Source organism: Eucyclogobius newberryi, unplaced genomic scaffold (assembly GCF_026437365.1).
Source record: "Eucyclogobius newberryi isolate DKJ021-1_F unplaced genomic scaffold, fEucNew1.0.hap1 SCAF_18, whole genome shotgun sequence".
Lineage (NCBI taxonomy): Eukaryota > Metazoa > Chordata > Actinopteri > Gobiiformes > Gobiidae > Eucyclogobius > Eucyclogobius newberryi.
The window spans coordinates 18,708,663-18,821,041 of NW_027315812.1; the positions used below are offsets into that span (position 1 = coordinate 18,708,663).

At 40.8% G+C, this 112,379-nt stretch overlaps 8 protein-coding genes and 1 non-coding gene across 31 annotated transcripts; 3 read left to right on the forward strand and 6 right to left on the reverse strand.

The window, feature by feature from the left end:
• Positions 1-25,160: 25,160 nt before the first annotated feature.
• vipr1b (vasoactive intestinal peptide receptor 1b) lies at positions 25,161-54,036 on the forward strand. The gene is made up of 13 exons (XM_072450875.1): positions 25,161-25,353; positions 33,354-33,444; positions 34,797-34,907; positions 40,496-40,596; positions 43,002-43,099; positions 44,431-44,563; positions 46,903-47,056; positions 47,190-47,250; positions 47,339-47,411; positions 49,266-49,357; positions 49,730-49,859; positions 50,624-50,665; positions 52,902-54,036. Exons 1-13 carry the CDS (start codon positions 25,303-25,305, stop codon positions 53,091-53,093), a joined length of 1,329 nt encoding a protein of 442 aa, XP_072306976.1. The 5' UTR covers positions 25,161-25,302; the 3' UTR covers positions 53,094-54,036.
• Positions 29,186-70,563, forward strand: nktr (natural killer cell triggering receptor). 19 transcript variants are annotated; one of them, XM_072450861.1, is made up of 17 exons: positions 63,185-63,338; positions 63,531-63,605; positions 64,208-64,315; positions 64,395-64,439; positions 65,210-65,297; positions 65,844-65,873; positions 65,948-66,093; positions 66,215-66,425; positions 66,508-66,660; positions 66,743-66,830; positions 66,928-67,076; positions 67,142-67,582; positions 67,631-69,703; positions 69,786-69,857; positions 69,930-69,989; positions 70,059-70,157; positions 70,266-70,563. In XM_072450861.1, exons 1-17 carry the CDS (start codon positions 63,281-63,283, stop codon positions 70,333-70,335), a joined length of 3,966 nt encoding a protein of 1,321 aa, XP_072306962.1. In that variant the 5' UTR covers positions 63,185-63,280; the 3' UTR covers positions 70,336-70,563. The 19 variants fall into 19 exon arrangements, with proteins under 19 accessions (XP_072306974.1, XP_072306962.1, XP_072306965.1 ...); XM_072450864.1 differs by having other exon boundaries at positions 67,637-69,703; XM_072450868.1 differs by having other exon boundaries at positions 67,655-69,703.
• On the reverse strand, positions 58,585-62,572 carry sec22c (SEC22 homolog C, vesicle trafficking protein). 3 transcript variants are annotated; one of them, XM_072450853.1, is made up of 8 exons: positions 62,421-62,571; positions 62,264-62,300; positions 61,425-61,636; positions 60,815-60,978; positions 60,549-60,728; positions 60,353-60,471; positions 60,219-60,284; positions 58,585-60,125 (listed from the first exon to the last, which is right to left on the reverse strand). In XM_072450853.1, exons 3-8 carry the CDS (start codon positions 61,604-61,606, stop codon positions 59,925-59,927), a joined length of 912 nt encoding a protein of 303 aa, XP_072306954.1. In that variant the 5' UTR covers positions 61,607-61,636; positions 62,264-62,300; positions 62,421-62,571; the 3' UTR covers positions 58,585-59,924. The 3 variants fall into 3 exon arrangements, with proteins under 3 accessions (XP_072306954.1, XP_072306955.1, XP_072306953.1); XM_072450854.1 differs by lacking the exon at positions 62,264-62,300 and having other exon boundaries at positions 62,421-62,572; XM_072450852.1 differs by having other exon boundaries at positions 62,264-62,566.
• An 826-nt stretch (positions 70,564-71,389) lies between the features above and the next one.
• zbtb47b (zinc finger and BTB domain containing 47b) lies at positions 71,390-88,263 on the forward strand. The gene is made up of 6 exons (XM_072450881.1): positions 71,390-71,592; positions 81,544-82,845; positions 82,984-83,131; positions 83,629-83,744; positions 83,842-83,986; positions 84,712-88,263. Exons 1-6 carry the CDS (start codon positions 71,590-71,592, stop codon positions 85,131-85,133), a joined length of 2,136 nt encoding a protein of 711 aa, XP_072306982.1. The 5' UTR covers positions 71,390-71,589; the 3' UTR covers positions 85,134-88,263.
• A 132-nt stretch (positions 88,264-88,395) lies between these two features.
• klhl40b (kelch-like family member 40b) lies at positions 88,396-92,284 on the reverse strand. Its single transcript, XM_072450883.1, has 6 exons — positions 91,008-92,284; positions 90,229-90,389; positions 90,045-90,152; positions 89,786-89,971; positions 88,804-88,953; positions 88,396-88,730 (listed from the first exon to the last, which is right to left on the reverse strand). Exons 1-6 carry the CDS (start codon positions 92,145-92,147, stop codon positions 88,619-88,621), a joined length of 1,857 nt encoding a protein of 618 aa, XP_072306984.1. The 5' UTR covers positions 92,148-92,284; the 3' UTR covers positions 88,396-88,618.
• Positions 92,285-93,908: 1,624 nt separating this feature from the next.
• On the reverse strand, positions 93,909-98,367 carry hhatlb (hedgehog acyltransferase like, b). 2 transcript variants are annotated; one of them, XM_072450876.1, is made up of 12 exons: positions 98,190-98,367; positions 97,474-97,611; positions 96,666-96,733; positions 96,346-96,459; positions 95,938-96,132; positions 95,654-95,863; positions 95,166-95,337; positions 94,942-95,086; positions 94,825-94,860; positions 94,559-94,760; positions 94,347-94,488; positions 93,909-94,275 (listed from the first exon to the last, which is right to left on the reverse strand). In XM_072450876.1, exons 2-12 carry the CDS (start codon positions 97,577-97,579, stop codon positions 94,088-94,090), a joined length of 1,578 nt encoding a protein of 525 aa, XP_072306977.1. In that variant the 5' UTR covers positions 97,580-97,611; positions 98,190-98,367; the 3' UTR covers positions 93,909-94,087. The 2 variants fall into 2 exon arrangements, with proteins under 2 accessions (XP_072306977.1, XP_072306978.1); XM_072450877.1 differs by having other exon boundaries at positions 97,474-97,608; positions 98,189-98,360.
• A 532-nt stretch (positions 98,368-98,899) lies between these two features.
• LOC140364630 (glycine--tRNA ligase-like) lies at positions 98,900-105,535 on the reverse strand. Its single transcript, XM_072450882.1, has 17 exons — positions 105,458-105,535; positions 105,115-105,216; positions 104,247-104,349; positions 104,014-104,155; positions 103,852-103,940; positions 103,538-103,614; positions 102,724-102,869; positions 102,503-102,652; positions 102,270-102,432; positions 101,558-101,722; positions 101,362-101,470; positions 100,952-101,096; positions 99,925-100,010; positions 99,744-99,853; positions 99,497-99,590; positions 99,226-99,416; positions 98,900-99,154 (listed from the first exon to the last, which is right to left on the reverse strand). The coding sequence occupies exons 1-17, from the start codon at positions 105,500-105,502 to the stop codon at positions 99,041-99,043; spliced, it is 2,031 nt and encodes a 676-aa protein (XP_072306983.1). The 5' UTR covers positions 105,503-105,535; the 3' UTR covers positions 98,900-99,040.
• Positions 105,536-106,410: 875 nt separating this feature from the next.
• Positions 106,411-111,712, reverse strand: LOC140364628 (glycine--tRNA ligase-like). 2 transcript variants are annotated; one of them, XM_072450880.1, is made up of 17 exons: positions 111,412-111,712; positions 110,957-111,058; positions 110,756-110,858; positions 110,514-110,655; positions 110,185-110,273; positions 109,183-109,259; positions 108,959-109,104; positions 108,730-108,879; positions 108,493-108,655; positions 108,244-108,408; positions 108,058-108,166; positions 107,820-107,964; positions 107,655-107,740; positions 107,464-107,573; positions 107,293-107,386; positions 107,027-107,217; positions 106,411-106,853 (listed from the first exon to the last, which is right to left on the reverse strand). In XM_072450880.1, exons 1-17 carry the CDS (start codon positions 111,664-111,666, stop codon positions 106,731-106,733), a joined length of 2,250 nt encoding a protein of 749 aa, XP_072306981.1. In that variant the 5' UTR covers positions 111,667-111,712; the 3' UTR covers positions 106,411-106,730. The 2 variants fall into 2 exon arrangements, with proteins under 2 accessions (XP_072306981.1, XP_072306980.1); XM_072450879.1 differs by having other exon boundaries at positions 107,820-107,960; positions 108,054-108,166.
• Positions 110,343-110,476, reverse strand: LOC140365011 (small nucleolar RNA SNORA84). The gene has a single exon (XR_011927764.1). It is a non-coding gene; the product is annotated as a small nucleolar RNA SNORA84 (small nucleolar RNA).
• Positions 111,713-112,379: the final 667 nt, after the last annotated feature.

The following is a 112,379-nucleotide window of genomic DNA, read 5'->3' on the forward strand; positions in this document are numbered from 1 at the left end:
GGCATAGTGTACAAAAACATCTGTGCAGAGTACGGGCTGGAGACCCAATGGACAAAGTGGGAAACTTTACCAGAATGGTAATGGCGAACCAACCGGACATAGTGGTGGTTGACAAGGTGCAGAGGAAGCCGTGGTGGTGGACATTGCAGTGCCATGGGATGGAAACATCCGGAAAAAGGAGCATGAGAAACTAGAGAAATACCAAGGCCTCAGAGAGTAGCTGGAGCGTGAAGGTATCGGTGGTGCCCATAGTTATCGGAGCACTTGGGGCAGTGACCCCCAAACTGGAGGAATGGTTTGAGCAGATCACAGGAAAAACACCAGGCATCTCGGCCCAGAAAAGTGCAGTGCAGGAACAGCAAAGATACTGAAGAACCCTCAAGCTCCCAGGCCGGACCTGAGCTTGAAGGGGGAGAAATAGAGACTGCCACGGAGGGTGAGGAGTTTTAATATAATATATATATATTAAAACTCAGTATATATATATACACACAGTATATATATATATATATATATATATATATATATATATATATATATATATATATATATATATATATATATATATATATATATATATATATGCAATAGGAAAATAGAAAAAGCAATGGCTTGTTTCTTTCAATCTAAAGTCCTATGTGTTTTTTTTGCCAATGCTACATTTAATGATACATTTAACTCTATTTGAGAAATGTATCCAATTTGTTACAATGTTGCATGCCAATATTAACAATGTATATTTTTTATAATCAGTAAAGTTATAGACAACGTTGAAGTCAAAAATAGTCTATTTTTCATAAAAGTAAATCTTTATTGTTTTGAGTTATAGCAGTCAATTTATTACATTGTAATTCTGTAATAGGATGATCGTCTATACAGAGTAAAACTTAATATGTCATAATATGCTTTTTACCCTCAATAATGTTTAATTCTTAGCGTTTATAGCAAAATGCTTCGTGAATTATCCTCTGCTGTGGCTCAATAAAGTCGTGTATTCCACCATTATTCCTGGTGTTTCCAGTTGAGCTTCTTCCTCCACATTGTTCCGCATAATTAGCCGAGGTATTGTATTGTGGCAGTGACATGCTCCAAAAGAGACTTAACACATCTCCAGCAGCTGGAGTTTCAACTCTCTGGTAGCAAAGCATTTGTGTTACAGAATTATATCTCAAAAGCCTCTTTTCCCCCATCGCCTGTAACTGACTGCTTCTAATGCGTTGGTCTTTAGCTAACCACGTGTGCAGTGTGTGGCGGCCGAATGGCTCTCTTAGCTGTAATTGTGCATCATCTTTCCCTTCAGGGTTCTCTAAACTGAGGTAATGCGCGGTTAGAAATTGGTGCCACAAAAATGTACAAGGCAGTCAAAATGGATAGTGTATATGATACCGGGGACTAATAATGGGATGCACTGGTGCTCGAGCCACCGCAATTGACCTCCCGATGTGGAGGAGCAGTGGCTTTACTCTGAGCTTCTATGAGACTCAGAGTAAAGTATGTAAATCGAAAAACTTTTGCTCCCACTCACTAAGCACAACAGAGATAACGTTTTATCAATCAGAGTGAATCTACCTTCTGAGAGTTAAAGAAAATTAGACGAGAAGAATAGCACCTTCAGCTTTGACTCCTTGACTTTAACAAAAAACATAATTGCTCTATAGAAATCCACAGAGCTACCACAGCATGAACGAACAAAAAGGAATAGAAAATTAAACTTTCATTGTGCTAGTCATCACAGAGGAGACTGTAAGACATATTTTAAAGCCACACTCTCAGACACTCAAAAACCTTTCTCATTTTCATTTACACTGTCTTGTCTTCAGATTGTGCAGCAAAGTCTGGCTAAGTTTGACAGGTGCATCAAATGCAATCTGGTGTTAGAAATGGGGACTTGCAGTGTTCGATCCTAACATTTATTTTAACAGCAAATTCAAGAGTTTGATTAAAATGAATACTTGAATAATTATTTAGTTTCAGCAGATTAGTTTAGAATTTTAAGGTAAAAATGTGTTCAGTTTCAAGCAATCTTGATTTTGATTGCTACACACTTGTTTTTATCACCATCCATCGGCCTTTCCCATATCACTCCACCCTTGGGCTCCTGACACTCGATTTATTGTCTCTGCCGCTGAGTAAAGGTGAGGTTTTTGTATAATTTTCACATGTTGCAGCCAAGATAACATCAACATCAGGCCTCGGGCTCTGTGCAGGTTAATACAGTCCTGCTCCAGCCCTCCGAAAACACTCCGAAGAGGCAGTTGACTACCAGATGAGCTGAAGCTGTAAAAGAAAATTGTTTATGTGCACACACCACCTTTCCCCTGAGCTCGGTGACAAGCAGCCATAAATTAACATTGACTCTGGGCTTCTCACCTCCATCGCGGGGAATTAGAACTTTCATGTTTGCTGCAGAGAGCGGTGGTGGTGTCTTTCACACACAATTTTCAATTTCAATAGTCTTCATTGTGTTGATTTACTGTGATTTGACGAACAGAGAAAGTATCTTGACTACTTTAATCTCAAAGTAAAATGTTTTCTTAAAAGTGCACTTTATTTTCTGGTGGGGGTTCATCACCTGCTTGTCTCCATGGAGATGATTTGGCTTAGCCTGAAATGTTCCACATTATCTTGTATTCATGCATTCATGAATTCTTGTATTCATGCATTATCTTGTATTCATGCATTCATGAATTCCTATTGTGTATGGGATCACCTCTTCACAGATCTGGCCTGTGACTTGGCCTAATCTCCATGGAGATAGATACATTTAATGGCATCTTTTGGAACAATGTTTCCTGTGTTTGTAGGTTTAGAAAAGAGCAAAGACAGAGGTGAGACATCTTGGGACGGATTGGGACAATTGGGACTTGGTACTCACTACTCATTGTGATTTTAAATGTAACTAATTACTATTACATGGCTAAAATGATGCTCAATTACAAATACAAGTACACATTTAATACTGAAAAACTACTTTATTTCAGCTCAGATCAGAACACTGTTGTACTGGTGTGACCAAGAATATGAGGCAGTGGAAAAATATTGAGTGCAATGTTGTGCCAGGGGTTCCTGTACAGCCTTAATGGGAAATGACAAACGGCCGAATAATCTGGAGGAAGTTGAGAACCTATGGGTAAAATCTGCGCTTATGACTTGGATCAACACATATACATTGAATAAAGATATAAAAATATTAAGCTGGTTGGCTTATGATCAAAGCTTTAAGCCAAACCGCACCGATCTGATATTTAAGATTTAGATAACAAAAAGAGTTTTTTACCAGATCGTAAAAGAAAATCAAATTATAAGCTTCGATATGTTGAAAGAATCCTTTGGCCTGGAGAAAAGTAGTTTAAGATGTTAATTGTTAACTGAGGTTCAGGAGCTGGACCACGTCTCCACTCTTTAACCACACCTCTAATTACCCAGAAGCCCAATTAATGCAGGCCATTCCCAGCATCTCTTGTTGTCTCTGCTCTCTCGAGGCAATACAGACCATTTTTGACACTGCTTTTCCACTCAGTTTTGGAACAATGTATTTCGGCCTCAAAACTCCATGAACATAATGGATGGATATCTCTGGAGCACACTATTGGCCGCCGGGAAGAGGGTAATCACAAAAAATGGATAACACAAACTGCTCTGATGATTAAGGACTGGGTGGGCATCATAATTGACACACTCACCGTGGAAAAAACAACCGCCGGTCTCAACTTGAAAATAAACAAATTCAACAAACAATGGACAAAATGGGAGTCATACTTCTTGCCATAAGATGCGTCAACCCCTCTTCTCTTTTGGATGCTACCTCATTATCTGCTAATCTTATGCTTTACTTATTCTGAGTCCCCCATGGTCCTGCCCAGCCTGCCTTTCTTTTTTTTTCTTTACATAGGTCAGTTTTTTATGTAAGCTTCTGTAAAAAAAATAAAAATTACAATTCCTTATAAAACGACTCAATTACAGTGACATGAGCGTTTGTAATTTGTAACTTTCCACCCCTGGTAAACAGCAATGTTAAGCTAAAACGACTTGATAACAGATATATCTATTTGTTTGGATTGAAATCCTGTTTAAAACTGTGATAAAAAAAATAAAAAGGGTTAGGGCTATGTGACATTTTTTATCTCATGATGAAAGTGCAGGGCTGTGCGTACAGGTGCGTACAGGTGCACATAGACATTTTCAACATTGAAGCCTCAAATGCAGGATTACTCAAACTAATATGTCTTCTTAAACCAGCACTATAAACAACTTGAAAACTAAAATAATGAGTCTTATTTTGTATATGAGGCTCTGAACTTTTGCATTCATTACTCGAGAGTTCGTCAGATGTAGCGATGAAGAAAGTGGTGTCTTTTAGAGATGTGAGCTCTCAGTTTGTGCACGTTCGTTGCCTCAGTCCTCAGTGCGGCCTCTCTCTGTAGTTGTGCTTGTGTGGTCTGGCCCCTCATACTGCTCGTTGAAGGTTCAGTGGTAGAAATATGTTTTTTGTTCTCCGAAACATCATGCAGCTCCTCCATCACATGGTAAAGACCCTCCAGGAGATATCTTTCTTTAGTGTTTTCTGTTCCTCTGTGAGATCTGAGACAAAAGTCAATCAATATGTATCATACAAGGAACAAGAAAAGGACCATTTTAGCATGATTGATCATTGTTAATTAAAGTACATGGAAGGTGCATTTTACTGAAACTAGAGGACTCTATGAGAGCTCTGGTCAGATGCTTGGGATTTTGAGCTGGTTTGGACAAGCACAGAAGATGTATAATACTGTATATGAATATGAATGAAGATGCTGAGGTTTGATCTGTCTAGGGAGCTAGGAGGAGATTTATGGATGTATAGAAAGAGGACCGCTGGATGGAGAGCAAAGGCACTAAGGATGATATATTTCAAATCCTTTTTCAAATCAATACGTTTTAGTACATAACATTGAGTTAAAAATATTCATGATCATGATTATTCAAGTCATATATAATAACGTTTTTTTTTAAAATATATATATTCGTAAGGATTACAATTTTTAGAATCATTACCATTTTTGAATGAAGCTAAACTCCAAAAAGAACACTTAAATAGGAAGTGCTTTTTTTCAAGGCTGTTTATGTGACATTAACTTTGTTTTATCATTCAGAAAGCTTGATTTCACACAATGGTGATGTTACTACCTACACTAATCGTAACACTAAAAATAATACCGTGACATCCCTAGAAGAGAAATAACTTTGGTCGATACTTTACCTCGAAGGACTGGCTGAGAAAGTTTCAGGGCTTGCATCTTGAGAGCTGATTCCACAAAGTTCTTTTGCAGTTGCTCAATTATCCCAAAGAGCTCTTCGGCGATCGTGATCGCCTCCTGTTTGTCGGCTTCAGCCTGGATCCGCAGACTTTTTTCTCTGTGGATTGTATCAGTGATGTCCAGGCTTTTGCTGAGTGCATTTACAGAGCAAAAAACCATAGTGTTGTTTTCAAAAGTCTTCTTCAGCTGTTTCAATTCATCCTGTAGAATTTGTCTTTGTTTGTCTTTAGTTATTAGTTGAAGTTTTAGAGTTTCATTCTGAACACGGAGGACTTCATTTTCTTGAACCAGGTTGTGCAGCTCGGCTTCATAGATTTTGTTTAGGTCAATACTCAACATATTGCTCTTGGTGTAATCCATTGAGATGCTCTAAAACCAAAACATCAAAAGATTCTATAGATATGGAGTTCTTGTTCAGCCCTCCAACTTGATGGTGACTGATTTCTTATCTCAAGTCTGTGAATAAATGGAGAACTTCTGTGTAAAGTTTCTGTGTTGACGCTGGGTTAAGGAAAACATCTGAATGTCTTCTATCTGTGTTGGGCTTATAAACCACCGACCAATAGCTGTAGTTCCTCAGAGAGTGATTGCTTTCATGTGATGTGTTGATCTCAGTATACAATAGACTGGTTTCACGGTAGTTCCCATCCACAATAGACCATTAACATCTATAAAGTCCTGGCAATCCCCACTTTCACACCCTGATCCGACCGATCACTGTTAATCAAACCTTAGCTAGAAAAAGCTAACCAACCCGATAATGTTCACTTACAACAATTAAACATATTCTGAAGTCATGAAGTTAATACGTTTATTGCTCAGGGTCGTCAAAAGTCAAAAAAGGAGATAAATAACAACAAAATAAGGAAAGAGTTGGTCCTTTTTCACCCCTCAAAATAAAGTCGCCCTCTATAGAGCAACAGTTGCATGATTAATTAATTATGCAGCAAGTATGGCACTTTTAATTAACTGTTTCATTTAAAACTACAAAAGAGAAACAATAACCATTAACAAAATGTTTGGAAGTTGGGAGTGATATACAAATACAAATGCCAAAAGTTTATTGTGCATAGATGTGGAAATTGGCCTTTGGTTTCGCCAAAACAATTAAAAACATACAAGATCCAATGTCACACTTGGCTCAACATTTCCTCATGACTTGTTACATAAAACAATACACCACAAATAATGACGGAGAATACACATCGTTAATAAAGATTCATAGAGTTAGCTGCTCTTGGTATAAAGGAGGATAAAAGTTCAAGGTGGCTGTGAGTCTTGGATAATGTGCACAGCTTTTTTCCTTAAGAGCTCTTCATAGTTTACTCAAAGGCCACTGAGGCCGACAAGGCTTTTGTAAACAGATTCAAGGATAACTCGGCTGATTCCAAAATTATGTCTTGAAAATTAGCAGGCTTTGAAGTGATTAAAAATATACTTTAGTCTCAAGTTGTATCTAGATTGCTTTCTTTTCCATTCTGGATAATGCACCTCTCCTGGTCCTGTGGGGGCACATAATCCGTACATATATGGCAGTATGTGTGGGAGTGAATTCAGTCACCCGGAGTGTGAGGAGGCAAACTAATGGACAATACAGACTTGCCAACTTTTAAGATGTGCGAGGTGGACTCGTATTCTGCATCAAATCTAATAGAATCAAAATACTCAGCCACAAGTGACATTACAATTAAAGCAATCTGTTTCAAACTGAATAGAATAGAAAAAAAGGCCGTGGTTAGCGGTTTCTAACCAGATTCTGATTCCTATTGTATATATAGGATTACATTTCCCATCTTACAGATTTCAATTCCGCCATTGTGATTTTAAAATTGGTTTACACATGGGGTACACATATGTACTATATGTATATATAACGATAACATTTTGCATGTGTTAAAATCCAAATTGAGTTTAGAGAGTGAACATTTTTGAAAAAGAGTTATTTCAGTGTCAAAGGGAGAACACAGACGTTGCAGTGTCGACTTTATCAGTCTTCTTCAAGAGTCCAGTTATCTGCAACAAAGAGCAGTTATAAACATTCTAGGAGTGCAGCATTAAGCACTGAGGCATCTCCTTTCTGCACTTTTTGGGTTGTTATCAGCTAAATAGTACCTGAGAGGTCTGAGCGAAGACGTTTTGACGTGGTTATGCCCACAGTGGATATTCTGATCTGAAACATCTTACACCACAAGATGAAGTGATGGCAAAAAGTGGCATTTTGTCATTTGTTAAAGAGAAAGTAAGATTTACATTAAAATGTTATAAACATAACCTATCTCGCCAGATACCATGGAAATATGTTCAAATCAAATATTGCGTTTGCTGAGAACAACTGTAATGTTTAAATATATTCTTAATGACAAAATCGTCACTAGACCTGATGGACAATTAATGTTGAAATTTTGTGTTTTTGTTCTCAAGAAGATCCAATCAGAAAACAGAATGAGCATGACACGAGTCTATAATTTGCATAGCCAGTTTCAATGTCTAAATCCAGTGTGTTTAAAACTAGGCTTCCTCTCTATGATTTAAATGGTCACTACCTAAAGCCCGGCACCTGCTCCAATCATTCTGAAATCCTGGAATACTGGAGAAGAGCCATGGCTTGTCCAGGTACTGTGAAGGACACTGTTTCTGTCTTCAATTTGCTAAGGCACTGGCAAGTTGCAACACACAATCAGTTGTGATTGTAGTACCCTTTTTATAAAAGCGCAGGCTACCAACTTTCCAATTTTATTAATCATTTATTTGCAAAAAATAATAAAAGCCGCTCCCTACAGGCTGGTGCACTATACCGCTGAGCCACTGAATAACAATACGATCACCAAAATAGCATAACATAAATAGCAGAACAAAAGAGGAGATAAACAGGGTACAGATAGCCCCTTATGTCTACAGTTCTCAAGCGTCACTGTGTACAGCAGAACTGTGCACTATGGACACTGCCATCTGCACATCCTAATGACATGTGCTACATCCATTCTTCCATTTTTACCTTGACACAACGCTCATGCTGCAATTAAATCCAAGCTAAAATGTAATAATCCTATCCATAATAATAATAATACATCCACACTTCATGAGCGAGCAGTGTTGATCCTCACGTGTTTACAAAGGAATTTCTTTCTATGAACTTAACATGAACCTTTGCCCCCATGCCTATAGCTTTTACCCTGTCGCTTCTCATCTTGTCTAATTGTTTTGATCACAGGCTTAAAGTTTTTCTCCCTTTGTGTCTTGCTTAACTCACTCCAAAGTTGAACTGCCCTACTTAGACTGCAGGGTGTTTCCGTGCCTGGTAGACATTGGCAGACACTTCACAGTTCTCTTAGCATAAACAGCATACCAACACCGTCACACACTTGCACTTACATTGTACTGTCATCATTTAGTTATCATATATGCAGCAGCTAAATTCAGGCTTTTGCAAGCCTTTCATTAGTCTGTTGTTTCTGTGTATAGTTTTGTAATGTAACGCATTATGTGTTAACTGTGCCGTGGACTAATGGACAGTGCTTTCCCTTCCTTTGTTTATTCTCTGCAGCACTTCCTCTCTCAGCTTCAGAGGTGACAAGTAAAGATTGCGTCAGATAAATGGCTCACAGCTGAGAGAGGACAGTAACAACTGCTACCTTCATGACGTTAGCGCTAGCGTAAAGAGGTTGTTTCTTTACGTTTCTCTGTTTTATGCGCATGTTTTATTATGATTATCTAGTAACAGTCATAGTAATATGACTCCACGAAATGTCTTGGCCATGTTACCCATGTTATATTTTTCCGTGCCCAGTTTTTGAAGTGTTTCAGTTACGATTCTGGCCATTCACACTACGCACCACACCATGCCCTCAATGTGCTTCACTCCACCTCATATTTTGGCATGATCACACCTCTAGTTAGAGTTCTATGCCCTGCACAGCAGTTGCGCCAATGCTAGTTGTTTGCAAATTAACTTAGACTTATTTGTTATTATTTGCATTATATTACATTGAAGTACATTTAAACTCCTCAACACAATTGAGAAGGTTTCAATTTGTGAGCAGGAAGTGTACATTTACGGATGCTACAGATGCTGCTATTATTTGACAGACTATATACGTAAATTCAAGAAGTAAAACTGAATATTGTATATGAATGTAATGCTTATACTAAAAATTGCTTTCCCCCCTCAAATAATTCCTTATTTCAAAAGTCTTCATTCTGACCAAAGCATCTAAATGTGTGTCTCTCTCAGCCAATCCTTAGCCTTGGCCTCTTCAATTACATAAAGGCCATAACCATTTTACACTGCAGAATTACATTTGGACGAGAGGTCAGGCCTTAGTACGAAATAGCTTTCTGCCAAGCTAATTTCCCCACTGGGAGAAGTGTCAGGGGAGCACGTGCTTTCCATTGGACAGCTCTGTGGCATTAAGTCACCTGGCGTATCTGAGAGCCCCTCAGGGTCTGGGCTGCATTCACACAGCCAGCTTGAGCTGTGACGCCTCCATTTAAAAATCACTTAAGGACAGATGCCATTCTTGTTTTTCTATCAGCACATTGGCCATCAAGAACATCTTGTACTGATTACAGATCAAACTTGCACAGTGGTCTATAGGGTAATTGATTTCACTGTCACCTCTGTAGTTCAGATAGAATGTTCCTACTGTGTCTAAACTGTGTGGGTGTGAGCCATTATTGTCAAGCCCAAAATGGTTCTCACACAACAAATTAACCAAGTAAAAAGATCCTTTCAGAGTGACCTTGACTCGACAGCCCATATCCGCCCGATGTTGTTTACAAAGTCAGTGCTGATTGAGCTTATGTATGTTTTGTCATAGGAGAAGTCAGCTCTGAAAACACTAGGCATAGCACCTTTCCATATGTGTTGACATGTCCTGTTTGGATGAGCCTTGAATAAGTCAGAAACACGACATGATCACAATTATTATTATGGTGCACCAGACTGTGGCTTAAAAATGCATGACCGAACGCACAAACAGAGTAGATTAGTCTAGTGCTCTTCCACATTCTTTAAAGCCACCATCAAAAATTACCTTTTGGGGAGGTTTCTTTATCCAAAAGGGATATGAGAGATAAAGGTTCCCTTCAGTGCACATATTGCACTGACCTTTCAGACAAATTCCTCATTTTGAGCACAAAAACAGCAAAGCCCGGTTTAATTGACACAGATTATAGCATATAACTGGCCTATGTAAATTAAAAGCATGGCTTGAAATTTGGGTTCAGTTTAAATCAGATTCAAATCTGCTGTTTACACACAGTATGGAGGCTCAGCACCACTGTAGCAACAGTCAAGACAGACATAAAATGTAAGGCACATTTGAGCAAAGAGAGATTATCCTAAGCTTCCAGTGCACACATTGAGCATTGGAGATTGAGCCTTGCCTCCATTACTGAAAGTGAACAGGCAATAATACCAACCAATCAAGCAAAGCGTTCTTCTCCCAGCCACCCTGCCTTAAGCCACATGTGCAGGAATATATCTCCTTTGTAAACTTGACAAAAACCTCAGATTTTATGTCTATAATATGACAGGGAAAGGCTTTATGTAATGTCCATGTGCCAGAGCATATACGTATCTGTGCCAACATAGACTCATTTATAATACAACAGGTTTTTCTTTTGACTAAGTTTTATGTACAGACGGAAAGTACTTTGTGCCAATTCAATCTGGTCTATACGTTATTGTTTTACATTCATTGCAGCTCTAGTTGTATCCAAAGCCATCTGTCCACAATTTAGTTTTAGATTCCCATTATATATAGTACTACCTTATGCTCCATTTCAGTAGCGGCATATTAATTACAATTTATTGTTCGTTCTATGCAAATTTCACTCTTTGTGTCAAAAATCACAGGTGTAAAGACTCACTTCCAATTTCCGCTCTTCTGTTCACATTGGCCGGCTCAGCTGGCTGATGTCTTGCCCTTGTCTGAATCACAATCTGAGAATGTCACTGCTATGCGCCTCTTCTGTGTGCACCTTCAACCTTCTTTTGATGGAGACGTTGCTTAGAGCTCTGATGACTCAAGCAGTGAGAAGATGAATGCAGCAGTGGATACAACACAACACAAACTTACAATGTGTTAGTGTTAGTGCTTGTCAGTGTTCAACCTTTATAACTCTCATTTACATTACATGCTAATGCTCTTGCTCTTGTTATGGTATAAAATCCAGATCTTTTCATTGAGCCATACAACAAATCCTGTGAAAACCTTACTTACAATAAAACATGTAAAAAGCTTGATTCATTATCACTATAATTTTTTGGGACTATTAGAATACCTTGTACTTTATTATAAATAGCTATGACATTCCACAGGCAGCCCGGTTAAAAGATAATTTATCATTTATATAGCCATTAGTTTTATAAAGAGAAAATTCAGTACACAGAGACCAATTTGTTTTTAGAGCACTGAACCGGCCCAGGAGTTCATCTGCCTGAAGAGTGGGTCCAGCTCGACTCAGTCGGTCCCTCATCTGCCTGAAGAGTGGGTCCAGCTCGACTCAGACGGTCCCTCATCTGCCTGAAGAGTGGGTCCAGCTCGACTCAGACGGTCCCTCATCTGCCTGAAGAGTGGGTCCAGCTCGACTCAGACGGTCCCTCATCTGCCTGAAGAGTGGGTCCAGTTCGCCTCAGTCGGTCCCTCATCTGCCTGAAGAGTGGGTCCAGCTCGACTCAGACGGTCCCTCATCTGCCTGAAGAGTGGGTCCAGCTCGACTCAGTCGGTCCCTCATCTGCCTGAAGAGTGGGTCCAGTTCGCCTCAGTCGGTCCCTCATCTGCCTGAAGTGTGGGTCCAGCTCCAGTCTCCCTCGCGTCCGTCTGTCCGTCTGTGAGAGTCGGATCTCTCCTTCACTCTGGAACTCCTCCAGGTTTCTACTTTTTCCCAAGGAGGTTTTTTGTAGTTTTTCCTGGCCAAGAAGGAGGGTCTAAGGACAGAGGACTCTGGAACATCGTCCCTCGCCACCACAGACATTGCTTGATTCATTTTTCACTGTCGCCCTCAGAGGCAACTGTTGTTGTGATTTTGGGCGTTACAAAAATAAATTGAATTGAAATTGAATTGATATATATTTTAAACCAGAGCTTCTCAAACTATTTCTGGTGCGGCCCCCTTGAGAGATTAAAAAAATCATCGGCACCCCCCACAGCTTCTGGGAGACTTGGCGCTTCACTGTGGTAAATACGGTGTTTCAAGTAGAAGACGCGTTACTTCTCGTCATTACGGATCACTTTTACCTCTGCGGGTCCACGACCACGACAAACTGCTTTCTGTGCGGTGCTGATTCATTATTGTTGTTGTGTTACTTTTAATGGCGGTTGGCAACCAACTGAAAAGGTGCATTTAATGCCACCTACTGTAGTTGTACGTATTAAAAGTAAGTGTTTTGCTATGCCCTAAAAAAAGAGAAAGAGCCAAGAGACAGAGAGAGCGAAAACCGCGTTTATGTTTCATTGTCTTCAAAGCCAAAGGGATCAAAGCGGAAGGGAATCGAATGCACACGCATTCTTTTCGCACATGCTTTATGTCGTCAAATGAGCGGTCAGTAACAGCAAGTTCAACACTCTACGACAAAGTCTAAGGAATAAAGTCTGGCGGTAATGCAACACTCGGATGTCAACCGCCATAAAACAACAACAACAACAAAAGTCTCCGGTCTGGAGAGACGGGAGATGGCGGAGGAGAGTGGATCGGTGGTCGAAGACGTTCTGGACGGCGTGGAGGAGCAGCCTTTTCTGGCTGCACGTGCCCGGAAACGTAAAAAGTCCCTTAGCTCGTCCGAGGGTTCTGGGAATGAGCAGCAGGATGAGGCTGAAGCTATTGATATCCGGAGTGAGAGCAGAGACTGTAAGGTGATCATAAAGCTTGCACAGGATAGTGCATCCTTTAAGGAGTGGAATTCAGTGGCATTGTCAAAGAGCCTAACTGTAGCTGTGGGAGTGATCAAGAGTGCGAGTGTCCTTAGAGATGGCTCGCTGCTGGTCGTGTGCAAGGACGCGGCTCAGCAACGGAAGACGATTGGAACTAAACGTCTGGGTGGAAAGGACATTCTTGTGTCTGATGCTGAAAGAAACACGGTCAGAGGAGTTATCGTAGGTGTCCCTACGGCGACGTCTGTGGATGAAGTTAAGGAGAATTTGACGGGAGCTACGGTGGTGGACGCTAGGCGGTTGAAGGTGACCCGGTCTGGGGTAAGATGTGACAGCTTGTCGGTAATGGTAACACTTGAAGGGAGGTGCCTGCCTAGTAAGGTGTTCATTGGGTTCATGTGCCATGACGTTAGGCCATGTGTTCCACCGCCCCTGCGTTGCTTTGGGTGCCAGCGCTTTGGGCATATTGCAGCGGTCTGTAGAGGGAGGAAAAGATGTGGTAAATGTGCAGGAGATCACGAGTATGGGAGGTGTGACGTGGGAGCAAAACTGAAGTGCTGTAACTGTGGGGAAGAACATAGCTCTGCCTACGGGGGATGCAGGTTTAGCAGGGGAGCTGCTGAGGTGCATAGAATGGAGGTCTCTCAGGGTATATCCTATGCAGATGCAGTCAGGAAAGTTTCAAGTGGCGAGTTTAGAGTAAATACAGAGAGAGGAGCCAGCGCTGCTCCCAGCCAGGGCGAAATGAGAAAGGCCAGCGTGGCTCCCAAGAAGTGTGAAGGTTTCAAGAGTGGAGGTCCCAAGTGTGCGGGTTCCAGAATTGATGAGAATGCCCTGGTTGTGGATAGAGAGGATTTTGTGCTCTTTGTGGTGGATGTTGTAAACTGTGCTGCTCGGACTCGGGGCAGAGCTGAGGGGATCGGGATCATTGCTGGAGCTGCAGGGAGATTCCTTGGAACAAAGGAGCTTGATTGGGCAGATATAGAGAACAGGCTAGAGGCGCTAGATGGGAGTCGGAGTGATGGGGGTCTGCTTTTGGGGAGTCAGGGTGATCGGAGTGACGAGATGGGGGTGGGGGTGGTCTCCTGTCCTCGTCCAGTCTCGTGGACGCACGGCTAACAAGCAGCGACATCAGTGGAAATATTAAAGCCTATAGAATGAAGCCTAAAGAATAAAGCTGTACGGTGGAAGCACCGAGCGTCAGGGAAGGAGAGGAAGATGAAGAAGAGTCTCCCTGGAATAAAGCCGGTTGGTCTAGACTACGAAACGTCTGAGGAATAAAGTCTGGCGGTAATGCAACACTCGGATGCCAACCGCCATAAAACAAAAACAACAACAACAACAACAACAACTATTCTAGTCACAAAGACATATCATGACCTCATGGGCTTTGTAACACCAAAGCAATGGAAGGAGTACTTTTACGGACTACGACAGTCTGAGGACTACGAAAAGTCTGAGGAATAAAGTCTTGCGGTAATGCAACAATTGGATGCCAACCGCCATAAAACAACAACAACAACAACAACAACAACAACCTGGATACCAGCCGCCATAAAACACTACGATAATAACAAAGGCATCTACGACGATACCTCGTGCACTTGGATGCCAACTGCCATAAAAAACAACAACGACAACAGTTTGGATATTACGGCAACATAGAGGAACGCCTCGGTCCGTATGACGGGGAAGAAGAAGAGGAAGCGTGACCTGGTCGGTGACGATATGAACAGCGAGGAGGACCCCCCTGGAGCCACTGATCCTGTGCAGCGTAGGGCGTCTTCTTGCTCGTCTATGGAGGGCTCTCTCAGTGAGGAGCAGGGCGAGGGGGTTGCAGATGTCGGGGATGTGAGTTCAGAGTGTAAGGTGTTCATAAAGCTCGCGCAGGATAATGCGTCCTTTAAGGGGTGGGATCCGATGGCGTTGACAAGGAGCCTGACTGTAGCTGTGGGAGTGGTCAAGCATGCGAGTGTCCTTAGGGATGGCTCGCTGCTGGTCGTGTGCAAGGACGTGGCTCAGCAAAGGAAGGCGATTGAAGCTAAGTCTCTGGGGGGGAAGGACATTCTTGTGTCTGATGCTGTAAGAGGCACGGTTAGGGGAGTTATAGTAGGCGTCCCTACGACGACATCTGTGGATAACATAAAGGAGAATTTGACTGGAGCTAAGGTGGTGGATGCTAGGCGGTTGAAGATGACCCGGGATGGGGTAAGGTGTGACAGCCTGTCGATAATGATTAGATTTGAAGGTGGGATCCTGCCTCGTGTGGTGTGCGTTGGGTACATGCGCTATGGCGTACGCCCATATGTTCTGCCGCCCCTGCGTTGCTTCAAGTGCCAGCGCTTTGGGCATATTGCAGCGGTCTGTAGAGGGAAGCAGAAGTGTGGTAAATGTGCAGGAGACCACGAGTATGGGAAGTGTGACGACGGAGCAAAACTCAAGTGCTGTAACTGTGGGGGAGAGCATAGCTCTGCCTACGGGGGATGCGTGTTCAGCAAGAGGGCTGCTGAGGTGCAAAAAGTTAGGGCCTCTCAAGGCATATCCTACGCGGATGCGGTCAAGAAGGTGTCTGGTAGTCAGGTGACGGTGGATGCAGTGGGGGCTGCCAGTGCTGCTGGTGTCCTAGGCGACAGGGGAGGGGGCAGCGTTGCCCGCGGCCAGGGGGAGGTCCTCACTGGGATGCCTGTGAGTGTGCCTTCCACGGGCAGAGGCCCTGTGGGTGCGGAGGATGTACTGGTTGTGAAGAGGAAAGATTTCTTCCTCTTTATAGTGGAAGTGATTAACTGTACTGGGCAAACCAAGAAGAGATCCGAAAAGACTAAGATCATCGCTAAGGCTGCAGGGAAGTACTTTGGAGCTGGGGGCCCCGAGTGGACGGAGATAGAGGATGCGCTGCGGGAGGGCGCCCTGCCCCATTCTGGCAGTGGGAGTGGGGGGGCTCCCGATGCGCCGTCAGGTTCCGGGGGCTCATAATGGCGGTGGTTGTCTTGCAATGGAATGCGCGTAGTCTTCGTGCTAATGGCCAGGAATTTAAGCATTTTGTCTCTACCTTGTTGAACAAGCCTCACGTTATGTGTGTGCAGGAGACTTGGTTACGACCTAGGTGGGGTTTTGGGATACAAGGGTATGTGTGTGTTAGGAATGATAGGGAGCAGGGTAGAGGCGGAGGTGTGGCTGTGTTTGTCCGAGATGACCTAAATTACGTTGTTGTCAGTGTGAGTAAAGCGCCGGAGGCCCTGGCGGTGAGGGTCTGGCTGGGTGGTGAAGCTGTTACTGTGGTTAACCTTTATAATCCGTGTGGTGAGTTAACGTTAGAGTCCTTGCATAGTATCGGTAAGGATGTTCGGGGAAAGGCCGTGTGGTGTGGGGATTTTAATGCGCATAGCGCTTTGTGGGGCGGTAGTGGTACCGATAGGCGTGGGCAGGTGGTAGAGGGTTTTATCAATCAAAGGGAGTTGGTTTGTCTGAATGATGGGGGTGGGACCCGCTATGATATGGGGACCGGTGCGGAAAGTGCAATAGATCTTACACTTGTGTCCAAGGAGTTAGCTGGTGTTTGTAGTTGGGAGGTTCTTGGTAATCTTTCTTTTGGTAGCGATCACTATCTAGTCCGCACCGTGATTGGCTTTGGGAGCTGTGTGGTCAGGGGGACGAGGATCCAGAGGTGGCAGTTGGCAAGGGCGAACTGGGGGGCTTTCCTGAGGAAAGCTGATGATGGTTCTAGGGTTCTGCAGGAAGGAGGATTGACTCAGGTGGATGATCTCAATAGTGCAATTGTCTCGCTCATCACGCAGTCAGCGGTAGGCACGATTCCTAAGAGTGGTGGTAGTGGACATAGGAAGCGGGTGCCGTGGTGGACTGAAGCATGTGGTCATGCTGTTAGGGCGAGAAATGCGGCGTTTCGCCGGCTAAGGGTTGCCCACACTGAGGGTGCCCTCATTGACTACAAGAGGGCCCGCGCTGTTGTGCGGAAAACTGTGAGAACGGCCAAGAGTGCCTATTGGAGGCGGTATTGTTCCAAAATTGGGAGAGAAACCCGTCTCGGGGATGTTTGGGGGATGATTAAGCGGATGCATGGGGTTGAGCGCCGTCATGGGACCCCGGTCCTAGTACTGAATGGTGTTGAAGCAGTCAGCGACGTTGACAAAGCTGAACTGTTGGCCAGCACCTTTGTGTCGGTGCACAGCTCTGACAATCTCTCACCTGCGGAAAGGCACTACAGGGAGAGTACTTTGGCCCAGAATTCTGAGCTGATTGGGCACCAGCCTTCGACTCAAGATGACCTTGACCTTCCGTTTAGTTTGTTTGAGCTAAGGAGAGCACTTTCTAAGGCGAAACAGACAGCCCCGGGTAGAGATGAGGTGTGCTATGACATGCTCTCTCATTTGACTGATGACACGCTTGGGCTAGTCCTGGGTCTTTTCAACCGTGTTTGGGATTCAGGTTGTGTTCCATCTGCGTGGAAACAGTCTACGGTGGTGCCGGTTCTGAAGCCGGGTAGGCCAGCGTCCGACCCTTCAAGTTATAGGCCGATTGCCTTGACGTCGCAGCTCGGGAAAACGATGGAGCGCATGGTTACCGAGCGGTTGGATTACTTCTTGGAGAGTCGGGGTTTGCTTCCTGCGCACCAGAGTGGTTTCCGTAGGGGCAGGAACACCATGGATTCCGTGTTGTGTTTGGAATCTGATATCCAGCTGGCCAGGGCTCAGAAAGAAAAGGTTATTGCGGTGCTCTTTGATGTGGAGAAGGCGTACGATATGGTTTGGAAGGATGGGCTCCTCATTAAGCTGCGGAAGTGTGGTGTGAAGGGTAAACTGTTTAACTGGGTCCGGAGCTTTCTGTCTGGCCGGCGTATCCAAACCAGAGTGGGCGCTGCTTACTCTGGGGTCTATGGGGTGGAGAATGGGATCCCGCAGGGGAGTGTGTGTAGCCCTATCTTGTTCAATGTTATGATTAAGGACATCTTTGACGACGTGGATGGGTCTGTTGGGAGGAGCCTTTATGCTGACGATGGCGCTCTATGGGTGAGAGGGAGGAATCTCCGGTTTTACGAGGCGAAACTGCAAAGGGCAATACAGCAGGTGGAGCAGTGGACCCTGAAGTGGGGGTTTAAACTGTCCGTACGGAAGTCTCAAGTGATCTGTTTCTTCAATGGGCATAGGGACGTCTCCCTTCGACTGCATGGGCAGGTGCTCGAACAGGTCAGGGAGGTGAGGTTCTTGGGGGTCACCTTTGACGAGAGGCTTAGTTGGCGTCGGCACATTGATGAGGTCAGTGGTAAATGCAAAAGGGTGAATAACTTGCTTCGTTGTCTATCCGGCCAGGACTGGGGGGCCAGCAGAAGGTCGCTCCTGGGTATTTATCGGGCCGTCATGAGGGCGGCTATTGATTATGGCTGTATAGCCTACATGTCTGCGGCTGAGACTAACTTAAAGAAGCTTGATGTGGAGCAAGCCCAGGCCTTGCGCATCTGCTGTAGGGCTTTTAGGACCTCCCCTGTCTCGGCGCTGCAGGTTGAGTTGGGGGAATTGCCGTTACGGCTCCGGAGGCTAGAACTTCTGTTGGCTTACTGGGTGAATGTGCAAGGTCATACGAGCTCTCACCCGGTGAGGGACTTTCTCAGGGTTGATGGGGGGCAGAGTGAGGCTGGCGGTATGGTTTTCAGCCAGGTAGGAAATGCGAAGGCGCGGCTTGCGGGGGTTGGTGATCTGCGTGTGAGCCCGTCGGTGGCTTTGTCTGCTATAGCTCCGTGGAAGTTTGTCCCGGCTCCTGTTGATGTTAGCTTGCATGGCAAGCTTAGAGGAGTCGCTGGGAGGGCACCGCAGTTTGCCGTTCAAGCGATCATCGATAAGCACTCAGGTGATGTGTTTATTTATACCGACGGGTCTAGGGATCCTGAGAGTGGGCGTACTGGCGCCGCTTATTTTGTGCCTGACCTGGGGCTAGCGGTCAAGAAGAGGTTGACAGATCGCCTTTCTGTTTTCACGTCGGAACTCATAGCGATACGGTTGGCGTTGGAATGGGCGGAATCTGCTTTTCAGTGTTACGGCATTGTGGTGGCCTCTGACAGCCTTTCTGCATTGCAAAGCATTAAATCTGGGAAATCGGATTGCAGACAGGATGTGTTGAATGGCATCTTCTGTCTGATGCTCTCCCTGTCCAGGAAGGATGTGAGGGTTTCCTTCATTTGGGTCCCTGCGCATGTGGGGGTGGATGGTAACGAAATGGCTGATGCACTGGCTAAATGTTCCCTTCGGCGGCCATCAATTGATGTGGCGGTTGAGTTGGGCAAGTCTGAAATCAAGCCCGTTATCAAGAGTCATGTGGTCGGCCTTTGGCAGGAATTTTGGAGCCACTGTGTTACTGGACGGCATCTCTATCACATACAGGGTAGTGTGGGTCCTTGCGGGTCTATGGGCAGGAACGCGTGGGAGGAAAGGGCCTTCGCCCGCATGAGGATTGGCCATACTGGACTCAATTGGTCACTGAGTAGGATAGGCAAACATCCGACCGGTCTGTGTGGTCACTGTCAGGTGCCAGAGACTGTCGAGCATGTGCTGATTTGCTGTGAGGCTTATGATAGGGAAAGGGCCGGGTTGGCCTTGTGGTTTCGGAATAATGGGCGGGAGTTCAATCTGCGGAACGTTCTGGCGATCCAGTCACAGGGTTTGTGTCAGGCTGTGGTTGCTTACTTATGTAGCACAGGGCTGGGTAAACGTTTATAGAGGTGGGGGGTGTTGGAGACTGAGCCGAGGATGAGGAGCAAGAGGATGTCCTAACGCGCTTGGACTTCGTGGGCCTAGAAACGCCAAAGTGATGGAAGAAGGACTTCTAACCGAGCGTCAAAGAGGGCGAGGAAGGTGAGGAGGAGTCTCCCTGGAATAAGGCCGGTTGGTCTCTGACACAACAACTATTCTAGTCACAAAAACACATCATGACCTCATGGGCTTTGTACGCCAAAGCAATGGGAGGAGTACTTTTACGGACTACGACAGAGTCTGAGGACTACGAAACGTCTGAGGAATAAAGTCTGGCGGTAATGCAACACTCGGATGCCAACCGCCATAAAACAACAACAACAACAACAACAACAACAACAACAACAACAACAGTTAGATTCAAAAAGGGAGAGAGGAGCGCGAAGGGAACCAGGACAGAAGCACATGCGGCGTGACGTAGAAGAGACAGAAGAGAGACAGAAGAGGGACAGAAGGGAGACAGAGGAGGGACAGAAGAGGGACAGAGGAGAGGCAGAAGAGGGACAGAGGAGGGACAGATGGGAAACAGATGAGGGACAGAGGAGAGACAGAAGCGGGACAGAGGAGAGACAGATGTATGCACATTTCTCCAAATGTTTCGTGCCCCTGGCACAGTTCTGTGCCCCCCCATATTAAGTCTACATTCCCACAAGCATCTTAACATTGTTACTTTGCAAAAGTGGAACATTAGTGCTGAAAAGCTTTTGACCTTATACCATTATACCATTGTTGAGCTTGTGCAAACAATGCATTGTGTCACAAGGGTTGGAAAAGCACCTAACTAAATAAATAAACTATGAAAAACACGTTTTGATTGAGGGTAATTTGTTTTATGTTTTATGAGTGAGACTTTCAATTCTGACTAACTTTTCCTTAAGCACATTCAGAAATATTGTGCCATGTAGATAAGATTAGAAAACCACTTAAAAATAAAGAAGCATAAAATTAAGATTGTGGCCCATATGTACTCCATAAGAACATGTGAAACTAATTAAAATTGTATTAACCTCTGGACCTGAACATTATCTTGTTTTCATATTAAATTACATTCAACATGATCCTATCAAAACTGCACATCTCCTATTTTAAAAGGTCTAACAAAAACAAAGTTGACATTTCATGCGTCTTGGTGCTTCTGTTTGTAATGGCAACAGTAACATTTTATAATAATATAATAATATTGTAATATTTTGTATGAATGTGCTACTGCATGTGGAGAAATGCCTCACAGGACGCAGTGGAGCAGTCACAGACCTGAGGACGAGCCAGTCAGACGCGAGCGGGTCAATGAGCAGTGACACATGGCACATGGTGTGTGTGTGTGTGTGTTTGTGTGCGTGTGTGTGTGTGTGTGTGTGCGTGTATGTGTGCGTGTGTGTATGTGCATGTGTGTGTGTGCGCGCGTATGTGTGTTTGTGTGTGTGCGTGTGTGTGTGCATGTGTGTGTGTGTGCATGTGTGTGCGTGTGCATGTGTGTGTGTGTGTGTGTGCATGTGTGTGTGTGTGTGCATGTGTGTGCGTGTGTGTGTGTGCGTGTGTATGTGCGTGCGTGTGTTTGTGTGTGTGCGTGTATGTGTCCGTGTGTGTGCATGTGTGTGCGCGTATGTGTGTTTGTGTGTGTGCGTGCGTGTATGTGCGTGTGTGCGTGTGTGTGTGTGTGTGTGCATGTGTGTGTCTGTGCATGTGTGTGTGTGTGTGTGTGTGTGTCTGTGCATGTGTGTGTGTCTGTGCATGTGTGTGTGTGTGCGTGTGTGTGTGCATGTGTGTGTGTGTGTGTGTGTGTGTGCGTGTGTGTGTGTGTGCATGTGTGTGTGTGTGCATGTGTGCATGTGTGTGTGTGTGTGTGTGTGCATGTGTGTGTGTGTGTGTGTGTGTTTGTGTGTGTGTGTGTGCGTGTGGGCACGGGGCTGCAGCACAAGAGAACGATGAGCTACACATTGCACTACTCAAAGTTTTCAAATTGAGACTGATGCTTTCAAATTTAAATTGGGTCTTGTCAACCATTGTAATAAATGAATAGCCTAATATTGCAGACTGTAGGATTATAGCAAGGAATAAGAAGTTATTAGTTCAGGCAAATTGAGTCCTTCAACATGTTTGATTAAGCCAAATTCACAGGTTTCAGTTTACTGTAAACCATTTTGTGGTCTTTTTACCATTCCAAATTTAAATGTATGTATATCAATATATCAATTGTTATGGCAACAGTTCAAGATTCTGATTATTCTGATACCCATGTGGAGATTTGTATTCATGTGTGGACTGAAGACTGCATTGGTGGAAAGGCCAAACGACCCCTTTAAAGCCTTACTACGTAACTTTCTGGAGGTGGCATCATCTGCATGAGTCCATGGAAATGGAAAGATATGACATACTGTGGAATATTATAGCCAAAGGAACAACATTTCCATGGAAACAACCAAGAGTAAGGTTTGAGGATATGCAAGTGTGCTCACAGTTGGGACATGTATTCCCATGTTGTCTCTTTACCACTGACAGTAGCAGAAAACTTGTTTTTTGTCTATTTTTAAGTGGGCTTTAAATAGCACAGTACTTAAACATATTTGAATATAGATCAAATATATAAAAATAATATTATCTTATCTAATATGATCTTGACAACAAATTTCAGCCTTCCGCTAGTTTTAAAGAAAAATGAAATAATAGTCAAGTAACCAAAACAAACCTAGGCTTTAGCATAGACATGGGTTAGATATTGTACTGCATAGATGTGCAAGAATCAATTTAGTTACTCATTTGTATTCATGCACATTATTTGTTTGCACTCTTAAAAATAAGCAGAAGGCTCCGTGGAGAAATGATGATTCGGTCAGGGCACAGAAAAGGGAGTGCCGCAGGGCCGAACGGAAATGGCGCAAGTCAAAGCTCCAGGTTCAAAAAGAGATTTACAAAGAAAAGCTGAACATGTACAACCTAATCTTATGTAGAACTAGGGAAAGATATTTTTCTGAAATAATTGGAAGCTGCAGTAACAACTCGCGTGTCCTGTTTGCCACAGTAAACAGTTTAACAAACCCTCCAGCTCAGCTGCCGTTAGAACTCATTTCCACATCCAAGTGTAATGAGTTTGCATTATTCTTTAATGACAAAGTTCAGGGCATTAAAAATGCTATAAATCCCACAATGCAAAAAATTACCCTAAAACCACCAAGACACTTGGTGGTTTTAGGGTAGACACAAGAGCTAACTCACTTTGCACCAGTAACTGACAAAACTGTCCATGAGATCATCACCAGTCTGAGTTCATCTACATGCTGCCTCGATGTGTTACCCACCAGATTTCTAAAGTCTGTGCTGAACAGTTTGTTAGCACCATTCACTCACATAGTTAACATGTCGCTTCAATCTGGAACATTCCCAATGTCTTTGAAAACTGCGGTCATAAAGCCTCTCCTAAAGAAGAGCAGTCTTGATGCCGCAGTACTGAGTCATTACCGGCCCATCTCTAATCTACCATTTTGGGGCAAAGTCCTTGAAAAGGTTGTTTACCAACAGCTCACAGATTTCCTCTTAATAAACAACTCATTTGATGTTTTTCAGTCAGGTTTTAGACCTCATCACAGCACTGAGACTGCTCTTGTCAAGGTGACAAATGACATCCGCCTGAACACTGACACGGGCAAAGCCTCAGTCTTAATTCTGTTAGATCTGAGTGCTGCTTTTGACACTGTCGATCATGGGATCCTCTTACAGAGACTAGAGGACTGGGTGGGCATCACTGGCACTGCCCTAAACTGGTTAAGGTCCTATCTGGAAGACAGGAAGTACTTTGTTGAAATTGGTAGCTGTGTCTCAGACCACATGACCCTGACCTGTGGAGTGCCCCAAGGGTCAGTCCTGGGTCCCCTTCTGTTCAACCTCTACATGCTGCCGTTGGGTCAGTTGATACGCAGTGAAAATGTGTCCTATCACAATTATGCAGACGACACTATGTTTCACTATCGGCAGGTGACTATGGACCAGTAGATTCACTCTGTCACTGCATCCAACAGATCAGTTTGTGGATGCAAAACAACTTTCTCCAGCTGAACTCAGACAAGACTGAAATAATCGTTTTTGGCCCACAGAAACAAAGAGAAAGTGTTAGCGGTCACCTCCAGAGTCTCGCTCTAAAACCTACAAACCAAATTAGAAATCTGGGGGTAATAATGGACTCAGACTTGAACTTTAATAGCCACGTCAAATCAATAACATCAGCAGCTTTTTACCATCTAAAAAACATTGCCAAAATCAAAAATATACTGTCAAAACCAGATTTAGAGAGACTTATCCACGCGTTTGTCTCCAGTAGATTAGACTACTTTAACGGCCTGCTCACTGGCCTCTCCAAACGAGCTGTAAAACAGCTGCAGTACATCCAGAACGCTGCTGCTCGGGTCCTGACTAGAACCAGGAAGTATGATCACATTAGTCCTGTTCTCAGGTCTCTGCACTGGCTCCTGTGGCTCAGAGAATAGACTTTAAAGCAGCTCTGCTTGTGTACAAGTCTCTCCATGGCCTAGCACCAAAGTACATCTTGGATATGTTAGTGCCATATGAACCATCTCGGACTCTGAGGACCTCAGGGACCGGCCTCCTGCTGGTGCCCAGAGTCAGGACAAAACATGGGGAATCTGCGTTTCAGTTTTATGCAGCTAAAATCTGGAACAGTCTTCCTGAAGATGTGAGACAGGCTTCTACTCTGACAATGTTCAAATCTAAGCTAAAAACAGTTTTGTTTAGCTGCGCATATGACTGAAAGGATTTTTTCTTTGCACTCTTCTCTTTTGTTTGTGATTTTATTAGTTTAGAAAATCAGTTGGATTGATAATTTTTAATTTAGTTAATTTTATTGTATTTCTGTAATTTCTTTGTGATTTGAATGCATTTTTCCTGCTGTGTGAAGCACTTTGAATTGCCTTGTGTATGAAATGTGCTCTACAAATAAACTTGCCTTGCCTTGCCTTAAGTTCTGGTTGATTTGAGCAAATGTTCATTTTTCATGAGTTACTTTGCGCTGTCAGCCGGAGCATCCTTCGTGGTTCATGGTCAATTAACTAATGCAAGCTACATCTTGTTAACATGTCCCCTACACGCGGGGCCCAGACATTAGCCGGTGTGGGCCCCGTGAGCGCGCGCGTCGGTGCGTTTGTGAATGGCAGCGGGAGGAGGAGGAGGGGCGGGGACAGAGGCGCAGGCGGCACTGGACGTCACTCTCCCGCGGAGCAAAGCAGAGACCGCAGTCTGCGGCTGGAGCTACTCTGTCTGCTGTCCAACACTCGTAAACACACTTGTGTTATTTTACCCAACAAATCCAATTCAATTAACTTCCGAGACATTTTGCGGGCTGCCCAAGGAAACTAAAGTAAAAGGATGGCTGCGTCGCGTTTGTTTTTTCTTCTCTTCTTCACTCACCTACCTGAAGTAAGTACTTTTCCCCCTCATAAACTACAAATAAATATCACCTTCAACAATGCAATTAGGGCTATATACAGCATAGTCTCTATTTGCTTAAAGCATGCACTATGATTAGCCAATAATGGGCGAAGTTCAATTAAATCCATTGGCCTTATTTAAGGATCTATTCAATATCACCAACAGTCATTAGTGGGAAAAGGTCGGCAATATTGACTTTGGCATAAATTCCATTTCTGTTTATTTTCTTTAAGGAGTTGCCACTTTATCTTGCTACCTTTCAATCACTCCTCTACTTAACTGTGACATTTAATAGATATATCAAATGCCATTTGCGCTTTGTCTGTAGCTGAGTCAGTTGTGAAGGTTAACTCAACAAAAAGCACTTAGTTACCCATAACCTATACAATTTTCTAAAAAGAAAACATTTGGATGCCCTGAATCCAGATGTAGGTTGACTTTGCATTTAAGCTTCTGTCATTAAAAATAAATAATGATCAAGAATTCAAATACAATTCCATTAGAGGAGCATGATGGTAGAACTGTTAAGCACTCATTGTTTAAGGTTAATTGGCTGGAGAGCCCATGTTGATGCATATAGTGATCAAGTTTTACTGCTGCCTTGTTGTACTGTGCCTGTGTTATAAAGCAACTGGAACGATCTAGCCTTTGTCAGATTGAGTCCAATGATTTCTTGTTTTTGATTAAGATTGCAAGGTTTCAAATGCATTCTCTTGTACTGTTTTGTTTGTGTTTTTCCCATGGCTCTAACGTATCCTTCACCTCATGACTTCCGACCCACCACGCTGCTTTACAAGACCCTCTACACACATACGTAATTGTTGATGTATTCCTTCCTCAGTTGTATATATGACAGTTTAGACAGCTTGTATGGGCTGTATAACCCCATGTTACATCAGTGGGCAGCACTCCGAGATGTAAAGATATAATAGTATAAGACTCATAGTTATCTGTTAAAGACACTGCAGATGTCGCAGGAGAAAAAGAGGAAGTGATCAATTGTGTCGACACTTTTTTGCCTCAGTGCTGCGTGCATGAAGCTCAAAGGCAGACAAATCATAGCAATTCAAATAATACAATTCAGTTAGGCGCACAACTTAGGCACGAGTATGTTAATTGTAAGATAAAGTGACGAAGACTGTAAAGTATAAATTGGTAGTTGTCAGATATTTCCTTGAGTTTCAAATAATCAAACACCTTCATAAAAATTAGACTTTGTTTATTTTCTCCCAAACCTCATGTAAACCTCTCCTTTGTACTTATATGAAATAGTAAATTCCACAGTAGGAATGTTGCAGAATAAAATGTATGCATTACAATTAATTAATTAATTAATACTACAATGTATGATTATTCACAATCATACACACAATGAAATCCTTAATTTTCTTTGATTCACAGTCTAATTAATCACCGTTCCTCAAGTCTCAGAGCAACTTTCTGAAGGAGAAAGTACAGTTAAAGTGACATAAACAGACAAACAAATAAAAAGGAAAATTATACTTCTAACCTATTGGCTTGAAATTGCTTATGTTTTGCATCACAATTATTATTCTTTTCATTCTAACGATTATATTGTGACTTGAATTAGCTCGACGTTCCTATTCCACAGTTGAGTTTATTTTTCAAACTGTTGCGTGTGTATTCTTTGTTAAGTTGTGTGAAAACTTTTATGCCTACATCGGTCTAACAAGGCAGGTTCTGTCTGACCTGGGGCGAAAACAAAACCTTAAACAGCAGGGGTGTCCGGATACAACCAGGTTCGGGGAGAAAATATGTCTTGATAATTGGCATTTTAAATTAGCCCAAATGGATATACGTAGTAGTTTTTAATGCTAATCTGACTCATCCTATGACTACACCATGTGGTTATGTCTCCATGGGCTGAACTGTGGCTGATAGTAATAGAACAAATGATCAAAAAAGTAGCAGTCATCAATGTCTTCCAACCATTCTCAACTATATGTATATTTACGTATATTCAGAAAACACTTGAGTTAGTGCTTTTCAAAATGTTCAAAAAATGTGACATTGAAAATAGATAAATGTGCAGACAAATGATATCCATATACAATTCCAATACGAACCATTGCTAGACGGAGTAATAGCAGCATTGACCAGGTAGACATGGAGAGTTGTGCTGTATATTACAATGCAAAGCGAAGGCTGCCGACTGTGAGTTAAGTGAGATAAAAGCCTTTCCATTCCCAAGCTGCCGCTGCTGAGTCTGTCTGCGCACACAGTCTTTGTTCGGATGCCTACTATTTCTTTTATGGCTCAACTAAAAGAAAATCAAATACATACCTTCTTTACAAAAACAGCACAAAAGCCTACTTATCTTGCTTGCCTTGAAAGTAAAAAACAACAACAAAAATCTCCTTTAACATTGAACCATTTTCAGGGTTTCGCTTTGAGGTACGGATCTGCCATAACATTTGTAATGGCAGGAATGTGTGGACATTTTCACTATGTACACTCTCATAGTCAAGAGTTTTTATGACATCCATCTTTAAGTTGTTGAAGTTGTAGCCTTTATATAATGGGTTCCTTGCCACCAACTATCAACGCTGGCAAGTATTTATGGGCTGTTTTGCTTGCTGAGGCTTTGAGTGTGTCCCTAAGGCTTAACCCAGACCCACTTATTATCGACTTGGTTTGGGACTGGCATCTTTATTCATTGCTCCATGCAGCAATCTCCATAACAAGCAGCTCAAAAATAGATCTAATATATTCTCAAATAACGCCTTGTTACATATTTGTATGGGTAGGCAAAATTCATCATATTACAGGAACTTAGTAATTGTTTTATTAGTAGTGGACATCCCTTCTGTGTATTCTGGCTGTATCCATGTAGTGAACTAATAAACCAGCTGGATTCAATGAAGCGAGCTTTATCCGAGCGGCGTAAGTCTATTGGCACGCATTCCCTTGTCGTGTCCGCCTCCTCCTGACCTGCTGCACTGTCGGACACTGTTTACGCAGCATTATTATTCATGGTTTTGGAGAAACTCGCTGTATTTCCCAAACCCCAAACGAAGCAAATTATAATCATGGTGAGTGTGACCTCTGTGGTTTTAAAAAAGTTGTTATTTGTAGGGTTTTAAATGAATGAGACCTGTTTGGGACCAGTTTGTTCCAGTTAGCAAACAAAACTAACAAAATGAGGGTTTCATCTAAGGTGGGTGATATGGGGATACAAAGCTAATTGTGATCAGGGACACTTTTTCCCATCCACTCCTTCTATTGGTCAGCCTCTGTCATGGTCAGTGAGTGACAGGTGGATTTAGCCACCACATTTAGCCATCACAGTGAAGTGTCAACTCCCAAAAGAAGAAATAGTTTACTTACCATAATTATAAAAGTGTACATGATTCATGATATAATCAAATATTTTGGCATATAGTCCATATTGCTTCTCTGGGAGGGATCTGGTCCAAACAAATGCTAAATACTACACTAGATTAGGGCTTGGCAATTCTAATCAAATTCAAAACCTTATCATTTTCAGATCACAATTATGGCAATTTAACAGGTCTAGAGCCAATTCTGTGGTAGTAAAAGCATGTTCTTTGAAGAAGAGTTCAGACTTTGAAGGAATTAACTGGATATTTTCTGTGGTAAATGGCATTATTTCTTTTTCATAAGAAACCATGAAATCGAAAAGAAAATTGAGATGTCCATATTGCCAGCCCACATATATTATGCTAAATCATCATGCAAATGACACTGGACACTTTACATTGACTGATGTGGCAGCAGATGTCATTTAATGCACATTTGCAATGCAATTTAAATGAAAATTCAAGTCCTTCTAGGCTACTTTGAGTGTGTTAAGTTAAAGAGGCTCCCAAAATGCATTTTGGCTTCCTCACAAAAGTGCCAGAAGATTGATTATAATGTATGGATCCAGCAAAGTAGTGTTTGAGTCAATGGAGGTATTCCAACTCCAATATTGATTGAACGGAGCAAACATGACAAGAAATACCTTTTGTGTGCAGTGGACCATTGACCTTTGACCCTGTAGTTTTATGAGCCATTACCGGTACTTCATTCTATCCCATTAAACATTCTCGACACCGAAAAAGGTCACTGTGGCCTGAACCTTTGATACAGAATTATCTCTATGGACTATAGCAGGGGCGAAACTCTCAGTTTGGAAATTATAATAATGCTTTAATCGGCGTTGTCAAAATACAACAACATTGTTAATATGATTAATATTTGAATATTGATGTAAGTATTTGCCAAAATTTGTCAAAATGTACTCAGAAATCAGTTTATTTACAAATAAAGTGCAATCATGTTTGAATAAAATAAATAGTTTAACAATATGAAAATATTCAATAATTAATTGGTGTAACAAACTCTAATTACAACATACATTAACACACTCTTATGTAAATAAAAACAAGTTTGTAATGTATAAAATCACTTTATATTGTATATTGGCTGTTTCATTTATTATTAGCATTAATGTTTAATAGTTACATAAGTCGGCGCACACAAGGAAAACAGCAGCTTTACGCTCGTGTAAGTTTCCAGAATCCAAATTCGGGTCACGCAGGAGGAGTTTGTTACAGGCTTTAATCACTAAATATTGGAACATCATCTTCCGAGTTCAGTTATTGTACCCAGCGGGCGTGTACTCATTGTTTTTCTCTGGCAGCATCTAAACCACTAAACCAAATAAATGTACCTGATACATAGAGTTTAGGTTTTCGGCTGGTGACTCGCCGCCTCCTCCTCCATTTTCAAGATCCCGTGCCTACGACATTAAGCTATAATAACTCTTCAAGGTTTATGGCAATACATTTGCTTCACCGTGAAACATACTGGGCATTTTGGCAAAATGAAATAGGCTCTTATATTCGCTCGTCTTTTCGCCATGTTTTGATATGACTGTAATCACAATACAAATTGCTTTATTATTCAGAGTAATGGAGAAGTGTATGAGTAAAACTGAATGATACTTGCTCGGCTGTACTGGTCTTAGCTAAATGCAGGTGCCGGTTCAAGAGATTTTTTTTTACAGAAGTACGTTTGTTTACAAAAAATGCTACACGTGAGGCGGCAGAGCACGTCACCAGGCAACGGACTAAAGCAATGTGTCACAACTTAAGTGGTAGATCGGTTTTCTTGATACTTTCATACTTATTTAATAAGAGTGAGTAGTGTGTGTGAATCACAATCATATACATTCTGATAGATAGTTTTTTAACTGATAACACTTCTATTAAAGTTTGTGCAAGAGGAAGGGGGGACACTGTGAGGGGGGAGGGGGACACTAGTGAGCAGGGGTGGGGGGTCGGGACCTCAGACGTCTACACCTATGGGAGCAACTACAAAAACGGTTCAGTGTTTTGATCATAATAGCCGTGTCCAAGCTTTAGCAGCACATGTCATTGCCACATTCCTAACTGTTTCTCATACTGAATGTGCATCAGGAATCAATTTCACCTTACTTTGAACACTGGCCTTTAAAATGGAATTAATATATGTTTGTGTCCAATTCCAAGAAATCGAACCCCCCGGGGTGTCTCTCTAGTATCAAATTATCGGGAATAACATGGAGGAGATCTAATCTTTGGTGTGGTCTAAATGTGTGACAGGTTTGACTTCTCATGCTCCCTGAGTGTTTGCAATAGAGGTTTATGTAACGGGTTCAAAGACATGACTCCTGGATGTAATTACAGTGTTTGAGCCTATGTTGGATTGTGATTTTCTGTATTTAGAGGGAAAAATCATGATAGTGTCCGGATGAGCCCAGGCCACATGGAAAAGTAGTAAATGTAGCCATCAAGATGAGAGAGAAGAGCACCGGAACTGTGTTTTATGCCTCAAAATATTACAGTGTATTAAGTGGAGTGTGCTTTAATGTGCAACACGTGGAAGGATTTTAGAAGGATATTATGGGCCAGAGGCAGGTTTTTGTTGCTTTGTTGTTTGCTTTTAGGAACTATGTAGCTCTTCCATTTACAATACAACCAAGTACAGGACTGTACTTTTTCACTATGTAACTTTTCTGGCAAAGTTCCCTCCAGCTGGTTGTCTCCATACAGATGATATTGCTTTGCCAGGAATCTTCCACAGGGGAGCATTTCACTAACTCCATGGAGACAACCAGGCTAAGTAATAGATCAGATCTTTAAAGAGGCATTTTTGAGCAATTAAAACACCTGTCATTGAATGAATGCAAGATGGATACGTTTAATACCATACTGCGCAGCATTCTAGGTAAAGCAATAAGATATTCATGAAGACAAACGGAAAAGTTACATAGATTTAAATTATACTTTTTTGAGTCGAATCCAGATTTGAGCGTTGTATCTTTACCACCGTCTTTACTCTATGTGTATTAGTATTCTTTTGTTTTTCTCTTTTAATTGCATTTGATCTTTACATCGTTGAGGGTGCAAGATATAGTAGCAAAATATGACTATACAATTATACTTATACTCAAAAATGTTAAACGCAAACTATGTCTTATTAAAGGAATTTCTCTACCCCTTCACCACTGGCCTGGGACTTATCGCTTATCCAAACCCAAATCAGATAGGAGGACTCAAAACATGGGCTGCTTTTCTACACCTATCCACATGGTGCCTATTCCACACTAATGAGTTTCAGTTTTGTTTACATAGCTCAGCAGTTCCTATTCTCAATAAGGCCGCTTGTGTGAGGTGGGCTTTGTGCTGCCGGAGCTTAGTTCTGAATGACTTGTGTATCTTTATCACGTTAGACATCTCCTTTAGGTGTGTGATCACAGAAAGTTCATTGTATGGCGCCATAAGGGTAGTGTTGTACATTATGTATGTGAGGAGCTACCCGCGCCTGACCTTTCCATCTTTGGATCTTGTAAGCATTTGGTACAAGACTGCGGCTGCTGACTGGCTCTATCTAATGGCACTGACCTTCTCCAGAGAGTCGCAGCTCATTGAGCTCAATGTAGCGTTTTGCATTGGCCCACTGCTCAAAGAGACGGGCTGTCAAAGTTAGATATTACTCAGTGGCTCCCTAGACTATTTACCAATAAAAATAAGCTTTGTAGATATTGCAGAAATGTTCACACACAGCTATATTTAAGATTAAATAACACAACAGAACCTTTATTTGTCGCACAATGGGGAAATTCCAGTACAATTTTAGAACAGCAGGAGAATATAAATACAAATCAAGATGAATATCTAGATTTATTTAAAGCTATTTAATCTAGACTGTGTGCAAAAATATAAGGCTACTACAAGATTGTGTATAAAACATGGCTCTAACTATAGTTGTGCACAGTGCAGCATATGAACAAGATTAAATCACTCAACAGATTAAGTCACTTCAGGGAATATCACCAGAAATAGCGCAGACAGTAAGCTATATATATTACTATACTATTACTATTACTATATATTTAAATCAGTTATTTTGTCAACTAACAACAGACTTACTCACAATAGGAATAGTTAACCAAACATACACTGTAAACTAAAGCACGGTAAATAGAATTGAGTAAATGTAACTCATTTGTATCCACCACTGAGCAAATGTACACAAATAGTCTATTGGATCAGACCACACAGATCTGTCTTCGTCCACTCATGCATCATCTGTCACCACATCACCATTGGCACTTTCTTAGGTCACATTTTACTCATCTTTACTGGGGACAAGGAACGCCCTACAGGAGGAGCTATTTTGGACTTTGTCTTCAATCCCTAAAGTCTTTTTTCTTCAAAAAGCCCAGACAACTCTGCAAAACGTTTTCTTTCTAGCCACCACCAAAGATATTCTGTTAATGCTTTTCAAAGTCAGTGAAGACAACGCTATGCCTCATTGTGTAACCAAGAAAAAGGTCTTTTACAGTTTTCAAAAGCACCAGGGGCGACCAACACATTTCTCAATCCATTCACATCAGCAGCTTGGACCACCCTGAATGTTTTGTACAGTGGCGTTGAAAAGCGTGTTGACCCCTGACCCTGTGTGCTTCTCTCTCACAGGTGCTTTTGGTTCAGATGTGTGACGTGATGAACGAGATTGAGCTGGAAGAGCAGCGCTGCAAGAATAGCACCTCTGCCAATGTCACGTCAGGTCATTTTCAAAAACACATTTTCTGATCGTTTTTTTGGGGGGGCTCATTGCGAGACCATTTGTAGGAAATGAGAAACAGCAAGAGTAGTAGCGAGACGAAGTAAATCCACTGTCTGCAAATTATGTGAAAATTATAAGAGTAAGAGACTACTTTGTCACATGAAATAAAGCACTTTTATGCATTACAGCGTTCAAGGAGCTCTGACGAGAGCACCGAATTCACGTCGATTTTGGTTTGACACCTGAAACTCTTTGCTGTGTCATCTTAACTCTGTTTGGGGTCAGATATGCAGCAATTGGCCACAAAACGCACACTCGCTGCCCAAGTTCAGTCAAACAGCCGGGAGCAGAGTTTCCACGGCTCCGCTCTCTGTACTGAGATAGAAGTCACAACCCCTCGAGAAGTGGAGGCCAAAGCACCTCAAGTGGAAGGCACATTTCAAATATAGCACAAAAAGTTCTAACAGAAAGGACATTGAAAACACAATTTGTACTCTTGCTTACGAACGAGTCAAATTGTGCCCTGAGGAAAAACTAGATATACATTGAAACATAACAGACAAAGAAATGCTAATCTCCATTCTAAATGTATGATCCATTATTGGCTGTAAATGTATGGTATCTATCACTTGCACATGCACAACAGTACTACCGGTAATTGATTTATTCAAGATGAGACCCCTGAGCTTCCTGTAGGAAACAGATAGGACCGAGAAAAATGAGGTCACTGCGGAGATAAGGACATGTCTATCCATATTATACACGCAACAAACAGCAGAGGAGGGTCTGTGACAGCTATAGGTAACGTCATTTATTAAATGAGACAGGTGAGGCTTGTGCTATACATTCATGTAATCTGTAGCGTGGTAAAACGTGACATGCTGCTAAAATGTTTCATGCCATAAGATTGCTTCACAATGTTGTAAATTGGAAAGAAAATTGCTACTTCATTTGAAAATCACATCCAACTGTGTAAAAGAAACATGCGTTGTATCTTCAGTTTATCCTTTATTAATTTTGAACATATGTAGTGCACAGCTGAGCTACTGAGACATTAAGACCATTTGTAGTATTTCAACATGCTCCTCCCCCCGGGACATAAAAATGTGTTTTATATAAGAGTGAAAAAGTGGGCAATTGACTTCTCACCATTCAATATTTATGGGAGCAATAAATTATTACATTATCATTTCCATGAGTTAAGTATCTATCTATTTTTACACATGCTAATCTGAACACGTCCACTGCCGCCCTCATGATGTCTTGAGTCTAAGGTTGAGCGTGGTAATTAATTAGACAGCGTGTTTTTCTATGACCGATCCCCTGTTAATAGCATTGTGTTGCCTTGTCAGGTTGCCAAGGCATGTGGGATATCATCGCCTGTTGGCCCTCAGCCAGCGTCGGGGAAGTGGTCACCATCACCTGCCCCACATACTTCAGCTACTTCAGTGACCAGCACAAAGGTATAATTCCCCAGCTCTTAGTCAGATTATCTCGTTATCAAATAGGTATGTTATGTTTTCAAAGTTCAATTTCAGCCAATCTGTTTTTGCCAGTAATTGAATTGTCTGTTGATTTTAATGGCCTTTCTGGAAAGGTCAACAATTGGCCAATGGGAAAATGATTAGAATGCATCTGTCACACCATCCTGTATTTTAATTTGCATATTCTATTGTTACACAGTAGTGTACCAACTCACAAGCTTATCTTGCTAAAGTATTTGTATATTCAATATTTCAGTGGGAGAAACATTGAATGTTGTCAAAGAGCACTGGCTGGAGAAGTCACAGTTTTTACTCAAGTAGAAGTAAAAATGAGTGACGTGTGGACCAAATAAAATGTATTTAAAATCTGATTTATAAGTTAGTATAATCAACAGACAAAACATAAAATTATGCACATTTCCGAGACTAGACGCACAATGTCAAAAGCATATCTGAAGGTAAGATGTGGGCTGCAGACTTTGCGTGCACACCCACTTTCATGCAATCTCACAGAAAAGTACTCTCTAGACCGCTCTAGACCAATGGAGTGTCCAGGACAAATAAACCTGTTACCAATTCATTTCCACTGGCGCACACCTCATCCAGTCTGTTGCAGTGCTCCGAGGTCAGTGTAGCACCGCATTGATTTTAAATACGTTGAAAATGTTGAAGAACTCGTGTGGGAGCCACACGTGAAAACCTACGTAAGAAGTGCAAATGCTCAAAACTTTGAATGTTGTTCACCTAGAATTACTTTCAGTCGGAAGAGTAACTGACTAAGTCCTCAATAATTCCATATAAAAAACAATCAAACAATTGTTTCAAGTATAAAATGTTGTTTTTCCAACAGAAAAGTCTATTTTATACTAGGCCTTTATTATAAGGCATTATATGATTGTTTACATTTCAGTGTAAATAACTGGGAGTGGTTTAAATATATGAAATGCATTTACATCCAGACCAGCCTTTGGGAAGAAAGATAGTAAATGACGACTCTGTGGCTTTTGCATGTAAATGGACATTTAGAGCCATCAAAGTGTGATTTTCACCCTCATCTCCAGCTGGCGACCAAAGACTTATGAGAAACCCTGCAGAAAGCCTGGGGCTAGCTCACATAGGAATAAAGGAGGGAGCTCACAGTGTATGTAGATAGCCTTTGTTATATAAAAGACTGGTTTAATCAGTCGAATTTCATAACCATTTTCCCTTTAGCTATTTGAAAAAAAGAAAATGGAGTTTTTCTCCTTGTGATGTGAAGCCCCGGAAAACCAAAGTGTCCATTATAAATGATGACTATCTGAACCAGTGGCTATGAAAAAAAAAATCAGATATCAGGAAGTACACAGGTGTCTTATGTCCGGGATAACAGTTTATCCTTGTTACTGTAAAGACTACGGCCTTTACTTGATCTACATTAAAGATCAGAGTTGAAAAGCCTGCTACAGATTACAATCTGGCTCTGTGAAAACACAAAAGTCCAACAAATCTTTTAACCTTTTGTTTTGGAGTGGATTCAAAGAGGAGGATAAGCACTTTTACCAAATGCTCTCATTCTTTCTATATTGCTCAGTATAAAGACACATCAAAAGTTCATCATTCTTCATGGATGACATTTATTCCTGTAGATATTTGTTCTTTTGTTAGTACGCTGTCAAATAGACCTGATTTTACCTCTTTGAAAATAAAGCAGCACATATTTTTGATGATATATGTTGTAACAGAACCGATCTTCACTTCTGCCAAAAATGTTATAAAACGTCTGTGAATAATTGTTCATCATTGTAAAAAAATGTGTCGCTATAGTTACACAAAATTAAACGTCTTTTACAGTTATTTAAAAGCCAGCCAAATTACAGTAGCTTTAGTTGAGTCTTTTAAAATGTCACCACCACAGTCGCTTAATCCTCAACTGCAAGATATGAAAATTAGGGTCACAAAATTGCCGGGAGTCAAGAACTTGTCAGAAAAGGGTTCTTAAACCAACAAAACAGCTAAATTCATTTACACATCACTATGTTACCTTTATTTCTCCCCCAACGATGTCATGAATGCGCTTTTTGTTCATTCCTAAATCTCGATGTAGATATCCATTTATAATGGTCATACATTTTCTCAATGCTGTGAACAGCTCATCTAAATTCAAATTTGTATTCAATCTATAATACCTATTACACTGAATTGAAAGCTGTGCCTGTTTTAATATTACACAGTATAATACCTTGAACCTTTTAAATTCACGATAATAATTTCCCATCAGATTTGGTTTATTCATTGCTGTTCATGCTTTATAACTCCTTGTGCCCAAATCTCAGAGCCCATTTGCTCATTCATCTTATTTTCAAATTGGGCCATCCTTTTTTCGTTCTGTACCTCAGGCTTTCTCCTTCTTTCTTTACCTGCTCCTCCAGTGCTCCTGTCTGTATAGGACCCAGCAGGTGCACTCACTTCCTGCCCCCCGACCGTGAGATAATATCCAACTATCGAATGTGCCATTTGTGAGAAGATGTCTTTTCCTGCAGCCCCCACATCTTTGACAAATGCATTGCAAAGAATTCAGGTTTTATGGCAAAATGTGGGTTCATTGCCACTCTACTAATTCATTATTTTATTTAGGAGAAACAGTGCTCACAGCTTGATTTAGAAATAGATGGTATAGTTCAGCGGTGAGAGGTGTTATTTCCATGGAGATGCAAAATGTTTACCTCATAATTACATGTTAATGACTGAAGTGGGTATTCTTTGATTGTGTAATCAAATGCTTCACACATTTGCCGTCTAGGATCTAAACAGTGTCTGATTCCACAACAAATAGCTCATTCCTTAATTTAATCACTGTATTCCATTGATTTCTTTTGTTGATTACAAATCTTGGAGTAAAAACCACTTATTAACAATTCTCTTTTGGACAGTGAATTTAGTCATATCAATTATTTGATATGACTAAATTATTTGATAAAACTCCCATAGAGGTTTTGTCTATGGGAGTTTTTGTTTATAGGAGATCTTCTACTGAAAGTGTTTTTCAAACTTCCTATAAGTGATCTGTTCTTCTGTATCTACCTCTGTATCTACCTGCTTTGCATCAATGAAATTTCCCCATGTGGGACAATAAAGGAATATCTTATCTTATCTTATTTGCTCATGAATGTCACAATAATTAGTATATCGACTTAAGAAAGCTAGAACAATATTTTGAGGGCACAGTATTGATCATTTGTACATTTATTTTGTAATAGAAATAGTAATAGTTTTTCATTATTTTGATACAGTAAATTAAGATCTGAGAGTTGAATAAGTATTTTTTATGACAATGGCTCAAGTGTTTCATTCAGTTTTGTATGTGCTGCAGGTCATGTTTTTCAAGGATATTGTACATTTAGGAAATAATGTACTGAGATTCTGCGGCTTTAGTTTTATTGTCAGTGCAGTGGCATAAAGTAGTTTAAATGTTATTCATCGTCGTATTTAGATGTTGCAATTTTCGCACTTCAAAATGCATTATCATGACACGCCTAATGAATGTGTGAACTAAATGTGAGAAAACGCTCCATTACAGTTTAGGCACTGTTATCCAGGGCTCTATCTTGTTTGTAGCTCTCAAAATAAAAAAGCGTATCGGTGCATGATGTTTGGAACAGCTTTTTCAGGGGGCAAAGGAAAAGGCCGCTTTTACTTAATTTTTATAATAAACGGTGAAACGTCAGTAGCATATATAAAAGCTTTTAACAGCAAGAATTTTAATTATTCAAAATATGAAAGTGGTGTTATGTAGCCTCCCACATCACTGTATATGTCGTAACGTTCATCATACTTCATGTGTGTTGGCAAGTTAGACACAACCAAGTGGGTCACTTCAAAGAGCTGGTCTGAAAATGGACTTGTGTGTGTGAAAACAAGCCTTCAACAGAGTGAGGATAAAACTTTAAATCCTGTTGAAGAGCAGAGGTGAAGGTCACATGTGCAGAGGTCACACACACAACAATCAATCTGTCAAGTTCAATTTGAAGCGCTGCAGTGATAAACCAGGACACCTTTCACTGTCCAAATAAGTAAAACAAATCTTATTCCTACTTTCTCCTTTAATTCTTCGTTTCAGTGTGCTTTGCCTCTTTTATTGTGACTCTACGAGACTGATGCCAGATACCAAAAATCTAATTATGGTAACAGAAAAACAGCTCATATATATTGTATTTCAGCACAAAGTACAAATGCTGAAACACTGTAAAGTTTCCACTGTCACATATACATTTATTCTGACAATCCCCAAAATAGACTAATGTTGATTCATAAAACTCAACTATTCTTCTCTTTTCTAAGATCATGTTTGTAGAATCTATCGACCGGCACTCAATCTTTTTGGCAATGGTTAAGTGACAGCTGGGATTGTGTTCCAACAACAAAAGTTTCATAGCATTTACTAAATCCAGGGTTTATTCAAGTTTCACGCTAAAACATTTTTTTTATACTTTTCAAACTGTCAAATTTCAATTTTTACCTATTGAATTACACAAAGACTAATTTACTTTAAGTTAACCTAAAACTATGATAAGATAATTGTTACTTTTTGCTTTACTGGCATATCCCAAACCTAACAAACTTGTGTGCAGTTCTGTTGCGATCAAGCTTTTTGTCCAACTTTACCTCTATATTTATATCTCCAATCTATCCATCAGATCAGTGGTAACAATATATTTTTCTGATGTCTTTGAAGTGACTAGACAGCACCTTCTTTAATGAATATGCAAATTAATGTTTTTTGATGTAATTAGTTCTGTTTACACAATCATTTTGGAGGAAGGAGAGAAGGCTCACTTTGAATAAGTAGTTTACAAGAATCTCTTCAGAGCAGTGATGAATAAAACATGCACTAACTATATCACACAGCTGAAGAGCAATAACAAACATTTCTCATTCAAATTTTCTTCATGTCATCGCTGTCAGTAACTGTCATTCATTTTAAGCTCGATGCCCTTCCAAACATATCTACATTTTTATGGGCTTAAAAAGGTTGTTAAAAAAGTCATAAAAATGTGTGACCTATTTTACCACCTCAATATTATTATAATTAAATTGCTAAATATTTATAAATTTTATATGAATAGATAAATATTTAATCTTAATTGTTTTCAAGAAAGGACTTGCACACAACTAATTGTACAATCATACAACAAAAAACAATAATTAATTCATTTAGCCATGACCACACAGACTAAAAGTACAGACTAGTTGACATTGGGCATTAAACAATCTAATAGCAGCTAGCAAGAATAACATATTACCAGGGGCGACTCTAGTATTGATACCTGCCCAAATCAGTCTAAAGGGTAATTTTAGAAATGATTTTTGTATTGATTCTTTTGACAGCTGTAATCCAAACAAATCTCTTGTCTATATGTCTGAGTTCACTGAGTGTATGTGGTTTGTTTTCAGTAGCCTGACTTTGTCCCGGGTCAGTGCATGTCATGACTCTTCCAGGTGAATTGTTTAAAACTGTCCGGCTGAGATGGAAAACATGCCCTGCACTGGCTGTGAGTTCTAACCTCTCACTGTGTCCACACAACCCCCAGGTAACCTCTCCAAAACCTGCACCGAGGATGGATGGACAGACATGCATCCTATTGACATCGCCCTGAACTGCGGATACAACCTGAACAGCACCAGTGACGACGTGAGTACACCTCTCATCAGGCCACACGTTCCCTATGTGCAGCTTTTGGACATAATAAAAGCAGGGTCTAGTGGGCAAGAAAAATCAAATCTTTGTTTTCTCTGCGGGTGAGTGCCGAGTCTATCACGGCGTATCGACTCCTTACACCCTGTCTTTTTTACTCGTCCCCAATCGATCAGCTTTCAGAGTTGCGAGGTTTAGAAGGAGCTGCTTTCAAAGGCTAGAGATCTGCGTTCAACTGTGCATTGTTGTAACTTGTGTTCATTCTCTTGGTTTGACATATTGCAAATGAAAAGATCAGACAGAGTAATGGGGTGAATAACTTTAATCAGAACTGGTACCTGATGCTAAGGCGGTAGGATACGTGACGCTGCTAGAGAAAATGTTGTCCTAAAAAGTGTAAAAATGGACAAAGTACAATCCAGTGTATCTACCAATTGTGGTCTAATGAATTGAACAGAAAAAAGCTATCATCAGGAGGTGTCAGGTTAGCGGGTAAAGGCCGTCCTCTGTGGTTTGTCTGCACCAATCCACTAGTGACATTTTGAGATTTTTCTCTTTCAAAGAATACCTGGCATTGTGTTGCCTTTGCTCGTTGCACTCCATGAAGCTGCTACGTCTTTGAAGCCCCTACACTTTAAATGGTGTTGTTTTGATCTGTTCATGTTCGCATTGCCTTCACTGCACATATTTGACAAAGCTATTATTGACAATATGCGACAAACTGTCAGGGAATGAGACATACACCAATGCTATTCCTTAACACACAGAGAACACAATTCAACTTAGAATAGGAAACGACACAGAAATATCAGACTTTTGTGTGGCATGCATGGGAGAAAACGCCGGGCTGGGACCTCCTTCGTCTCACAACGTTTTTTCTCTTGCAGGTTGGTTTTATTAGATATTATGGAATAAGCGGGTCACATTTCTCATTGGTCAGCTTCACATCAAGGCACTTGTCTTTTACAACAGTCTGTTTGCTCCATCTTTACGACACCTTCACAAACAAATGCAGTCACACATGCTGTTTTTCTCTTAGACTAATGATGCAGATAATATATCACTATTATGCAGATAAAATACATCACAGAAATATACTCATATATTCACATTTTATCACTCAAACGCAGTAATTCCCTGTATTGGCCTTTTTATTAGACAAATTGCACACCAGCAAAAATTATTGGGTATTTCTGAGACACATTTTTAAGCTCTAGGAAATACACAGGGTTGATACGTTTATATTGCACTCAAAATGCCTTTATTCTTTTAAAAAAAAGGCTTGAGATGTCAGTATTTACACACATTCTGTTTTGCTGTCAGTCTGTTGTAATTGTTTGTCCGTTCTGTCAATTCTGTATCTAAGTAAGAACATTGTGAGTGAAATAGTCAGAAATTAAAAAGTACCCTCCTAGCACACTCTCGTTTCCACAGAAGGACACACAAGGCCAGGTCAGATAATTATACATAAGCAGATAGGAAAATAGGAAAAGAGAGGCGATAAATACACATAATGGGCTCTTTTTGCTCAGTGTAAGAGCACTTCTTGCCATTGAGCAGGAGTTAGGTGGAGACTGCATGTTCTCAACAGGGTGGTAAAAGCTTTCCTGGTGGACACTTTGCCTCATTAGTATGCCACAGAGGAATCAGTGGGGACCGAGCTGTCGCACAGCACTAAAAGGAAATCGATGTCTTGCATAGTTGATACTGGCAAGTGAGGCAAGGTGAATTTATCTCATTTTATCAAAACGTACTTTATCTCCTGCAAGTGCTCAAGAGCAGTAAGAAGATCACTTAAGTCTAAAGTAATACTAATTACAGTGAGAATAAATAACTATTTTAAATTGATGTGAGAAGAACCTTTGACACTGTAATTGCTTGTACTAGTTTAGTAGTTATTCAAATGCATTTTATTTTGATGTCCTTGTGTTGTTGTGTCTTCTTACTATGAAAATATAGAGCCAATAAATTTATTCAACATCAGACAGGTGTATTAAGATAAAAAAATAATATATAGAATAAGGGTTTGTACACTTTTTACGTTGGCCCTGTCCCCCTGGAAAAATATCTGTGATTTTACTGATTCTCATGAGAAAAAAGGTTGGGGACTGCTGCTCTATGTTTCTAAAATTGTATTGAGCTACTATGACAGAGTAAGTCCCCTCGTGGATCAATAAAGCTTGTCTAAAACCCCTTATTTTTTCATCTTGAATTGTCACGCTTGCCCTTTAATATTCTTATGATTAATCTTGACACCCATAAACAGAAATAGAATAACTCGTCAATACAGTTAGAACAGACGCAAAAGGTCATGTTAGAAGTAAAATGTTTATCACAAAGGGTTTCGTTTCCATTCATGTGGTTCAAATGTGACTTATGCCGCAGTTTTGTTTTGTTCTCAGGGCATGTTCTTTTGGCAAGTGAAGATTGGCTACACCGTGGGCCATAGTGTCTCCCTCATCTCTCTGACTACAGCCATTGTGATCCTGTGCATCTTCAGGTACTGCTCGTTCTCACACGTCCGGCTCCAAAGCATATATTTTAGCACTCCGCAGTGACGGGGAAGCTGAGATAGTAAATTGTTGTTTGTGTCTGGCTGCAGCTAATCTGGCTGGAGACTTATTGCCTCCATTATGTGCTTTTATGTGTATACAAAGAATAAAGTCAGAGTTTAGAGTTGTATTTTTCGATCCAAACTATGCGGTTAATAAACGTTGCACTCACGTCCTAAAAAACAAATGCGTTTTTAAGATGTTTAGTGCGTTCTGATGACTCAAAGGAAAAATCCGTCTCCAAAGATACGATTGGAAAGTCTTTTTGGCTGGAAAATTTATAGGCTGTTGTAATCCAGGATACAAATGTTTGTTTATCTCTCAGTATCAAGTACAAATGAAGAGTTTTCATCAAGTTGTACAGCTATTAATCATTCAGCTGCAAGAAGGTTACAAGGGGAAACTACTTTATTTCCCCCATGGTGGTCGCAGTCTTTTGCACACACAAAACAACAGCAGCATCTCGCTCTCCCTCTGCAACAGACAAGCCAAGGTCAAGCTTCAACCACAATCATCAAGGTTATTTAGACCCCAATGAATGTTTTGGCACGAGGAGGATTCAATGTTATGAGTCAAGGCTGTAGTCTGTAAAAGCCTGTTTGTGTGAGGGGTTTGTTAAAGCTCAATTATGTATCAGTAGGTAAAGATCAGACAACGAGAACAATCTGATAATGTTCTTTGTATTTGTTTACTGTTTAATTACACAAAAGAAATCTGATAATCAAGTCCAGAAATCCAGTACGGATAAGATTTCATATAAACACAGCCAGTGAAGTATTTATTGTTTTCAGATTTAGTAATGTCTCGATAATACACTAAATAAATGGGATTCATTATGTTCTATAGTTCTCCTCAAGAGCTTCACATTAACAATAGTATTTGTTCCTGTCTCAATTAAGCCTACAAACTAACGGATAGTTGTGATGACATCTGAAACACAGCCATTATTCTTATTTATTAACTAGACCGCCGCAAGTGGAATGTCAAGGAAATGAATGCATTTAATCTATTTACCATGGCATTTCATGGTAGATTATATAAGTAGGACTGTCGTACTTTATAAGTGAAGGTGTACGTGCTAAAAGGCCATCAGTGGAGCTAAGTAGATCCGCCCACACTGTTAAAGGAAACTGTTGGCTGTTAATTATCACTTCATTTAGTCTGTAATTTGCTGCCATTGTGAGCGATTAACTCAAGGACATTGGTTAACAAGCAAAGAGGCCCACTTCTTATTAGATTGTCGTGTGTGTTAAATATGAATGTTGTGGATGTGTTTTAGGAAGCTCCACTGCACCAGGAACTTCATCCACATGCACCTGTTTGTGTCCTTCATCCTGAAGGCCATCGCAGTGTTCGTTAAAGACGTGGTTTTGTACGAGGTCGGCGAGGTGGACAACTGCTCCTCTGGATCTGTGAGTCCATTTTCATGCTCTAAACTGAGACATCTGTGATCATTTCGCATCTCCTTGAGCATTACAAAGTCAGATTGGCCTGAGGTCGCAGCAGGTGAGCGTCTCGCCCAGGACAGGCATAAGTAATGGAGATAATTAGACACATTAAGATGCTTAATGACGGCTCTCCTGGATTAAAGGTGACAGAGAGAGATAGATGGTGTCTGAATATTTCATCTCATGAAAAATCATTGCCTCAACTTTACTAGTCATTGTTTATCGAGGGCGTTTTGACACAGAATATGCTCCAAAGAAGCTGCCAAACAGTTCTTTCTACGTGCTACAAAGTAAGAACAAGTTTTACATTTTTGGTATTGTTTCAGATCGTCACCATAAAAGTATGCAATTCATTATGCAAGTTTTTCCACAACCTTTTTATATTGTAGTTGAAACGTTCTGACTTCTTTTTTTAACATACATTTGTGTTTTTCTTCTAATAATACACATTTAAAAAAAAGAATAACTAAAAAATAAACATATATATTTTCTGTATAAAGTCAATTGTTGTAATTGTAATAATGTGACACAACAATAGAACTGTTAGCAGCCTACATAATCACATTTATCATAGGAGACAAGGGCCATATAAAATACACCAAGCCATTTTTGCACATTGCTTGAAATGCTTCCAGAAACGACCTGCATGAACTGAAATTGGCAATGAGACAGTCAAAGTTATTTTCACATATCAACCACAATGCTTGCAGGATTTCTTCCCTTCTTCTCTCGCATGTCACTGATGTGTGGTGCTCAAGGCTTAACTGAAACGTAAAGTTTATGCTATCACCACACAGTGTATTTATTAGCCCGCAGCCCTGGCCTCGGGACGTTAATGGAAGTGGGGCATTGACAGGAGCCAGCTGCTGTCATGGCGCGACTGAAATAAACAGAATAGTAGCAGGTTTGGTGGCACGGCGCTCGTCTCGACCCCTTTCCCGCTTTTCATGTGGGAGTTTTGGATGCCTGCTTCATTAGTCCTCCTCTACAGTGCCCCCATTAGAGTAATGTGTGATATTATCGCCGTTGGGAAGCTATTCACAAATGGATAATTTAAGGTACTGTACCTCGGCGAGCATTACTGTGGGGATGGCATCACTTTTTCCAGCAGCCGAAATATCTTATCATTCATTCTCATGCCACTGAGGGCAGGCAATGGAGCTCCAGTGGTGAATTTGTCCTGATTTGCACACATTACAATGAGTAAGGGGGTTCAGGCTGTATATCCATGTGCAGTGCATGTTCCTGCCCTTAGCATCGCCAAGTGGGAATTAGTTTGAATAAGCCCCCAAATCCCTGTCATCTCAATGGGCAGCTGCCGTGCACCCATGTCAAATTTATATGCCACTCGGGCTGTCGAGAAATGTCTTTGGCCTTGTGATTACTTAATTGTCCTGTGTGGGAATTTGATTAGCCATTTATCCAATGTGTAAACTCATCTCTGTCTCGATTTTTTCACACATGATCTGCTATGTCCAAGTGATGTATGAAAACGTCTTGTTTTGTATCGCGGGGAAGACTGAGCATGGGGTGGTTTGACATGCGTGTCCCTCAGCCCAGAATCAAGATTAATGGCATCTACAGTCCACGCTCACACTCCGTCCACACAATGGAGTTTATTTTTCATGCCTTCTTCCACACCCATTTATCATTCTTAGTAGAGGATGTTTAGGGACGAGGTGTGGTATTTTCACTGTTATATCGTTCTTTATGTGGTATCTTTCTGCTTATCAGGATGTCAGATTAGGTTTTCATTTGGTCCATTGGTTCTGGAAAATATTAGATAGACCTGGAGCCATTTTTTATACTCTTGGTGTTGATGGGTAGTGGACTAAAAAAAAACGCATCTGACATCTCAGTTCAGAAAAATGCAGTGCTACGAACAGCAAAGATACTGTGCAGAAGCCTCAAGCTCTTAGGCAGGTCTGACACACTTGTTTCAGTTGGTTTATTTATTTCTTACTTTAGTTTGTGGTGTGTTGTTCAGTGTTGAAGAACAGCTGCTGGTGGATTGCTGCTGTAAACGTGTCTAAATAAACATTTCCCACTGTCCTCAGCTCACCAGTTTCCTCTTCACTTCTTCTGTCTTTAGGGAGAAAATGTGTTATTGCATTTCGGCCTCATTAGCAGTCTGCCCAACATTTCCCTCTGTCCGAAAAAGTTTGACAAACATTCACAGGATTTTATTATTTGGTCAGTTGTTTCTGAAACATTGAAGTCTTGGGTGATTAGTACAACATAGGCGTTGCATTAGTAGATATATCATTTGAAACCATATAACGGTGCTGGTCTTGTATTTGCAGGTGGGCTGTAAGGCTGTGATGGTCTTCTTTCAGTACTGTATCATGGCCAGCTTCTTCTGGTTGCTGGTGGAGGGTCTGTATCTTCACGCGTTGCTGGCGGTCTCTTTCTTCTCCGAGAGGAAGTACTTTTGGGCGTACATCATGATTGGTTGGGGTGAGCGCTCTTCTTTCTGTACCTTTAAGTGTGTCTGTGGCTCCCCAACTGCCAGCTGTAGATGAGACAAGGTCATGACCCCTGCTCTGTAATCACCTTGGCAACACATGTATTTGTGTCTCCTTTGGTGCAGGAAGCCCCATCATTTTTATCACAGCTTGGAGCTTTGCTAAAGCCTATTATAACAACGTGGGGTAAGCAAAACACTCAGCAAATGCTTCAGAATAGTGATGCTTCCTGATCTGCTTAACAATGTGCTTTATTTCATGTGTGAATTGGTAGGTGCTGGGACATTATTGAAAACACGGATATGTTCTGGTGGATCATTAAAACACCTATTTTGGCATCAATCTTGGTAAGTGGTAGAAACACTGTACTCACACAATGTCTCTTCTGAAGGGAAAATCTAGCTTGCAACAAAAATACCCAGTACACGTGGCTTTTTAAGGTGTTATATCATATATTTAGTGACCTTAGATTGTACCAGAGTAAAGAAAAAACAGCATTATGAAAGTAAGAAAAATAAATACTCGAAAAGTGGTAAATACAGTACCGTAATTAAATTGATGAAACTATGTAGAAAACATTTGAACTTTCCTCACAAAGCAAAGGCAGCTGCATTGATTTGTTTGCTTACTCTCTTGTGTTGCTTCCTCTACGGCTCCAAGTGCAAAATGAAGAAAAAACCTCTCATAAAAACGAATAATGATGAACACTGGAGGAGGCATTTCTAATTGTCGCTACACAAGAACACTCTCTTATCAGCCAGCATCGTTTACTCTGTCAGCTTTGATTTCAACTACCTCATTTGAACTCCTCATTGTCTTAGTTCTCTTCTCGCAGCTTCGTGCCATCTGAGGTTAGTACGACCTCACTGTCCTTGTTGCAGACAGGAAAAGTTTAGACTAAATGTTCACCGGTCTGACAGTTTGGCAGGTCACGTGTTGTCTGCAGGTGCTATTTCCCACTGAATAAATAGGGCAGTTTAGAAACGAGGGAGTTTGTTGGCTTTATTTTAATATTTGATCATTCTATCTAAGGCCTAAAGTCACTGGGATAGGCTCAAGTCGCCCGCGACCCCTAATGAGAAAAAGCGGTAGAAAATGAATGAATGAATGAATTTGATCATTCTCTAGAGTCACATTCATTCTCATAGATTACATTTTTTAACAACAATATTATACGTATTGTTAAAATATTGTCTATTTTCACTTGTCTATCGTCAGATTTGTGATTGTTAAATAATTTTGTGTATTTTACGCCGCTGTATTTGATGACTTAAGTTAATATCATGAAGAGGGCACATTATTTTGATGATTTGAGACTACTGCAAGGACTGCTTCTCGTCTTATCTCTGACGCGTGCTGGTTTGGTCTTTTGCCTGTCTGTCATCACTTGGCAGCAATCATTGAAAGCAGGTTTCATTGGTGCTAATCCACATTAGGATCAAGGCCAGCAGACTGACGGATCACATATCTCCACATCCTCCTGTCCTCGCCAGCTGGAGGGCTATGGAAGGGCACCATTTTGTGGTTCAACACAAATTAGATGTCAAGAAATGCAAACAAAATTGTGTGAAAAAATGGGTCAGATCATCTGCAACACCTACACTTTTGGGCTTCAGCTACAGTGTTACACCACAGACGGGTATGAACTTGGAGAACGTATGATTGGTCATATACTTCAATCAAACAGACCAAATCAGACAAAATTTCAATAGACGTTAAAGGTCCATGTGGTGTTGTGGGTGCTTGTGTTTGTGTTACTACTGCACTAAATACATTGATAACATTGAATAATATGCATTCTTAATGTGACTTTCCACTCAGTAGATCTGATCTGTTGTTGTTGTTGTTGTTGTTGTTGTTGTGTTACTTTTAATGGCGGTTTGCAGCCAACTGAAAAAGGTGCATTTACAGCCACCTACTGTAGATGTACGTCTTCAAAGTTATGTGTTTTACGCTGTACCATATTTTTAGTCAAATTAAAGAGAGAAAAAAGAGAGAAAGAGAGAAGGAGAGAGAGAAAGAGGAAATAAAGTCTTCATAGAGAAAAGCAGGTGGCGAAACCCTCCACCAAAACCCTACTTAGTGCGGCTTTAATGCTAGTTCTGAAAGCTCTTGTTTTGTCTTATTTATAACATTGAAGTGACATTTTATAATCTTTAAAGACTGAATCTAAGCCTCTTGATACAATTTCTTTGTTGCAGATTAACTTTTCCCTCTTCATCTGCATCATTCGAATACTCCGTCAGAAGATCAACTGTCCAGATATTGGGAGGAATGAGTCCAACCAATACTTGTGAGTAAATAGTTTCCTTTGAGTCTATTCATGCTTTAGGAATCGTACTTTACCAGGATTACTGAGAGGAACTGAACTTTAGAGGTGCAAATATCCCTTTACACTGGGAAGAAACGCAGCAAGGGAAAGATTTTACGCCAGATGATGCACGCATAAACTGATTTTGGCATGATAGAGCTCCTCATAAGATCATAATGTGGGGTAATTCTCCTGCCGACACATTTAATCAGATTTTCCCTTCTCTGAGCCCATATATAAAATGAAAGAGTGTGTGCAATAGCATTTCATTATTGACACAAATAGAGACAAATTGGAAATTGGTTTGTGAAAGGCCCGATGCAACGTCAATGTGTTTACCACTTGTCGTTTCAGGAGACTGGCCAAGTCAACACTGCTGCTGATTCCTCTGTTTGGGATCAATTTCATTATTTTCGCATTCATCCCAGAGCAAGTGAAGACAGAGCTGCGACTCGTTTTTGATCTGATCTTGGGATCCTTTCAGGTATGAACCTCTTTGTGACTGAACGTTTTAAATAAATAATAGATGAAGACAAAAGCAATAATAAAGCTGTAATATTTACTTTTCCTGTTTGGGGGTCTGCCACATGCTTGTCTCCATGGAGATGTTATTGCTTTGTCTGGAATGTTCCTCAGCGTGGTCTGAAACAATTCTATCTTTCATTTATGCGTTTACAGTTTTTAATGCTCAAAAATACCTGCATTCTTATTAAACGTAGGGTTGCGTCTCCACAGAGCTGACCAGTAGGTTTGCCTAATGGTGCAATAACATCTCCACGGAGAGAAGCAGGTGGCAAACCCTCCAAAAGAAAAGTCACACATTGCACCTATACGTTTAGAAAGTGTATTAGTAAAACTGTTAATGATCTGCGATGTTTGATGTTTTAGACGACCCTGTTCCACCTTTCAAAACACGTTGCACTTACTACTCTCTACATCCTTTAAATAATCAATCCAGAGCAGGCTTCCAGCATTAACCGGTGTAATTCTCTGATCAACCAGACATTGCCTCAGCTGCAGCGTTAGTGTTTTAACTCCACTGGAATTGTAGTTCTTCACATAATGACGAGCGATGGAGAATGGAGCCAGACACTTCTTCTCATTACCAGAACAAAGTTGCTCTTTTAGTGTCTAATAAGTGGCAGATTGGGAGATTAAACCTCGCTAAAGCAGGATGTAGAAAAGGTAAACACATTTGCCGGGGCGCCAACCCTTAACACTTTGTTTTTCTCTTTTCTCTCCATTTAGGGGTTTGTGGTGGCAGTCCTCTACTGCTTCCTCAACGGAGAGGTACATCCTTCTCACTGTCATGTAAACACACTTTAAACAGTCCGGTTTCCTCGTGGCTGCAGACCCGAGTCAGAGAGAGCTCTTAGTTTAACATTTAGGTGGGAGAAATCAAATCATACTGTAAACTTTGGCCTTCGACTAAATCCTAACCTGTAAAAATACAGCTGTTTTAACCGTATCTACATGAAACTAAAACTTGCATGACGTTCACCTTCTTCTCTGATAGTACAAATGAACTGTTTTGTTATTTATGGACCCAATCGCAGATAAGAAATGTTACTTTTTGGTTATTTCAAAAACAGTGAATCACACATAGAGTTATAGAGGCTTTTTATTGCAGAAAATACAGGACAGATATTGGAAAGGTTTGGAGTTTGTTTTCTGAGGGCCTTAAATAGACCGTCCACCTGAACTTATGACACAGCAGTCTAGAACGTCATAGATGAAAGCTATTGTTAGTTTTTAAAAGTCTGTGTAAGAGCATTCACACTAACTCCCGACAGTCGGAGGAGCTCTGAGTCACTGCTCATCAGTATATTTCTGGAGCGTTTCCCAAAAGGACAGCCGGGCAATAAAGGCACATTTTTTAGATGGAATCTTTTTAGTGATGCTCCGAGAGGCTACTTTTAGAAATGACATTACACTGAAGTGCGGCACTCAATCTTAGAGATGAGTAAGATGACAATGTGCAAGTGCAACATTTTAGGAAATTACTCTTGGAAACTTGAACATTGCAGAGATACTCAGAGCAGTGAACGAACAAAAAAAGGATACATTATAAATTATGTATGCATACCTTATACCAGCCTTTTTGTCATGTTTTTTTATTTGTTGGGCTGAAACCAGAATAGATATCTGTTATTGTAGAAATATATAGGAATTTTAAGAAAACAAACATTAATTGGTCATTTAAGAGTCTACTTCACAAAAATAATAATAATACATAATAATAATACTACATGAATATTTTTCTTCAATACATAATGATAATAACAACAATAATATAACATGGTTCAAGTTATTTTTTATTCATCAAATAATAAGTATTGTGTAAATTAGCTCCTTTAGACATTGGTTACTGTCAAAATTAGGCAAACGTTTAAGTCAAATCTTAAATATAATGTGAAATGAGTGGTCATATGCACTTTAAATATTATAGTACAAAATACACAAAGTCCATCTCTGCTTGCTCCATGTCACTCCTTTGATCTGCCCCGACTCCGTTCATTTAAGCGCGTCCATTTTCCCTGTGCTCTCTGTTATTGGCATGAGGCTCTTCCACTGTCATCTATTCAATAATATAAAGCTCTTCACAATCGCTCCCACCGACTCCGTTTGAAAAGTACTATTTTTGAAATGCTGGTTTTTACTTTCATCTTCATGCTTATTGCCAATCCACAAGAGAAATCTCTTATGCATTTTTAGTGTAAATCTAAAGACATGTTCACTTGTTTGACGCTGGAAATTTGGTTCTGTTAAATAACAGAACTACAATAAATGCTTTGGAGTTTGAACTCAAAGGTTTTTATGATTTTGTAATTGTAATGACTTATTTTAGTGTAATAATACCTGGGGAAAATATGTGTCATAGTTTTCCATCAAGTGAAAAGTTGGTAAAATGCTTAAAATGACAGGAATCCAAAAGGCAGGCACAATTACCGTAGTTCTGGTTGGATAAACATTACCGTATTTTCCGGACTATAAGTCGCACCGGAGTATAAGTCGCACCAGCCAAAAAATGCATAATAGAGAAGAAAAAAAACATATATAAGTTGCACTGGAGTATGAAATGTGGTTGCAAGTGTGAAAATAACAAATAATATCACATATAAGTGGCTCCAGAGTATAAGTATAAATACAAGTCACACCCCGGCAAAAAACTAAAAAAAGGTGCATAGCCCGGAAAATACAGAAATAACACAAAAATAAAAGGTTGTTATTGGTTTGTATTAAAATAATTATTGTGGTAATTAAGTGAGCTCAGAGATGGGTTTAGAGGTGAATAAAAGGAATAATTGAGTGTCAAATGATAAACCACTGGAGAAACATGTGAATTTCTTTTGCAAAATCTTGACTTTTCAATTATGGTAACAATATTTCAGCTAAATTAGTTAAGCTTGGATTTTGAAGCTGAATTTAAAGCTCATTCCCTTGATTATTTCTTTGCGCACATACTATTTTTCAAACCACACATTCGACACTTCACTCAGTCTCCCTCCAATCTCGTTTCCGACAGGTTCAAGGCGAAATCAAGCGGAAATGGCGGAGGTGGCACTTACAGCGCTACATGGGTCACGACACCAAGTACCAGCACCCGTCGATTGGGAGCAGCAACAACTTCAGCACCCAAATCACCATGCTGACGCGCTGTAGCCCCAAAACCCGCCGCGGCTCCTCATCCTGCCACGACGACCTCTCCAGCATCTGACCTCCCCGTCACCGCAAAGACATTACATAGCACCGCATGGCCGTGGTAAGGAGAAGGAACCATGGACACCTGTTTTGCACATATCACTGAGGACCATTCTCTTTTTTAACAACTTAACGCACATTTTATTTTGTTCAATATCACTGCGGACGCTACGGTCAATCATTATTAGTTTAGACAGTGAGCGATGGCCGCTTAGTCATGCTAATGTTGTTAAGTAAGGGATCCACAAGCAGCAAACATGCGGTGTGATCTCGTTATGCGGGATGGCTCCGAATCGTTTATCGGATTCCTTTGCTCGAACGTCTACAAGAGCCATGTTGATGCAAATACATAGGCTGTTAGAGAAAGGGAAACGTGATGCTACTGCGCGTGAGCTTGGGAGAAGAAAACCGTGGCAGTCTGACCACTGAATGTATTTTGTAAGCGAGGAAGGAAGGACAGAAGTTGGATTTCGCATCTACGCCTTGCGCTGTGGCCCTGTCAAAATAAGAGAACTCTAAAGATGACCAGCAGAGAGGTGTGTTAGTGCGATGACCAGCTTGATGTAATCCACAGTGAAGGCTCAGGAGAAGAACCAATGCCCTTTGCTGCACTACTCCTCCCGTCATAGACACACTGCCCCCTGGCTTCTTTCACGAGCGCCCCCCCTGACCCGTCCGTGGGGTGTGACTGTGAGCCTGTTTTTGTTTGTGTACATTTCTAGGGATTGGGCCACACACTTCTCAACTCACCAGCTGTTCAGTCCACACAGGACCGGAGACAAGGAAATGCCTTCAGGACGTGTTTACATTCACATGGACAGAATCACACGCCTTTGTACAGATGTGTGGACATTTGAAAGTGGATGGATTTCACAATTCAAACAGCAGTGTTAGGTCACACTGTATTTGCAGCTCAGAAATTGTTGGTATTTCTAACCATAAATATTAGCAGGAAGCAAAATATCGGATAAAAGACGGATAAACAAGTTCAAACTTATCCAGGTGCATTAAGTTTAAATTATAGTTATAAATCGTTGTTAAACTAATACATTTTACATTTTTTCCAATAAAAACACATTTTTTAAAAACGTAAATCGCATACATTGCATCACTGATTTTGAATTATTCAGCTTTACGTCACAAATTCATAAACCACAATAAATAAGGTTTAGGTTTGGACTGTGAATTTGTTACTTTTACCCGTCAAATTATTTTGTGAGTCATCAATAATTTGGACTTAATAAACTGTAATGTATTTGTGGTTGTGATGTCCATGAACATCCAAACCTCTTGTGCAGCATATATATATATATATATATATATATATACATATATATATATATATATATATATATCTCATCTTATACCGTGTGTTTCAATGTACACTTTCATTGTGCTTTGGTGCAGTGGCAAACACTCAAATATTCACAAAGATTTCCACATTTCCATTGGACTGGACGAGACCGCGAAGATGGATTTTTGTGTTTACAGCGAGTGCGACGAGGACGATATGTCACATCGTCGTGCGGGAAATCACTGGTGTGTTCATGCAAGAGGGAACATCCCGAAACCCCTGGGTCGACTTTCACTCGGTCCACTACTGCCCCCTGACCTCTCGTCATGACGCTGAATGCACCAATCAAGCGTGGACGGTCAACCGAGCCCGGAGAAAACACAGAAGATAGTTTATAAAAGTATTATATGATATTGTGACAGTTTGTTTACGATTTTCTGTAGCACTTTACTAAACAGCACAGGGTGTCAATTACAGTTGGTAATCAAAAATGTGTAATTACTGTATGAACATGGTCAAAACATACACATTCATTGGTAATTTGATGAATTCTAACCCAGAATGAAGACAAAATACATGTACCCAGTTACCACGCTGTTACATATTACATATCGTATAGTGTGATCCATTTCTCCACTGGCTTTAAGTGGGTAATGTGCTGTGTCTATATATTTTATGTGCGCAAAAAAACGTATTTGCAACGCTACGCTCGCTTCCAACCGTCAAAACTGTAACGCTGCCATTGTACTGTATTTAAAGTCCACATGTGTACACTTGATATTTAATTTTGTATTACCTGTTGATGTATCGCCGTATGTAAAGATATACACTTTTGACATTATTACACTTGAATTTACAATCGAATAAATGATAATAATAGTTCCCTCTGTTGTTTAGAGTGGCTTTGTGTTCCTTGACAAGGCCATAACCCAGAGATTTCACGCTGACTTGTCTGTGTGGATATGCTAATCTTAGGTGTTAAAGAAGATATTTTTCTTGTTCATATTTGCATCTTAATAGCTCTTACCTTCCAGTGTGTCCTCGTTTTTAATGCGCCGCCACAGCAAGATGTTTGGGCTCATCTCAAAGCAACATAAACGAGTGTTTGAAGCGACCGCAGGACTTTTCTGGCATTGATTTTTTTTTTTTTTTCACGCTGTTGGGTTTTGATTTTCAAAGCCGATGTCTAGATTTCACAGTAATTGCTTATTACCGTGAACTGAATGCAGACTCTGTGAGATGCAAGTCATGTTATTCACCAGGGGAAGTGATTCATTTGAAAGTGACATTTTAAGATTGCGTCAATGTGTAAAGGTTAGTTTCAATTAAATGAACTACGGTGATACATATTCATTTGGACATTAAAATATTAGGCTGGACAATTGGATCAACATGTAAGAGGACAAACTGCTGCGGTTAGAAGAACAAACAATTAATATATTTTAGTCAGGGCATTTGGGTAATTGTTTGAATCTTGGTATCACTATTCCGAGCTCTCCTCACTTTCCAAAGGCTCAACTTCACTGGAGGTAATTGGTTGTTTTGTCTGGTCCTGGCCATTGCTTAAAGGCTATATGCCCGGTTGGCGTAAACCCCAGCTATTTCGGCTAATCCTTGTGTTGCAGCTCAGATTTATTGCTGCCTTTGAGCCATGCCGCCCTCTCGCTGTGCTGCTCTGTGTAAAGCCATTTGCAAACATCCTCCCATCACCCGCTCACTTTAAACACCATCCAAAACACTTATTTGCAACTATATTCATGACAATTTTCAATGATAGTAAAGTATTTTTAGCAGCCTTGATGGGTTGAGATTGTCTCTCTTTGGCCGGTTGTCATGATACACACAAATCAAATACATAAATGAATGTTTAGTTGAATTCTGTCAGAGTTCATAAACATATCTTTGGAGATGGGCGAAATGCAGAGGCAGGTGACTTTCCCCTCGTCTGCATCTTCTATTATTCATGAAACTGGTTAAATATGTATGCAATAAATAAAGAAAGGTTAGGAGAGGCAAGTGCCATCCAAACAAGTGTCAAAGGCTTTTCCAGTGTTCTCATCTGGTGACTAACACAGAAAGTCACTACAATGCGTTTTTAAGGAAGAAAATATGTATTTGTTTTTTCTCTGGATAAAGAAATTGTGCAAGTTTAAGAAAATATAAGTAAACTGACATTCTACATTGAAGTATCCTACCTCTGGGAATGTGTTCATTAACTTTGGCTACACATTGGATTATAACACTTCTATAACACCACCAAGTGACTCAACATGACACATTCTTAAGAAGATTGCAATCAAACTGTTTTAAATATACAGACTTCTAACTGTACACGCCTCTTTTGCAGAACATTCTCTTGCAGTCTGACATCATCTTTGACTTAGTTATTTTTTCCTCCTGTTTCTAATAGGGCATTGTTGTTGTGTCTCTGCTATTGTGCTGCTGTGATTTATACGCACCGCACTTGAGTACAGAGCTATTCTTCTCAGCATGAGGACTAATCACTAGAGGCATACACTGTGTTTCAGGCCCAGCTCTTTGATTTGCCGGCTGTAAACAGGCTGGAGGAAATGGATTCACACATTCATATAAATGGAGGAAGCCTGATTTCATATTTGACACACACATTTATTATTCAATCAGGGAAAGCGTGACTCATGTCTGCGGAGGTCCGGGCTGGTGAAGTGACTGCATTGTGCGGAACATTTAGCTCAACATTTTGTGAACAGGTCAGCACCAGCATTTTTATTAATGATCTTATTATGTAAGATTGTACCAGCTCTTGAATACGGTTCACCTCTGGAAGAAACCTACTGCAAACAACAAAGTAACAAAGGATGGATTCACTCAAAATGACAATAATGGACAATAAAATAGCATTTACTTGCAAAAAAAACAAATATATTGTGCTGGCTTTAAAAGTGCACTGGCTTTTCGTGTGGACAGGTTTGCCACCTGCTTGTATCCATGGAGATTTTATTACTTTGCCAAGAATGTTCCACAGTATAGCATTAAGCAGGTCAAACCAGAGATATTTTAGTTTTGGGGGTAAAATATTAAGCTACAAACTCACAACAGAACAATTTTTATTTTTTACTGACATGCATAATTATTTTTTTGTAATTTACACATAATGTATTTGGTTAATATCTTATCTGTTAATATAACATAAATGACATAAATTTAGTTGCTGTGAATTATATCTGACATGACCTTGAAATAGAACAAAGACGGACAAATCTTCAGAACGTCTTATATTGTCGCGATCTGGAAAACATCGTTAAATCACGTAATGAAAATCGTCTTTTCCAGTTCCATTATGTCCATTTAGTCAGTATTTGGTGCATAGCTGAACATCAAAAGCCCTTGAATTACAGACACGCACTATAATAAGAATAAGATGTGCCACAGCCTTGAGGTGGAGGAGGAGAATCCAGATATATACATGAAGACTGCTATAAATAGAAAATCTGCAGTCTATTCACTCCTCTGCTGTAATGTATTATATTGTAGAGATAAAACAGCTATTGTTATTTCAGACAAGAGTGTGTTTTATTGTAACAAGTGTGTACAGAACCACAATCTTGTTCCCCTTGTGCCAATTTTGCACTTGTCACTAGCTCTTTTTCAGTCAGAGGATCACTTGATCAAATGCAATCCACTTTGTGTCTATTGCACTTTTTTCTCTTTTTTTCGGCTGCAGTTTGTCTACCTCCAATGAACGTTTTACATTTCGCTTCTTTTGCAATGAAGCTTGGTGGAAGAATGTGATGTGTAGCAGTATTGGAAACTTTGGACAGGTATATGGCTATGGGTCATCGTCAATGGTCAGCGCTTCTGCACAAGGGTCACGCACTATTGACTGCAAGAGGATTCATTCCAGATCATGCGAAAGAAGAACGTCAGCTGAAAACAGGATCGAGAAACGTCATGTTAAACTGAAGCAATGCTGGACGTGCTGCTCTCTTCGTCTCTTTAAATACCCTTCTGTTATTGTTATAATCTAATCATTATTATAGTAACGATCTATGTTCACGTTGTTTCAAATCAATCATTGTGTAAAATAAGATAGCGTGACAGAATTGACTGACGGAAAAATGTGGTAATATGGCTCCCCCTGGTGGACAAATTATTTTCATGTAACGTCCCAGTTTTTATGTCTCAGTAATTTTAAGTTGATGCAGCCTATAAAAAATAAACAAAAAAGATTGGGTTTGTGAAAAGACTATATTTATTATTGAAATGTCACCTCACCATATAAGGTCCAGTGTATTTGGCAGTAACAATGCATGTTGCAGTGAATACAATTGTTACAGAGTGCAGCTAACCCACTAAAGACTGTAGGATTTAAAACCCATCATTTATGAGTCTTCATATTCACTTCATTTGTTCTTATGTACATCCATTTGACTGTACTCATTTGGTCCCAAATATTTTATCTTCAAGAAACACAATTTTCAAAATGAGCATCAACTGACATACTCTTCTTGCACTTGTATCTGAATATACAAAGGCAATTGCATTGAGATTGTCAGGTAATATAGATATTTTAAGAGACAACATATTTATTTCAAAGAAAGTATGGTTTGGACGTTTTTTTGTGATTACAACTACTTTACCATTACCGGTCATAGTGCAACTACAGCCTTAAAAAGCTTGCTACAAAAAAATATAAAAAATAACCCAACGGTTAATAACAATTAAGTCTATTAGCAGCTCTACCCACATATCCCCTTCCTTCTGTTCAACAGACCAACCAAACAAAAAAACGGTTTACCCCAAAATATGTACAAAACCCCCAGGTGGGTTAAAGATATGAACTCTGTTTAGCCTAAGCTGACATTAAAAAAAAAACATTAAAAATCATTCCTTCATCATAAGACAACAACTAATGCAGCCAAGTTCAAATCTTAACATTTAAAATGTCTTAAATAAATCAGTGCATTCAGAGTATTTTGCAATGCAATATTTGCTGAGATAGCGGTCTTAGACATCATATTTAAAATGGTCAATAACAAATTGCAAACAAAGTTGTCTCTTTTGTAAAGTCAAAACTGTAAATCTAGTTATTGTGTCATCTTTGTAGAAAAAAAGTGAACTCGACAACTTTGAATGAAAACCCAATTCCCATAATTGCTTTCCAACTGTCTGGCACATAATAGATACAAAAATACAAACGCATGTAGTCAATGTACCGAGCAGACTACACATTATTTGGTTTGAATGGAAAGGCTTGAATAGCCTCACCATCTAGGCTTCTTCTTTGCAAACTATTGTCCTTAATGTTCTTTACAAAACTTTGGAAAGTTCCAGCTGAGAAAAGGTTTCATTTAAACCATACACATCAGAAGCTTTGAACGAAATGCCCCTTCACTGTGATTACTTATTGACTACATATCTCTGTTACAGTGTTTGAAACCAGACACATAAGGGAAAGTTGAAAATTGTAAAAAACATTATTATGATAATGAAAACCTGTTAACAAAAGCTAAGCCCTTTTCCTCATAATTTACCTGCAATTAACGGAAGAAAAAAAAAAATCACTCAACCAACTCACACTCCACAGTCATTGACTTTGTCTTGAAGTTTGCGGTAAAGACTGAGGACGGTGGACAACGACGAGACAGAAATGTGGAAAGCCAGCTGCCACATGTTCCTCAGGCCGAGTAGGTACAAGTTGCATAAGACGATCACACTGAGCAGAGTGAAGGACTTCAGTTTCTTCAGAGATGAATGGAACACGTACAGGTGGCACTGTGTACAGAAAGTCATCAGAAAGTCATACAAGTGATATGCAAACAAATAAAACAATATTTAAATTACCAGAGAATTTGCATGTATTTTTACCTGACAAATACAGCTTATAAATGCCAGAAGAAATGCCAGAACATTCCAAATACTGTCGTTATCATCCTGCATGCATAGATTATTCATGTTAAACAAAGTCTTTTTAACAGCGTACATCCTGACATCATGCTCACCTGGAATGTGTATTCAAAAAGGTGTACTCCTCGGATCAAGTTCAGAGATGCACACACAATATTAAGGACCAGAGAAAGGACTCCTGGAGCTGTCACCGGTTCAAGTCTTACGTTTTGTCCTATGTTAACCAGAACATATATTTACAAAATCACATACAACAAAGGGGATGAGAATGTGTTGTTTCTCCCTCCATACCTGACCCAGAGGAAGGCTCTACAAGCCCATTAGCAATGCCATTGCTTAACTCCACCTCCTCAAAAGTGATAACCTGAGGTGGGTGAATTTTCAAATCATCTTGGACTTCAGCAAATGTCACCTCCAGAGCTGGACCACTACACTGGTTGTACTGCTGCTTCAGCTTCTGAATAGTACCGTCTGTTTCATAGGGGCCACAATGAAATGTGTGAAAATTAGGGCATGTTGCACATGAATATTACCATAAGCGATTTGTTTTTACTAACCAAACTCTAAAAACGGATATGGCCTGGCTGCCAGAGAAACAACGGCACTGTTGAAACATGCTGTGAACTCCCAGCGCAAGTCTTCCAGAAAGCAGAAGGCCTTAGCTACAGGGAGGCTGCAGTGACACACGGTCATGTAAGATACACCCTCAGAAGAGGTGAAGCTAAAAGGAACAATGTTAGTGAACCAACTGCCAGACACAGCATGAAAACAATGCTCATGACAAAGTAATGAACTGTAGCAGGGATCAAACATACAATTTGGTCTTGCAACAAGATCAAATCTTAATAAATAGTTCATAGCAAAGCAATATCAAGCCACCCTTAATGGGACATAAACACAACATTTAATTTGATGAGCAGGGTCCAGCAACAATGGGAACTTCAGTTCCTACCCCAGAAAATCTTAATCATTGGAGAAGAAAATGTAGCATTTTTACAGTTTTAAGTGTTATTTAACCAGGAAAGTCAGCCCATAAGCCTTGATCCACACAGATTTGGCCTGGCATTGTAAGCTTTCAACGCAAAAATGCAACTGTGTTAAGTGAAGGGAGATTGAAAAAGATTTGATCCCACTGCTAAACAGCCACAGTTGGATGATACTACTCACTATATGTCAAGCTGCTGGCCCTTGACAATCCCTCTGTCAGGGAAGCGACCCAGGGCCTTACTGATGGTGCGGAGCTGGTGTTTGCGCTCCTGGAGCTCTGGGTTGTGTTCAAAGTCTGTGGAGGCTGACAGAGGGAGTCCATCCCTCACTCGGACCACGAAAGCAAACAGGATCATAGACATTATCCAAAAGCGCCATGGAGAGCACAGTGCCTACAGAAGTAAGAAAAAATACAATGTTAACAGTTACATCTATATATATAGATTACTTTTGTTGTTTAATATTGGCATAACATTTGTTTTAACAGCACTAGCATAGTTTAGTATGGATTAGACTCTATTTATGTATCATGTCCAAATTAATTAATATTACAAAAGAAAAGATGATCTTAAATGCAGCACACAACAGTAAAAAAGAACACTTTACATAACAATTTAAAGTTTGTCATTAGCTCAGTAAAATACACAATAAAATGTCACCATTCAAACGTATTAATGTTAACGTAGAGGATTTCCTAAAATTACAAACTTAGTTCAAACTAATATTAGAACTAAGTATTTGCAAAATGTTACAGTTAAATTACATGTACAATTTAGCTTGACTGATGTTGACAGAGTTGGTTGTCTAAGATGTGCCTTTTACAGTATCAAGTAAAAATAGTATTATCAATACAAGAGTTTAGTCAAAGGCTGATGTGGTGATGATAGTTGATGCTTACAAAATAATATAATAGGCTAGAGGAGGATGCTGGTAATATTGTTATTGGTTGTAAACTAAACTGGTCAGCAAAATGATTTGCATCTTCAATAATTTAACATCTGAATAAACAAGTTTCTTACCTCGGTAGCATTGTTCTATCTGGTATTTGCTCTGCACCTGTTAAGTTAACGTGTTAGCTTCTACATCGCATCCCATGCAGTAATAACATGGTTATGATGTCCTATAGTTATTGGCTATTTTGATTTTCTGAGCGTTTGCACCAGTAATGTAACTTACGAGTTCAACCACATTTTAGGCAAGCCTTTAAAACAAGTTAATCAAAAGCACATAATGCTAACTCCAAATCAACAGACTTCCTGCTGATCCAAACCACAACAAATCCTCTAAGGGTACCCTGAAGGGACACACAACGTTTAGGTTAGCTTGTAGCATTGCGCACGTCTTTCCTTTTTACAAACATCTGCACAAACCCTTTCACCACCAGCAACTAGCTTTTATCGTTTGCTAGTTCGTTGAGGTGAGTTGTTCTTCTCATTTAATGTGGATGAACAAAGGGGTTTGTTTAGTTTTTATTTTACCTTTACGTGGCGGAAGTGTATCAACTAGCTGTTAGCTAGCTAGCTACGTAAGCAATAGCATAGCACCATAGCCGCACACCCATTTTATAAAGTACAATGGAATGTGTCATATAGAGCAGATTTAGAACGCACTCTAACTATGGTCTATTTACTGTGCTATCGTGGAATGTACGTGTAAATACAAATACGCATTTGAAAAGTACTTCCTGGTCGACCAGTCGTTATGAAATACATTTTGTGTAACAATTATAATTATTAAATAATACATACAATAATTATAACATTACTGTTCATTGATTGGCAACCAATTTGTTATGTACAAATGCATCGTTCATTCATGCATCATTAGAAATGATGTGTTGTAAATATCTAAAAGCCCCTGTCCATCCTCAGTCCCTCCCCTTTGCATTTGTTTCCATCCACACCGCCAACACTGTAGTTTATTGTCCGGTGGTTGTGGTCACAGACAGGACAACTTGCTCCCTCTCGGTCATTCTTATTTGCGTTGTAAATGTTAATGTTTCTTCTTATTGTTAGGTCTCCGGGAGTTTGGTCACAATGGGGGTGAAAGACCGACCTCAGTGTTACTTTGACGTAGAGCTCAACCGGGAGCCAGGTAATTTACCTATGAAAATATCTGAAATATCTTGAACGGCATAACTTGACACTACGCTCAATGTGTTGTAGATACTAGTGATTAATAACAACTGTATATGAAATGACACAGAGGTATTTGTTCTATAGGTCACAAAGCAATTTGCTTTAAAAAAAAAACTAATATCTATTTTGTGGATATTACTTTCCACAGTGGGGCGCATTGTGTTCCAACTCTTTTCTGATTCATGTCCCAAGACAAGCAGAAACTTTCTCTGTTTGTGCACTGGTGAGTAATGTTTGAGTTTTCTGTAATATAATAGGGCCTTAAGGGCATAAGCTAGCTGGTAATGGACACAGGGGTCGTCTGATGTAAATGTCACTGAGCGAAATAAGATAAACTTTATGTGTCCCACAATGGGGAAATTCCAGTGTTTCAACACAGATTAGGTACAGAAACAGATTAGGAACAGAAGTATAATAATAAAAACAGAATAACTTATAATCTTAATAACATTTTTTATTTACAGTTGGTATAGGGACATAAAATATTGCACAGGGATGATCAACATTATGTCACAGAATTTCACGTGATTGTAAAAAAAGAGTGACATGTTCAGGGCTAACAGTGTTTGTACCGTTTTGTTTGTGCTCTCTTACTTTCGTAGCCTTTTTATGCAGTGCTCTGTATCCTTTGTGAAAGGGAAGCATGTAAATGGGCAACTTGAGCTGCCCACTTGAACAGTGAGCTCACTGTTCACACATTTATTAAAATCTCTGACCTTTTAATCTTTTACCTTCACAGCAATGTTTCAGTTTTAAAACAATGTTTTGAATATTTCATCACAATTTGTTTTGTTAAGTGCTGGTTTCAAAGTTGTTTCTTTTCAGGTGAAAAGGGGACTGGTAAAACTACAGGAAAAAAGCTTTGCTATAAAGGCTCAACATTTCATCGAGTTGTTAAGAACTTTATGATCCAGGGAGGCGACTTCACTGATGGTATTAGCAGATGACATTCAACCTCCCGCCACAATTCTCTACATTTTGATCTAAAATGGAATACCTATCTGTTTTATAGGCAATGGCAGGGGAGGGGAATCAATATTTGGTGGCTACTTTAAAGGTAATACTAAAATACTTACCTAATGGGTAGTTAGGATGGGTTCATAATTTGTGCATGAATGCTGGTGCATTTTGTCATATTTCTATTCCTGTTCATCTCTTATGACCTTCACTTTCCGTTGTAAATTGTATTTTATCCAGCAGTTGCTTTATCAAATCAGCATGGAGAGTAGGCATTCTCTTTATTGAAATCTACAATCTTCCTGCCTAAAATGTTCAACATATTCTTTTATTTATAGAGTGGTCTTTTGCAAAATGAAAAGGTAAGAGATGTACACAGCTCTGGTAACACAATGCCAACATTGACCCCACCACTTTCCTTAGTCTCAAAAAGTGCAATGTTATTGCACACGTGCACAAGTAAATCCGTACAGATTCTCCTGCCTGTTTTTCACAGTTCCAAATGACTCTTTATGTTAAATGTGTTGTATTTATAGCAACCACATTCTTGTATTGCTGCTGATGATGTAGCAATACATTGCAGTAGTTTCTTTCTACTACTGAGGCCAGACATTGCTTTTCTGTAAGATATATTAGAAGGTACAGAATCGTATCACTTAACTTACTAAAATAAAATATTTGTTTATCAATGGCTACATAGAAACCCCAATGTCATGACATTTTTATCCTTCTGCCAAAAATCAAACTCTGTCAAAGGTGAGGAAATTATGAGTTTTCAGACCTAAAATGTTCTTTGCTGCTGAATTTTTCTTCCTTCATTGTGAATGTTAGACACTAAGACAAGATTTCCTGTTTTTCTGCCTCCTGCAGATGAGAACTTCACTCTCATACATGACAAGGCTTACTTGCTCTCCATGGCCAACCGTGGAAAAGACACCAACGGTTCTCAGTTCTTTATGTGAGTTTGAACAGAATTGACATCATGCAATTTTGTATACCGTATATGCTCTTCCCATATCCTGTTTTGTTCTGTTTGATTCTGTAAAGTTGTAGAGTAGACATGTCATTAAGTTTTGATTCTCTGTCACCGTGTGCAGTTATTTTAAGAAACATAGATTTCATACCTTTTTACCTACAAATGTTACATTTTTTCTCTTGCCATTTTTGTGCAAAATTTACAGAATCTCTAGCATCCTGCTACTCCAAGGTAATGTGTCTCCAAGGCTGTGCTTCTGACTGTTTTATTCTTGTAATTTGTATTGCAGAGTATGTCATTAATTATATTTTAAAGGTTGTTCACCAATAGAAGTACTTTGTTGACCTTACTATAGGCATTATTTTTAGAAAGATAATTTTAAGACTTGCTTACCGAGTCCAGTTATGCAAGAGGGTAGATAATTTGTGCCGATTACACAACTGGTTGTTGGCTCATTTCTACAGACTTCTGTCTTTTATCCTGTTTCATGTTCTCGCCACTGCTGTTGCCTGCGTTATCAACCAACAGTACAACCAACACAGCACCTCACCTTGATGGGTATGTTTAGCCTTGTTAATATATTTTCCATTCAATTCCTCATTATATTGACAATACATTATATGTTGGCAAAGAGTCCATGTGGTCTTCGGATCAGTCATCTCCGGATTTGAAGTGATAAAAAAGATCGAAGGCTTAAAGACGGACTCGGCCAGCAGGCCCTATGCCGACGTCAGAGTGGTGGACTGTGGACAACTCATCACCAAGTCTGCTAATGATGGTTGGATACTATTCATATCTGCTTTTGTGCAATGGGGGGAACACATTGGGTAGGATCAAAGTTTCTCTAATACTACGTTATTTTGTTAATAACATACCTTGTCCTTTTATTTTTTCATCAGTACTTGAGGATATAAAGAAGCGAAAATCCAGGTCTGCTGAATCATTACTTTCTCAAGGCTCTCCACACGCATCGTCACAGGAATCAGAACATGAACGTGACAGTAAGCCAAAAAATCAACACAAGCTTAAGAAAACTCCTAAAGGTAGACCATCAAAAAAAAGGCGTAAAGATTCAAAGATGAACCTTGCTGAGGAGCAGTCGACACAAAGGTGATTCCTCTAAAGCCAATGGCCGTTCAAGACGTTTACTTGTACTAGACTACAAGTGTTTTATGTATCCGGTTATTTACAGCACAGAGCATGGAGAGATCGTAACAGAAGATGAAAAAGAGCAGTGTGCAAAAAGAGAGAAACTTGTAGTGCGGCCAGAAGAGATACCACCGGTCCCTGAGAACCGCTTTCTCCTTCGCCGAGACATACCACCTCAAGATATTAAAACGGAGATGTGAGTTTGATCTGCTTGGTTTGAAATTAGTGAGTCATTCCTTTGGGAAACAATAGCTAATGCATAATTTGTTTTCTTTTAGGCCTGAAAATGATGAAAATATAGTTTTGTCTGAGCAGAAGCCGTCCGTGTCTAAATCAGGAAGGAAGATCAAAGGCAGAGGAACAATGGTGCATCTAACTCGAGATCAATCGTATTGAATGCAATGTTGTTGGTTTTTTGTGTATTTACTTAATGACAACTAAAATATTTTACTTTGTTTTACAGCGATACCACACACCTACAAGATCAAAATCCCGCTCTGTGTCCGTAGAGGAGCCGGGAAGCAGTGAAACTCCTCCACATTGGAAGGAGGAGATGAAGAGAACCAAAGTCTATCATCCTCCCAGTACAGAGCGATGGAGCAAAGGAGACAAGTATGAGCTGAATATTGGTAGTCTTAACCATTAAATGTACAAATGTTCTGCTTGTTTATCGACAGACTTGATGAACATACTACCAGCAGATGGGATGACAGAAGCAACTCGGCATGGTCCCAGTCACCAGAGCGCCCTCTTGATTACAACTCGGAACATTTTAGCCCGGGACACCCACAAAAGGAGAAAAAGAAGAGAAAGCGCAAGAGAAAAAACAAAAAACGAAAGCACAAGAAAATTAAGATTACAAAGAAATCAACACAAGATCATTCAGACGGCAAGAGGTCTCCGTCTCCTGAGAGAAAGTCTAAAAGAAAGCATTCCCCTTCTCGTTCCCGGTCCAAATCTTCCTCGAGTCTGCACCATTCCTCGCACAAAAAGGTCTGCCGTTCTTCACGTTCCCACAGAGATTCACGCTCGTACTCCAGATCTTATGAGTCCAGCCGCTCAAGGTCTAGAGGTAGGTCGTACTCAAGGTCCAGAAGTCTGTCCAGGTCTAGGTCCCGGTCCAGGTCCAGGTCCAGGTCCAGGTCCAGGTCCAGGTCCAGGTCCAGGTCCAGGTCCAGGTCCAGGTCCAGGTCCAGGTCCAGGTCCAGGTCTAGGTCTAGGTCTAGGTCTACATACCGATCCTACTCTCGATCCAGGTCCAGATCCCAATCCAGATATAGGTCACGGTCTGTGTCCACATCCAGAAATAGAAGTTATTCACGGTCTCCAAGAAAAAGAAAATCTAGTAAAACCTCAAAGTCTGAAAGCAAGGGACGATCTGGTCCGAGACTTCCCCCTGTGCCGGGACCAGAGAGTGTCTCTGTGATTCCCCTCAGTGAAAGCCCTCCGCCTTCACGCTGGAAACCTGGACAGAAGCCGTGGAAGCCCTCCTACGTCCACATCGAAGAAATCAAAGCCAAAGTTTCTCGTAAAACTGTTTCATCGTCTAGGCCAACAGTAGATGGTGCAGAAAAGGCTCATAGTTCTACTGCACCAATGTGCCAGTCCAGAAATGCAGAAGAAAGTAAGAAAGGTCACCAGGACTCTGGAACTCGTAGTTCATCAAGAAGCAGCAGTTCCAGTCACTCACGCAGCAGAAGTCGTAGTAGGTCTAAATCAAAGTCCCAGTCCCCAAATGTATCTTATCTTATAAATAAAAGTAGATCATCTTCTGAAAGCCGATCAGCCTCTGAAAACTCGCCCCAGAATCCCTCATTGGACAAAGATTGGAAAAACTACTATAGTTCACTGAGAAGGGTACAGAAGTATATGTCTATTGCTACCACATGTTCTGGCTCTAAGAGCATGAGTGAGAGCAGTCCTGATATAACAATTGAGCCCATAGATGACACAAACAACGGTAATCCAATAGATCAATTGCCACTTGGAAATGTGATTAGCCGGTCTGAATGGGATAGTGACAGTGAAAAAGTAACCCTAAGTCATCCCACTGCCCTCTCAGTGATGCAAGCAGTTCAACCAAATCAGGTAGTTCTCTCCACTATAACCGGATGGAATTCTGAAAGTGACACTGAAAACGCGAATATCCGGTTGTCCGCAAACTCTGAGAAAGAAGAAGGTGAGGCTAGTTCGGAGTCCGAGGATGATGTGCTCAAAAGGACGTCGGAGGCAGTGAATGCTCTGGAGCGCAAAGTGGCAGCCATGGCATCCCCGCAATCAGATGCAGGTCCCGCAAAGCACAAGAGCAAAAAGAAAGCCAAACGCAAACATAAACACAAACGAAAGAGTGTTAATAAAAGCAGTAAAGATAAAGCAAAGAGGTCAAAAAGAAAACGTCCAAAGAACGTCAAAGAGACTTTCCACTGGCAGCCGCCATTAGAGTTTGGAGAGGAAGAGGAGGATGATGATGCTAAAAAAGATAGAAGCAGCCCAAGGAGAGCCAAAGATAGACATGAAAGAGCCCCAAATATGGAAAGAGAAATGTTAAAGAGTCCCAGTAAAGAAAAAGAGAATGAAAATGATGTTCACAAATCTCCACAAATCGATTGCATCAACTTGCCCAGTGTCAACAAGCAGGCAGTGGATGACATGGATATTTGTACTCCAGAGCACAATACAGACACACTTTTAGAGCTTGCGCCTTCGGAAAACGACTCTGATTCTAACCTTATGTCAAAGTCTTCAGGCGTCGGGAGCAACGAGAGTGTCTTGCCTCAGCTTCAGAACAAAGATCACAATAGTATTGCTGAAACAGAGAAACCACTTGGTACTGGAACCTTGAAATGGAAACCCTTAAAAGGAATGTCCGCTCTCCAAAATGTGAGCGTAGTGCCTGTTATTGCAAAAACTGTCCAAACCCAAAAGAACCAGGCACAAAATAAACAACATCACGGAGTCAGAATGGAAATCAAAAGCCAAAACCGGGTCAAACCTGGATCGCTTTTTGATGAAGTACGTAAAACGGCACGACTGAACCAGAGGCCGAGAAACGAGGAGAGCTCGAGTGAGGAACAGTCTCCGTTGATAATTAAAACCAGCAGCACATTGCGGGCGCGCTCCCCAAAAAAGAGGAGCAGAAAGTCCCGGTCTGCGTCCAGTCACCGGTCCAGATCCAGAGGGTGCTCCCACTCCTCCAGCAGGTCCCGGAGCAGGTCTCGCAGCTCCAGCTACTCCTCCAGGTCTGAATGTCCATCAGAGGAGCTGTACAAAAGGCGTAGATGTTTGTAATATACCTTTTGTATCATCTGATTTATTCATTAGAAGCCACAGTCGAAGTAGACGACGAAGAAGGAGGTCACGCTCCCGCAGCAGCACATATCGTAGTTACAGAAGGTAAACACTACTAATGTAAGTGCTTGAGCTTTTTATTGTTCGGCCGTTTCTTATTCTTATTTTTATCTTCAGTCAATCATACAGTCGAAGTCCCTCCAGAAGTCGCTCTCACAACCACCGGAGGAGATCAAGGTTAATTCCCTGTATTACTCGTGTTTTAGTTTGACATAATCCATTGTGTTCTTTCTGTACAAAATGCAGGTCCGACTCTTACGACAGCTACTCGAGTAGAAGTCGCAGTGTGAGTCGGAGGCAAAGACGACACAGAAGCCACAGCTACAGGAGCTCAGGGCGTTCCAGGTGAGAATGGCAGGGCACATCAGAATTGTATGGGTTATTTCTGTGACTGAAGTTGGTTATTATATCGACTTGTTTGGTTACTTTCAAGTGAATATAATATTTCTACAGGTCGTACCGTTCCTCCAGCCGCAGCACCTCCAGAAGACGCAGTCACAGTCGCAGCAGCCGCTACAGCTGAATCTCGTCCTGAGTCGTGACCACAGTTTGGACACTGTATGCAAAGTTACTCTTGTATTTATATCTGTAGTCTTTAATACTGTAATGTAATGGACCATCCTCAGTTATACTTCTCATTGTTGAATGTATTGCAATTTACACTTCTTTATAAGCTACAGAGGCAAATTAAAAAAATAGGATAAAACTATGCTAGTCATCACACTCTGACAGAATAAATATATAATGTAAATATTTGTGTAAAACTGTTCATTTACCTTTGTTTTTTTATTGCTCCTCTGTGTAATAGAGGTTGAGGGAAGATGTACTTGATCGATAAAGTAGAGATTTTTAACATTGAAATATTTGGGTACATTTTACTGTTTTGTAACATGAATGTAAGAAACGTACTTAAAATATATTAAACTCCTGTGAATGTTTACCCAATACATTTGTTTTTATGGTGAATATCAGAAGTGATCAGTGGTGCCACCTAGCTCATCATTGTAGCATGGAAGGTTTTAACAGCTTTTGAGAGCAATTAAGGTAATGCCTTAAAGATACATCACATTGATCCAACTATTTAATATATTTTGGTACTGAGAACAGTTCTGGGGGGTTTCATTTGGTAAAAAGCCAACAAAGTTCAATGTTTAGGCTAAATATTAAACTTTATGTGAGCTTTTCTTCCTGTTTCTCACTGTCTGAATATTATCAATGACAAGTATCCTTAATTTATTTCAGTCCAAATTAACTATCAGTTATCTCTACAGTTGTGAATTGTACAAACAGGGAAATAAAACAATATTCTTAAACGTGACAACTGTAAATACTCCAGCCAAACCCTCTGACCTCCACATGTCTGGCCCGTGACGTCAGTGGCGCTAAAGTGCGCTCGTTGTGGAGTTGCGCACCCGTTATGCGCCGTGTGAGGTTTTATCCCTTATTGTTTACCTCCACTTCACACTAAAACAATAAAACAGGCAAGAACAGTTAAACGACAGCCCCGTCTCAAAGCTCGTTCCGGTGCCGTGTCCCTTTAAACCGTCTGACAAAAAGCCCATATGATCCGCGCGCTCCAATCACCTATTCCTCCCGCTAAAGCAGCCTCTGCATTTTTGTCTGTCTGAATGCTACAGTAGCTCGGAGAGGATAAGATTAGGATAAAGCACAAATTGGGGGAATGTGACAATCCCACGGACATTTTCATGGCGAAGAGAAAACTGCTGCGAAAGGAGTTATTCTGGGACTCCTTTAAGCCTCGAAACGCTGGATCAAAATGGTAGGCGAATGAGCGCTGCATTTTTGTTTATTTTTGTGTCGCTTCTTGATCTCTGGCAAAACGTCAGCTTTTGCCCAGCTTTTGCCAGTCCGATCAAAGTGACTGTTTCCCTCTGTTTGCCTCCACCGCGCGTCATGTGTGCAGTGTGTGTCCTCTGCGGGGGAAGTTTGCAACTTGTCGATATGGCACAAGTTAGAAATTGAAGCTAAAAGAATGTAACGGCTACAATAGCCACATTGATGAAAAGAAGGAGTTAAATCCCGCTTTATCAGAGCGAGTCTGCAAAAAGCTGCCCGGGTCATGAGCCGTGCATGCGATGGGCACCTTGAACAAGACATTCTGGGACAACTTAAAGACTGTGACATTCACGCATCCAGTCCAGGCGGGAGATCGACGCCACTCAGTCTAACTTTTACATTGAAACGTGGAGAAGTTTCGTTCAAAGTAGCGCCAGGGCCTCTTATTGCCGCGCAGTGCTCTGCAATAGTGTCTCCACAGAAGCCAGACAGTGTCCAGCGCGCTCTGTCTCCAGGGTCATGTTAGGATGCTTCATCAGGAGAGCGCAGCCTGACGCAGTGCGCGGGTAATCCACATCTGGAGGGCTAATATCTGGGTCAGGTCAGCGAGGTTCACCCTGTGCACGACTCAAGCTGTTTTAAATATATGTTAACAATATGTTTACGTAATATATGTCTACTACAGCACTGTGCAGAGGATGCATCACGAGGCTGCAGCCCTATCTCGCAATAAGTAGTGTTTACATGTCAAACCGTTATTGTAGTATGAGGTCATGCTATTTCTAACAGTTTATATGGCCTATTACAAAGATAGAAGTTCTACAAACACTAGTCAGTTGTAATGACTCATGCCCAGTGGCCTGTAGTGCATTGTGATTGCTTGGATACACATAAACGTGCTCGCCATCTAAAACTTTTATTTGTTAACTTCCCAAACCGTGCTCATTTGGGAATAGTCTCTTTCCTGTGTTGTCGAGCTGGGACAGTCCAACTTCATTGTCTCCTCTGTTTTTACGTAACCCTCTATTCAGGACATTCCTTTGCCCACTCCGCTCCTGTCTTTGCAGCTCCACTGTCTCACATGGAAACCTTCTTTATCCTCATGACAGGCGCAGTCATTTCATTGTGGATCCGGGGCAACCGCAAACTCCAGCGGACATCTCAGACTTCACTGTAGGTGCTGTTAATTTATGCCAGTGGACAAGACTCTGCAGCGGTCACACTCCCAGTTTACTGACACATTTGGTTCATGTTAGATTGAGTTTGTTTCATAGTTTTAATGGACAGGATTGGGGCAAGCGTGGACTTTTATCTGCACTTACGTCAACCACAGTGACAAGTTTTCTTTTAAAATAGGCTTTTGAACTGCTTTAGAGAGCTTAAACCGTCAATTTTCTCACACATCACCTGATATGTGGATTGTTGTTGCACATTTAACTTGTTCTAATCTTAAATCTCTATCTAATTTTCAAAGGAGTCTTCTAAAGTCCACAACTATCCATTACAAGATTTAATCGCATCGATTGTTGCAGTATAGAAAGCTTGATGTTGTGCAGCTCATCTGTTCTACGTGACCTTCTCATCAAACCTCACCTGCCTCACCCGTAACCACCCCCCCTCGCGCTCTTTCGCTCCTTCCTTTCCTCGCTCTCTCTCTCTCTCACACACACACACACATTCACAGACACACACACATTCACAGACACACACATTCACACACACACATTCACAGACACACACACATTCACAGACACACACATTCACAGACACACAATATGGAAAGATGCCGAGATAAGAGCCTCTTTAGACTCTTGTGTTGACTCTTTGTGTGAAGCTCTGAAAGGGAGAGATCAGTGTCACAGGCGGTGTAATGGCTCTGTACTGTGTGTGCACATGGCCTCAGCGTGTCACCATGTTCTCCTGTGTGATCAAGGGGAACGACAACATGGTTTTTGGCAATGTGAAATGGGTCTAGAGTAAAAATGGCGAGCTTTAGAAGTATTTGCGGTATACAACAAAACAGTGTGCAGTGTAAGTGTCGCCTTTTAGCTCAGGATCAGAGATTTTCCTGAGATTGTTTGACCTGGACTTTGTCAACTATTTGTGCCTTTTGAAATAGATTATTTGTGGGAAAGTCTACTAAAGATGATGTCCTTTGTGTATTCTCTTCAGGTAGATAGTAGTGTTTTTTTTATTTTTTTATCTTTTTTATTAGACTGGACAATATTCGTGCAAAATGGGAAAGATAGAGAAGGGCAGACATGTAGCAAATTCTCAGATATGGAATTCAAACTGCACAGAGCCTGAGTTTCCATGTTTTTGGGGACTCCACATTGACTTACTTCATGTTCTGAAGACTGATCATAACCTAAACTATAGTTACTATTTGCCCAAACCCTAACCATAACCTTATCTTAACCTTAAACCATGTTATTGATTTTATAAGGAATAATAACGTCATGGGGACTTGCGCAACCTTCTCAACTCGTAAAAGCTGCATACATCCCTTTTTGCTACTTGTATGTTGATGTGGTCTCATACTACTGTGTGTGTGTGTGTTTGTGTGTCTGTGTGTGTGTGTGTGTGTCTGTGTGTGTGTGTGTGTGTGTGTCTGTGTGTGTCTGTGTGTGTGTGTGTGTGTCTGTGTCTGTGTCTGTGTCTGTGTCTGTGTCTGTGTCTGTGTGTGTGTCTGTGTCTGTGTCTGTGTCTGTGTGTGTCTGTGTCTGTGTCTGTGTGTGTGTGTGTGTGTGTGTGTCTGTGTGTGTGTGTGTGTGTGTGTCTGTGTCTGTGTCTGTGTGTGTCTGTGTCTGTGTGTGTGTGTGTGTGTCTGTGTGTGTGTGTGTGTGTGTGTGTGTGTCTGTGTCTGTCTGTGTGTGTGTGTGTCTGTGTCTGTGTCTATTTCTGTCTGTGTGTGTGTGTCTGTGTCTGTGTGTGTGTGTCTGTGTCTGTGTCTGTGTGTCTGTGTGTCTGTGTCTGTGTCTGTGTGTGTGTGTGTGTCTGTGTGTGTGTGTGTGTCTGTGTGTGTGTGTTTGTGTGTGTGTGTCTGTGTCTATGTCTGTGTGTGTGTGTGTGTCTGTGTCTGTGTCTATGTCTGTGTGTGTGTGTGTGTCTGTGTCTGTGTCTGTGTCTGTGTGTGTGTGTGTGTGCCTGTGTCTGTGTCTGTCTGTGTCTGTGTGTGTCTGTGTCTGTGTCTGTGTGTCTGTGTCTGTGTGTCTGTGTCTGTGTGTGTGTGTGTGTGTCTGTGTCTGTGTGTGTCTGTGTGTGTGTGAGAGGAGATGCCAGCAGCGCCACAGGGCCCTCTCTTGACCAGCCTCCTGACTCAGCGCTTCCTCCCTCTGCTCATTGGCTCAGACGGACACTTCCTGGCAGGGCTTCAGTACGAACACTCTAACCCCGCAGACCTCATCCCTGTCCTGTCTCCTCTCCTCCAGGCAGCTCCTTAAATTATCCCACTCATCTCGGCTCCATTGATGTCCTCTGTCTCTATTATATTAAGTGGACAAACACGCCGATGGACTGTTGCAGCTTGGGAGTATCTTGTACCGAATTAATATAGGGCTACTTTAGTCACACCGCTTGTCAAACTTACTCAAATCACTAGACACCTTTCTCTGTTTCACTTTGAGAATTAATTGTCAAGGTATTTGCGAATGTGCCGCCGACTTCACTGACGATGTTGACTGAGCAGCCTTAGTCCAATATTCATTTAACATTTTGATGAGCTGGCAAACTTCTCTCATTCAAAACGCGTGTCTTGTATATTGATTGTTAATATGTGTCAACCAAATGATATAAGAAAGAACGACATCCAGCTTGCACTCGCATCCCGATTTCATGCTTCACCAAATGCTGATTATGAGAATGGCTGGTCAAACGCAGCATCAACTTATGTAGATAAAGAAAAGACAAATTAATGTATTGTGAATGACGCAATGTTACAAGAATGGAGCAGTAGAGAGTGGGTTAACAGTGTAAGGTAAAGTTTGAAAGTGTTGTCTTTATTCATTGCTGGCAGCAGTAGATGCTCTGGTTCTGGATGTTTATTGTGTTAATAGGCTAAAGTGAGCAAAATAATTAGCCGTAGATTAACAGTAGAATGAAGAAGCAGAATAACCAGCGGCATTGTTTAGACTCATTTTCTCCTTACCTCACTTCACTGCAATGTTTTTACACGCGCTGCCAGGCTAGAGTTTGAATTACATTTTGGCTGCAAAATATGCAGTGGGTCCAATTGCAAAGTCTCACAGAAGAGTAAGAGTTTAGACCTCCTCAATTTTACTTTAGGCGTCCATCTTTAAACACCATTGTCCAATAAGTAATAACTGCAGTAGTAGCTGTATCTAGGGCTGGATGCAAAAAATGTTTGGCATTTTTTTCCTTTGAAAACATAATCATAATTATAATCATAATAATCAGAACAATATTCTTCTTAAAGCCACAAAGCACTCTTTTGAAGACATTGAGGTGAAGATTCTAAACAGGAGAAGAGATGGTTCGAAAGAGTTAAGGAGATTATTTTTGTTGAAAAAGAGAGTGTGGTGGTTTATATAGCATTTAAACCAGCACTACAGTAGCATTGTGAAGCCATGGGGCACTCATCAGTGATGAGGAGCTGCAGCCAGTAAACATTAGGATTTCTATGACACATCACACGGCAGGGTAACAAAGATGCTCAGTTTCAGAGGAAACTTAAAAACAGTACTAACAAATAGATAAACAGGACAGGCTATTATTGGGAGGATACGCCCAGGCAGGGTTTCAGAGTAGGATAAATATCAACATTCTCAGACTAGATCCGCAGATTGAGAATAACTTGGATGAGAGTCAAAACGTCTTGTTTTTCAAACATTGTGTTTTTTCAAAAACAGTGTCTACAACAAATCTTTTTCTACAAAATAACACAATTAACAAAACAGAAGCAAAAAAATCTTTCTCTAACGTCCAACTAAATGTTTACAGATGATGTCAATTCAAAAGACCCATGCGTATCATTGACAATTAGAAAAAAGGGAATCTTGATATTAATTCAAATTAAATGCCCAGCCCTAGCTGTAAATGTCTAGGTTGAATTTTCTTCTAATAATATATTTGACTTAAAAATGTGAAATTTAGCCGGGGTTACAACCACTTAACCACCTTAACCAGTGTCATTGTCTGTCAGAATATTGTCATTGATCATCTGATCTCTGATGACCAAATCCAGTCTGTGGTTTTATTGGATTATCTAATCCCATCACTACACATGACGAGGTGTAACTCAGATCCTAAAGCCCTTATCCTCCGTTAGACTGAACCCTGCTGTGATGTGCAGACATGTCCTACTGTCATTTAGTGCTGTTATAGTGGCTGCTGGGTTTGTCATTAAATGGGAAAATCCTCACTCCATGTCAGAAACCCCAAAACCATTTATTTTCTTCAAAATATGCACATGGATAATACGGTAATTCAAAGTCTAAACGCTTTACGCTTGGTAAAAATGCATTTACTTTCTTTCAGCAAAACGTCTTCCTCTTCCATTATTTTTTACATTTAACTTTGCCTTAGGTTTTATACCAGATGCCCTGTCTACTTATCCACGCTTGTCACCGGAACAAAGCCAACACTTGTTTACGACCTCTCATGACAACAAAAAAAAAGGAATCGTTAGTTTTGCTGTCCCCGTTTCTCACTGGGATAATAATAATCCATGTGTGTTCAGGATGCGAGTGCTCAGGTGTTTGTCTGATGTGCCTCTTGTAACTCAAGGTCAGAGCTGGGGCTGTGAGCTGATTGGATTTAGTGGAGGGGGAAGGAGGAAGGAGGTTGCAGACAGGAGAAGAAGTATCCAGCCGACACAAATAAGAGAGAGACCAGACGAGTTGGCACACTGCACTGTACTGTCCCTCCAGTCTTGACAAACTGCTACCATCTAGTTAATACCAGTGCATGGATTTTGCTGTTATCCTGTCTTTCTCAGGAGGAGTAGAGTGAGCCAGCAGAGGGCAGCGCATCACTCATTACCCTGATGACTTTTTAATGGTTGTCTGATTGTTCTCAGTGGAGATGACATGCCCTTGTCCTGGTGTGTCTTCTTCCGTATAGTTTTGTACCACGGAAATGACTGGCTGCTCACAGTAAGGCGATTATTCAAAGATGTGTTGCTGCAAAAATTTCATTGCTATTATTTTCACGGATGTGTGAGGAACCGTGTGAATGGTCTGAGAGGCACAAACACTTCAAACTCTGCCGCTGCATTCAGGTAATCAGAGCAGAGCCGTGAGATGCCACAGGCTTCTTGAGATGTTGGCCATTGGAGGCAGCAAACACTCACTTTTAGACCACAACGTTGCAAATTACTGACTTTCAATAGTGGATAGCACATATGCCAGGCTCCACATGCAGCAGAGTAGCTATACTGTCCCAGTTCTGGCAATTTCCTGCATGTCCTTCCCGCTCGCTCCACACTGTCCTGTCTGATAAAGCCTATGGACCAAAAAATCATCCTAAAAAAAGAAAAGTAGATTGCACATTGTAACTCCAGGAGCATTAACATTCGAGAGACATACAAACTGGTAACCTAATACAAAAATCCCATGTTTGTAGAGGTCTAAAATATATTTCTATAAAAATACAAGATATTTTTTTCTTTACAGAGGACTTTCTATTATCTAAATAATTGCCATCTTTGTGATTTCATAATATTGCCTACTGAAATTTTGATATTGATCCGATTGTAATATATTGTGCAGCCCTATGTACATAAAACATACATTTTGTGTGTGTGTTTTAAAGCATTTTTAATATGAACAATACAATAATATTTACTTTATATTAAAATGTTGCATTTCTTTAAAACAACATTCACAACATTATCTAAATTTCAACATAGTAACATTCACATCAGAGCCCTGAAACAAGTGTGTGTGGGGGGGAGGCACGACTGTCCATGACCTGAGTGCCTGTAGGATTGGCCGTGTTGATTCAAACTGGTCTAAGTGCCACGTTTACATGAGAATATTTATGGACTAAAACTGGCAGCAAGAGGGACTGTTAATGAGAATGTGGCACCGGCTGTGATGTTTGCGTGTTGTAAAAGTCAAACATAAAGGTGGTGATGTAATAGGACATCGAGTTCAGCCGGAGCAGTGGAGGCAGACGGGGAGAGCTGTGCCCCCCCGCAGTGCTCCTCCTGGGACAGCCTCCTGCCTCTGCCCCCTCACACACACACACACACACACACACACACACGCACACACGCACACACACACACACGCACACCCATCAGATCTATTGATGTGACCATGACTCTGCTGCTGCTTTGACATTGGGCCATGCAAATGCTTGTGCGTGCTCCCACTGGACTGGTCAGCAAACAAACAAGACAGTCAAGGCCGGCCGTCTTCAGCGCCGCTCATAAATTTGGTCTTTAACACTGAGGAGGAAAACATATGGATGAGAAAAGGCTGCTGTACTTTAGTAGAATAGCAGTAGTAAGTGTATAAAAAAAGGAAGAAGAATCAATACAGCAATCATTGTCCTACCCGATTCTGCTAAACAACCTTTAAGTTCAGGTTATCGTGATTTAAGTTAAAAGTTCCAGTACAAAACTTAATACAAAGATAATGACTCTAAAATTGCATCTTCACAAAAGCAGAGTTGAATCCAATACAAAGTAGTAAATCCACACAGAGCGAGGGCCATGCAAAAGGTGTGGGAGAGAGAAGGCATTTTCACTCAAGAAACTTTGTGAACCTGGATCTGGCTTGATTTCAGGAGTTAAGACTGTGAGAAGTGCCACCTGCTGCTGCCACGATACTGACATTTCAAACATGACACCGAAGGAAATTATTTTGATTGTGAGATGCAAGTCTTTTGGCTATTGTAGTATTCAGTGCGCGTGACATGACAACACAAAGTCACTATATGAATTAAACCCTTAAGACTGAAAATGCAGCAATGATCTTCCACGTTATGCTTTTTTTCCTGTAAAAAGTGGATCAATTTGACATTAAACTTGGGTAGAAGGTCCCATTACACACAGCTGTCTATTAAGCAGTCACCTTCCAACTTGGTCATATCTGACATTTATTGAAAGTGCCTATTGGGGCTAATTAGACATTTTACTCCCTGTAGCTCTCCATTTTCTCTTATTAAGGCAACAGTATGAGACTATTTAAATTGCTGTTTTGGATGCGATGGTGATGCGCAGGCCTGTTGTGTGTTTATCTCGTTCAGGTCAGATATAAATAATGTATAAGAAGGCACCTGACTGAGATTCTCTCCATGACATTTCCAGGAGTAATAGCAAAAGGTGAAGAAGACAATAATATGAGCTGAAATACATTACCGAGCATTTGATATCTGTGTATATGTGTTTTGTCATTACGATATGTCGACTGACTTTTAAGTGGTCATTAGCAGACAGCAATAATTCACATCTACTCTACTCCTGCCATGGCTTTAGTCTCACGTTGTATATTGTGTTCATTAAAAATTGTGAGGAATCAGCTATATCTTTGGCCATACCTATTGCAAAGTCATTCTGGCGACTGTGGGTCTTTTGCATTTTACATGATTGAGAAGCAAAGCCAAGTTTCACACAAAACAGAGCATTATCTCACATTTATTCGAATAAATGTAAACTGGTAAATTAACTTCATTCTTGTACGTTTTTTAAATGTACATGATATTTGCATGCCTACAAAATATTACAAGGGATATAATGATAATATTCCTGTTTGTGTCAGTCACAGTTCATTGTTAACCAAAGGGTAATAGAGGCTGCCTTGTTATGTCTGTCTATAAAACTCTTCAGCTCTTATCACTAAAGGATCATAACATCCAGTCTGCTTAAACTCTATCTGATTAGGGATGAAACATTTTGCCCTTGGCTCGTGTCTATAGCACGGACTGCGAGCAAAGAGATCATTCGATCTCCTCTGTCCAATTTAGCCGCTCCAAACTATGAACAAATCTATAATTGAATTCTTGAACGGTCAGATTTTCAAGGTTAGCGTCTCCAAAAAAACAAGACACGATTAGTATCTTTATCATGTTATTCACACCATAATATCTAGTACCAATGTTTTAATGGGTATTGTCCTTAGCCTAATGAATAATTAATTGAATCAGATTGCCCTTTCTGTAATAGGAGTGATCGTTCCAGAACATGTAATTAAGGTTCTTGCTAGTAAGGCATCTATCAACACTGCTCCCTCTAAGCAACATCCAGAATTATAACTTGTTTGAATTCTTTAGACGGTCTTTTTAGTATTTATTAGGCATGGTGGGCTTAATTATTTCTCTGCTTTGCCTTGTGCATAAATTGAGTGCTCCCCTGAGACACCGTTGTGAGTGGGTGAGCAGAGGGAGGCAGCTAATGGACATGAGGTGGCACTGAATACCAATATAGTGCTGCTAAAGTATAAAGTGTGTATGTGTTGTTATGTTGGGAAAGTGTGTCCCTTAGCATTACTCCCGGATCGAAACCTTGCCCTTCCTGTTCTAAAATAAACCCACCTTGGGAAGTCGAGGAGGCTAAAGAGATAACGGTGCATTTTGAGCATGAATTCAACAGGAATAAAGTAGCAGTATTTTCAAACAATTGCTTTGGTCGTCCTATGAGAGTTTATGTGTTCAAATAGTATTGAGTAGTAGAAATACAACAATTTAACCTATATTTCATTCCAGTTCAAAAATATTGTGCTGTAAAAAGTACAGGTACATTGACTCAAAAGTGTTGAAGTAAAAGTAAAAAGTATCCAATGCAAAATGTACCTGTCTGTACTTCATTATAGTGTACCCAAGTTTCTTAGTATGATTAAAACAATCTTCAATAATTTAGTAAAATAAAAAAGCCAGAAAAGAAGTTAAATGAGCAAAATCGTTACCAAGGAAATGCCATTGCTTTTCTCTTTCTCGGAGCTTACAGTTGTGTTGTCTTTGTGTCCTGCAGCTCATAGTGGAGAAGACCACAGACTTCCCGTCGGCCGAGTTCTCGCTGGTGGAGGATGTGGCTCTGCACTTCACCTGTTTGATGGACAGGCTGAACGAGCAGCGCCTCTTCCAGCCCCACCTGTGTGACGTGGACATCGTCCTTGTCCGGCAGCACACCACCTTCCCCGCCCACAAGGGGGTGCTGGCCGCCTACAGCCCGTTCTTCCACTCCCTGTTCGCGCAGAGCAAACAACTGCGCCGCGTGGATTTGTCCCTCGACGCGCTGACGTCGCAGGGCCTTCAGCAGATCCTCAACTTCATCTACACCTCCAAACTGTCAGTGAGCGGCCGCACGGTCCGGGACGTGCTCAACGCCGCCACCCTCCTGCAGATGAGTGACATTGCAGCTTCCTGTCGGGACCTCATCAGAAGCCACTCGCTCAGAAGTTCGGAAATGGCCAATCAGGATGGTTCGGGTGGCGTCGACCCGGTTGCCACGGCGATGAGCCCAAGCCAGTTCTACCGTGAGATCAAGCAAGAGTCTGAGCTTGCCAAAGTGTTCACTAGCGAAGGTGTCAGTCCGCTTTCAGTGAGAGTGGAGGATGCAGGGAAACCGCAGTTGAAGCAGTACTACCAGAACAAGGGAGGGTCCGGAGGCGGGGCTAATGGAGGCGGCGCAGAGGGTAAAGAGGAGGAGTCCAAAACCTCAGAGGGCCACACCTCCTTTAATAGAGATCAGATTATTGTGGAAGTGAACCTTAATAACCAGACACTCAATGTTTCCAAAGGATCTAAGGGCAAAATGGCAAGTGCAGATACTACGATGTTTGGTCGCTGCCATGGAAACAATGCAGATTCAAACAACGTGGAAGATGATGATGAAGAGGAGCTTAAAAGTGCAGAGATGCTGGGGCAAAGTAGCGAAGAGGACACAGAAGATGAAGAGGAGGAAGAAGAGAACGCACTTAACATTCCAGGGTTAGAGCAGGCGGCCATTTTGGATCGACCTTGCGGTGGCACCTGGAGCCTGGCCACGACTTCCATGAGACAGACCTTAGCCGAAGCCACGCGGGCCAACCAGCGCCACAGCGGGACCAGGATGTTGGAGGCGGAGGGGGCGGGGCAGAAGGTGAGACTGGAGGAAAAGCAACACTTCTCCTGTAAAAAGTGTCCGAGGATCTTCAATAACCGCTGGTACCTGGAGAAGCACATGAACGTCACTCACAACCGAATGCAGATCTGCAGCAACTGCGGCAAGCGCTTCCTGATGGAGAACGAGCTGCTGCTGCACCAACAGACCGACTGTGAGAAGAGCATACAGGTGATCTATGCAGCAACACAAGACAAATGTTACACAGTTACAGGACACGCCTTTAATCCCTGTTCTGGAGAATCTTTAGTATCTTCATCTGCATTAAACAAAATATGTCACTAATTGATAATATACTTTCTGCCCAAGTGTGTGACATGTGGAAAGGCCTTTAAGAAGCTGTGGTCACTGCACGAGCACAACAAGATCGTCCACGGTTACGCTGAGAAGAAGTTCTCCTGTGAGATCTGTGAGAAGAAGTTCTACACCATGGCTCATGTTCGAAAGCACATGGTCGGTGAGTGGCGCTGCTCCGTCTTACACAGAATCTAATTTGGGTGTGGTTTCCTTCTTCTTCTTATAAGCCTTTTATAATACAATTAAAGGTGCTCTTTAGTCATATACGTTTTTACTTCAGCCTAAACACTTTTGGCTTGTGGTGGCGTTGTGTATTTCCTTCGACCGTCCTGCCCATGTACCTTTTCTGGTGGAGATGTTATTGTTTTTCCTGATATGTTTTACACTATGGCATGCAAACAAGCAGGTTACAAGTTACAGGTCAGATCTGTGGAGAGGCGCCCCTGTGCACAGTAAGAATGAATGCTCTTCGAGGTACTTTGAGCAATAAACATGTGAAATAGATGCTAGATCATTTTAATCTCAGCACGGGACAGTTCGTGTAAAGGTTGTATCTGTATTTATCTTGCTCCAATCTTTAGCTAAAACACACTCTTCCTCCACTTTCAATGTGAGGTACTAAGAGCCCCTGTCTGTGCTCCGTGTGTGTTTGTGCAGCTCACACCAAGGACATGCCGTTCACCTGTGAGACGTGTGGGAAGTCGTTCAAGCGCAGCATGTCCCTGAAGGTGCACTCCCTTCAGCACTCCGGGGAGAAACCCTTCAAGTGTGAGGTCAGAGCAGCTTATGCACATCGTTTTTAACAGATATGTCACTGGAAAATGTACAGCTGCGTCTCTGATGTACATGTCTAAATATTTGTTTTTTCAGAACTGCAGCGAGCGTTTCCAGTACAAGTACCAGCTGCGCTCCCACATGAGCATTCACATTGGACACAAGCAGTTCATGTGTCAATGGTGCGGCAAAGACTTCAACATGAAGCAGTACTTTGATGAGCACATGAAGACTCACACTGGTACGGCAAGTATAGTATTTTGTAACAGAGGGAAATCATGCTTTATAAATGATCAGTGACCTGGTTATTAATATTTAACCACCACTTAGCTAGTTCTTTAAAGACCTTTAAAAGTTTGTACATAAAACATTTCTAAATTCCAGAGAAGAGGCAAAAGTGAAACGCAACGTAATGATTTTAATGGAGAAACTAGGATTCACCTCATTGACCTCGTATATCAGAGGTTTAAAGACATCTACTATTGTAATTTACATGATTTTATTTTCATAGGAGATTATGACGAACACTGGCAAATCTTTATTCTCACTGGACAAATATTTACTGAAATGTTGACCCCACGTTAGTTTTTCATTTTATCTACAGAAAAATTACATACTTTACCACAAATAATACTTTTGTGAGAAGTATTTTTATATAATAGAAAAACAAACAATCTGATATAGTCTTTATAGCAAATAAATGAATAAATAATTAAGCAAAAATTTTGTCTATTTTTTGTTATAAAGAGTTAAAACCATCCGCTTTTACAGTTAATCTTTGAAGATGTTTTATGGTCTGCTTCACTTTGCTTCCTTTCACCAACATTCTGAGAACACCACATTTTAAGATAAGATAAGATAATCCTTTATTGTCCACACATGGGGAAATGTCATTGTTGCAACGCAGGTAGATACAATTAAAGGATCTATTGTGAGAGCTGTAGCCTTTTCTTTATTTCTGAGCAGGGGAGAAGCCGTACATTTGTGAGATCTGTGGGAAGAGCTTCACGAGTCGTCCCAACATGAAGCGCCACCGCCGCACCCACACGGGCGAGAAGCCGTACCCGTGTGAAGTGTGCGGCCAGAGGTTCCGCTTCTCCAACATGCTCAAAGCCCACCGAGAGAAGTGCTTCAGACTCAGCACCCAGCAGGCCCCCGAGCGCAAGGATCCGCCTACCTCCACCCCCGCCACGGACGCCTCCACTCAGCTCCAACTAGTGGCCACGTCGGTCACTACGCCTCCCGCCACACCCGCTAACCAGCACCCACTCCACGGTGCCCAGACGCCCCTGCCTCTGCTGCCCTCCGTGGGGGGCCGGCCTCCGAGTCCACAGCTCCCTCCCCCTCCGCCGCTGTTCTCCGCTGGTAGGATCAACTCAAACGACTAACTCTTTTCGTAGCATCGGAACGCACTTTCTTACTTCTCAAGTGACAACAACGTGAAGGCCTCAGAAAAACACACACCTACCACGAACAAATTTTTTACTTTATGAATACAATAGATAACCTCAGATTTCACCTGGACTTCTCACCGCTCCTCTGCTCTTGGATTGACTGGTTTGACATGGGGATTTCCAACTCCGTATTCTTATTTACAGAGTCTTGCACAACTAACTGATTGTAGCAACCTTGACGTTTAAAGACGCTATTAACAGTCAAACTCACTACAATAAGAAGATTTATTTTTGATTGCCCTCTGCCCAGATGTAGCCCAATGTGACGCAGCAATAACCAAATGCTGATATTGTTGTCTCTTGTGTATTGGTGTATAAGGCATTGCCAGTAACCAAATCCTGTTAGCTCTTGTTATAGTTAGATGATGTTCTAAAGCATTTGTAATCAGCTCTTGCACCTTACAGTTAACTCTTGTGATATTCAATACTCCTACTTGTCTTCATTTTTAGGAGTGTCATTTTATGTTGCGTAGGATGCGATGTGAGAGAGTGCATTGTTGTTTGTTTATGTGGGCTTGAAATCCAGTGTGTGTGCTCCTTTCAGTGGAGAGAAGATGGAAGATGTTGTGTCATGTTTTGCTTACATTAAGCAACAGGCCAATCCAGATGTGAAGCACTTTTCTGTGTAAACGCTCCTGTACTGCCACCTACAGTGTATTAGGGAGGAATTAAGTAATATATTAATAACCAGTAGTTTGGTTCTCAATACAAGTAATCAATCAAGTTGTTACATAATCAGCAGAAGTAACACAATTTAGGGATTGACAAAACCTGCTGAAATAACTGTGCACAATTTATAGTTAGTCACTATGTTCTCTATAATGTGAACTGTATTATAATGCCAAAATCTCTGTTATAACATTTGGCATTGAAGAGCTTGCTCTTTTGTGATACTATAGACTTTAGAACCTAATTACCAGTATATTTAGCTTTGATATTCAGCTGAACATAAGCCCTGTATGCACTTTCGCTATCATAATGTAGTCTTGGTGTTTAAAATCACACCTTAAATTACGTTGTTATTTTTGTTCAAATGTTACCTGAAATTTCTGTCCAATAATGTTGAAAACAACTGTGGAGAGTTGGAGAGTATTATGGGTTAGCATTGCCTTGTAAATACAGTGTGATTTCCCTCATGTTTACAGGGAGGCCGCTGAATGTGCCCTGTGTATTGGCTGGTACAACCAGAAGATGAGAGACTGGTGAAAGATTAGACTGTCAAAGATCTGTGTTTATAGATTTGTTTATGCATTAAGCACCTTATTACTATGTCTAAGCCCACTTTTGTTAAGGCTTCTCTGCCTTTAAACATGTTGGATCTCAATAGGTTATTGTTCTTCCCATGTGTTAAGACACATTTTATTTTTATTTGCTGATGTTGTACATGTATTGGTCCTTTTAAAATAGAAATTCTGATTAGGCTGCCGAAAAAAACTAGAGGTTGTTGTCCTCTAGTGGTAACAAAGCAAACTGCAGAATTAAGCAAAGTGAATCAAAAAGGCACAAATGAAGGATGGTGGATTTGCAGCACTAAAACAATAACCAAATCTGTTCTGTGGTCAAAGACTCTTTTTGCCTTATATTTGGTTGAAAGTGAATGTCTTATGAATAATGTTGAGTATTTTCTAATTACTACTGATTTATGCACTTTGTATTTGGTTGCTCTGTAGCCCAGTGTATTTTCACCAAGATTTGTTGGCAAAGTTTCCAAAGACTGAAACAAATGCTTCTGAAAAGATCCAAACATTGACTATTATTGAACATGAATCTGGTTTATTCATAGGTTTAGATCAGATGATGTTGCTGTGGCTGTGGCCTTGTCCTACTTTGCCACGAGTACAGACACTTGTGTGAATTAAAAGAAAGCACATAACATTTTAGATATTGTCTTTCAAAAGTCTGTTGCCAATGATTCTGAAATACAAAAGCACTTTAAATTTTCTACTTCTTAGCAGAAAAGCAGTTGCAATTATTAAATAATTTGTACAAATGTATCAAAATACAATTGGGTACTTTTACAAAACTGTTACATACTTTTGTATGAGCACACATCCAAAGGAAAACACTGCAGTAATTCAAATACCACATCTTATGAATTGTCTAAGTAATATGCTAGTTTAAAAAAAACTTAAAATAATATCAAGAGAACATTGACAATTCTGACTTTCATTAAGGTTATTTGTGGTTACGAGGAGTAAAGTATGTCTTCCTTGACTTTGTTTAAAAGAGCAATATCTAGATCACTTATAGCTGTGAGCTCTTTATATTGAAGTTGTAAAAAACATGTAAGTACTGGGTAAACTAAAAATGTACATGTACAATAGGCTCCTCCTTTCAATGGGACTTAATAACATCAGCCTGCCCAGGGACGACCTGCTACAATGACTCCTGATGAGGTTCATGTATGTTCATAAGTCCATGTCTCAATAAATATAGTAACTTAACTTAAGTTAGTTTTACACTTTCATCTGTAAAGTGAGGACTTGTTTTGCACTGTGACTTGTCAGGTGGACTTTGATTTGCTAATTTTCAACATCTTGACTGCTGCTGGAGGCAGATGTTGGTGTGAGATGGTTCAGAGCTGGTTGAGCCGGGCCGATCAGTGACAGTGTGTGTTTGTGTTCAGCTCAAACTCTGCTCTGGTTTTATGAGCAAAATGCTGTTTAGGTTTCCTCAAAGGGAATTTCAGAGAACTGGTTATGATTATTAGAATTAGAATAAGTACTCCAAAAAAAAAAACTACTTTCTAAGACACTTACTCTGATTTGGTTTCAGATCCACATAGAATCTGCCATGTCCCAAACTGAGAGTACAGCTGTTAAAGGTCAGACTCAGAAGTGTATTTTGTAATGTACCAAACATGTCTCAGTTCCTCTGGTGTACAGACCATGCGTCAGCAGTAGAATATAAAATACGCCCATGTAAAAGACTATAGTATCTAGTGGTGCTAATAACATTAGATTGTATTTCTGTCTTTACCTGTATGATTGACTAGTGTTTCATGTCTGTAACTCTGCAGAGCATTATGAAAACATTTCAATATTAAACCGATACTATACGCTGACCTGACTTTGTGGTGCTTTGTTTCCATGTTTAAGTGTATTCAGATGATCTATTAGATGTTTGAATGTTCACAGAGATACAGAGCTGGCGTGACTGTGCTGCCACCTTTAGATTAAGTACAACATCTCCACAATGGCACAAAATAACAACTATTTATTCAGTGCAATAAATACAGTATCTCCAGCTTAACTTATATTCAAGATAAAGGGAATATAAATATACAAAAATGATTCTGTTAGTGAGGAAAATGTGTGTTACAACATGCGTGTTAGGTCTATTATCAAAATAAAGTTGTTTTCAAATCCACAATCATCAATCAGTGTAAACAGTCATACATAATAACAATTACAGAACAATTACATCTTAGTGAGACGCAGCGTGTTGAGTCGAACCCCAATAACAGTGGCCCCAGTGGTGTATTTGATTTCTCGCAGGACACCGTTCCACTGTTCGTCTGATTCATTAAACCTGAAACACAAAATGAGTTCAGCAGGACATAATTGACCTTTACTATTGCAGTGCCCTGTAAGCTGGGACTCACCGCCAAATGTCGTTCATTTCTTTGGGAACCAGCTCTTCACTGTCTTCCAGAGGCATCATGGCAAAACCACCGATAGCGAACAGCGTCCCAGCCAGAGACACAAGGTTCAGTGAACTACGCTCCTGTAGAAAGGGCTGGAAGTCTGACCACCTGCCCAAAAGCAAAGGGATCATTCATTTGGGTTTTGTCCAGTGTTTTGTGTAACACTTTTAGACCCTTGAAAACGCTTTGACATCAAAATGTTTTTTATTCCAGACGAGGCAAAAGTGAAGAACCGTATTTTCCGCACTGTAAGGTGCACTTAAGAGCCTTTAATTTTCTCAAAAAACAACAGTGCGCCTTATAATCCAGTGCGCCTTATAGTGCGGAAAATACGGTAATACACCTTCAATATCAGTATCAAATATAAAAAGTCTTATTTACATAAATGAGCAACCATTTACATTTCCAAGGTAGAAATGTCAGTTAGTTTGCCTCCATGAAACAAAGAGTAAAAAACAAAAATAATATCCTTGTAGCACCGGTATTTTTCCTAAAATGAAAAAAAAAACTTGTGGGGTCAATATTTCTGAGCAAAATATTTTTCCAGTAAAACCTAAAAATCAAGAGTTTGCCTTCAGCTAAAAGGCATAATTATCACCAATCATCTCGAAAAAAAAACAACAACTTAGTTGATAAATATTTTCTGTATTTATTCTAAATGATTTGCTCCGTAGAATTGATTAGATTGGACAGTATAGCGAGAAATGGGTGGAAAAGAGCAGGGAGGACATTTAGCAATTAGTCAAAGTCAAATCAATTTCTCAACACTGAGGCAGCACCAGAGGCCTGTGAATATTCTCTAACTCTAATATTACTTACATGTAGCTGAAGAGTTTCCATTGGTCAAAACCCCCATGATTGCTAACATTTGGTGACAATCTGAGGCAAATACTAAATACATGTTCCTTAAACCTTTAAAGGCTCTACAAATGACACGTACTTGTTTGTTGCGATATCAAACACCTCCACGGAGTCTGTCAGTCCATTGTCCGTCACTCCAGCCGCCACATAGATCTTGTCATTATGAACGGCAGCACCGAATAACGATCGACTTATCTTCATAGGAGGCAGTTCTTTCCATTCAAACCGTTTGGCATCATAAACACTCATCTTCTTCAGACACTTCCTGCAGAGATGACCGTACATGCTTTTAATGTTACAGATATTTTCCAAACAGTAGAATGATTCTGAATACTTACTTGTCGTCTCCCTTTCCTCCAATCACATACACCATATCATTGTGTGACAGAGTTGCATGCCCGTACACTGGGTAAGGTATTGGCTCACACTCACCCCATTTGAATGACCTGTTAAGAAAGGTTAAAGGTCAGATGTATCATGTAGCTGTTGAAACGTTAATAATAATTGTCTGAATGTACGCACTGTCTGTCATATATCAGAACCGAGTCCAGTGTTTGCTCCTGTTCTTTGAGCTCTTTCCCTCCCATAACAAAGATGGAGTTCTCTGCCTCACCAAAACCGAACAGGAAACGTGGAGAGGGCAGCGGAGGCATCCCCAGCCAATCAGCAGTCATCGGGTCATACTGAGGTCACAAGAGGTAAGCATCACATACGTACTTTTAAGTGTAATTCATTTAACTCTTAAATAGTTTGTGCTTCTGTTCTGTAGTTTAACTGCATTATTTTACATCTACTTGAGTAATATTTAGAAGTACAGGTGGGCAATATGTCAAAATTCAGATAATAACGTAAATGTTTTTTTGAGTATCGAGATTATACTTTTTTTTAATTCATTTAAAATTTGTCTGATGATTAAACCTCAACTAATATGTTTGAAGACATGATGTAACATGTTTTTGTTAATTTTCATCATATTGACATAAAGATTAAAAAAAATCACTCACCTCCCTATTTAAAAGCAATTGTTTAACTAATTATCATTGACGTTACACTACTGATTTTAAAGTTGTTGATTTTTTTGTGTGTGTTTTGTCACTGTAATTCTGGAATGAATGCTGTTGCTTTTATTTATTTTATTTAAATGTATTAGCAGCCTATTGTTTTATTCTGTATTGTATTTTATATGTATGGCATGTCTGACTGACGACATAATTACTCATTTTAATTTCACCAAATGCACTTCCACTTTTGACATTTTACCTGTAGATGAACTGAAACAGCTATTTTATTTTCTTATTTACCTGTAGAAAATAGGAGCACATCGGATTGTCTTCACTTTGCTCGTCGAAGAACAGCCCTCCAGCCACAAAGACCTGGTTTTCCTTGGTGACCAGGCTGACGTGGTTTTTGGGGATCTGCGTGGAGAGTGAGGCCAGGAAGCACTCGTTCCCAGCTGGGTCATAGGCCACAGCCCCGGCTTCATTGATCATCAGAATCAAGTCCCGCCCGAACATCCCAAATCTCAGGTTGTCGTTGAGGATGCCAGGTAGGAGCTCCTCTTCCTCCTTCTCCTCCTCCTCCTCCTCCTCCTCCTCCTCCTCCTCCTCCTCCTCTCCATCTTTACTCTGCTTCTTGCTTTTCTGTACCTCTGGCATCTTCCCTGCTCGTGCGTCCCAAACCAGCTGTAGTTTCTCCTTTATCTCTGGGTTAGAATTGAACAACTTGTGTGTCTCTACTTTATCCCTAAGATAATCCTCTGTGACAAGTCGCAAGCGCACGCAGTCTATCAAACCAAGCAGCTCCTTCTCCCTGTTCTCAAGGTCCCGCGACACCCAGTTCATCACCGCCTCAAAAACGACCTCCTCCGTCTCCACATTGAGATTGTCGCTGATTAAAATGGCTGCGACTTCACTCGAGAGCAACTGGAAAAATTCCTCATCCCTTGAGATGAGGGTGAAGCGCTCGCAGGCGTAGTTCCGTGCGGACACGGCGAGCCTGGGACAGTCCAGCATCAAGCCCAGCCTGAACACAGCCAGGCAGTTGCTGAGACTCAAGCGCTTTTGGAGGAAAGACACGCAAACTGTAAAAATGGACGGTATCTGGTACATGTTCGCCACGGCAAAAATGTCCTGAACGTTTTGCTCGGTGACATTGATATTAGACGTGTAAAGATATTTCAAAATCAACCCCATGACGCCTGGTTCCACATCTTCTAATACAATTTCCTTCTTCTTGCTCTCATCCAGGTTGGACAGGAAAATAGCGCGGAAGTAAGAGCTGCACGCGCACAAGACTAGCCGATGACAGGGGAACTCCTTATCCTTGATCTTCAGTTTACAATCCACCAATTTTTCACTCTCCAGCAGATCGTAGAGACCGTCTTGGAGCAGAGTTTGCTGGTACACCCTCGGCTCGTCCATTGGGTTGACAGGGGCCGCCATGGTCGAAGCGAAGGAAAAGTAGACTGTCCTTTGAGTGGCTGGAGAGAAAAGACAGAAAGCCACAGGGTAAGTTCTTAGCCCGCACCAGCTGATCCTCAAACGGGACGGCCCTCTTCCTCAGCTGTCCCAAACCTTCAACCCAGCTCCAAATGGCGGCTTATTTATAGAGTACAGGCTGCTAGGGGCTTTATGTCAGAATATGAAACCAGTACTGAATGCAACAACTGATCTCATCCCCCAAACCAGGAACATCCCCAAACAGGCAGCTGATACAATGGATCATAGAGGGGTATGTGTTATTAGTCATGGGGGCGATACTGAGTCATGGCAACCAAAGAGCCTCGCTCATGAGTGATTTTTATTTTTATAGATACATTATTTTCAATGTAACAAATAAAAAATAATGTCATCCAGAGTTGGTAATTGGTGGTCATGTTAAAATTATAAATTACAAAGTCTATTTTTTCATCTTTAACTTTAACACAAGTAGGGATGTCAAAATTATTAGGTTAATTGATAATCATGATTGTTCAGGTCACAATATAATCGTAAGAACGAAAAAATAATTTTAGAAGCAAAATTAAGTCAGTTAAGTCAGTTCAATCTATAGCCAACAAAATAAACCTAAATGTAACTTACTTTATTTTATCTTGCTGTTTTTGTCAAATTTAACTTTATTTTGTCTTTCAGAAAGTTACTTTTGGTAAAGCTGGTCACACACTTGAGGAACAGTAACATGTTAGACCAGAGGAATGAAAGAAAATTAAAGATTTCACTGTTGTTTGGTTGCAGTCTCAATAATAGTGTTTATTTGATCATGTTTATTTGCACAATAATAGTAACACTAAAATTTGATATTGTGACATCCCTAAACATAAGTCAAGTGTGTAAATATTAACTTTAATATATCTTATATTTCTTGTAGGAGGTCACTCGGTTTGGTATGATCCATAGAATTAAATCATCTAGTGTTTGCGTGAATGATTGGTGGTGGTTGGAGGGGCTGATTGTTCAGATTGGCAGCCTCACTTCAGTCAATCTGCCCCAGGGCAGATGTGGCTACAATAGCAGATTACCACCACCGAGTGTGATGTTCAATTTATTTATGTAACGAGCAATTGATCACATTGAGGCAACAGTGATCAGTCATTGATCCATATTAGAGAAGCAGATTAAACAATGTTCTCAGGAATTTAGCAAATAGATGTCCCAGATCCTGTCCTTAGACCCTCCTTCTAAGCAAGGAAAAACTACAGAAATGCTGTGGGGAAAAGGAGAAACCTCAGAGAGAACCACAGTGAAGGAGAGAACCTCACGAACAGGCTGCAGATGGAGGAAAGAGGGGCTCGTCTAGAAGCGTGAGAGTTCATCCAGGCAGATGAGAAGCATCTACATGTCAGGCTCGTGAGATGAAATAATACATGTGAAACACTTTGCCAGACGTTATGTGATTCTCTTGTTTTGCTTTGTTTGCTCTCTGTGTCTTGTTTTTCTTTTTCTTTTTGTCGTTTCTTCAAAATGAAAAGAAAAAAGAAAAGTAAGGCATTACGTAAGTAAATTAAATGCATGATTGTTATAATTTATTATTAAACAGGATTATTATTTCTATATGACAGACAAAAATGTTCCAATTATGTGGAAAAAAACACATACATTTAATTAGATCAGCAGTGGCAGCAAACAAAGACCCAAAGGAAATACATGATGTGACATTTGGGGATTGACATTGACTGACACTTGATAATAAAGTACTGGCAAACATAGTTTAAATAATCATTATTAATTTTATTTTGCACAAACATTAATGACTTGAATGAAATGCTGGACAAGGACAACCATTATCTGGTGCTTATTCTTTACATGACAGTCAAAATGCTTAAAGTCCCTGGTAAGTGGTTTTATCAAATACTATAGTAATACTATTGGTAAACATTGCACTCTCATTCTGCTTTCTCTTTGCCCGGTTCAGGGGCGATCTGGGCTGCGTCTGTGGCGGCGATGTCCGGAGGCAGGGCAGGAGGCTCAGGGTCAGGATCATCGGTCAGTGCTTGTCTCCGCTCTCTCTCCTTTATCACCTGCACCAGGCAGTAGGTCACAAACAGCACCATGACTGTGGTTATGGGGAAACCTGGGCACACAAAACTAGTGTTACAACATTTACAAAATAACAATAGAAAGATTTAAATGCCTTTTTGATACCTTTAAGGAGCAGCCTTTTAGCCACCATCTTAGCAAAGTCCAGACTATTCAGGATCAAAATATTAAACAAGACAATGCCCCAAAAGTTGAATGCATTAAAAAAACCTCTCAATCTTCTGGATCCTGCTGCTGACATTGCTGTCTGGGAATAAAATATACAAATGTAACAATGTCCCTCTAATAGGTCTATAAGTAGTTATTTAGTCACTGACCTCAAAGGACTTAAAAGGCTCCATAGAGAAAAGCTTGGCAGTCCACAGCTCAAAGTTAAGGCCAAAACAATTGAATAAAGCCCAGATAAGAACGACCTTGCAGGGCCCAAGCCAAAGTATAGTCACTCCGTAAGTGCACGTAGTGGCTATCAGCTCTTGCACCACACTGTCATGGCTCCCTCCCAGTGGGTTATAAACATACCTAAAGCACATCATATGTTAGTCAGAGAACCGCTCTGGACATTAAACCAGATCACTGGACTTACTTGCACAGCCACTCGTTAATGCCTCTGTCAAAGTGTCTATCAAAACGTACAAAATACATATATCATTTTGTTTAATAATCACAATAATCCGATGAAGCCTTGTATGTTTTTACTCACGTTTCAGAGAACACATAGAGCAGAGTGATGCATTTTGGGGGCTTGGGTGGGTCGAGATAATCCAGTCTAGCCACTGTACTGATGGCTCCAAACATGACAGCAGCTTTAACCCAGTCGTACACCAGGTTCACATAGGCCAGACCCACTGGAAACAATGCAGTCACTATTTAGCAGTATATTCACAGTAGAGCAAGGTTTTATTCATCACATGTAGAGATTCAAACCTAGAGCCCAGTCTGAGAGGTTCTTCAGTAACTTCAAGTCTGTGGGTATCGTCAGGATGTACATGAAATGAAAGAGGACGTCCACTACAATAATGATGCCCAGATTCATGAGGCCATGGAGACTAATGTTCCACATTTCTCTCTCTTTTCTACTCAAGTCGCACCTGTTCACCTGCAGAGGGCAGCACACACACAAGAGACACTTTACACAGACTTTCCTTAGAAGATAGGACTGTGCAAAAAAGAGTAGCTCTGTAATTTAGATGTTTATGTCTGTACAACAAATTATCTTTTTGTGCATTCTTTTTCAGGCAATGCTTGTTTGGTTTTCTTAGTGTACACACCGTGTACACCGTGTAGTGTACATACCGTGTACACCGTGTAGTGTACATACCGGCAAATTAAATATTGTTTACCCAAGTCTATGATTGTAGGCACACATTTGCAAATTAATATGCCTACTACTTTTAGTAGAGTGTACAAGTTACCTGGGCATAAAACTGATCAAAGGTCATGATGGGTCCAAAGTAGAAGAAAGGGAGGTAGAAGTTATATTTGAGCAGCTCCAGGATGTTGTAGTTTCCATCTTTTCTCTCACAGTTTTCCAGTGCAAAGCTGACACAGCGCATGATAGTGAAGCCACAGCCTCCATAGAAAAGAATGTGCCGCAGTTCAAAGTCCCCCTCCACAAAACCTGCCTAGGACGACATTGGAAGATATATATACTATCCATACTAGCCAGGTTGTGATATTTGCTCATCATGAAGTGTACCTGCCAGCTCACAAAGGGTTCACACTTGAATGAGGCCAGAGTGCAGAGGCCGGTGAGGAAGCAGAGCCAGCGGATCTTCACCAGAGAGACACTGTAGAGCAGGATGCAGTGGGAAAGCATCAGGGTGATGTAGGTCCAGCCCATACTGGTCCAAACAGCCAAGACTCCATAGATCAAGAACACCAGGGACCTGTACTGTGGAGGACAGCAGTCAGCAGGTCAATTACATTACATAGAAAAACCTACACAATCAGTTTTTTATCTAATATTTAAATGAAACAGTCATTTGCTGGAGTGAAAAACTAAAATTACATTGAAATACAACAAATACACAACTTTCTCTTTGTGCCGAATGGAATTTATGTACATACAGTATATATTATTTATCATTATAGTGTCGCCAGTCACCTGTGGAGCCAGCATGGTGCAGAGCTTGGCGAACAGTATATGTCCAGAAAGAGCGAACAGGATGTGATCTCTGAACTTAGAAAACCACATCACCCACTCAAAGTCCGCTGTGTCCTACAAATTAAAGATGGAGCTTAATAATCTTACAATACACTTGTGACAATATGACATTCTGCAATAATTTGTACAATAAACATAATAATAATAATACAGAGGATGTTGCTGCTAATGTGGGCTGCAAAAAGGATGTTCTACAATAAGTATCATCAGAATAAAGCAGGTTATCTTTATAAGAGTGTGCAAAGAAAGTATTGCCTTACCATTTTTCTCCCAAAGTAGTGCCATCCAGGCTTAATGTTGCTTTTGAATGTTTTTCTATGGATATTTGCTGTAAAAAGAGAAACTTTAGATGCACTGCACTTCATCAACTTCATCCACATTTTCATTTGGAAACACAAGAGGCTATATTTTGTCTGTGTGGTGTTAAAATGGACACATGATCTGCTCTGAATGGTGGACATAGCTCCCCCTGAACAAACCCTCTGCCCTGTACATGCACGGCTGATCTGAAGGAGTGCATGGATACTGTATTGTTAGTAATGTGGGCCATTGTAAAATAAACACCATAGACTTGGACTTATATTTAGCTGCTGCAAATATAAATCTAATCATCACAGTTTGATGGTGAGAGAGTGACGTTATTTTTACCGCACACGTGACCTTTAAGCTTGTTCATTTGTCCGAAGTGACTGTTGAGTGACAGTTGCTTTTAAAGGATTGGGTATTGTTTGTTTTTGGCGTTAAAACACTTCCATAATTAAAGGGTGGCTCAAATGAAATGTACCGGTATTGATTAAGCACAAATAATTCAATAGAGCTAAGGTCAACGCCGTCTAACAGTAAAGATACTGTGCATTGACATGTAATATCTTAATCTTAAAAAAAGAGGTAATAATACATAAAACAATAAAACTGTTCTTTTGGTGAGAGATGGTTTTCTGCTCCGTATCAAACTTCCAATAGTTTGACCATCCTGCATCCTGTGTGGATCTCAATGCACATTATAACTGCTTCTTATGACTTAACTTCACCTCTGCACAGTCCTGTATGTGTGTCCTTCATACTCACCACTGGACACCTCAAAGATCCAGCTGGTGGCCCAGAGCAGGGCCAGGCACAGCACCATGTTGTAGAAATAGATCTCATATTTGGGCAGAGCGGCTTTGATCCCCATTTCAGCCAAGAGATAAAGAACTCCCACAGCGCCTGAACACAATCGGTCAGAGCAGTAACTTCACAAACCAGTTTTACTACTAGCATGAAGACAGAGGGTATGTAACTAACCTTCTTAGAATATTCAAATTCTGGGACTTTCAGACCTTAGTGTTTAACAAGGGCAAAGATCTAATACTGATGTAGTTTTTAAAAAGAAAAGTAAAAATATCAGATGACATTGGCAGATTAGTAAAAAACACAGAAAAATAAGAATCAGGAAAAGGAATCTAAATAGGATGCCCAGGACCAGACTAATTGAATTTAGTTTTTTAGATTAAAACAATAAGACTTTGGCAAAAAAGCATAATTTTATTCAAGATTGATTGAAAGTCTTTTTCAGTTTCCGTGCATAGTTTGTCTAACAATTTATCAGCAGCAGATAATAAGAAATGTATGTACAAAGTCCAGCCATTCTTGCATTCATGCAAAAACTGATCTGTTTTACCTACAGGTACCAACCACGCTTCCTGTTCCGGATGACAACAACTTAAGTCAAATACACAAAAGTCTGGCACAATAAAGCAGGTCCAGTCTAAATGACATGCTGCAGCACCTGTTGAGATACTGACCTTGAACGCAGCAGCTGAGCTCTTCTGTTGTTTAGTGAAGTTCAAACGGGGAAAGTTAACTTCACACTTAAGTTTAGAGAAATAAAATCAAAGGTATTTATTTCTTATTTGGTGCATCCACAGAGCGGGAGGGCAGAGGGTCCATTGACCCCCGTGTGGGAGCTGCCACTGTGTAAAGGTGAACAAATGTATTTATACATTGACCACTGACACAAGGGGGCGGGACGAGGGGCTGCTAAATCAGTACAATAGGCTTCAAGAAACACTATACCAGGGGCCCAGGCTTACATACCAAACCTCTACTTGTCTTGACCAAATAAAGTCCTTTGCAGATTTAGTGTTTTAAAAACATTGCAGTGAACAGACACCTGCCATATGAACGTATACTAGACTTAGATTAACTTTCTTAAATAAACTCTCTGTAATGTTGTAGGCTGTAGCGGTAGGCTCATTTTGTCCATTTGTGATAGGGCCTATTTGCTGTGGGCCCCCAGGCCATACTTGCCATCACATTCATTCACTTCTGCAAGGGATGTAACAGTTCTCATGTTGTGCCTGAATCCTGGGCATTCACTGTCACAGCCAGAGGGTGCTGTTACCAAGACAACACACTGGTATTGTCTCACTGAGCATACTTAATAACCAAATCAACCATTGTTATTATGCTACAATTTGCAGATAAAACATGAATACACACAATTATCTGTGCACATAAAACGTTTTATTTTCAAAGTGATACAGCTTCATTCAAAGTTTGATATTTGATCACACAAATTGTCACAGAGACTCCTCTTGGAATTATAAGGAACTTGATTGTTTAATGTGGAATGATAAAATGAAATCAGGAGTCATTAATCCTTTCTGTTGGTCTCTTGTCCTTCAAAAATGGGAAATTTCTTCTCCACTTCTTCCCAGGTTAAAACACCAGTTGCCAAATCTCGAACCACCGCAGCCAACACCGCAACCTGAAAAACAAATGTGTAACTTAGACAAAGACACACAATATAATATGCAATGCACAGATGAAATGCTCTACTTCAGCTCTGATCTGCCTCATAGTGTCTCTGTCTCTCAGAGTGGCAGTGTGGGGCGTTTTGTTCACTGTGTCAAAGTCTATAGTGATGCCAAAGGACACTCCAATCTCATCTGCTCGGGCATAGCGCCTCCCGATGGAGCCCGAGGAGTTGTCCGTTTTATGAGATACTCCATTTCTAGTCATCTCTTCAGCTACAAGAAACAAGAAACACAACACAAATATGAATAGTTATCCATGGTATGAAATAAGATTATTGTAGTCTAATACTCACAAAGCTGGTGGACAAAAGGCATGAACTCCTGGTTTGGACTCAAAGGAAGGATGGCACACTTGTACGGCGATACAGGGGCCGGAAAACTGAAAAACTGATCCAAATAAAAGTGTGTTTGTTCATGCACATTTGAAAACAGCATTATACACATGGATACTGATGTGAAGATATTCCACTCTAAAGCCTATAATAACCTAAGTAAACTGACGCCAAAAGACACATTAAACATTCCATGCACGTTACTCACAGTCCTCTGCTCGTCTCCGTGTCTGATGTGGAAGCAGTGTTCAAAGATGGAGTACATGATTCTTCCGATGCCAAAAGATGGTTCGATTACATTGGGAATGATTTCCTCCACTAAAAAGAGAGATGTTCTCATAATTATTCAAATACACCATGTTTAATTAAACATTGTGTAGAATATTTACCATGCAAGGTCTTCTGAAACCTTTTTACATTGACCATGTCTTTAGTCAGAGTGAACGTTTTGCCCTCAGTTTCAATGGTGAACTTGCTAAAAGAATCAGAGAGTTTGGGGTGTTAGCATAACTATTAAGCATCATTTATACATTACATTACATGACATAATTGACCTGTTTAACTCTCATATTGTATATTGGGGAATATCTTATCTTATCTTATATCTGTAATTGTTGGGCTTATCCACATGAAATAAAAATAACAACACACTTCTTCCCCGGGAGGATCCCGAGGCGTTCCCAGGCCAGCCGAGAGACATAGTCCCTCCAGCGTGTCCTGGGTCTTCCACTGGGCTCTTCCAGATGGGCATGCCCGAAACACCTCTCCAGGGAGGCGCCCAAGAGGCATCAGATGCCAGAGCCACCTCAGCTGGCTCCTCTCGACGTGGAGGAGCAGCGGCTCTACTCCGAGCTCCTCCCGTGTGACTGAGTTCCTCACTCTATCCCTAAGGGAGCGCCCAGCCACCCGGCGAAGGAAACTCATTTTGACCACTTGTTTCCACGATCTTGTCCTTTCGGTCATTACCCAAAGCTCATGACCATAGGTGAGGGTAGGAACGTAGATTGACGGGTAAATCGAGAGCTTTGTCTTTCGACTCAGATCCTTCTTCAGCACCTGTCAATCTCCTGCTCCTTCCCTCACTCAAAGCCGTTTTAGATCCATATTGTGGTTTACGATGAACAAAATGTAAACAATTTCAATACTAAGTACCTCAAAAAGAAAAAAAATTGTCTCCTTTAAAAAGATATTTTCACTTCAGAAAGTGGTGCCATTATTCGTCAGTTGAAAGTACTTCAAAAACTAAGTTTGTTTAAATTTGGGTATGTCTTTCATAGAGTTATATAGGCCCTAGCCTCCATCTGAAAGTATAACTATCAAAATAATTGTATTTTTTTTGTATTATAATTTTTATTTTATTTCAAAAGTTCTGGCAACCTTTAGTAAAACAGTGAAAAGATTCCATCACCAGCTTACCCTTTTTCATTCAGAAGCTTCTCCTGGTCACTTATGTAGCACTCATCGCAGACAGACAGATAATCCAGGATCAACTTTGCATCTTTTTTGTATTCCTTCCCTATGGTGGCTTTGTTGGCCTCAAACTGGGTCACATTCACTACTTTGTGTGAAGCCATTAAGGAAGGGAATTGATGTTTAGTGTATATAAATATTTGGCTTCAATTAGATAACTATATTAAAACTTAAAGTGTTTCGAAATGAACATTATGATGTAGTTTAGATTCAAATAATCAAATAAAAAATATTAACTTTAAAGAATACATACTAGCAGAAATTATTCTTTACATCTAGAACTGAACATTGCTTCTCCATCCATCCATTTTCTACCTCATTTAATAAAAATCCATATGCATCAAATTAAAAGGATATGGGTTCTTTTAGAAGCTTTTCGGCCACTAGAGGGACCTTGGTGGCCCTTGAGTGACAGGTGAGGTCATAGCATGAGCGATCTGCACAACCCACAATCTCAATCCAGCCCTTTGGAGAAAAAATACCACCTCCATATTACAAATCCTGTATGTCACTGTGCATTTGAACAAGTCAGACAAGTTACAGTGACCTTACATAAGAGGTTAGAGACTCAGCGTCCCAGCAGTCACAGGCGTAATGAGCCATCTCGTTCTCCATGTGCTGTCGGAAACGCACTTTATCCCTGGAAAGACCCACTTTCAGGAGATACAGATAAATCCGGCCTATGTAGTATCCCAAGACTGAGTTGTTGATGACACCCTGTGGAAGAGAAAATGTATTATTTATTTCTGGCGTGATGATGAATTAAACATTACATGTGTGATGGAGACAGAAACCCTTATGGGCTTATTGTTAAAGCCACGCCCCCAAAAACACAACCATATAATGATGTCAAATGTTTCAACTCTTCCTCCTTTTTTATTGTTAGGCTAGACATGATGACTATACATTAAGTTGTGTGTTATGTATTATATTTAGGGGGGAATAATCCTCTGAGGCTTTATACTATACTCTATTAGCTTCACATGATCAAAATCAAAATTGTACGCTTACTGTGCTGTACTAGTTTAATCATTTCTTTACAAAATAAACCTTAAATGTCCAAGTAAACTAGTTGTATTAGGCAATTTGGTAAATATCAATACAATACATATTTAACAAGAGGGGCACTTGGTGGATTATAATGTGAAAAAGTTGCTGAAGGTACATACATATTTAATAAACAATGTATTAATTTGTAAAAAAATACGTAAAAGAAATCATCACCATTTGAAAGTGGTGACTGTATTGGTGAAGTGTCTCTCACCTGTTCCACTGCGTCCCCGAGCCTCATGAAGTGTGCAGACTGCCCACTGGTTTGGGCTTTGGAAGAGAAGAGCAGGATTTCCAGGTCGGCAACATTGGAGAATTTTGGATGAACCTTTTCATTTGGGTCCACGAAGTGCTCGATCTCAGCCATTGTGAACTCTCTGTATTCAAGATGCAACACTGGGTTAATGCATTTTTAAACATTAGATTTAAATTGACTTCACAACCAACCTGACACGGATGAGTCCAGAGCGGGGCGAGATTTCATTCCTGAAGGAGTTTCCGATCTGAGCAGCACCAAAGGGAAGCTTGCCTTGGTTAAACTCCAGTAAACGCTTGAAGTTTAGGAACATTCCCTGAGCCGTTTCTGGCCTCAAATAGCTGCACAAACAAACAATTTAAAAATACATTGTTTCATGTGGTTTGATGGTTCTTTATCACGTGATGTTTACCCAGGCGTGTTGCCACCAGGGCCAATGGACGTCTGAAACATGAGGTTGAAGGAGACGGGAGGGGTGAGGTCATTTCCTGTGGACGGAGACTTGACGTTGTATTTCACAAACAACTCGGCCAAGTCCTGCTGCGAGTAGTTGTCCATCTGAGATACATAACTTAATTAATATCATGTGTACAGCATAAAAGAAAAGGTGCACTCTGGATATCTTCCAGTGGAGGATCTGCCCCATGCATGTCTTTAAGGAGATGTTTGCCTAGAATGTTCCACAGTGTAGCATTATCTAGCTCCATGGAGACAAGCAGGTGATGCCACCAGGCCAAGTTATAGGTCAGATCTAGTGCAAGGAGACTTCCCTCATTGTAAGAACACATGCTTTTCAAGGTATTTCTCATACATAAAATACCTGTAATTGAATAAACAATAAAGATGGTGTTGATGCAATACAGTGGAACATTCTAGGCAAAGCAATAACATCTCCATGGAGATAAACTGGTGGTAGACTAGAAAAGTTACATAGAACCTTTAATATATAAATTGTATATCAATGTACAAAAAATTGCAGTGTCTGTCTGACGTTCAGTATAAATATTATATGCAGATCAAAATGTTACGGAATCAAATAAATTTTGATTTGGTGTTTAATATAGATTAAAATATTTCTTGTTATCCTGAACTTTTCAGAAAACAAAAGCTTGTGTTGTAGAACACTCCTGTACGAATGAGGGATTAAAAAAGCCTGTGTTAATTCAAATTTAATTTAATTTAATTTAATTTAAAAAGATTTAAGTGTTTTTTTGGTACACACATACCTGAGTAATTACATCGTCCATCTTGGCTGCTTTTTCTGCAGGGCATTTCTCATCTGACATCAGCTTTTTTAGGTGCGCTGCACAAGAGAGTGCCGTGGCAGGTTTTTAAAACAAGAATAAACAAGCATACTGCCCCCTCCCTCATAACCTTTCCACCCAGTAACGGGTAACTTTAACTATATGTAAACCAATAGAAGAAGATAGACTATATGCTAAATGAGCTGCAGGACCTGAACTATGGTTTATCACTGAGCACCTAAAGCAACTGGATGCCTGTAGTGGCCTTGGTGTGTGGGATAACTTGTCGAACTTGCCTTTCAGGAGGTGGTCAGCCCGGAAACATTCTCCTGTTTTGGAGTCCTTCACCATGTAATCTGCAAATTTGTCCACATGTCCAGATGTCCTGAAAGAAATAGCATAATTGTCTTGCATAAATGTGCATTGAGTCACCTGTTATAGTTGTTAGTAGGACATACTTGAGAACAGGCTCTGGGGTCAACATGGTGCAGTCGATCTCCAGGATCTGCTCCTCCTGAATGAAGTGTTGCCTCCAGGCCTGCAAGATGTTGTTCTTTAGGGCACATCCCACTGGGCCAAAGTCGTACAGGCCACTGACACCTAGAATACAGATTATGAATTAAATGATGAGAGATCATTAAGGCCTGTGCTCTCAGGCATATTCACACTAACATCATATTACCAGTCATACCTCCATAAATTGCAAAAGCCTGATCATAGAAGAACCTCCTCTTCAAAGTGTCTTCCATCTTTGCCCTGTCAACAATATCATCTTTGGGCTGCTGGGCAAGCTCCTAGAGACATGCATGCATTAAAAACAGTTATTACTTTAGAAAATCTGAGTAAAACCAAATGTTGGCATTCTCTGACCAACCACAGCCTGGCATCAACTTTTTCAACCTGCCCGTGCCCATTAAACAGATTGCTCAGTGTAATATGGAATGTACGTTTGAGCTCAGTTCTGGTGGCAACGTGTAAGAGCAGCAGTAAGACTAATAATAATTTAAAATGAACTGTGAGTTTGCATCATTATTTCTCATCTTCTCGTGTTCTCTCCATCTCTCCTTCTCTCCAGGAGGCTATCAAAAGGAGGGTGTGATTAGGAGCGCGTTTTGGGAGGTACCCTCCCCGGGGCTCAGGGAGGGTGCGGGGTCAGGGAGGGTGCGGGGTCAGGGAGGGTGTGGGGCTCAGGGAGGGTGCGGGGTCAGGGAGGGTGCGGGGTCAGGGAGGGTGTGTCGCTGGTGCTGTGTGTGCTTTAGAAAGTAAAGCCCAGCAGTTTCATAGCCTCATGGAAAACCCTGACCCTGACCCTAACCCTGACCCTAACCCTGACCCTGACCCTGACCCTGACCCTGACCCTGACCCTGACCGTAACCCGGCGCGGTCAAATAGCCCAGCAGTTTCAGGAGCCACTTCGCTTTAAGAAATGACTATTGAGGAACTGCATTTGGACAAGGCTAAACAAGGCTATGTTTTTATAACTTTCCCCGCAATGAAATCACAATTTCCTGGGTTAAGGTTAGTGTTTCAAAAGACAGCCCAGCATGACTGGGCCACACCTTTGCTTCAAGAATCTTTTTGCGCGCTTTGAGTTCTGCCACAGCCGCGTTCAGCTCCTGCTCCGGGGCGCGCTGCTCCTTCAGCTGCTGCACCAGGTCTCCCTGCAGGACACACACGTCACATGGAGCTCACGTACACCACAGGCCTCCACAAACCAGACAACTCAAGGTTATACAAGATAAAACACAATACAAATCAGAACTTTCCTTTAAAGAGTGAATAGCGTCATTTACGAAAACTGCTGGTCGAATTTAAAAAAACCCAAACTCTCAGTACAAAAGTCATTGCAGAGAATCAAAACCATGTTCAGTGGTGTAATTCCATTCCAGATTGAGGTCGTACCTGTTGCTTGACAGCGTCTCTAAACGGGGCGAGCTGTTGTTCCATTGTAGCTTCTGCTTTGCGCCGCTTCTCAGCTGCGCCTTTATGAAGCTGCGCTCACTTTCGCTTTGCTCTTGAAGGCGCGGCCTCTGCACTTTCGCCTGAAACTGGGGCATTGTGTTGCATCATGCTGCTCTAAACTACATAAGTCTATTTAACATGCTCCAAATGCATAAATGAGTATTTCAGAACATTTCTTGCACTATTTGATTTGTCAAAATTATGACGATCAGATTTTTTATGTCAGTTTGACTTTTAGCTGGAAATCCTACAGCTATTACTGTTTGTTTGTGTTATTAAGGTGATCGTGTAAAATGTTTCTCAATGAGGTTTTTTCTCCTGGAATCTAACATCTGATATTCCTCTGCAGAGTTCACACTCAAGAGGCCCAACTGCAGGGCGACGGCTTCACGCAGAGTCCCGCCAGTTGTTTGCAGGGGAGACCGCCCTTGGGTGTCATTTTTGTTGCATTAATCTGAATAGCCTCAGGTAACAAAATATTCCACTTTGTGCCCCGTCCTATCCAGTTTAAAAGTTATTGATCAAACTTTGACTTTAGGTTTTTAAGATTGAATTTCACTTTAATGCAGCAATCCAATATACTTTTGCAATATAATTTATAACTATTATGTATATTAACCCTTTCAATGGCACCCCTCAGTCATCATTTTTAACATTACAGTAGTGTGCAGTCTAAACTTATGTGCCCAGTCCCAATTTCCAATATTTGGCACCAAAACATTTTAAACAGCACCCTCTGCTGGCTGAGATATGCCAGACAAACAGCCCATGGGTCAATCAACTCCAGTCTCCCCCACTCCAGAGGGTTCTAGAACAACTCTAGTTTGGAATGGCGTTTTGGGGGGAAAAAATGCCCTCTAACTATTTATAATAAAAAAGTTATTCAAGCAGTGTCCAGTAAGTGCTGGTTTTATTGAAATTGTTAAATATTTGTATCCAGTTTGAATTAAACCTGGAATGGTGCATTATTCCTCTTTGAGATAAAGCAAAGTTACAGTTTCCTTTTTCAAAAATACAACAATCAAACTTAAGACCAATGAAATGTTGCTCATCAGATAAACAGTCCTGTTAGTGCGATGAATACATGGCATTGTAATGACTGCACAGATTTGGTGCTCCAGTCCACAATAGCTTAATGACATTAAAGTTGCATTTTCCATCGCTGTGGTGCATACACAAAATGATTGTAGGTTCCTTTATGTGACGGTCTGCTCTACTCTTCAACATTCAACTTGCCGGTCTCCTGTCCTTCAAAGATGGGGTACTTGCCCTCAGCTTCAGCCCATGCTATTGTTCCATTGGCCAAATCCCTGACAATGTCAGGAAGCTCTGTGATCTGAGGAAACAAGAATAAACACTTTACAATCTATATGCAATGTTTGTTAAAATATCAGAAGTGAAATATACTTGTTTTGCTGTAATTCTAACAATGTAGCCCCAAATAAAATACAAATATTTTGTAATAAAATCAATGTTTAACACACATAGTACAAGAAACTTTCTTTTTACCTCAGCTCTGATCTGCCTCATAGAGTCTCTGTCTCTCAGAGTGGCAGTGTGTGGCGTTTTGTTCACGGTGTCAAAATCAATAGTGATGCCAAAAGACACTCCAACTTCATCAGTCCTGGCATAGCGCCTCCCGATGGACCCAGAGGAGTCATCAACTTTGTGAGACACACCATTTTTGGTCATTGCCTCAGCTGAACAAAAACAAACTATTAATATTGACAAATGTGCAATGCCATTTTGAATAAAAGTGGAAACATGACACTCACAAAGGTCTTTCACAAAAGGGATAAACTCCGGGTTTACACTCAAAGGCAGGATGGAGCATTTGTACGGTGATACAGAGGCAGGGAAGCTGAAATACTGCAGAGAAGAAAAGTAATCAAGTGATCTTTCGACTCCAGTTATGTACAGATATAAACATATAATGTGCTACTTACAGTTCTTTGTTCATCGCCTTCTCTGACATGGAATGTGTGTTCTAAGATTGTGTACATGATCCGACCAATCCCAAACGAGGGCTCGATTACATTTGGAACAACTTCCTCCACTGGACAAAGAAAAAGGGTTTCATATAAAATACATTCATCTCTGGTTATCTATCTAACCTAGATAAAAAATAAAATCTTACCATGGAGAGTTTTCTGTTGTCGCTTCACACTGACCATGTCCTTTGTGAGTTTGAACGTCTTGCCTTCAGTCTCAACGGTAATCTCACTGTTAAAAATAAGATTTAAAATGTTAGTATCAAGAAATAACTGAAAAAGAGCCACTGAATAACCACTGACAAACTCACCCCGTCTCATTGAGCAGTTTCTCTTGTTCTGTGATGAAACGTTCGTCACAAATGGACAAGAACTCCATGACAAGCTTGGCGTCCTTTTTGTACGTCTTCCCAAGAGCTCCTTTATTGGGCTCGAATTGCACAACATTTACAGTTTTGTGTGTATGGGTTAAGGCAAAAAACCGCAACCTTGGTTAAATTAAAACCAACACTTCATGAAAAGCTTTGTGCACATTTATACAGAAGGATATGGGTTCTTTAAGGGGCTTCTCTGCTACAAGAGGGACCTTTGTCGCACGCGCATGACATAAAAGATCATAGCAAGAGCGGTCTGCGCAGCCCACAATCTCAATCCAGCCCTACAAAAATAAAGCAAAATTTGAAGGAAAACCTGCCGGCCTCGTAGCAGTTACAATACATGCTAATCAATACATACATATGATGTTTTGGCTTCAGCGTCCCAGCAGTCACAGGCGTAGTGAGCCATCTCGTTGTCCATGTGCTGCCGGAATCGCAATTTGTCTTTGGCTACACCAACTTTAGTAAGATAGAGGTAGATCCTCCCGATAAAATATCCCAGGACAGAGTTATTGATTATTCCCTGAAAGGTAAACATAAGACATCGTCATAATGTTCTATGGAAACAAACATGCTATTCAATTAAATGACTCCAAAAAAAGCCCACCTGTTCCACTGCGTCCCCGAGCCTCATGATTTGTGCAGATTGCCCACTAGTTTGGGCTTTTGAAGAGTACAACATAATATCCAGGTCGGCTACATTGGGGAATTTTGGATGAACCTTCTCAATCGGGTCCACAAAGTGCTCGATCTCAGCCATAGTAAACTCTCTGCATAAAAACATAGGTGTTTATTTTTCTAATCTTAAAGACGAAATGGAGACAATGTAATGAGCCTCTAACACCTGACACGAATAAGTCCAGAGCGAGGTGAGATTTCATTCCTGAAGGAGTTTCCTATTTGAGCAGCAGCAAAAGGCAGTTTTCCCTGGTTAAACTCTAAAAGTCGCTTGAAATTTAGGAAGATTCCCTGAGCAGTTTCAGGCCTCAAATAGCTGCAAACAAAACAGAGAAAAGGAAATTAACATAAACATTTTATTATGATATGAGAATCATTTCTATTAGATATTTTACCCTGCCATATTTCCACCGGGTCCTATGGACGTCTGAAACATTAGGTTGAAGGACATGGGAGGGGAGAGGCTGTTTCCTGTGGTGGGGGATTTAACATCATATTTTACAAACAGCTCCGTTAACTCCTGCTGCGTAAAGTTATCCATCTAAAAAAACAACAAAAGAGCACGATCTGTGTTAAAAAGTGTCAAAAGAGTGTAATATTTTTTGAAGGAAATACTAACCTGAGTGATCACATTCTCCATCTCAACCTTCTTCTCAGCCGCACATTTCTTGTCAGACATCAGCTTTTGAAGATGTGCTGAGGACAAAAAGTTTATATTTACTCAAAGACTGTTGTGGCTCAAACACCTTCAGAACCAGTCTTTGGCACTGTTCAAGATGCTTGTATCACGGAAAAGCTGTGGGATTTGACTGGTGCACCCACTTTCCTTAACTGACTGTCTCTGCTAAATAAAAACAAAAATATAAACGCAACACTTTCTTGTCAGTATTGCACGTGATGGCCACCGAAGTTGCTGGATGTTGGCTGGAACTGGAAAACTGTAATATACGATGATCCAGAGCATCCCAAACATGGATGACATGTCTGTTAAGAGTGCAGAGTGGTTTTCAGCGTCCAGGAATTGTGTACAGATCCTTGCAGCGTGGAGCTGTGCATAAACATAAAAAATGAGGGGATGATTGTGGATGAAAAGGCACAACATTGGACATGTCACTATTGAGCTTGTTTGGGATGCTCTGGATCTGTGAATATGACAGCGTGTTCCAGTTCCTGTCTCAATTAACCAGGATTCTTCCTCCAAAGGCTACTTTGAAGCACTCCTCCGGAGACGGCTTGTCCGAAGCAGAGCCAAGGGTCAAGAGGTGTTTGGCTCTGGAGTGAGTGACACCTGCCGTGTCACCTGACCTGATGTAGTGTGATAAAACTCAAATAAAAGCAATGCTTTTACAAATGGAAAGAAGCCAAATGTGTCTTCTGCATGTCTCAACTAAGCAAAAATGGACATTTCAGAGAGTACATTACTGTGGCCAAAGGGTTTTTGTGTGTATAGAAAAAATTGGAGTTCAGCTCATGAAAAATGGGAGCAGAAACAAAAGTATTGCGTTCATATTTTCATTCAGTGTACCAATTACAAGCTACATTACATCTAGACACTAGGAGCAGTATTTAATGTACTTGGCTAGTGCGCATTATTTGTACAAATAAAGTATCACGGATTTACCTTTAAGGAGATGGTCAGCCCTGAAGCATTCTCCATTCTTGACATCTTTAACCATGTAGTCAGCAAATTTATCCACATGACCTGAAGTTCTGGTTAAAAAAAGAAGAGATTGTTTTACCTGGTGAACATTTACATGGTTAGTCTTTCAGGTAAAAATGTTATGTATCTGCAACCGGGCTATGGAAAGCTGCTAAAGTGACAGTCTCCATGCATAAAATCGCAGAATCAATATGTGCCTGTTAAACAAACCTATAGTGCAGCATTGAACGGCTGACTTTAGGAACCACCAGGCAAACATGACAGTACTTTCTCAGTGATTTTGTACATACTTGAGAACAGACTCTGGGGTCAACATGGTGCAGTCGATCTCCAGGATCTGCTCTTCCTGAATGAAGTGCTGCCTCCAGGCCTGCAGGACGTTGTTCTTGAGGGCACATCCCACTGGACCAAAGTCGTACAGGCCGCTCACTCCTGGTTAGCAAAGCGGAATAGTAAAAACTGGTTAAAACACCTCCATACTAGTAATGCAGTGGTGCAAGAGCAGACCTTAATCCTTACATTAATGCCATACCTCCATAGATCGCAAAGGCTTGGTCATAAACAAATCGCCTCTTCAAAGTGTCTTCCATCTTTGCTCTGTCCACAATGTCATCTTTGGGTTGCAAAGACAGCTCCTAAAGCAAGGTCAAAGAGGTCAAAGTACTTCGTAAATTTCCTAGCTGAAGTTTAAGAGATTGTGAGATGCAAAAACAAGCCCATAGGTCTGTGTTACCTTGGCCTCTAAAGCCCTCTTTCTTGCTTTAAGTTCAGCAACAGCTTTGGTGACGTCCACATCAGGAGCCCCCTCCTGCTTGAGTGTGCGCACCAGATCTCCCTGAAAACAAAAGTACAACACAATAGAATCCAGTCCATCCCACACTTTTGAGTGATGTTTTCCTCCATGACTAAACAGAGAGACGGCAGAGATAAACACAGTCTATGGTAAACCCCACCCCGCTAGACATCTACAGCTGCACTCTCTCTAGTACGTGGCAGAGGGCGCGCACACGAGCTAGTTAGAGTTAGCTGTCAGCTAACAGCCAATGGCTGCGCCCATTCAATGAGCAGATCAGAGAGACGCCGGTTAGCATTGGAAGCTAGCATTGCCCTTAAAAGACGTGATTTGGCTGAAATAAGGTGGCGGATCTGCCCCGTCAGCATTTCCCTCACATGATCACTTGTACTTACCTGTTCTTTGACAGCCAGCCTTAAAGGGGCCAAGATCTCCTCCATGTTTCCATCCATATTTCGTCCTTCCTCAGCCTGCTGCAGCCACAAACTCTGCTGCTTCTTCTTCTTGCACAAACAGACCGAGGTTGAAAACGACCTGGGTTTTTGGAGACCGTTAAGCGACCGCCGCACAAATGGGACCGGAGACACCGGACAGGAGAAAATCTCAGTGCTGGTCCTCAGCAGTGCTGATGCGGTGCGGCGAACAAGCATGGACCACCGCTGTAATGCGAGAAGAACTGAATGATGAAATCTCTGTCAGATGGAAAATGCGACTTCCGCTTTGCACTCGCACTTTCGATTTATTTGGTAATAACACAGGCACACATCTGCTAAACACATACACTAAACACTTTAATTTAATATGTTTGATTTGTTTGGACAGTGTATTCATAACCTTATACAACCTCTGATCAAATAGACTTTATTCTTCTTCTCAAGCGCTTTTACACCACCAACCAAATACTTAGGTGCAGTTAATGACTTGTCCACTAGGTGGCAACATGTGCAAACCAATTTTTCAACTTAGTTGGTCCAGTAGTAGTAGTAGTAGTAGTAGTAGTAGTAGTAGTAGTAGTAGTAGTAGTAGTAGTAGTAGTAGTAGTAGTAGTATACGAATTAAATCTTATAGAGTTAGATATAAAGTAGACCTATGTGAACCATTATAGACAGTCTATGATGTGAATTCAAGGGAAGAAAGGAGGTACAGTGTTTTATTATTTGCAATGTGTCTTTTTATAGTTTGACACAACATTTAAAATACAAACTTAACTGCTTTGACTTTTAATTAAAATGCCTTGAATGCACCACCTCATGTGTCCCCTTACTGGCCCCACTGTTTCTTTGTGGATGTCCAGGGGACCTTGAATGCACTGCTGCTTGAGGGACCTCAGAGAAAGGGACCCATGCAGCGACTCAAGCTCTTT

Bases quoted from the DNA above. Each gene is read 5' to 3' on its own strand.
- sec22c (XM_072450854.1), bottom strand. From the start codon at position 61,606: ATGTCTATGATCCTGTTTGCTTTCGTGGTCCGAGTGAGGGATGGACTC. The intron at 60,729-60,814 runs GTTAGTAAAAAC...CCTATGAAACAG, and splicing joins ATATCCGTTTTTAGAGTTTG to ACGGTACTATTCAGAAGCTG. The intron at 60,126-60,218 runs GTAAAAATACAT...TTCTGTACACAG, and splicing joins TTATAAGCTGTATTTGTCAG to TGCCACCTGTACGTGTTCCA.
- zbtb47b (XM_072450881.1), top strand. The intron at 82,846-82,983 runs GTGATCTATGCA...TTTCTGCCCAAG, and splicing joins ACTGTGAGAAGAGCATACAG to TGTGTGACATGTGGAAAGGC. The intron at 83,745-83,841 runs GTCAGAGCAGCT...TTGTTTTTTCAG, and splicing joins AGAAACCCTTCAAGTGTGAG to AACTGCAGCGAGCGTTTCCA.
- LOC140364628 (XM_072450880.1), bottom strand. From the start codon at position 111,666: ATGCTTGTTCGCCGCACCGCATCAGCACTGCTGAGGACCAGCACTGAG. The intron at 110,859-110,956 runs GTAACACAGACC...ACCTTGCTTTAG, and splicing joins AGAGGGCTTTAGAGGCCAAG to GAGCTGTCTTTGCAACCCAA. The intron at 109,105-109,182 runs GTTAGTATTTCC...TTGTTTTTTTAG, and splicing joins TGGAGAATGTGATCACTCAG to ATGGATAACTTTACGCAGCA.
- hhatlb (XM_072450876.1), bottom strand. From the start codon at position 97,579: ATGGGGATCAAAGCCGCTCTGCCCAAATATGAGATCTATTTCTACAAC. The intron at 96,460-96,665 runs GTAAGGCAATAC...TTTAATTTGTAG, and splicing joins ACTACTTTGGGAGAAAAATG to GACACAGCGGACTTTGAGTG. The intron at 94,489-94,558 runs GTCAGTGACTAA...TTTTATTCCCAG, and splicing joins AGCCTTTTAAGTCCTTTGAG to ACAGCAATGTCAGCAGCAGG.
- LOC140364630 (XM_072450882.1), bottom strand. From the start codon at position 105,502: ATGGAACAACAGCTCGCCCCGTTTAGAGACGCTGTCAAGCAACAG. The intron at 105,217-105,457 runs GTACGACCTCAA...TGTGTCCTGCAG, and splicing joins GAGACGCTGTCAAGCAACAG to GGAGACCTGGTGCAGCAGCT. The intron at 99,591-99,743 runs GTGAGTAACGTG...TATTTGGATCAG, and splicing joins ACGGAGACGAGCAGAGGACT to TTTTTCAGTTTTCCGGCCCC.
- klhl40b (XM_072450883.1), bottom strand. From the start codon at position 92,147: ATGGCGGCCCCTGTCAACCCAATGGACGAGCCGAGGGTGTACCAGCAA. The intron at 89,972-90,044 runs GTAAGTATTCAG...TCATCTCTGCAG, and splicing joins GGAGGAAAGGGAGACGACAA to GAAGTGTCTGAAGAAGATGA. The intron at 88,954-89,785 runs GTACGTGTCATT...GCTTTTGGGCAG, and splicing joins TTTGATATCGCAACAAACAA to GTGGTCAGACTTCCAGCCCT.
- nktr (XM_072450855.1), top strand. From the start codon at position 63,281: ATGGGGGTGAAAGACCGACCTCAGTGTTACTTTGACGTAGAGCTCAAC. The intron at 69,704-69,785 runs GTCTGAATGTCC...TTTATTCATTAG, and splicing joins AGCTCCAGCTACTCCTCCAG to AAGCCACAGTCGAAGTAGAC. The intron at 69,990-70,058 runs GTTAATTCCCTG...TACAAAATGCAG, and splicing joins AACCACCGGAGGAGATCAAG to GTCCGACTCTTACGACAGCT.
- vipr1b (XM_072450875.1), top strand. From the start codon at position 25,303: ATGGCTGCGTCGCGTTTGTTTTTTCTTCTCTTCTTCACTCACCTACCT. The intron at 33,445-34,796 runs GTCATTTTCAAA...TTGCCTTGTCAG, and splicing joins CTCTGCCAATGTCACGTCAG to GTTGCCAAGGCATGTGGGAT. The intron at 50,666-52,901 runs GTACATCCTTCT...CGTTTCCGACAG, and splicing joins ACTGCTTCCTCAACGGAGAG to GTTCAAGGCGAAATCAAGCG.